The 112,913-nt window shown below is 39.6% G+C and overlaps 1 long non-coding RNA gene across 2 annotated transcripts; it reads right to left on the reverse strand.

The window, feature by feature from the left end:
* Positions 1–424: 424 nt before the first annotated feature.
* Positions 425–65,165, reverse strand: LOC134155893 (uncharacterized). Of its 2 annotated transcripts, XR_009961764.1 has the most exons (4): positions 64,956–65,165; positions 39,532–39,631; positions 23,026–23,124; positions 425–541 (listed from the first exon to the last, which is right to left on the reverse strand). It is a non-coding gene; the product is annotated as an uncharacterized LOC134155893 (long non-coding RNA). The 2 variants fall into 2 exon arrangements; XR_009961763.1 differs by lacking the exon at positions 64,956–65,165 and having other exon boundaries at positions 39,532–39,740.
* Between the last annotated feature and the right edge of the window lie 47,748 nt (positions 65,166–112,913).

Raw genomic sequence — 112,913 nt, forward strand, 5'->3', positions numbered from 1 at the left:
ATGATTTCAAAAAGAAAAAAAAATAGGAAATTTTTAGCAGACTAAGTATATGGCATCCTGCAATACCTTTTTAATGGTAACATGTTTCAAATAATGTAAATACTGGGTGTAGGTTAGAGAGATGGTTTCAGTTAGGTGGTTTATTACTTCTCTGTCTTCAAAAAGAAATGAAGCAGCAACAGGGAGAGGACTAACTTCTTCAGGACAGTGTTAGCTATATGAAACCAGAAGGCACTTCTGGTCTATGTCAGCTCTCTCATTCTAGCAGAGGCAGAAGTTAAGTATTTCAATGGCCCTTCTGTCTGTACACTGTTAGTTAAAAAGCACAGCTATGCCAAACACTGTTATTGTGATAACTGGAAGCAGTTTTAATACCTAGTTCCCCATGAAGAAAGTAAAGCAACCTGTTGCCTAATGGATACGCATTCAAATACAATTCAAGTCTGTCCTGATGCACCTGGGTTTTTGTACACCATCTCAGTAATGTCAGCAATTTTTCAGTATTTTCTTTTTTTTCAGTTTTATCTCCAGCAACTCTTTCCTAGTGAGAATAAAAGGTTAGTTTGTGGCAAAGCATTTTTCCTGAGATCAAAGGATATAAACAAGAAATATAAGCACCTCTCAGGACAAGAATTATGCTAAGCAGCTCACTCTTCTTAGCATTCCCAGCTCTTACATAACTTTAAAAGTCCCTTTTGGTAGATTGAAGAAAACAGCTTGCATACGGATAATAAAGTGTACAGAAAGGCCAAGTCAAAGCCAGTGTGTTGTTTAAAGTTACTCTCTCAGGAGTGTGCTAGGTAAGGATCTGAAATCCCATCTCCTGCATCCAGCACGGTGCCCTGCACATGGAGTGCATTTCACATTTGGAAGTTGAGAATGAGCCATTGTTTTAAATTTTTTACACCGCAAAAAGTGGAAGTCCCAGCCCCTAACTAGGATGAAAAAGGAGAAAAGCCTATCCTTGCTGCTGAAACAGTGTAATCCCTGTTTCTGTTTCTTAATGACTCAGAAGACCACTTCCTCCAAAGAAGACACCCATGAAAAGCACCAACTGCTTTTGTGGATAGAGCTGAGGCAAACCTAGGACAGAAGCTGAGGAAGAAGCTGATAGAACATGAGATGTGGCACTTAATGAGCTAGCACAACCTTTACTCTGGAGTAGAGCTTTGATGTGGATACCTACAGATCTTTTGCAATATGATCAGTATATGCATAAAAAAATAAACTAGTTTCCACTGTAGAAATGGCTACGTGTAAACAGATGAGAGAATGGGACTGTGAACAAGAATGCTTTTTGACCATTTTCAGACACATTTTCACTTTGACAAAGACATTCACAACTGAATAGCTGGAGTCTGAGCACTGCTATTTCTTTTGCCATCAGACACTTAAGGAGCACTATCAGATATTAAGACAGTGTGAACTGGTCTCTTGAAAACAGCAATTCACACAGTATTTTTAAGATTTTTTTAAAGGAAGACTAGTAGAGAAAAGCTTTGTCAGCTGCAAACCAAAAGTTGCAACTTGAGGGAAATGGTTCGAATCCCTGGGTCTTTCAGTTATGTAGACTCATGAGCTGTGCTGGTAGACTTACGAGCCCTGCCACCGAGGCAGAAAGAAGGATTCATTCTTTCCAAGAATATTTTTATTTAATCATTCAGAAGTGATTTTCTCCTGAGACACCCTCCATTCAAACTTTCAAGGCATTCTTTGCCAAGACATCTTTTCTCTTGGGGTGTCTTTGGATTTCACAGGTAAAGAAGTGCAGACTTGATTGCTCACTCAATCAGTTATAGTAGAGATGAGAACACTGCATAGTCCTCTGTACTTGGCAACACAGAAGAATACAAAGACTTACTCTACAGGCATATCAGAAAGAATGAAGCCAAATGAGTCATAAAATACAAGGCCTGTCAACAGTGCAATGGAAAGAAATCAAAACAAACTTCTACCTTATTTTAGAAAAGAGCTATAGGGAATATCTGACAAGTACATAAACCTAAAATGTATACATACTAATAAAAACTAAAGAAAAAATACATCATTTTAACATGCTCTTTTAGTACCTACTTACATAAAACAATACAGAATGGTACGTTTAGGGATAAGGATGCCATTAAATTATATACTTCACAACCAGCTGTGGTCCATTAAAACTACATTCCTTCCTGAATCATAACTGTCTTCAAACATTTAATGTCAACAGCAACATAAACCCAAAATATGTAATTTTACATCACCTGTATTGCATCCTGTACATAAGCAACCCATTTCTAAAGGTTTGTCTCAACACATTTTTAGAATCAGTGTAGCAGTTCAGCCACATTAAAACTAGCACAACCACTGAAACACATTCTTACCACTGGTATTTGGAAGTGTTAAATGAGTAGCTCAAATCAGCATATTGCCTTTTAAAATAGGGCTACTTATATGGATGTATATAATTCTTCTTAATCATGTAGACATTTGATTCATCTTCAAAGGTTAATCCCTAAAGTTTAGAACTCTTCAATGAAATTTCAGTATACTACCTAACATAAATTGACCCACCGTAGCAAAATTAGGTATCTCAGATTACTTTTTAAGATGGCCTTTGCTTTTTATTACAGTCTTTGGCCTTCAAAAGACAACACTGCTCTATTTTTGACCCTTCTCTGTAAATCAATTCATATGTTCTTTAAGCCTAGTGCCTTGTTAGTCAGTTCATTTACAGTGGCAGATTGGCAATAAGGGCTTTTGTACCATTCTGGAAGCTTTGGTTTCTTTTCAGATATCAAACAATTTCTAAGTATTCTTAGTAATGGAAGTAATAATTGTGCCATTATTTTCCAATCAGAAACCTCTGTTGATAGAAAATGGGATTTTTTTTTTTTTTGCGTAACAATTTTAGTCCTGAGTATCTTTTACACTTTACTGCTCCCATTTTCTCAGAAGCTAGCTTTAAGAACTGGTGTAGTAAGGGGACTTCAAGTATCCCAAAGAGTGTTCCCTTTTCTTTTTCCTTTCCAAAGAAAATGGAAGTTGCTAGGAAAAAATATGTGTCTGACCCAGTACAGAATCATTAGAAAAATCTAATATTTTTAATTTTGTTACTCTGAGGCTTTTTTTCAGTATACTAATTCTCACAAGAATGAAAGTCAGACACTAATTAGTTTTATAATAGTGCAAGCTATCAAAAATTGAGAGAGTTAATTAGAATTTCTCCCTTACCAGTCTAAAAAAAAATCAATCCAATAAGAAGGTTAAGCAAAATGGTAAATAACAGGACTGTATTCAGGGAGGTTCCAGAATCTACTCAATACTGAAAGTAGTATGGAACTTTTGGCATAATAAGGCATTATAAACCCAGCTGTTGGGAACTATACGTGAGACTTTCAAAAGTTTGCAACTCCACAGATAAATTTGTCTGTTTGAAAACTACCTGGTAATCGGTGTGCTGAAGTGACAGTTTCTGCCCAGGGACAACATAACTACTAATGGACTCTTTCACAGCCCCCTCTTTGCTGTGCCTTGCTGCAGAATAATATGTACAAACTCTTGGTGTAAAGAATGGACTGAAGCTTTCACTTGATTTCTCTTTTACAATGTCTACATGTCTGCTTTCTTCTGTTTTGTTTAAAGGCTAGAGGCATATGGCCCTTAGTGGCCTTGAAAGCCCATAGTGTAATTTTAAGAGACTTTGTCTAGGATAAAGAGTCTAAAAGTTAACCTAATTTGACAGTAGTCCCACCTGGAGGAGGTTAATTTATAAAAATGCATAGGAAAGGCCAGGTTTTCTATCTGATCCTTGCTATTGTAGGTAACAACAGTGAAAAAGAAAACACATATGGTAGCAACATAGGAAAGCAAATCAGCAAGACTCCTGTGCTAATATATAATGAGCCCTTTCTCCTTCGTACTGCAGCAAGGTCTAACAGGGAAATAAATATACACAAAAAACTCCAAACAGCTTATTTTCAGATTTTAATTTTTTTACAAGATTTCACAAGACCTCTGTAATGGTGGGTTGAATGGTCAGCATAAGATGGGTCTGAAAGACTGTGTCCAGACAGTTTCTAGCGTGTCTCACTATCACTATATCCATAATTGATACTAACAGAGAACCTCATTAGCTGTCTCCAGAGATAGAGGCCAATGAGAAACCTGAAAGGACATGGGGGATAAACAGCTGTCCAAATTATGATGCATCTTGCTCAGGCATCAGTGTTTAAGCTGATCACCAGGTCTGGGGCCAAAAATTTTATTCAGAGCAGATTGGCAAGGAAGTCTTTGAAGGTTTTGGTCTTTATCAATAACATGACGGATTTTCACTTTGTAGGACCTTCTAGACTTCTTTAGGGGACAAATTCTTCTGATCCTTTAGAGTCTGAACACACTGTTAATGCCTCAGTCTCTTCTACTCTTTTCCTTGTAGTGTGGTGTGCTTTTGTGGTTCTTGCTTTTGTATTATGGACTTTAATGTTATTACAAGCTTAGAGGAAGTGCTCTTTGGCTCCTGGGATACACAGAGAGTAGCCTTTTTGTTGACTTACCTGTACTAAACATGAGCCAGAGGTCTGCCTGCTACTTCAGAGGTCTAAATTTGATGTTGGAGGTGATGTCTTCAAGAATGCCTGTTCCATCTAGATGCCCCTTCCAGTTTATGCATTAGCCAACTTAATGGGCAGCTTCCATGCTCCAAATCTGCTCTGTCCAGCCAGTGAAAAAAAAAGACTAGGCAGTCTCCAGAGCCATCAATACAGCTATTAAAATAAACAACATAAGAAGAGATTTCTCAGTCTGATTGCAGCTGCTGCTGCTTCCACCATCTCCTTTCTCACTCCAGGGAATCAAACTTCACACTGCGGATGTTTTCACAATACGTCCTCCTGCCCGGCTGCCTGATATGTTAACAACAACCTCAAAACAACACAGGTTTTCCACCTACCTCTTTCTCTAGCTGATTGTAATCGTTGGTCCTTGCAGATTTTAGCCATTTCCCTCCTGAAATTTGTCATCTTATTTTAGACATTTTTTCACCTAAAGCAACCTACTGTCATTGCCACATACACAATTCCAGAGCAAATAGCAAAGGGCAGTGCTGAGGACAAACAGCGTAAACAATATGTTACTTAGACCATGCCCTAAACTAGTTCAGGAATTACAAAGAGAAATGCTGTCCCCATATGAGTCAAGATAGTAATCCAACGTAATGGATTACTATTAGCTGTAATAGAGTCAGATTTTTCAACTGTGGTTACTAAAGCTCCAAGTAAATGCACTTTATACTGAAAGCTCCCTCTATGGCTACTGCCAGAGGGTCTGAATCCATCAGAGAGGTATTTGGATGGAAATACGGAGGCAAAAGTAGATCCACATTTATACATATGCTCACACATCCCCTCCTTCATCCATTCTCCTTCTCCAATCCATCAATATACCTGACCCACTTTCTAAATCTCGTTGTTGCAGATGTTGCTGATGCAAAGCATGTTTCAGCTCATTGGGAAGATACAGTCATCAGAAAAATAATGCAGTGTAGTAGTGTCTTCTTCTGTCAGAAGCAGCTGGAATTACCATTTACTTGGTCACCCCAAGGCATTTATAATTGGGAGGCAGGAGATGCATGTGCCAAGATAAGCTGTAAAAGACACATTTTATGCCAAAAGCAGGTTGGGAACATCTTTGTAAGTACAGCAAATGGTTGCATTTATACCTTAATGAAGGTGATTTTCTTTGATTTCATTTTTGTGGTTTGCATAGAAGCATTTGATCTGGTGTAATAAAGATTCAAGTAACATACATTTCTGATGGCGCAGTACCAAAACCTGCTTTTTCTGTCTGCAACATATTCATAATTCCATGACAAAGGAAGAGGATCTCCACAACTACTCACATTTCGGAGCATTCAGATCTGAATGTGAGGATTTAACTTGACAATGAAGTAACATTAGTTTAGCCAAAAGCATGATTTTTCAATTAATTTAAAGACATTTAAAATTTAAGTTAAAATAAACATGAAATGTGTTAGCTTAAATCTTGCTCACCAAGTTTAAAACGAAATCGCATTATCTCCCAGTGCACCTGATAGTTTGCTATAAGCATGAAATGTGTTAGTTTAAACCCCGTTCGCCAAGTTTAAAACAAAATTGCATTATCTCTCAGTGCATCTGATAGTTTGGTATACCAAGCTTCCACTTGTTATACCATACTTTCACTAAGATGGCAGGCTATGAATGGGAATGGCAGAGGCACAGGTACACATTTCTCTTTGACAGGTTTCCCAGCAGCAATAGTAACTTCTGGCAGAAGAAGAGTAGAAAACAGCAAGGAGACTATAAGACCTTAAGCCAGTTCAGCTGTTTTCTAGGCAACTCACTTAACTGCAAACACAAAGTTCTAGTGGCTCCACCAAGTGGGTGGTAAGTTGTTATCACTTGTCACATTCCCTGGTTTGGCCATAGTCTGAGTAGAGCTATCTGTGATGAAATGAAATTAGCAGTCTAGCTCCAGATGAAGAAGGATTGTGGGCAAGGTTGCCTCTCTCTACCTTTTCAGCTGTACTGCTTCCTGCATCCAGCTCAAGTTCACCACCAGAACTGTGTTTTGCAGTTTCCCAGTGGGGCACCCTCCTATCCTCTTCCCTTTTCTGAGACAGGCTCAGTAGAGCAATTTGTCAGTCTCTGAACCAGCCTCCCCCTTGTCAGAAGCAATTATTACTTGCTACTTATTACTATTTATTACCTACTACTAAGGTGTACATGCTGTGTGTATGGATGGAGAGACGAGGAGGGAGTTTTATTTTCTGGCTGAGGAGGTCATGTCAAAGCCAAACCCCTTTGCAGGACTATCCCCATGCATTGACAACACTTTGGCCATTCGTGTGAACAGCTCAGCTGGGAAATGAAAGTGTAACAGAAGTCTTCAATACAGCACACTGTAGACCACTGGCTCTCAACCCTGTTAGTATAGGCCTCACTTCAGTGAATACTTTTGCACCTTTGCAGCTGATCATAACCAGTGGCTCTTTGGTAGTACCCCAGAGGTCTGTGTGTTGTTTCATTACGTAATACAGAAACACCCTCCAGTGCCTCTACAACTCATTCAGACAAGTCCTTCTACAAAAATCAAGTAGCAGAACTGGGGCTAAAGACAATCTACCTACAAAGCTGTACCATAACAAGGTCTTTCTTCATACCTCTTCCTGGATAACACAAAATGATCAAATATTGCTAAAGAAACACCAACCCACATATTTCAATGATATTACCAACTTCATTGTTTATCAGAAAACATTTTAACTGGAATTTTTCAGCAAAAAATATCACCTGGAGTTCCCAGATGTCTTCATATTTTAACTCAAGTGAATGGACAATCATTACTTCTATGAAAAAATTAAATTAAGATAACAGTTTCAACACAGAGGAAGGGAACACTGATTCATTTTGACATGACTTTCAAATCAGAGACCTATGAAAACAGTACTGTCTTGTCAAGACTTAAGTAAATGAACTAGATGAAAATCACCTACAGAATGCTAATTAGACCTGTGCTTCTCTGTCCATCCCTGACATGCCACGTGTCGAACTTCCGCTTCTTCCCTCTGCAACTGAAAGTGAAATTTCTGACATTTGTTGCTGGGCTGCACTGACCATTAAACCAATAGTTGAGGTTACAGGAGATATATTTGTTAGGTCATCTTACAACTGAGCTGGAAAACCTCCTTTTTTAGGAATGAAAAGGAAGGATTTTACTGAAGCACAGAATTATAGCTACATAGAATCACAATAATCATCATTACAGTATAACAGAACTTAAAATGTTCATGAAGTTCAATCTTAATAACTGCATATTGTAAACTAACCAGGGCTGGGTACCAACCTGAGTTCTGGACTATTTAGGTCTTAACATGCTCCCAGACCTGTTCTTACCTCTTCCAGTTCTCACTCTCTCATGTCCTACCTGGGCTCAGTTCTGGGGTGGAACAGCATTGACATGTCGTTATTAAGCCATTTGGGCTCAGTCATCATGTTTGAAGAAAGAAAGAGAATTTAACTACGTGAACATGAGCTAGGCTACACTACCAGACTTTCTGGCCCATTTTATCTAGTGTTAGACACTGCCCCTACACAATATTTACAGTACTGTGCAGCAGAGGTCCATCTTAAGGGCAAATTGCCACACTAATTGCCACCTGCAGAGCCATCTAGATGGCTTTTTATTGAACCCATTGGTAGTCAGAAAGGGAAACCAACCTTGAATTAGGCTTCACAGTACACTTTTAGGTGTACTTACGTACCAGCTGCACTTACCTAAGGCTCTGATCTCACTGTGAGCTCACTGAAGCAATTCTAATAATTTAATAATTCATATGTGGTCAAAAGGAGTTATTTTTTCTAATGTCCTCCGAAAAATAATAGGTATATATTCAGTGTGATAATATATATATATATTCAGAATATATATATTCAGTATGATAGTATATATTCAGTATAACTATTCATTAGGGACTGTAGTGATAGGACAAGGGGTAACAGGTTAAAACTTAAACAGGGGAAGTTTAGATTGGATATAAGGAGGAAGTTCTTTCCTGTTAGGGTGGCGAGGCACTGGAATGGGTTGCCCAGGGAAGTTGTGAATGCTCCATCCCTGGCTGTGTTCAAGGGCAGGTTGGACAGAGCCTTGGGTGGCATGGTTTAGTGTGAGGTGTCCCTGCCCATGGCAGGGGAGTTGGAACTGGATGATCTTAAGGTCCTTTCCAGCCTTAACTATTCTATGATTCTATGATTCTATAAAATTAGAACATTTTCCAACAGTGAAAGTCATTTCACATTGCTCAGGAAATCTGTGTAACTTTTATTGAAAGAGTTCAGATCATCACAGCTTAGAAAACCAAATCACATTTTTTTTCCAAGAGGAAGGATAATGAAAATTAAATATTATATTTTGGAGTCACTAGTCATGTCATGTGAACTTTTTCTATAATGTTTAATCTGACAAGGACATTTTCATCTCCAGAAATCTATACCCAAGTGCAATGGATGTGAATATTCATTAAAACAACAGTAAGACAGTTTCTAACTATTATGGTTTGATTCCTCTTCAGGGAATGTTGTCCATATTGATATTTTTTGTAATGTTACTACTAATTCAAGACATTTTGAATTAGTTTAACTTCGTCAAGTAGATAAGATGGTCTGAAGTGGGCAAACTGTAAAGTTGAATGATATATTAAATTGAAGCCAAGTGAAAAACAAAGGTGCTAAGGTTGGTACTTGGGAAAGGAAATGGAAATAAAATAAAAAAAAATAGAATATCAAGAAATTCCATTCCCTGCAGCATCAGTGACCTTTGTGGATCACAGCTAGATCAGAATCTTTGCAAAACCAGAGGGCAAAGAATGGGAAAAGTTTCGGAGTTCTCCCAGACAGCTGAGATGAAGACAGGTCTCAGGAAAGAAGAACGTAACACTGCAAAGGCTAAAGGCCAAAGGAAGCAAGCAGAGGGCCAAGATCAGGTCTCTCTGCCAAGAATCCAAAAGAGCAAATTCCAAGTCCCAGAAATATTAGACAGGAATCCTTAAACAGAGATACCAGTCCAGAGCATATAAGGACGTAGCACCCATTGGGTATGTGCACACAGATGGAAAGGCCAAGACTGTGAGGTTCAGAATCAAATTCCCAGAATTAAGTGCTTAGGGTATCAGTGCTCAGGCATAATGGGAAAGAGACATAGTCATGAATCAAAGAGCCTGGATTTAATTTCTGGCAGCTAACTGGAGGAACTTGAGGTCCCAGCACTACAGTCTCTGGACCTGAAAAAAAAATATTTCTTTTTGAAAGTGTGTGGGTCATATATATCTTCAAGAGGGAAATAAAAACTATATTCTCTATAACACTGACCATCAACAGGGCTCTGCACAGGGGACACTTGTAATATTCAAATTCTGTGATTTATACAGCCACAGAACCTGTTTTCTGTGCATTGTCTTTTCAGACTCTTAGCATAGTAAACATTCAATATCAGAGTCACTTCTGGCTATTAAGGAAGGTATTCATATAGCCTTCACTGAAGGAGATTGGTTTGTTTAGGTTTTCTGTAGTATTTGCAAGCTGCTTCTTTCCTGATATTCAAGTCCCAGCACCTTCTTTTGTGATAGGGGAATGGATCTAGTAATCCTGTGACAGGGAGGGGTCTTGGCAAAAGGCTCCTGCTGAAAAAGTTCTGAAAGTCTCTTTCGAATACCAGATCTCATGAGAGGGCACATCTATGCTTCATGGCCTTCCCCCTTCACCAACCCATGTACTAGGTGCCGCTGCAGGCAGATTGCAGATCACATCACTCATGCACATCCTCCATCATCAGGTTTCGCAATGCAGGAGAATGGGCAGGGTGATACACAGCGAATGGCTAAGACAAAGGACAGTCAGGTGAGGAAATGAGATGTGATGACATGGCAGGAGCCTTTAGCAATCATGAGATTTGACAGGTTTGTGATTTCCTTAATCTAAAATGGAAAGAGCACGTTATCCTTTTAGGAGGAAAGGAGCTTGGGGCTCTTAACCTTAATGAAAATGATCCTAATAACATCCTAAAAAAAATCCTATTAATAATCCACAATAGCTGAAAGGTCAAAGAAGGATTGCTGTTAGGTTTAGCTGAGGAAATTCACTTACAGTCCTAATTAATGATATCAAATCAGCATAAACACTATTCTTTGGGCTCTCTTGAGCACGTCTGAGAACGTGTTCACTGGACCTCCTCATTCTAAACTGCAGGGAAGGAATTAAAGATAGTCACCACAGAGCTAAACGTGCAAACACCAACATAATGAGTCAGCCTGAGCTGCCTAAATGTGATTGTACTTCTCATGTATTTGCAGCTGTGAATACTGTGGGGACTAGTTCTTAGTTTCTCAGACCACTTGCTAAGCAGGAGACATTTTCAATGAAGTAGACAAATAGGGGAAAACAGGACAAGAGGATTCCTTGATGGAAAATGTCTGATCAGATTTCTCCAGTATCAAAAGAGCTATACAAACAGATCTTTCCATATTCATCTTGTAAATAATTTACAGTAAAATTAGCATATACTTAAAATCTCCTACACATAGATGGACTAGAAAACTTCCATGAAGCATTACACAGTCAAGAGGGCAAGTGCATATTAGATGCAAGAGACCAGGGGTCAAGAGCAGGAGCTGCAGACAGTACAGACAGAAGGTTCTAATAACCGATTCACACTGATATTGATTGAAGCTTCAGCTATCAACAGAGAGCAGCATGAAGCCACCATTCAGTGGAATCTGCTCTCTGATGTTCAACTAAGAAAGGAGGCAGCTGACAGGTCTGAAATGGATACTGACACAGTTAAGGGACCAACTTTATTCTCCCACTGGTGCTATAAATATTCCCTTGGTTTAACTGGTTTCCAGCAGTAAGTGAGCAGATGTGTCAGGAGAGAGATACAGCCTTTTTTAGCAGGATTTCAAAACTGTGGTCTCAGTGGCTCTCTTTTATGGGGGCATGTCGTTGCCAATCTAGACTGGAAAATTAGTTTTTTAAATGGTCTCCTTTGAAGCTTCACATTCGTAGGTCGCACATCTTGGCAAGCAGAAGAGAGTTATGGTATTTACCGATGTGCAAAAATGCACGGTTCCCTAGATATATGGATACCAACATTTTTGCTTTATAGTGTATTGACAGAAAGTGAAAAATGTTACCAAGTGCTCAGCTAGCCTTCTGCACTGTGAAATGCAGTGTGCTTTGTTCCACTTTCTTGTGCATAGTAGGCTAACAGCTCCCCAAGCAAGCACAGAGATGTTTGGTGATGCATGTGATATTCTCACCTACCTCGTACATTTGAACATACATTGTACTGAGCCTGCTACAACTAGATTATTCAAGATTATAGTAAAGGTCATATAAATTTCTGTGGTGACAAGTTCAAAAATAAAACTTACAGGAACAAAGAGAAGACAAATCCAAGCCTTCTGGCCCAAAACAAAATGGGTGACAATATCCAAAGCAGCGTGCAGAGGCTGGAACTATCTGAGGAAGTGCTGCTGGATTTCTAAACAACTGCACTATATCATCAAAACTTGCATATGAAAGCATCCCATAAAAAGCATACATCTCAATGCAATCCAACACGTTTTCAAGCACTGCACTGTTACAGTCTGGAGTCCTACTAATTAAGTCCTGCAGGTGAAAAAGAATCCCCTGCAGAAATCACTCAGATTTTCTAAACTTTCCTCTAACTATTTTTTTCTGTGTAACTTGTACAGCCGGCATCAAACATAAATTACTGTGGTTTTCTTGGCATGAGGTTGCAATGGCAGAAAGCCATGTTGTTCAAGTGATAAAGCCACTAAGTACCAGATACACAAAAAGGATAGGCCATCTACATTTCACTTGTTTATTTACCACCCAACCCTGAAGCTAAAAGACATTAAATTGCTGGCTGCCACCTTCCCCAGTTAGCACATAAATCCTCAAGTCCCTCAAGGGACTCTTGTAAACATGAGTGTTCCCCAAATATCTAGACTATTCTGGCTATGCACACAGTTACTTAACATCACTTGGCAATCGAGTGCCAAGCTCTGCTGGGTCCATGGGTTGGTGTTCCAGTGGAGAGGTGATCCAGGTGGTAGTGTCTCAGCATGTCTAAAGGAAGAGTGCTTGTTATTCCTGCCATCTAAAGGACACCTAACCAATGAGCTACTGCTCCCCCTTTTTTATACCACAATCTGGTGGTAAATTCAGCAAATGAAGCAGCAGAAAACACACATTCAAACTCATCTTCTGCTTGATGGGATTCAGCTGGCCTTTACAAAAACCTACTCTTACCACAGGTGGTTGGCTATTTTATGGGGCAGGAGTCCTCTCCCTCTCTCTGTCTGAGTTTGCTTCACTTTGCCTAAAAATTAAAAGCTCATTGGGTGAAGGAAAGTAACTTGACTGTCAGTGGTCAGGATTCTCCCCAGAAAGTTTGCAGTCCCAGGTCAATAAAAGTAGCTACACATTTTGCAATGAGAAGTTACAATAAACAGTGCAATCAACATTGGTGAAAGGATGATTCCCATGGGGCAGTCACTAAATACAAAGCATAACCCCCAAATTTTTAATTACTTACAAAAAAAAAAAAAAAAAATGACGGGGTATAAAAGTAGTACTGTCCCTTATCCTCAGATCAGGACAGTTCCATCAAGGGAGACAGATTAACAAATTGTCTACAAGCACTAGAGTCTCTATAGGGAGACAGAGCAGAACAAAGTGCCTCAGTATCTTTGTGTGCTGGTCCTAGTCTTTGAGCTGTTGTGCTGCTGCATCATTCTTTAAGCAAAAAGAACCAACACAAATTCAGACTTAAGAAAAATGCATACTGCAAGCTGAAGGGTGGCTGAAACATAACAAATCTCGCACTCTTACAGTATACTGATTTGTATTTTAGCACTTGTAACTTACAGGCACTTGGTACCTCTGAGCTTGGTTAGCTCGCCATCCAGCAACCATTTTGCAGGTAAAAAGGATACCTGAAGAGTCACTGCGCTGTTTAGACAACCATCTTCTGCTTGTTTTCTTTCACAGAGAGAAATCTCTGAGTCATCAACATCATTACTGCCTCCTTTTTGCTTACCTAGCCTCATTAAAAGGATTAGATTGATCAGCAAGGGGCAACAATTTAACCAGTGCATACTTTACAAATAAAGCTTCAGCAGTTTCTTCCACCTCCTCTGATGTTTCTGATGCATGAAGAAACACTGCGGCCTGATCTTCCCTACCTAGGACCTCTGTTCTTGAAGAGGCGGTATTCATTATTTGCTGTCTCAAATACAAAATCTGTATATGTTTAATCCTTCCCATCAGCCTAACATCTCTAGCTATAGTAAGTCTAAGATTCTTACCATTGTATTGGCTAAGCAACTGCCCCAGATGTAGCAGAGTACATTTAATGCTCCTTAAATCCCATTACAGCCAGAGAGGATTATTCACTGAGTGGCAATTAAAATAACCATGAAGCATTGGGGTTGTTTTTGGGGACTGTTGCACACAAGTCTATAGAAAAATTCAGGATGAGTGACACCAAGAAAGAAATTATTGTCAAAATCTGTCTCTTTTCAAAATAAAATAAGAACAATGGCTGAGATTAATGATCTAAAGATCACAAAACGTATATATGCTTACACAGAAATAAGCCGCAAACATCTCTGAAATCCAATGCAAGTCATTTTGAAAAGCTGCCATATAGTACAGAGTAATGTTAGCAGGCACAAGAGTCTACTTTTCTCATGCAGCTGAAGCATAGATTTGGCCAGGCAACATTAAAGGTGAGACCCATTCTACCTCAAAAATAAAACTAATGCAACGACTATGGGCAGTGACAACCATTCCACTGAGTAGAGAATTTAGCCTAGTTCTCTTTCCTACCCTGCTAGTGCACTGTTTGGTGCTGACCTGGAAGGTGGAGTACCACCTATTGCCTTGAAAAACACTTCTTCATTTCAAGAGAAAACTTTTTTCTTGTTAGTTTGCTATATGAGCAGGCATCCTCCCTGGATTGCCAATCTACCTATAAGCAGCTTGTAAATCTGATGTGATACCAGTGTTTTGTAGTCGAGGATAGCTGGAGAGAATTCTTTGTCTGTAAGCTGATACTAGCTTCTCTCAAGTGAATGCTGAAGTCCTATTCCTTTCATCTCCATGGGATCTCTGCCAGAGAAGTATCAAGGCATAAGGATGCAGCTCTCAGGATTTCTGCTCCTCTAAGCAGCATCTTAAAATTCTACAGCTATAGTTAAAGAAAAACTAATGAATAAGGTTTGGCACAAAGTAACAGAGCAGGCTTTAGATCTTCTGTTTATTGCATTTCATTTAGTGAACTTCCTTGCATGGGATTTAAAATGTGGCTTTCTACAGCAGCAGCAAATATTTTGATTTCTAATTAAAAAAATCATGTTGATTATTCAGGCCAATGGATCCACAGCAACCATGACATTACTTGTGACAAGTGATGGGAACACTGGATATTTTTCTCCAGAGATAGTAAATAGGAAGACAGCTAAAAAATGGAGGCAGCACTGGAAGAGATTAATGAGAAACTAAATGATTTACAAGTACCATGTCCTCATTTGACTGGGAATTAGATAAATTAACAAAAAAAAAGTCAGTACTCTAATGAAGCTGAAAGCTTCACAAACACATCAGAAATGGACTTGGAGACAAAGGGAGGAAGAAAGACCAGGGAGAAAGAAAGCAAAGAAAGAAATGACAGCCTACATTTAAAATGTGCTTAGCAACCCAATAGAACCGGAAACAATTCAAGCAGAAGCCCTTAATGCTTCCTGAGGGTGACAGACAGGGAAGGAGAAGCTGGTATATAGTAAACTTCATGTAAGATAGCTGACACAACTATTAAAAAGAGGATGTCTTGTATGTGGGAAAGTCTTGTAAGGCAACTGGGACATGCTACCCAGAATGCTAGCAGAAGTTTAATTTTAAACATAATAGGCTGGCTGGACAGAGGAGAGTTGTAAATGCTGAAGGCAGAGAGAAAATGAGCCTATTTTAAGGAACATACTTTTGGGGATCTTCCAGGATACATTCCTCTAACTACAAAAAAAATGCAGAAGCCATGTAATTTTTCCTACTTCAGCAAATTTCCATAGCCACAGGATGAAAAGTATTGATTCTTTACCAGAGATAAAGTTCTGTATAAAAAGGAACACTTCTTGGGAACCTGAAAAATGTTACTGCATAGCAGGATTTTAACAAAGGAAATAGCATACTTGGTTTTCAATAATTATCATCACTAGATTCATTTCTCAGGCAATGAACTCTGTCTTGTTCTTGCCATAGCCAGAAAGGGGCTATAGCTGCAAAGGAGGATGACCAGCCATTTACATATTAATGGTTCTCCCTCCAGCCTCTTGTTTTAAAGGCAGCATTTTCACTGAACCTGAGCGGAGTCTTTGGTTTATCTTAATTATTTTAATACGCCCATTTCTTGGTTTGTTTATTACATGCAGGTTCCTGGAAAACTGAAATATGAATCCCAAAAGATTTTTACAGGGCAGGTCTGTTAACCCCGCAGTCTATTAAGGTGATTCAGCTATATCTTTTTCATTAAAAGTCTGTGAGATTTTACATCAGTTTTACTTTGGTGGGAATTTGTAGCTGAAATAACTCTGTCTGCATAATACACTCTATCTAAACTACTGCTTAATCTGCTTAAAGCTTCTTGCTCTAGCACTTGTTAGTGAACATTATAATTAATATGTACATTATTAAAAGCATATTCTTCTGAAGCTGTTTCCAGTTATCAATTAAAAGAAAAAATATCCAACTTTCCTGGTTCAGACACCAAATCAAGAAATAGAAAAAATATTTTGACTCAATACTAAACTATATGTTTTCAATTTGAAAATCATCTTTAATGCGGAGCATGTTGAAATACTTGTCTGACAAGAGAGGGATGGTGAGAATCACTTTGGATGGTTTCAGTTCCTACTTGTGAAGGAAGCTATGTGGTCTCCATTACCTGCTTCAGTAAGTGCTTATGTATTACTGTGCAGCAAAAATGTTACATCAGGAGGAGTCAACACACAATATTCTAGAGATGATCAACATGAGGTGTCCCAAGATACGAGAACCACTGTTGTGATTTACGTTCAGCCTGGATTTAAAACCTCCTCATCTAAAGCCCAAGCAAGAAAAACTGGAATATGGGCTATTAATGGACAAAAAGAAGGCATCATCCCTTCTTATTGTTGCAAGTGGTATCTAAGTTCCTTTCCGAATCAGAGCTCTAATGTTTAAATATCTGATATTTGGAAAATATCAGAACTATTCTTGTCAATATTTATATCACTTCCTTTTAATTTTTTTTTTCTTTGTTTCAGCCAACATAACTTGCTGGATTAATCTCAAATTCGAGAATCATTCTGACAAACTTATTACAGCCAATTTACCATTGAAGGAAGGTAGGAAGCAAGCAAGATGCAATTCTGCTCTGGGTAAAGGCATTTTATAGGTTCTGTATGTGTGAAAAAGGTTAAGGAACATCACAGTGACCGTGAGATGAGTTGCCCTTTCAGTATGACATATAGCAATTTTTAACTGCATACTTAGAACTACTGGAGAATGAAATTTATCTCCGTGTAGAAAATTACACTTAAACCTTGAAAACACGACTTTAAGTGAGACATAAATGGTCATCTGTACCTTTTCCTGGCTCTTGAATGGAGCCTTATTTGCTCCCAAGAGGTTAGGGTAAATATGAATGCGCTTCTGAAAAAAATGCAGAAATGTCACATATAAGCAGAAAAATATTTGATTTAATGAAGGCTTTGAAGCAGAGGGGCATTGTGAATTCCTCTGAAGCCTGCCCTGTTGCAGAATTGCCCTTAGTGTACAGGATATTTCCTAGTAAGTTTATTCATGCTGTGCCTCTTCACTGCTTTGTAGGCATAGCCATAAAAGCTGTGTGGATTTTTTTGTATTTACTCCAGAGGATTTCCATTTCGATTCCATTTGACTGCTTAGGTAGAATAGAGTAGAAACATAATATCCCAAAAGTATCATGTGCACAGGGTTACCTGTGCTATTTCAAACAAGTATGGTTTAGGAGATATTCATAATTCGTTTTAATTCAAAAAGGTGTGCTAACTTTGCTGGACATACAACCATAATCAATGCTTTCAGTAGGACATTATTAAAAGATTCACAGATCTTCCCAAAGTGAGATTCAGTTCTTGACCCAGTCACCATGCAGTAATATTTTTTTCAAGGATTTGAATGTGAAAATAATGTTGCCATGGAAAAGCACCAAATAATATTTTTCCAACATGATATCAAGTGCCCATTAAAATCCAGTTTTGCTGGGCACTGAGTAATCTGATCAAAGCTGAACTTGTCTCGTGCTTTGCACAAAGGTTCTCAGTCTATAGCAGTAGGATCAAATAGAAGAAAAAACAATATGAAGATGATAAGAGAACAAGAAGAAATTCATTACACTTCTGCTCTGCCTTAAATGTATTTGCTATCAATTTCAATAATGTTGCAATGAAATTAAATCTATCCTATGATGTATTCTCAAAGCAAACACATACTGATTTTTCTTCACATAAATAGTATCTAGCAGAATTGGTGTTGTAAAAGGAGTCACTTCTGAGGCACAGGGAACTTATTATATTCTTCCTAGATGTCTCTGTATGTACACAATAATCTGAACTCAATAATCTGAATTCAGTCTCAGTAGGTAGGCAATGAAGTAGCACTGAAGCCACTGCTCCACTGGTAAGGAAATTACAGATCTTTGCATGCCAGGACAGCAGTGCTTTTACACCTCTTTCCAAAGAAGGCCACCCCACCTGCCAGGACACACCAGGGAGCAAGCAAACTATGCCAGCACAAACCAAGTGTGCCCTTACCATCAGAGTGCAGAGCACATAAAGTGCTTGTGGGACTACTGAGGATACCAAATGCCTGCAGGAAAATGTGAGTGCATTTGAAATGGGGGCAGGTTGAGGAGGAGGGGAAAGGACAAGATCATCTATGAGGTCAGAGGTGCAAGAGAAGACACTTTTGTAGCTCCACTTGGAGAGCTTTGAGGTTCTTCATGCCAAATTCGGTGGGACCAAAATTATTCCTGGTCTTTTTAAAGATAAATTGGAATCTGAGAGACAATCCTAAAGATAAAATAGCTCCATTAGACTAGCAAACTATAAATGAGGAAAATCAGGTTCTGAATGAATGAAAAGCTCCAGGTGCCCTACCATCAACGCAGCAGATGAGTTATCCTTAGTATCCACTGGCCCTGGGACAAATGGCAGAGGTGCTGGCAGATTCAGAGGAGTTCCAGACATGCATAACATACACCTTATCCTGTGGGTTACTCTGGGCTAATCTTTTCATAAACCATTGCACCAGAGGAAAGTAATTGTTTAAAACAAAAATGGAGATCAAGAGGAGAAAACCCCTAGGACAAATTATTTGAAGTATTGCAGCACCCCACCGCATTCATTATATCATAGAGATCACAAACATTTGATGAAGCAACCAAAGGGACCAAAGTGTAAGACATTCACTTCACTATTAAATTGTAAAGCTTTAATTATAAAAATGTCTGATGAACTCTAATTGACACCTTTACCTTCATGATAATGAGAACAAGGTGCAAAGGGGTTGAAGATACTGAACTACTCTTTCATTCCTTTAGATCAGCCTTTTGAATAAAGGCAAAGGCACAAATCTTGTAATTAAGAGGGAATTTGAACTGCCAGTGTTTGACCTAGACAAACTAGGTTTGTCTCGTGTGCAAGCAGGGGCTTATAAGTTTGGTATGATGGACAGGACACACACTCATCAATGTCCATCTAGATTCATAATGTGAATACTTCTTCACACATCTGTGTCTCATTCTCTAGTCACAGGCTTTGAAAACTAGCTTTTTGTGGCTTGCCACCTGCCTCCTCTCATCCATTCAGGAAATCAGCTCACACTGTGGACTCAATGACAACTTCATGAAGAGGGCTGGCACATGGTCTATGGACTATTTGAAGCAGAAAAGAATCTCAGAGGATATACAGTCCTTGTACTGGTCCTCTGAATACACGCAACATCTATTCCCTTGTGAATACACTTGAGTGAATACTGAGAAATCTTCAAGGTAGGTGGAATTCAGGAATGTAGTAGCAGTTGTGGCAGGTGTGACCATAAGTCCTTCCTGCCAGAATCCTCTTTCTGACAGGGCCCAGAACTGGAACCTTAAGAAAGCAAATGAGAACATCAGCAACTTAGAGCTTTCTGAACCATTGGTGATATATTTTTATTTCTTAGTCCATGCATTTGTCCTGTGACTTCTGCAGCCTGCACAAACTTGTTAGGTACCAAACAACACTTCCCTCAGGCAGGCCTCATGTTACATAACTTCTTGAATGTCTAGTCTAAACCTTTTTTTCTATGTTTCCTCTATCAGCTGGGAGAAGCAGGGGAGTTTCCAGAGGGTAATTTCACTCATTCTAAGATTAGGTATCACAGACATCAGGAGTAAACTGTCTCCTGGAGATGCTGTTTCTTCCTCCATTAACTTAAGAAGGAGCTTGGTGAATGCCTAGCTCCTGACAGCTATAGTTAAGTGACACAGATGCATTGCCAAAAGTATGCCTCTGGAATGCTAGCATATCATTGCTGTAAATGGCTGATCCAAGAAATCTAGAAAATAGAGTTAAAAGGGACCTTAAGAGAGTCCCTTTGATTATACAGAGATTCTCTGGCCTCTGATCTGAGTGACCCCATTTCTCTTTAGAACAGATTTGGTTACTGGAATGACCTACTCACAGTATGTAGTTTCATAATGGAGTCCAGGGCTGTGACAAAGGCGACTGAAATGAGCACAATATTTGACACCCTACTTGACATTTCCAAGAGAATGCACTATCTAACAATAATAACAACAATAATAATAATAAAGTGTTTCGGGAAAGCTGAATCTGATTATGCAGTGAATTGCTAAACTAGAATCTGAACAGATTTCTTAAAGATGGGAGATAATTAGGCAAATGTTCAAGAAACAGACTCTCATAAGAATGTCAAATGTCACAATTATCCATTCACTTGATAAAACAAGTACTCTGTTGATTAAATTTTATTGCTCTCACTGCTTCCTGCTTGAAAGATTAAAACATCAGAATCAGTTCTAAGACACCAGATTTGTTGGGGGGGGGGGGAAGAGGGGTGTGCCGCTGTCAGCAGAAGTCCGGACAAATTCCAAGCCACTTTGGAGGGTCTGTAACATCCACTGCTTTTCGCAAGCCTTAGTTTTGCTGCCTGCATTGGTAGAAACCACAGTGTTTTTTTTTCATCAGTCTGTCTTTTGGAAATCTAATCCACCCAGCAGCAGCAGCTATTGAATGCGTGCGGTCCTCACTGGTCATAAAAGCTGGCCACTCCAAAGAGCAGGATAAGGAAAACTTCACTAACAGTCTGCTTTTCAGTGGAACCAGATTTAAGCAAACACACAAAAGTCATTACCATCTGTGCTCCAATCTGATTCACTAAAGCATTTCCACTGCAGGGTAACTTTTATGATGAGTCAGCAGAAACCTGGAGTGACACAGGAATTATTCCTGCCCTGGCTATTTAGAGCAACTCAGAGATGGGCTGTGTGTGCTATAGTAGGTCTGTTTATGTAAGAGGGGGATCTTGTGATTTATAGCTCATGACAAAATTTGGAAAGGCCAGCTGCCTTCAGTCTGTCCTACAGTACTGCTAGCTCCAATATGGAACTTCTCACCAGTTTTGGAAACCCCTCTGTTTCTACACAGGGCTATTGCCACATCCTGCTAATCATGTGTAGCAACAACAGCTACTGTCTCTGCCACCAAATCCAGATGCATCAACTCCAGTCTTCTGGCCTGCTTATTCAGTGTTGTCACTGAGCCATCCCCTGCCGATGTGGACGGGTGCTGCCATACTATATGGTCTCCTAGATTCTTGGCTCAGGCTCTTACTGGACTAGGAGCAACTTTAAGCTTATCAAGTGTCTTCTTACTCCATCTTTACAATGGAAAAGAAGAATGAGGACTGTGCAGCAATGCTGGCTCAATAGCAGCAGCTGCAATGCTGATACCAGTGGGATGCCTGGAGAGATAAAACAACTGTGAGGAAGGGGAGGGAGAAAGTAGGAGCTCCTTCGGTCACCAATTCTTTTGATACATATAGATGTACTGAAAGGAGCTGAAGGATTCTCAGCCTGACATGTCAGCATTACAAAGTGTCCGCCAAAGGACAGTGAATACCATTATCTCTGTTCTGCTACATGTTTTGTCCTTTGCAGAACAATTTAAAAAGCCCTGAAGACTTGTGCCAGAGTTTTCAGAAATAGAAACCCAAAGTTAGATCTACATTTAGACACTGGCATCAAATGGTCAGTGATGGCTGCCTCATGCTCAGAAGCTTTCACAGTTAGCCCACCTGTGTCTCAACACAAACTTGGCTGCCCAGGTCTGCACTTCTATTTCTGAAACCCTTGTGTGGTGAACCCACTTCCATCACACATCAGATCCCAGCCCTGCCTGCTCATTAGCTTCTGACTCAGTATCCTGCCAACTAGCCTTATGTTCTGATGAGCTACACACAATTCTTTCAGAGCCTGCTATCACCTTTCATTGTGATTTCAGTTGTTGGGCAGATTAACATTCAGAGGGCACAAACAACTACATTTTGCTTCATTACTTTTAAACACAGTGAATTCTGAATTTCTCCTAACCTGTTCCTTGCTCTTTATTGCCTTGATATACTAAACCATAGTGTCCCAACCAAGACATATTTCTCTTACATTCAGCTTACTTCACCATGAAATGACTCAATTCAGCAAGACGGTTTGAAATATACACCAAAGGCAGTGTGAATCAGCACCCTTACCAAGTGTGGAAAAAGAAATGTAGTTCATAAACAGGGTAGAAAACATATTTAAAACAACTTCTAATGAACTCTAGAGACAGCAGAGCTTGAACCAGGTAACGTACCCCTGACATCATCATCAGCTTTCAAAAAATCACATTGTCCATGGGTCATATATTTCACTGCGTCTCTGAAGAAATGTTAAATCAATAAAATATCTAAAGGTTGCCAATGAATCAGACAGTGTTCTATAAAAAGCCAACCATTATTGCTCAGGGGCAACATAAGAGCTGAAGAAATATTTGCAAGGAAAAGGCCATCCCTCCCACCAGAGCCCATTCATATTCAGTCATCTGACACATTCCAGCAGACACCACTGAGCAGTACCAGCAGCTAAAATTGCATGAGCCTGCTCGGTTTGCTTCAGCAGCTTTCCTTGATGATGTAGGATATCCTGCACACCGTCAGTTTGATTTTTTGAGTGCTTCGCCTCCCTGAGCCTGTTTTTTAGCAACATAATGAAAACTCAAGCTTGCATTGGCAACACAGTCACCAAATAACGCTTGTGGTACATCAGTACCCTTTTTCCAGATTGCACATTCTATATTCAGCCTTCAAAAGGCCACAAAATTATCCTTACCTTGTAATTGTGAAATCAAAACTGGATACTTCTTAACAACCCACAGTAGATCTTTGGCTTAGTCGTTTATGTATGTACCACAGGGATGCAATCTTCTTGCTGAGGAAAATATACAGAGGAGAATAAAATGCTCGGTGAAAACAAGCTTTGATATTACACTGTGAATCCAGAAACTTAGACTATTGGTGTCACGAAAGACTTTTGTTTCTTATTTCCTTCATATGCTGACATCCATCTTACTAGACACAGTAAGAGTGGAGTCTCTAGAAAATCAGAGTATCATACTCATCTGTCTCAGTTTTCACGGTAGAAAAATAAGTGTGTCTATTTCTTTAACTCCCACAAAATAATTTGATCTTTTTAGGCTAGCAATTTTAAAAGAGGTCAAAGCAGTCTAAGCCAATCCAGTGTTGATAGGGACGCTAAGCAGTACTGGAAAATTATCTTAATTTCTTGCAAAAGCTGCTACTAGAACCTGTATCTCCCGATGTTAACATTATACAAAGCTCTCTCTTTTCAGTCACAGTAGCACACAACACTGCAGTAGTTTCAGAAAATAGTAATTAGTTCCAGAAGAAGTGTAGATTACATATATTATGTCTTGGCAACACAGTTCTCTATCCTGTTTTTCTCTTGCTAAAAATACAAATTGTTCACAACCATGCTTTCAATATCCACTTACTATTTGCAAACAAGGAGTCTTCAAGAAAAAGGGGTTTTGCTAGGCTTCGTTGAGAACTGTGTTACCTACAGCATCACAGCCCTTTGAAGATACATCCTCCCACAGTTGTCACCAACACAGGCACAAAAAGGGGGTCTTATTCTCCTAACAGTCACTCTCCTGCAAGCTTCAAGGTTTAAAAAAGCCAATCTTACCTACTTTTCATTACTCACCTCAGAGAACTTGCCAGTTCAGGGTCATGTCAGATAGCTTTTAGGCTTTATACTTGTCTTATTTAAAAGTGATGTTTGAGTTTTACTCAAATATTTGCCTCTCTCTCCCTACACACTTCCATGCTGGATTCAATTCTAATAACCACTTATTTAGAGATATAGGCCCTTAGCAATGCCAAAGACAACGCTTTTGAGCAGGTGACTTTGTGGGTGATCAAATGATCACCAGCCAAATGTACATCAAAATTGTCCTCATTAGTCTATACGAACGCAGCCTAGAAAGACTTATGGATTCCAAAATATTTACCACCAACAAAATATTTGTTGTATTTCAACATTGTGCTTGCTGGCAGATGTTTATTAAAAGCATACTTTCACCTACTGGTTCTGTAGAACACTAGAACACTTAATTACAATACATCAGGTTTTTCTCTTTCCTCTGATAAACCCACTTAATCCACACAATTTATGGGTTACAAATCTTCTCAATTTCTTCATACCTTTTCTAAATTAGACTTTGAGATACTGGGCAGTGAAAAGCAATGTCAGTCAACATACTGCTAATGTCTTTCCCTGTAAAAACATCAGACATTTCCACTTAGCATTGCAGAGATTTTTATCCCTGATTCCAGTTGTATTCTACCATTTTCCTGAGTATTTGTTTTATAATAACTTTTAACAAGTTTCTCAAAAGCAGTCATCCTTTTAGCCCTAATATATATTTAAAAAAAAAATAAAAATCATCTGCTACACAGTACTTTTTTGTCATTATACTGTACCCCTTTTGTACTACACTGATTCCTTGTTCATATTCAAACCTGACTTAAGCAGTGTAAGTGGGAGGGATGATAAGCCAAATTCAGTCCATGCATCTTTTCAACCACAGGGAAATTAAACCTAAAATTAATTAGGCCTAAGTAAGTAAAGTTGTACTGCAGGAATGACAAAGCAGAGCATCTTGAATACTAAGCGTGTTGCTTAGGAGCAAACATTTACAAAAGATCAACAAATATGCAGAATTCTTTTTCTTTTCACAAATTCTGATTTCCAGAATGCCATTAATAACACCAACTCACTATATTTAACAAAGGTAGGAGTTCTTGTCAGATCCTCATCAAATGTAATGTTACATCCTTCACCCATCACAGTCACCAGTATTAACACAATACCATAGTCCCACAAAATAACTGCAGATTAGTTTCAACATGTAGCCTTGTTCAACATTTAACAGGCTCTAAAATGAGCATAAATTGTACATGGAGCAGACTTTTCTCCTAAATTTCTGTTGAGCACATCTTGTGTTTTTTATTGTGATAGAAGGAGAAAGCCATGGGGAACACCTTAAAAACTGTATTTTAGATGAGCAATGTCAATATGCACAAGCTTCTAACATCAGGGTGAATCTTGCCACTGATTTTTCCTAAAGCTGCTAGGCAAGCCCTAAAAAGTAGGCTGAATGTATTCCCATTTCTTCCCTGTGAGTCCTGATAATGCTGGGCACAGCATGACTCCTCCTGTTCGGTGTTAAATGGAGGCTGGGAAAAGCAGCTGGCTCTTTGTTACTGGGATGGATGCTGAGGGTACTACAGGGAAAAGACAGTTAAAGATCTAACTAAATCAACATTTCTGCAGTAAAAGAAAAAAATGAGACCATGATAAAATGTGTGCAACTTTTATAGCACTATTTGTGTTTCTTTTGGATATGGTATTGTAGAGGCATCACCTCTCTGCCTAAAGTGTGTCAAATCTAGAGCATATAGGTTTTGAAACAAACTGACAATTAAAAAAGATATTTGAATGGTGAAATCTTTAAACAGTTGATGACTACTCCTAAATGACCTTTTCGGATGAAATATTATGGCACATCTCTCCATCTTTTTCTCCCCATACTATTCAAAATTTTAAAATTGTCTCTAATTATTATTTGAATCTTAGCTAGGAATATAAAGGCTGCTTTAGAGTGCTTCTCAGTAGGGGTAAGTTAAGGTAATTCTATTACATTTTTTAGGCTGAGGTTTGCTTTCTATTTCCAGAAGAATGCTGCTCTAGCAGTTGATGACTTGGAAACCTGCTCTGGTATCAGGATCAAGGAGAATAACACTAGGCAGAGTTCACAATTGCCAACTGCCAAGGACAGTCAAAATTTGTACCATACTCCAGGAATGAACTGCCTGAACTCACACTGTGTTGGATTGGCCACAGGAGGGCCTGGCTACCACTGGACTTTCACATTAGATCTTTCTGATAGGAGCATAGAGAATTAAGTGCTTCAGTGCATTCAGTCAAGCAAGGTCAGAAAGAGGAAAATTAATGTCACGTTACACTTGGTCTTCTCTGCTAAACACAGCTCGGTGTCAGTCAGGTTCAATTTCAAATCAAGTTTTGTCAGTAGGGCTCAGGTCCAACCACTGTTGTCTGATTAATTTTGCTTATTATTTGACACCTATCAGTTATGGTAGAGCTTGCTGAAAACCTCTGGCCACTGTGGCATAGAATAATGACTGTAATTTTCCAATTTCATATTAAATCTCAGCGGAAAACAGCTGTTCCTTGAGCCTATAACTTGCTGTGAATGTCTCCTTCTGCTGTTATTTGTCTCAGTAGCTGTATTATTTAACTTTGCGAATACAGTTTATCTGGAGAACACTATTAAGTGCAAAATGAAGTGGTACTCTTCAATCAGATTTCACTGATTGCTTTGAAAAGGTTCTAAAAATTCTCACTTGATGCTTCCCATGCAGTCATTCTTTACAAATCTGTTCCATAACATGACATGGAAGGAATTTTAGGCCCCAGCCCTTCTACTTTCTGACACTGGCGGCTTCTGAAAATCTTTCAGTTCAAAGAATAGACAGCAGTTTGTCATCTTTGTAACGATGAGTTTTTAAAAGGTGTAGGTAGTGCAAGAAGTTACATGTACCTTTTCTGCATCACTGCATCTTTCCAATTAAGGAAGAATCCCTGTTGCCACAGGCTTGGCTGGTCAGATAATGGACTGTAGTGAGATATGTCCTGAGCTGAATACTGCAACACGGACAAAATAAATTCTGGAAGAAAATTGAACATGAAAAGTAAAATTAAGTGAAATAATTGTAATGCAACTATGTAATTCACTTCTAAATTGTGGGGAAAATGAGCAAAATGTTAATCTTTTAATATTTAATAGGCCAAATTAATCCCTAATTTTTATAGTGTGTTAGAATCTAATAGAAAATTGAATAAAATCTTGTGAAGACCATTTGATCAAGCTGCAGAACTTGGCTGAAAATTCTATCCTTCTACACAATACTACAGGATTTTTTTTTTTCTAGAATATAAAAAGAATACATTTTATAAATACATTCTACTGTTGCAAGGGTTTAATATTTAGGGAATTCCATAAATTCCAGTCCATTCCTGCCTGGTTGAGACAGGATCCCTCTTTTGAACCCTGACTGCTGGGTACACACAACTAATTCTGCCCTTACTATTCTTCAGATACCTGGTCAATTTTAATTCCCAGAACTGTCACTGTATGTATTTACAGTAACCAGTCTACTGTTGTGCTCATTGTGACTTGATCTCCACTTGATCTTTACTTAATCTTCAGCAGGAAAAATAAATAGGAGAAATACAGAAAATTGACTTCGGTTGCATTTTACTTCAGCAGTGTGTGTGCATGTTGAGTAACTAGACTGAAGAGCAGGCCTTGGGCAAGGAGACACTGTTCACATGCAGTGTAACTGACCCAGAACAATCTCAAATACCCCCCTTAACCAGCATATCCCACAGCTGTGCCACAGAAAGGCAGGGTACCAAAAAATTCTGATAAGTTTTCAAGCTGAACTAGTTCAAATTGCAATACACTCTCAGGATACCAGATTAAAGCACCTTCTGATTCACCATTGTGATCAGTAGCTTCTCTGATATATAGCTAGACACAGATGTAAAGATTTTAAAAGGAGCAAAGGGTCTTACTTAAACATTCTTTTCGGGAAGGAAAAATGCAAATGAATGAGTCATGGCTTCAATTAACATCAGGTGCACTGTAATGACCAGCTTCATTCTGTCTGATTCATCATTTAAAGCTACATGTACTACTCCAGAATTAATAACTAGGGATTCACTAGTGCAGTCATTCAACTTGCAGCATTCCTGTGCTGGTTTAGGACATAAAAGCAGTCCACAACTGTTGTGACACACAAAGAGTCAGGGTTTATAAGCCGACAGAGCAGCACACTGCATCCCAAACAGACCTGTTCAAAATTATGTGGCCATGCTAGATATTTGATGAAACTAGCCTTACTTTGAGCAAATAAGACTCTTTGTAAGATGCATACAACAATAAATGCCATAAATAAAGAGTATGATCTACATGGAGAAATGTTCTCATTTATGAAAAATAATATACAATTAATCAATACATCACTGATTCCCTTTTAGTAAGATTTTGGTATGGAGAGGCAAAGACTTTACATTGACACTATTATTACAGTGTTTCCTCTTAGCAATGAACTGATGGTTTTTGACTAACAGTTAATGAACTTCAAAATATCAAAAGCCTTAAGACCTCACTTTCTTAATTCCTGCATCAAGTCCAATGTTTCTGTGCAATTGAACCCTAACAAATCTTTCAAAAGAAAACATTGAATTCTGATTTAAAAAATTAGCAATTGCCAAGAATCCACCACTATTCTACACAAACTGTTTCCAATGATTAATTATCTTCTTTGTTAGAAAGGTATATCTTATTTCTCTGACTCTCAGTGTCCACCACCAAAAAACGGTGGACACTGCTACAAAATTATCTTTTCTGGATCTTTCCAGGTGTAAACACAGAGCTAAAGCAGGAAAAGCAATTGATGTTAAGAACTGGACAAAACAGATCTCCACAGAGCTTATACCTTTTATTTATACCCAACAGCTGAACCAAAGATTAAAGGTTTCTATCTCATTAGAGATTTGAATGTGAAATCAGTTACTCTAATATTTTTCATTCATTTTTTTCTTCCTTAAGCAGCAAACCATAATGAAAAAAACTCAGATTTGGTTTTATTTTTAACCAACAACTATTCACTAAAATGGGACAAAGCTGAACACAGCACTTGAGTACCAAGGAAGTACTACCAAGTAAAAATTCACAGATCCTTAACAAGAAAAAGGCCTGATTCAGCAACGGGAAGATTTGAATGGATTTTGAGGATGTTACTGTCTTATGAGCTCAACCACAACACTAAGTAATGTAACATGTATTTATTGCAATAGTTTACAGAGCTATTCAGCCAAATTATCTGCCAACTTTAAATCCTAGCATAAACTGCAGGAAAGATATGCAAGCTTCCACCAGCAGATATCATAACCTATCTTCTGGAATCAAACAAAAATGAAAATGCTTCCAGGCACCACATTAACACTGGAAACAATCATCCTATCTTTTACTAGTCTTGAAATGCTTGAGCATTATTTGTCTGTCTGGATTTACACTCTGAGAAGCCAAAGACTTTCCTTAGAAGTAAAAAAAAAATGCATGGAGAAAGATGAAGTCTGAGAAAGAATGATCAACGGTGTACAAAAACTCACCAGTTCATTCTGGGCTGATGCTATAGTGTCAGGGAATGTACTGTAAAACTGCAAGGCTCACCTGCCCTTCACTGACCCTCTTCTTATTCCACGGCCAGCTAAAGGGTTCTTGTCATCTCTTCATTAACACCACTGACAATCAGCCTCTGCTTTGGCCAGGATGTACAGGGTTGTGCTAAGGAAGAACTGCTATTTGGATCCAGGTGCCAAGTCAAGATAATTAAACAAACTATTGATTTTATCTCACAAAGTCATAGCATTTCTAACAGACTCTAACAGTCACTTTTATTCAGCCAGTTTCTTCATAGATTTCTCAAGTATTAACATAACAGGAAGACAGCAGGTAGTCACAATGAAATTTACTTCTAAACCAAGCATTACTCCCCCTCAGCTCCTTCCCACTTTTCACTGTTATTTACCATACTAACATATAGAATCACAGAATAGTTAGGGTTGGAAAGGACCTTAAGGTCATCTAGTTCCAACCCCCCTGCCATGGGCAGGGACACCTCACACTAAACCATCTCTCCCAAGGCTTCGGCCAACCTGGCCTTGAACACTGCCAGGGATGGAGCATTCACAGCCTCCCTGGGCAACCCATTCCAGCGCCTCACCACCCTCACAGTAAAGAACTTCTTCATTATATCTAACCTGAACTTCCCCTGTTTAAGTTTTAACCCATTACCCCTTGTCCTGTCAGTACAGTCTCTAATGAAGAGTCCCTCCCCAGCATCCCTATAGGCCCCCTTCAGATACTGGAAGGCTGCTATGAGGTCTCCACACTCTGACCCAGGTGTAGGACCTTGCATTTGGCATGGTTAAACTTCATGAGGGTGGTATAAGCCCACCTCACAAGTGTGTCAAGGTAGAATTCTGTAATCTGTTTAAAAAAAGAAAAACAAACTCAAACAGATCAATTCCTTTATTCCCTGCTAGAAAACGAGGTGATGTGTGCAATACAAATATTCTTCTTTTTCTGAGAACAATAAAGGCAGTCTACCAAGGTTTCCATTGCTTTGCTCCAGAAGAGCTGTACCCCACTTTCTTCCACCTTTGGCACAGAAATTCCTATGCATCCTCAGCTTTACCAGCAGATGAGACATGGACAGCAAGACATTGTTTGTGGCTAAATCCTCCTAAGGTCTCTGCTGCTAGGCAACCTGACTTAAGCATAGTGTGAGTGAGGTTAGTCAAGTTTGTAGCTCAATGGGATATATTTTCTGTGAGCAAAATTTGGTAGCAGACTTGATCTCACTCTTGACTTCAGGTTTCCTCTTACTCTGTATCTCTCCCTCTCTGTACTTGATCAGTTGTTTATCAGCTTTGAAATACTGCAAGGATGAAGCACCTCCTGACACAGGCTGATGCTCAGCAACCACAGGAGAGGCTGGAGGCTGGTCATTGAAATGCACTTGAGCCCTGGCAACCTACTGAATGTTCTGCCATACTGAAAATAACAGTGCAGATCCTTGGCACATGCTGAGATAGGGCAGTCAAAATATGTTAAGGGCAACTAGGATGGCTGTGATTGCTAAAAGACTACCCACCTCACACCATGTCACATCCAAGAGCAGACTAAAGAAAGCCACACAGAGCCACTGAAAAGCCTCTCTGCTTTTTCTTCAGCTCCCTCCATCTAGTGAACAGGGCCAAGTGCAAGGAATATGCATAGCACCACTGCCACAGCAGTAGAAGCAGAGAAACCGGGGCTTTACTGTTAGTAAATGACACACAACAAGTCATTTCATAGTAACTTCATGTTATGGGCCCAGATTCACACCAGCTAACTTCAGGTCTTCCACTGAGGCATCTAATCCCTAGGCTTGCTCTGTACCTGCCCTTCAAGCAGGCAGTTCAGATTGTCTCTGGGGAGAACTAAGTTCTGCTGCTAGTCCATATATTTTAACTGAGTGACTCTGATGAAGTGGGGGGAATAAGGAGCATGGACCCCTTTCTTGATAACTAATCAACTGATAGCACTGCAGGGTTCCACTATAGTTTGCTACAGCCTGACTCAGAGGTGACATAATGTCCCCTAACTCCTGCTAGCAGCAGTTGTTGTAGTGTCTGTTTGAACTGCTAGAATAGCTGAGGACCCTGAATTCTACTGTATTAAGAAAAAAAGAAACCAACCCTATTTAAATAGCAGTTTCCAGTTTATATGTCTAATTTTCTAAAACACAGTTGTCCTGAAGATATGGATGTTTAGGAAAAATGGATTACCTGATAAAACCACCCAAACTCTTCTTTGGTTTGACACTGGATCTAGATATACATTAAGTAATGAATACACAACATATAAACATATTATGTGAGGCCAAATACTAATCCTTAGTACTGTGTGGCAAAACTGATCAAGAAGGCGTTTGATCTAACTTAAAAATAATGAAAGCAGTGAACTGTGTCTATGCATTTTAAATAGGCTGAATGCATAATAATGTATTTTTCCCCATTATTTCTATATACAATACAGGTGAGTTGAGCACGTTCAGAATACTCCAGGTTTTTTGGCCTGATTACACAGACCAGTTGCACATTGTGCTATGCTATGAATGTTATGTTTGAAGTTTTATCCAGATTTCTGTTTTTCCCCACTTTCAACAGAATTAGCTGTCATGTTCATGTCTGGGGATGAAATACTTAGATAAAAAGCTAATAGCTGTCCTTACTATAAAGCTGCACCTGGTTGACTTTTATATAAGAAGTGGTTCCTTAAAGACAATGGACAGAATGCCGTTGACAATGACAGTAGTTTGCAAAACAACAGGTGCAAGAAGTAACATACATGAAAGTCCCCCTGTTTTGATGGCCGAAACTGTCACTGTTGCAGTTTGGGTACCCGAAATCTTTATAAAGTCAAACAAAACAATTTTAGCCTGTGACTGTATGCTATCTAAAATACATCGTTGCAGGACAGGGTTTTTTTAACTACCAGATGGCTGCTGCTCCAGTTGTCCTAGCCCAGATATGTGGTGACACCTAGTGGTCCTTTAGAGAATAAATACAGTACAAATCCTTACCAGTTAGCAATAAAGAAAAATCACCTCAGATTCAAAAATTGTATTTTTCCCCTTCTGACGCTTTTTCTGCTAGGTGCAGTTAATAGTGTTTATAGATAACTGAATTCTAGTTATTTTTGTCTTTTTTTTTTAATTAAGCTGATATTTTCTAAGGCAGTGTTTCCACTGCTTTAGAAGTGCCAAAGGACTCATGCTGAGTCCTTTGAGAAAATCCACCTGGAAGAATTCCTTGACTGACAATCAATCACCACAGTATTTAAGCAGAGGCTGTAAAATTTAAAAGGAACAGATAAGAGTGCAGCTCTGAATGTCTGGGGCTACGGTGTGATCTGTATTATGCCTGATTTCTTCAGAGACCCCTTAAGCTAAATTCAGATCAGAATTTGGCCATAAACTGTTATTTACCTATTAATGTGAGACAATGGCTACAAATAGCCTTTAAATGATAATTTAGTTTACTTCTATATTGAAAATATCTTACTGTGTTATAGAAACCAATGAATATTTATGAGATAACATTCAAAACACTACTTAAAAACCCACTTTCCACAGCATTTACTCCATCTTCATTTAGCACATATTTCTGTTCATTTGCAAAGCCATGAATGTAATGCATGTAATGCACTCAGAATAAGTAAATTGGAAAGAAAACATTAGAGCCTTAGTCACTGACTCAAAGTTGACCGAAAGAGGGAACACAACCAGAAAATCAACTGCCTTTAGGAAGAACTGATTCAGGAGACCAAAAACTCCTGCTTGAGTTTCAGTTGATCTCAGAGTTCCCACCACTGAGAAAGGCTTTTATTAGTTGACAAATAAGATAACTGGAGGTTTTACAGCGACCTGTTTGGTTAGAAAACACCACTCTCCAATATGGCATATTAAAATCCTAAAAAGGAGGCCTATACCACCTCTAAGGGGTCTCTGAGGCCATCTTTTGACCTGCTTTGATTTCCAGGAGGTAATCTTTCATGCTAAAGGAGCAGGCTGTTGCAGAAGACCCCATTTCATAGAATAAGAAAAGAATGATATGCTGAACTAGAACTGAAGAGATTTATTTTGAAGGAAGAAAATGGAAGCTGATCAGAAAAAGGTCTCATAGCTTGTGCTCATGTACTGTCAACTGTTTCACACAGAGATCAAAAGTGTACTTTAAGTGTTTCCCTGACATGTATCCACCAGTGTCCCTGACAACCCAGTGTGTTCAATTCCTCATGAACAGGTCATTACTTATCACTTGCATGATATTCATTTTGGAGGTGTTAACAATTCAAGTGTCTGCTCAGCTAGTGCCCTATACTCCTATTACCACATAAGGTTATTTTTCATTTTTTGCCTCAGTGCAAGACCTGGTCATGATTTATTGGCTGTAGCAAAGCACAAAGCCATCATTTTCTTTTATTGAACTCACTCTGGGTAGCCATCACTCTGCAGAAATGCAGATGGTCATCTTGTTCTTATTCTTACTGACAGGATGAATGCCACAACTCCGCTGACAAAGACAGCAAAGCAGTCATTTATAACAGTAAGAGGAGCATTCAATTTAATATCTCTGTAAATGCACACAGTTAAGTATTTTGGACACAGCTTTTATAGGATCCTGCTCTGCTAATAATTTAGGACTTCACAGTTGTTAAGTCAAATTTGCATAGCTTGTATGCTGGCATCCAGGTACAATTTCTGTGCTTATAGCAAATGAAACAGAACTATACCCAACTATACATGTAGTTGGCCCCCAGTTGAACTCTAATCATAGTTAGTTTTTTGTGTATTGAGATACTTCAGTTTAATAATTTGCCTATCTCTTCCCTTTTTCACTCTTCAATTTTCAGGGATATCCACACTGCAGATTAAATTCTGGATCTGGATCAGAACCTAGGAGCTTGAGTGAGCAAATATATTGAACTAGTTCATTCTCAATGGAATTAAGGAGATAGTTTGCAGCTTCACTTACATCCTAGAAAATGTGGATTTAGGGAATTGCTGGGGCCAGCATGATGCACAAAGCACACTTCTGTTCTGGGTCAAAAAGAGCGGCAGTGAATAATTCACAGCACCTAGCAGAGTGCCCAGAGACATGCCCTGTGATGACCAATGAGTTTGAGGAGAAAGAAAATGCAGTGTTGAATTTAAACAGAAAGGATCAGGTGGTTTTTAATAAGCGTTCTGCCTGATCCTGCCAAACGGCCCCCATACAGACCTTAACAGCTGAATCTGGAATGTGCTTCATTTCATCAAAGAACTGGCTATTGCTACAGCAACAGGACTTCAAGAATAAGTCAAAGAAACAAAACACAGATGAAAGTCAAATCGAGGTATTAGAGTGTTTAACTGTTTAGAATGAGGGGAGCTTTACCTAGTGAATAGATTCGGAGCCAAAATACATCTAACATCTGCTAATGCCACATTTTAGTATTGCCTCTTCAATCAGAGTAAATTATATAGCTTAAGTGTTCATATCACAAATTAATCTATCTTGAATCAGATCTGCATATTAGCTGCTTGAAAAAGGCTTAATATAATCATAAATGTACAAAACACGAATACCATTTTTCATAATAATTAGGTAGTCGTGTTGCCTTGTCTCTCGATTTGTTTAGATGTTTATACATACATTAGAAGTTAGGGGTTAAATTTTATCCATACAACATCTCTCAATTATTGTATCAGCCTGTCTATAGTATCTTCTGCTTAAGGCACCAAACCTGTGCAAAGTAGAGGTGTTCAATATGCAGTATTACTGATTTCCCCCTTGAAAGGATTGGAAGTCTGTTACAGCAAGTGCATGGAAAGGAAGCACATACAGCATCTGCTACTGTGGAAAAGGCTCAGTGAACCAGCAGCACTGACCATCAGATCGTTTCTTACAAGCTGAGAGTAGGCCAGGAACTTGCTGTGCAAGGGCAATGGAGTCTTGCAAAGGAACTGCATTGTGATGAAACTACCCAAGTGTTATAATGCTCTTCAATAGCACAGTCTGACCGCCTCATTTGCTACAAAGACCCCAAAAGTGACAAGGAGATAATTACTCTGACCTCTGCTGGTTGGAAGTTGATAGAGAGTTGAGAGAACTCTCCTCATTTGCTGATGTGCTGTAAACCTTTGACTAGCTGCCAAAACTTAAGGTCACCTTATGAGATAATCCCAGCTAAGAAGTACAGTTTATATGCATCTTCCTGCCCTTCTGCTGGAGACAAGGGTATGATGCAGTTAGCTAAGAAAAGAAACACAAAAACTCCTGGGCTATGACTAATGATTTTGAATAAGTTCCTGGATTTGCAAAATGGTGATAATACTATTAACTGTCATATTAAATTTATAAAATACTTCTGCCCTGCTGAAGTCTCTAAAACCCTGATTAGACCACCAAAAATTCCCTTATGTATTTCCTGCTGGGTTTAATCACGTATCCCTATCTTTTCAAGGATATTTTCCCTGAAGGGAAAAAAAGAATGGCAGAAACTCTGCATTCAGAAACAAACAGTTACAGCTGCACTCAGGAAGGGTATAAGAGCTGGCTTGCAATAAGAACTTTAAAGATACTGTAAAAGCTTTATTAATCCATGCCATTGACAGCTTTGAATGTCAAATTATCTGTGTTGCACTGAGCCATGAAACTATCCCATGAGGTACTAAGTCCACCTTGAGACAGCAGTGAAGCCAAAGCTTTGATCCTCAAGGCTGACTTGAGTAAATCATTATTTTCAAACTCTTTAATCCCTCATTCATCCACAACACATAATTTTAGTAATGCATTTGACTTAAATTTCTTACTACTTCAGAATTCAATACAACTTCTACTGCAAATAAAGTCAGAACTCCCAGAGGCTCCAGAGAACAGAACTAGTCCTGCTCTACTTCAGTTCGCCATTGAACTGATGACAGAACCAGGATGTCATCAGGAACCATAATTTTACCTTTCTTCGATGCATTTTTTCCCCTCTTCTACTGTATTTCAGTGTATTCAGTAGTTCAGTGTATTTTTTCTGGAGACAATGAGAACAAGGACTGGAAGTCTGGAGAGCCTAAGTTTCAGTTCTTGCTCCCACACCAGTTCATGAGATGACTGCTAGAAAATGACCACAGACACCATATTTGATACCAGACAGCATTTTACGTCAGTTCTGATATACTAACTTCATGATTTGGACTTTATCCATGTTGTTAAATAAAGCTCAAGACCCTGAGTGGCATTGCCTAGCCACTCTACATAATGTTTTGCCCAAGGTTTCCCTTTTGTCCCCTATAGTCACCTCATAGCTTGAGTGCATAAACACTATTTCATTGCATATTATTCTCAGTTCAGAGCATTTCAAATAATGTGATTGCTGTGTCACAGCTTACCAAAATGACATTTTATCAGCATGAAATTGAGGCTGTATGTTGAACACTCTGCGGTGTAGCAGAAGCCTTGAAGGTGTAAAGCGTCCTAGGATGTCGATTAATGGTGGGGAAAACAAACCTGGTATTGACAACACAAAGCAGTGACAGGCTGTAAAGCAAGTATTAAGCATAAGGGCCAATCAGCATCCCAAGGAGTTTATTCCCTGGCCTTAGTCTCTTTTGAATTATAGACACATCCATGGAGCCCTACATCCTACACCTGCCCGAGTCCATACTGTGTCTCCACCCTCTACAGACGCTAAAGGGCTATCTCCAGCTGCTCCTTCCTGTAGACATACCTCTTCTGCAGCCAAATGCAAAGTCAGTTCTTGCCTGTAATGTAGTGATAATAACATTTATGCAATTACCTTCTGTAAAGCTCACCTTATCAATGCCAATACACCATGCACTGTATTGAAAAACATATCTTTTTTGTGAATACATATCCTGAATAAAGAGTAAACAGAGAGATATTTTATATCACTGCAATTGTAAACTATACCTGTGGTTTAGGCAGTCATTTGCCAAGCACTGTAAAACACATTCAGTTCTGAAACTGCCCCATCTATGAGCTGCTAGATCAAAATCAAAGGCTAAAGTGAGCTCCTTACAGCAAAAACAATCAGTGCCTGAGTATTGCCATAGTATTCTGCTCTCTGCAACTTGTGGAAGGACAGGTTGAAGAAGGAACAAGGGATGCTCAGCTGCAGAATTCCCCCCACAGACACTGCTTACGGAAAGTACTACAAGCAAAGCTGAAAGGAGCTGTACATTGGCTGATAGAAATCTTGCATATTTCTTGCTTGGCTGATCTAAATGGCTGTTTATGTTCATGGTGCTACTGTAACTCAAACATCATTCCAGTTGAAGGAAGCTTATATTATGTGACATGCAGTGTCCTGGAAGAAAACCTATCACTACTGTCTGAAGCTTACATTGCTATCAGCAGTCAGTGAATCTAAGTGAACTTGACAATTGTCTTTTGAAAACAAATATCTTACTGCTTAGAAAAACATCACATGCTTAGTGTTGAAAGGGATTGATAAAACAATCCCTCGTTTTGCCAGCTCTGCTCTTTTGCACTCTTTAAGTCTTCAAAAAATTTCTTTGCTGGAAAGAGTGACCTGAACTGTGGATGACCTATTTCTGTTTACCAGAGGTATATACTGCACATATGTGCCAGTGAATTTGTTTTCTAAATAGGATTTAAAAAAATCACAATAAACTAAATAATTCAGGTTTTTATTCTCACTTTAAGGGAAAATAGATAAAAAAGGGCAAGAAAACGAAAAAAAGAGTCAACTTTACCAACACAAAGCATCTTTATTCATCAGTGAACGCTGTTTCCATTTAGCACTGTACACACTGCAAGGGCAACAAGTTCACTCAGACTAAGCAAGGGAAAGCAGGGAAAGTGTGCTTCTACCTACCACCCTGGAAAAAACATGAATGCTGGTCCTCTGGGTTATGTCCAGCAAATATCATCCCCGTACAACAAACTTGTTTACATAAGCTGCAAATATGACAGTTCTCCCACCACCACCACTGAAAAAGCATCCACAACTGAGAGAAATAGCAGACATCCTCCCGTGCACAAAGTTCTCAATAAGCAGTTTGCTGTGCTTGTTTTTAGGTGCTCTTGGTGCTGTGTATCTCCCCATCTGCTTGGGACAAGAATCTACCTTCTACCATAAGAAACACTTGGGAATAATAAGAACCACATTTTCACTGGCTGCCTGTCAGCTGGCCCTTCTGTCACTAACTTCTCCTGGAGAGAATGCAGAAATCGGTGCTAATAACAACTCTAACAATGTTTGCAGATCTTCATGCTTAGACATCGTGCAGATTAGCTTTGCAACAGAGGGTTAACAATATGACCTCCATATCACATTTGCTTGGTTAACAAACTGAGGACTAAGGAGGAGACAAGAATCAGAGCATTCCAGAAGTTTGATATGATGAATTTCCATATCAGTGTTATTGAGAAGATAGAAACAGAAAGGAAAAGAAAACGCAGTGAAACTGTCATCTCACAGTTAAAATGAGCCATAAAATAATCGCTAATGAAGAAATTCACATACTATGAATGCAGAATTAGCAACTGTAATTCTTATAAGAGAATCAATTAAGATCAGCATAATGGTAGCAATTTATAAGTTTATATGACAGAAAATTATCTTCAACAGTTCATTAATCTTAAAAATAATGTATTGTTAATATTACTTTAGAAAACTTTCTTGAAATGTTTGTAGGTATATATTTTTGTGCTATCTGGGTATTTATAAATCTTTATCACTATAGAATATGAGCACTTTGCAACTTCCAAAGGAAGTTCATTGCTTTTCACTTACTTTTCTTCAAGGAAGGGAGAATAGAAAGTTAATGAAAAATATTCAAAATATTCTGCTTTGTTTATAGCTCTGCATATTCACTGTAGAGTTAAACATGATGCTTAGTCTTCCTGGTGTATTAATGTCAATCAAAAGCTTCTCTATTTTACAAGAAAAAATAAGAAACACACTGTTGAATCCAACTGAATCCAATTGACAGAAATAAATGTGTCTCTAGATTCTATTTCCACTTACAAACTCTCCCACAAACACAGCAAGGAGCAAGCTGAATGTGACTCAGAAATTACAGAGGTACCTACCTGGTAAGACATGGCAAAAGCTACATCTTACTGCATGAAAGGGACACTTATGCAGAATAGGCCACTGCTATCCAAAACAATGCTTCGGAACTGCAGTCAACTACAGAATTCTGGGAAAACAGAGAAATTGTATAAGCCAGTTTATTAGGAAAGGCAAAGAATGGTTCTTTACAATTATCATACTAGTCAGGCAAGCTACAGAGTCACAGCTGTATAAAGCCCAATTGTAGCTACGTGTTGAATAGACAGAACTGAACACTGGTGAGATATTTTTTCTGTTATTGCATAAATGTCGGTAACATCAACAATACTTATTGAGGAGGACCAAAGGAGCAAGACTGAAGACCAACCAGAACAGACAGATTCCATCTCAGGGAGAATAAGATGGAAAGAAGGGACAAGATTTCATAATGAAATGTGTGAGCATGGGCAGCAGAGGAAGAAATTTTATACAACTTCTCTTAATTTCCTTATAATCTCATTATCCCTATTTCCCATACAATTTTGCCTATTTCAAATATCCTCTACTCCCAGTCTTTGTCCTTTGCCATTCTTTCTCCTAACAAATGCTTTACTCTTTTAGAGTCCTCAGAATCCCACCTGAGTTAAGAAATTATACACAAGCCTTTCTTCTTGGAGAAGAAAGGACAAGTGGGAAGCCAAAGACAGGGAACCATTTTAAATAATGGAAAAATGCTGGTCATAGAATCAGAAAGTGGATGAGCATGTCCCTCACCTAAAAATTCATGCACTTCCCAGCCACCTCTTCAGTTCAGATTGCCTCTTATGTCTGCTCTTTCCATCTAATAAATTATAGATGGAAAGAGGTTATCATCATCTATCTACAAAAGGTTATCATCATCACTCCCATGATCCTTCTCAAATCTTCAGTAGCTTCTGGAGTCTTTGTAGTATGCTGCTTAGAAAACAAATGTACTACATCATGTTACTTGGGCAATCAGAAAGATAGGGTGAACAGGGACATTCTGCACATTTATATTTGGTCAGCTGAAGCTAAAAAATAGTTCATGCAGAAATGCAAAACAAAAACCCCAAAACCAAACCAACCCCTTTTCAAACAGTGACTCGTGAATTTTAAATCACTACAGAAAGAATATGGATATAAGTTTTCTCCACTGACTTGAATAGATAGATACATAAATTGCACTATTCTTTCAGAACCACACCATAAATAAAATCAGGCTCACAGATGCATTGACAGCCTTATTCAGAATCAATAAGTAATTTAGTAATAATGCATTCTGAGGTATGTGAGATTTATAATAAGCAGTGTACAGAAAGAGGGTAATATCCTTTTAAGCATCTGTAAGCTCTTTAATGATCTTTGCTCATGTTTTGTGTCCAGAAGGCTCATAAGAGCAGCTGCATGCAAAAGGAACTAGACTTTACCTGCTATGTACGATTAATAAATACATGTTTTGGTTATTTTTTTAAATATCTTACTGTAATTATGCCTTTAGGCAAAAAACTGTTCTATGTGTATGTCCTGGGTTCAGTGCCGGCTGAGCTGGTTCACTGTACCAGCTACTAAGAAGGAGAAAAATGGCTGCTACTGCTGAACCCAGGACAGTGTATAAGTCCTTATCAGGATTTGGTACAGAGTCAACAATATCACATTAATATAACAGAATATATGTGATATAATTATTAATATATAAATGCAATATTGCTGTGTTCCAGATGCCTGTGTTTCCTTTGAGCTGCTCATGTTTGTTTGCAAAGGGTATTCCTGAGGCTGCTCTAAACTACAATCTCAATTTTCATCTCTTGCACCTTGACTCCTCATAAATCCTTGAATCTTGAGCAGACCACAGAATTCCACAATCTGAGAAGGGTGATCATTTGTAATTAGAAGACATCTCAATATAAATTGGGCTTTTTGCTTAATGATAGCATAGTATAGAATCGTTCCATACATCACACAAGTACAAACAAGTACAAGTATAGTGTCATCCTTTAACTACAGAAGAATGGTATAATGGAAGATGGTCAAATCTCTGTTTCTACCCATCTAATTTTGTTGCTAGATGGGTAGAAACAAAATATGGCATCCTTTTACACACAGGAGGTACATGTTCCGGTATTCCATAGTCTACACTAGGAATGTATCAGTAAATATGAGATTTGTGGTGTACAGATTGCATTTAGACAAGCAGATATAGAAGCAAAGTAAAGGTGGGGTTTTAATGGGGTTTGTGGCATCTTGGAATTACATTCTATGTACTGTGTGTTTGAACTTGAAACTTCTAATGTAGTATTAGCATATTTTTTGTTTCAAAGCAAGAGCTGACCTGTAACTGATAACATTCAGGAGGCATTGCAATACACACAGATAAAACTTATACAAGTATAATAAAGTGTCTAAGATTCTTATGCATACATACTTGATGTGAGTGCTGCAGAAAAGACACATATGGTTAAGAGAATAAATTCTTTCAAATGCCATAGATCCTTATATTAGAATGAAAATATTGCATGCTGCCTGTACAATATACTAACTTCATACTATTTTACATATGCACAAATATTTCATCACTTTCTTAATTTAAAAGGTTTCTGCCTTTTCATATTTCCCAGTTATTAAAGCGAATCAACTAATGAAAGGTTACACACTGCCAGCACTTTTCACATAGGACCAAGGACTGTGCCCTTTACCTCATTAAGCATCAATATTGTTTATTTGGATGTGTGTGGCAAAAAAATAGCAGTAATTTGGACTAGATTTGAGTGAAAGGTCCTTTGCACTAGCCAAGATGTTTCTGTGGTGCATCCTGGCAGTAAATCCCAGTCTGAGTATAGATGAATGGCACACTTACTTTGCCCTCTCTTTTCCTATGGAAGGTAGTTGATGCAGTTCAAATTCTAGCCCTGGGCTGGTACAGATGTCTGACCAACAGAGTAAAACATGTTATTCTCTACCTCTTCCAAGGAAGAAGCAGCCAGCCTCATGGAAACATCACACAGATTCCATCCACACACCACAACTACAACAGCAAAATCTTGCAGGGGTGTGCTGACAGCACCAAGCACACACGCAGTTTTAAGCATGTAAACTAATGAGACCTATTCACAGTACTCTGCTACATGAAATACTACAAAGGTATTCAGACCATATCGAAAAATTCTTCAAACCATCTCATCAGCATGCACAGAGACACTAACATAAGCTCCAGCTGAATTCATCCTTTAGTATTTTACTTACAATTTCCACAAAACTGATAGTTTTACTAGCACATTTTTTTTTCATCAGTAAATAGACTGACACGGTATCAGTCTCCTATGAGCTATCAAAGAATAACAAGCTCTATTTCTTCTGGCATGGGCTATCTTCTAAATGTCTCTGGCTATTGTATGCAACAGCAACACACACAAAGCACATCTTCATTAGATCCCAAACTATGAGCCAAAGCTGCATTTAGGATCACAGAAAAAAATGCAGCTGCTTCAGAAGCAGAAGATACATTGCCATGGTAGGAAATACAATGCAGACAATGCTGAGAGATGGAGAAAAAGAAGTCAGTGGGGTTAAATTAAAAGTTCAGTCCAAATGCTTAGCGGTATGAATGCAGTTGTCTGTCAGACAAAGAGCACAGTTCCCAATACTGTCAGTCATTTACCGTTGAAAACTACAAAGTTGCTTTTTGAACTGGTCAGAGCCCAGGAGACTTCACATGAAATGAAAAGCAGAAAGAAGAAATGCCAAGGAGGCAGCGAACTGTTTAAAGATCTTTCTGTTTCAAAAAGAGAAAGAGAGGGGGAGAGAAAGCAAGAGACACAGATTGAGAAAGATCCTTTAAAATAAAAAAAGGCCAGAAAATAAATACTATTTTAAATAATTTCTTATGTGCAAACATTCCAATTGGTCTTGAGCACAAGGTAATCTCCTAAGTACTGCCAAACAGAGCTCACAGTGAGAGCATTTCCCAAGTTTTATTGCAATTCCTTAAATTTTATGGAGGCAGTTAAAAGAGATGTGAAGCAAAGAAGGTATTCTCTTAGTCTTTTATGAGAGGCATCACAAATCGTTTCATTCTAAAGTAATAGCGTTACCTATTTCCTACTGTATACAGTAATGATGCCTAGGAAATAGTTACTTCAGTAATGTCAACTGTAAACCAGGATTCTTTATATTTTATATCTGAATCGGTCTCCAAAGATATTGCCAGCATTACATCCCTGACATTTTCTTGGCCATGTAGAAACTTAGTGATAGGTAGGCATATCAGGCTGCTGTATCTCTAGAATTATTGCAAAAGACTTAGCAGGAAGTGGGGGGGGAAGGGAAACAAATTGTAAGGGGGAAAAAACCTATTTAATCCAGAAATATATGCAGAGAGATAGCTCAGGATTTGGAGGAATGATATAAGATTTATTCCTCCTCTTATATTTAGCTATTCATCAGAGAGAAAAATGTTTCTAGAATATTTTTACAGAACATAAAATCAAAGTAGGGGTGCATAGCAAATCCAAACAAAAGGAGAAAGCATTTGCTACTCAGATCTCTATCTCTGTGAGGAAGAGACACTCTGTTCCAGGGTGTGTGTGCCAGATGAATATATCTTCACTTTGTTAAGATATCTGGTCAAGTTTTCTTATAGGTGCCCCAAATAATAAGATGCTAATTTGCAGACACAGCACCATACACAGGCATTCAGGCTAGGATTTCCAGAAGGTCAAACAAGGAAGATGTCAACTGCTGAACCTCAGCAAGAAGCGGATGCTTAACTCATCTAGGTGTCTTGCCAGATCCAGTCTGGGGACACAGGTAACCCTGAATGCTGGTATTACGGTTATGTATGACAATAGAACATTAGAAAGGGCATGTTTGAAAAGGTGGTTGTAGAATTCATCATTAGCCTTTCCAAGTTTTCCATTATTCCTTCTACAATCATTCAACAGCTAGCTATATTCTAATTAGCTATAAAAAAAATGCATCAGTCTTCACGAGAATATTTTATTTAGAAATTGAAACCTGTATCTTGTTTCACTTTAGAAAGCTTTTCACATCAAAACTTTTTAGAGAGCTTTTCACATCAAAACCAGAGTAAATCTCAATTGTAGCAGCAATATTGATTCTGGGACACAAGAATGAAAAGAACAGCTGTATCATGCTGGATCTATGCCGTATCATCAACTCTACCACTGGCCAGTACCACTCTGCCTACAGCAGAGTGGGAAGAAAATAAACATTTACCTACAATACTGTCCCAGCTTCCTGCAGTTTATTGAGGTAGAAGTAAGAGCTTTCAGTTAAACAGACTTCCTTGGATTTTCTTCCATGAATCTGTCAACTCTTCCATAAAACCATAAACATTTTCAGCATCTTGTGGTGATGACTTTCTTGACTGAACCACACATTACACACACAAGTTCCTCTTTTTGCTGTGAAACTAACACTTTCCAATTTCATTTGAGGTCTCCTATGTTTTACACTGGAAAGAACAATGAACTCTACTCACCTTATTTATGTCAGGCTTTATGGACTTCTAGCATGTTGTCCCTTAGTTAACTTTTCTCCAGGCTAAACAGCATTATCATCCTTAAGTTTTTCATATTATGGAAATTTTTGAATACACATGATTATCTTTGTTATTCATCTCTCTAACTTTTTAATTTATTTTACATTTTATTTGGAATGGAGGAACCAGAACTGTTTAAAGCTTTCAAGATCCAAGCCTAATGTGGATTTATACAGTGGTATAATAACATTTTCTCAAAATTGCAAAGACAGCTTGCTCTCATCATATAATAAAAATATAGAGATAAAGCATCAGGACTTAGAATTCAGTATCTTTAAGTGGATTTAGACACTATTTTAAAATATCCTTGCTGTCCTAAGGGCAATCTTATTTTCACATGTATCTAAGAGAACCTACGAACCAGCACAATCCAATAACTGAGACTGACCTGCAATACTTCCTGTTCTATTCATAAGGTGACAGTCACAGTCACCATATGGTAGCTGCTAGTAATTCTGTCAACTTTTTAAGTGATGAGATAACACAGTGATCAGCACATTAGAAGAACACATATAAAATCAGGTAGAAGACTCTAATAACTTAACGTACTCTTTCCCTGTCCAGTGCTCAGGTGAAACATGGGAGTGATACGAACAACTGTTTCTCCTTTTGAGGAAACAAGAGTTAATCAACTTGATCCAAGTTTACAAGGTCCACCAATAAATTCCCCTTGCATCGAAGCCCTGCACCAGACAGGTGGCAAAAAAAAAAAAAGTTCTCAGTTTGGTTCTTTCAGATACTTGCATAGCAGAAACAAATGTTATATGACTGTGATAGGCTGTGCTCCATAGCAGTCCAGGCTTACAGCGAAGTGGTTAATGCTTCATGCTGAGGTTGTTTGGCTGTGAACCCGATGGCATGACAACCTGATGAAAGCTGTTATACCTCCTCTTTCAAGTCTGGTAGCAGAAAACTACATCTTCTTCCTTGAATGTTGTAAAAGTGTTATCAGGTTGAATGGGATATTCCATTACATAAGCAAAAGATGTGCATCTTCTCTTCCCTGGATCCCTTCCTCACAGCAGTGTCTGCTGAATTGTGTGTTGACTGGTCTCTTCAGACCGAAATGGGGACACGACTGTTGTTCCCTCCTCTTTAACATCATCCTTTAGTTATCAAACCTTCAGCAAACTGCAGCAGGAATAACCAAGGGACTTAAAGCTTTATGCTGCAGGGAAAAGAAAGTTGCACTAACATATACATACATATGGTGTTCACACATTTATAACAGGCTGCCAACTGGTCTGCAAGAAGTTACACCAGACCATGATGTTCCAGGTTGCAAGGTCAGCCAACAAATACCCTGGGAACTACTCCTTAACACTGCAGAAAATCAAAGGGAAAATTAACTAGCTTTTTTCAGCTCCTATGAGCTGTTCAAAACCATTTTATGTTGGGACATAAATCATTCCTCCTGTAAAGAACATCTATGGTGCCAATTTCCTACCAACACTATACAAACTGAGACAAGAAGCAAGTACCTGGAACTAGACATGTATTACTTGGCTGAGCAGACTACATGCAATAAAATTGAACTGATTCCTAAGAGTGTTTTAGTTATTCTATATACTTCCTTTAACCACTTCACAGTCTTTCTTCCAGTAATTTAATATAAATTCAGAGGTTTATAGGACTTAAAAAAGAAAAGCTAAGATTAAGATTAGCAGTAGGAGAATGTTTTCTGGAGAAAGGAATGTCAGGCTATACAGCAGGATGTTTTTACTCAGATATCTAACAAATAAGGACTTATTTTGGGATAAAGTATTGTACTGGAACTGAAAATACTTACGGTCAATCGGTCAGCTTCTGCATGACATAAGCCTACTCAGTAAATGACTTTTTTTCAGTTCTTGCCAGTGAGGACAATAATAGTTAATTTTTGTCAGCTGTGCTTATTTAGACAAGAAGCCTTTTGAGGCAGAAACTCTACCCTCATGTATGTAAAGCACCTATTGCAAAAGAACTCTGATCATTTGTGTTGCTGTAGTAGGAGTAATTGTAAGTATTATTTCCTCCAGGTATTCCCCTGTGCTTTTAAAGTAAACCCCTGGACCTACAGGATGCTATGTAGTCGCCACTAGAGGCAGGGTAAAACTGTATAAAAAAAGATGCCCTGCGGTAATACAAGTATGAAGAAATTTTTGCCTTCACATTGTATATGACTGGAACAGGTCTTGGAAAGATATTCAATTCATTTAAACATAGAATTATCCCTAATTAACCATCAACTTTGTGCTAAAAAATACCACCTATTTAATAAAATTATTCTGTAAATAACGGTAAGAACTGTTGTGGCTAAGACAATAAGATTCAGGCTAAGACAGCAGAGAAAGACTCTCTTTGAATGATGATTATTGTATGAAGACATGATATGCAAAGGTATCACAGTTACATGGGACTTATCTCTATACATTAAAAAGAATGAAAGGAAGTCCTAAAAATTTACCCTCTTTTAAAGTGCAGTCCTTGCCCTATAATATTTACACTGTCTAAATTACAATCAGCCAATGTTCTTTTTTGATCCTAAATAAAATTCAAGAAAATCTTATTCTGAACGGTAACTATTATGAAATAATGGTTCATAAATCATAAATAAAACTATGATTCTTGCCAATCAATGCAATACAGGAGTGAAAACTGCTCAAGAGACTGACCTATTACTGTCTTCTATATGTAGAAAATTAAATAAATGAGATAAAGTATCTCCAACAAAAGACTGAAAACAAAAGGGAAAATGGATTCTTAAAATACATCAGCATGATTTTAGGTATGAGTCAGCTGCCTTTTCTTCTTTTTTTTTTTTTTTTTACTCTCTCCCTGTGGAAGGCCAATCCCCTTTAATTATCTCTGAAAAGTCAGATGGTCAGGTAGTATAAAATCCTGTCATCTATATTTAGAGTGCTCAGAAAATGGCCTGTATAGATATTCTCTTGTCATCAGCACATACATGCAGGGCTCTGGCAACATCAGTCAAAACTTCAAGAGAAAACAGAAAGATGAAGTAAGATGGAAAATAAAAGATAGAAAACTATTTTTAAAACTGTTTATTATGCGGAATGATTCAATAATGTCAATGATTTGCAAAAGTTTCATGAGCATTTGTACAGAAGAATCATGGTATTTTGGCCAGCATCCAGAGGACTGAAATTAAAATGCACCTGATAAGTTGTCAGCAAATTTGTTCATCAAGCATAGAATATTATTATTGGCAACTGACTTTTATAGCTTTATATTTAATGATCTTTAGTTCTCCCGAATTCATTTCAGAAGCCTAGTATAAACTATACTCATAGAAAATATTTTCCTTGTGAATTATCACTAGCTGATCCCAAAATCTGGATCTGGAGATTTCTGTCCCATTGCTTCAGCTGCTTTTCAACTTCTGTGATTGACTATTTCATTGGAATTTATATAAGCTATGACTTGGATCTAAAAAGCATAAGGTCGTACCATATTTTCTGAAACTATTCCTTAAATAACCCTTCACTAGGATATTCTATGTGATGTGAGCTTATGATACTATTTTAGATTGTAAGTTGTGAACTGAACTTCAGCGTTCAAGCACTGCTTCTATATCCTATTATAAGCAATGTTTGGAATAAGAACAAAATTATGGCCTGTCACTACAAAATGACACTGTGTTATCAAGTAATATCTGGCAAGATGAAGCAGTTGGTTGGGGCTCTACTTTTGATATTCACCCAAAGTGAAGAAAATCATATCTGCTCTGACTGGTTGAAAATTGTTTTGAGCAATTTATCAGACTATTGATGCCAAAGTTAGCATTGTGAAGTACAGACTGAGATGGAAATTTTGGTCTGGGAGACAAACTTTAATTTTAATATTAAGAAAATATAATATTAACACACATTGTTATAAATCAGACAGCTGTCAAATTAATTGTGCCATGAAAGGAGCTTTGAGAGACATTAAGGTGCCAAGACTCTTTGCTAATTACTTCACTGGTTGATGATGCACCGAGTATGCTTAGCAATGAAGGCATCTATTATGGAAAGCTCTAACTTGGTGTAAACTAATGCTGTTTGTTTCATTTGAATGGCCCTCTCACTAGAAACAGTTGACATACACAATCAAAACTTGCCATCAGCGAAGTTGCTTCACCTGTGACTTATCCAGTTGACCAGACCTTTCTGTTAGTATTTTATATATTTTTAAAAGAAAATAGTGCAATACTCTCTGTGCAAACAAAGCACCACTACAAATAGTGGTCTGATAATCAACAGAACAAAAGAATATGTAGAGTCACACACACGCTCCTGCCCAAAGCTGGTCAAAACTGTGAGGTTAGATTGGTCCACTTGCATCAGACATATAACCCAACGGTATTTTGGATAAAATTCTGGTCAACATAAATACGCAAATTTACATCAGTTGGAGGCTGGATTAATTTCTGTCACTAGTGAAAAATGAGATGACATGAAATAGGTTAAAAATAATATTACACCAAATGAGGTGTTCTCATTCTCATGTTTTGCCTTTCACATTTTCACTGGAAACATCTCAGAAATTAACAGCTATAGATAGAATGATAAACATATACAAAGCATAAACAATCAGAACATAGTCAGTACACAGAGAAATCTATTACACTCAATGCCTCCTATTTTTGAGATACACTTTTAAGTTTGACATCTTACAATACCCACCAGTGCATTCTTTTATTTCATGGCTAGAATGAGAACCAGTTCCTCCATGCTTGAATCAACTTCTTAGAAACTATTTTAGAGCATAAATTACAACACACCTTTTCTTCACATTAGCCAAAAATGTCTTTTAATTTTTATTAAGATTAAACAGTACTTATCCAACCTGGAAGTCAATGGAGTTCCATCCAATCTGTCAATCACATGAGATCTATAAACTTTACTTGCTCTAATTTCAATTTCTGATCTATAAAATGCTGTCTTAATGAATTCTTACTGATTGCCAGCAATGGGTTTTTATTAAAGGAGTTTATTTTCAGTGTGTCTTTAATTGTCAGTGGTCTCATACACTGCAGGGACATTGAGCACTCTGAAATCCCCAGTTGCTTTTTTCTTTCTAGGCCAGTCCTGTAGTGAGGTTCTAAGGAAAAGCTGAGAGTAATTTAAAAGAGAGAACATTTTTCTCTGTTGTTCAGGCTTTGATTTTTGTCTGCTCAGCAGAATTACTAATATGGCTTGATTCACATATGTTTTGAGGAGTTAAAAAATCAGAGTTCAGAGTCCAGGCACAAAATATTAACACAAACTATTTGTATTGAACTCTTTGTGTAGGCACCAGGCACAGAAGCACTGCAGGGCATTTTGTTCTCAACAGTTTTTAGAACCTGTTTATAGATATATGTCTATATATGTATTTCAAAATATCTAATGCTTTCTGGTGTTTCACTGATTTCAAATTTCACAGGGGACTATCTTTTTTTTTTTTTTTCCCCAAAATACTATATTATAGATAGATGGATCTGTGTAAGTACTGCAAGAGGACAACAGGGGCTTGCATGAGAATTTAGTTGAAGCTAATCTTCAGTCTTATACCCCAGGTCTCTAACTGTCCTATGTGCTACACATCACTATACAAAGGGATACTAAGGGACAATTGATGAACCATCACCAGATCTAGAGGATCTGCTAATGCTTGTATTCCTTTCTTTTTGTAGAGGGAACAGGTGTCACTTATTGACCTGGAGAAGATTTATAAAGCACTACCTCAAACTAGAGCAGGAATTTATTTTTTCCTTTCCTGCCCACTATTTGGCCTAACACTGAACATTGGACTTGACTCAAAACTTTAAAATAGACAACTACTTTTAGCAACAAAGAATTCTCAAATCACTAAGTTCTGAGTAGATTATAGACTAGTAATCAGAATCAAAAGGAAGAAACCAATGATTTCCTACTCTGCACTACTTTCCAGTTTAAATCTGCAGTCAAATACAGTTAATTTATCAGAGCATGCTGGGCTGTACAGGTGAAGCAAAATGCCATCAACTATGGACTTTGTAGACAGAGTCATAGCTAAGAAATCTTAGAAAAATAGTGTCTGAGAAGCAGCAGAAAAATCAAATAATGGGGATTGGATTTCTTTTCTATAGGACAGATGCTGAAGAAAAGTGGCACAGGAGAAACATGCAATTACAAACCATGCACTTTGCATAACAAAGTCCTATATTTTTCTTAGAGTGAGGATGTCAGCCAAAGCTCATTCACCAGTAACGTATGATAAGTCAACTGTATAACTTTATCTCTTATGTAAATAGAGGTAATATAGGTAAGAATATACATTATTTGTTTTCCTCTGATCAAAATCACCAGAAGATGTAGATGTATTAGCAAAATAAGACACGAGAAGGATTATTTTCAGTTTGTAAGACCTCCCTTCCATCTCCCATACCTGCAAGGATACAGGATGGGCAGGAATTTGTGAAACAGAAGAACTCGAGCGTCACTGTCAACTCTTCTCTGTCCCCTCCAGTTCTTCTATCATGTGGGCAACCCTTTGCAATCCTGCTGCCTTTTCAGTACAGCCAACTTCCTGCCAGAAGAGCTCCAGGGCCAAAGCCAGGACTTCTGCCTGAATACAATAAAGAACAACATGAAAAGTTTTATCCTGTAGTCTGAGATAGTTCAGAGGGGGAAATACCCATTGTTCTCACTGACAAAAGAGCTAGCTCTCAGTGCCTCAGACTGAACCAACTTGTTTACTCTGAAACAAATTTTGAGAATAATTCACTTCAGGAGCTACTCTGCCTGTGTAATACCAACAAGTCCACATAGATTTGGCTTCCTCCATCCTCATATGAAGGACATGTAACACAAATTCTTTGGGCCACATTACAAACTAAGAACTGCAATGGCTGTCACACAGCCCTTATGCTGTTTCATGAAATCTGAAATGGGAGAAAAATCAGGATGTTTCCTGGAATCCAGAAGAGACAAAGTCCAAGAGTCCTGCAGGATGGGCTAATCCTGAGAAAAGCATGCTCAAGGTACTCTGTACAGTATGGTAGGCCTTCTAAAATGCTGAAGGAACACCGGTTTTTGGAAAAGACTTGGTATGTACACAATTCCCTGAAAGGCCAGGGCAGACAGTACTCTCTTGGCCACTACCTGCATCTGCCAAAGCCTCTCACAGTGCTCACATAACTCACAACACATCAGTAATCGAGGTAGCATCTGGTTGCAATACACAAACAGGATTTAGGAAGCGAAAAAGACTATCTGGATGATCCCCATAGTCATTATGCATCTCTGCAAGTTCAGACAGGCACAGTATGACCTAGAGACATCAACTTTGTGGCAGCTGTTCTCTCATTCCAGAAAAATAATCTTGCTTCAAATCTTATTTGTAAGACTCTGATAAGAGAACCATTTATCATCTACTTTAAATGAATAAATCTCATTTAAAAATCATTGTGATGCAGTTTGTATGTGATCTATACTGTTAACTGGCAGGCCTAAAATTAGATCATGCAGCTGCATATGGGTATGGGGAAGCAAGACTGAATACCACACTGTCCCTCTGCTTCACTCTGCTCTATGGTGGTGAAGAAAAATGAAATCAGAGCTTGTACTGTACTTGTACTGTACTGTACTTGTGTACAGCAGGGAGCAGGATCCTTCCATATTTCATTATTTTCAAAGGCATTTCAGGGCCTTTCTGCAACACAAGGAAAAGATGCTTTGGAATACAAAAGATCACTGCAGAAGTCAGTAGCATACGTGTGTGTATGGTGGTGATTCTGAGTTGTCTGAGAAGGTAAACTGCTATCTGTGTTACAGCCTTGTTCCATTTGTGCATACAGCTCAGCCACATTTTTCAGGAGCTATGGGATATAAGGGGGATTTTCGTTGGGGTTTAAGTGTCACAGGAGTTTTAAGACAGTTTATGTATTGGATGTGTCAGCCTTAACAATGTTGCTGTGAAGTGGCATGTGAAATGAATTACATGGCAGAACCTGAAGACCACTAGATTCATGGATTGCTGAGCGTAAGGGTTCAGAGGACAGAAGAATGAATTTCCTGATAAACATAAGGGAAGAAGCAGCACTGCAGTCCATTAGCACATTCAGATATGAGCCAAATACAGCAGTCTGCCAAGCGTCAGTACTGCAAAGACTCCATCAGATCTCTGACAAATCATTAGGCACATCTTTTGAAAGTAAAGGTTCTTGATTATACAACTGCACAGTCAACCCAAACTCAAATACCTTTGATTAACTTTCAAGCACATGCAGTGTGCTTGAATAATTTAACAGTCACTCTATTTCAGTTTCTGACGCGGTTATTTTGTTATGAGAATATTAGGAACGCAATAAAATTATGCAGGTGTATCTCTTTGTATCTAGCAGGTACCTGTATTTCACTATACACTGAGTGTACAGCTTAATTTTTGGTAAGTACACCTATTCCTTTTGTCCCTGTTCAAATAATTTTACTGTTCAACAAAATATCTGCAACGCTCTGTACAACACTGCATTCTGAAAAACAAGGGTGCCAAAGGAACCCATGGTAACCTTTCACTCCAGACACTCTAACTTTACACACAAATCTAGCATGCAATACAGACATATTCTCAGCTCTGTTTTCTTGTGTGTTTAGTCTTGCTCTGGTGACAGTAACAGTTTAGTTTTTAACTGTGTTTACACCAGTAAGAGTGAGGTTTTCTGAGCATGGGTAGTACAAGGGCTACAAATTCTCAGCACAGTAGCCACTCAATTTTAATTCCCTTTGCAAGCACTCTGCACAAAGCAGGAGGTAGCCTTCTCCATCTTGCATAAGCCAACTCATATTAAGTGTGCTCATATTGAATGGTCTCACAGACACAGCATGGCATACCTATTGCACTTTATACTCATAGCCTTCACACTAACTTCTCATATAGACAAACTCTAAGAGACACCACATATGGACTAGAAAGGAGAAAAATAACATGACAACAGATTATTCACAAACTAGATAAGAAGAGGTCCATAGAATAAAGCTTGAGAGATTTACCATCTTGTATAACTCCTGCTAATCTACTTATGCCAAGTTAGATGGTTGTTAGCAAATCTCCAGACAAAAGTTTATCTAAAAAAACTTTAAAAAAAAATGCAGGTTTAGGGTCTTGCCGATAGCCCACATACATCATCAAAAAAAGATTTAATAAAATCTAGAGATTCAAGGAATGAGACAAAAAAATAAGCAGTATGTTTACCTTCAGCTTTAACATGGGATGAATGTTATTTACTTTCTTATTAGCTTCACTGTTTGAATCAAAAATAGCACTTCTGAGACATGGTCAAGATCGTGCTCCATCTTACTGCTAAGGAAAAGGTACACAGGCTCAGAACTTGTGTCTTGTTGAGAATTTACTTTTTAGCTGTGTTGCTACAGCTTTTGATAGCGTAATGCTTCATAAAGAAACTACTGAAATGGCTGCAAGAAGAAATCAATAGTATTGCTTTCACCTCTGATACAGATAATTGAAATTTATCTCAGACAAATAAATTGATTGGAGGGAAAGTGAAGGAGTAAAGACCAGAAAGAAAAAAAAACTTTATGAAGTGTCAAAAACTTGGCATGTGCTAGTAAGATCATTTACTATTCTACAGTGCATAAAAGGAAGTTCAGACTAATCAAAAACCAACATCATGAATGCAACAAAAACAAGAAGTGCTCAAGCATTCAAGCCTACTGGGCAGGGTGTGAAGACATAGTAATAAATATTTTCCTATTATTTTGTCTTTATGTTCAATTAGAGGCTTTTTATTGTGACCATCCAAACCTAGCCATTAGTCAATTTAAGAAATTAACTGACAAAAATGGGAATGTCATGATGCCAAGTAGCGTTGACACCAAGAACACAAATATCAGTATGACAGGCTTTGTAGTTCTCTTATTAATATTCCAGTCAGTCTTTCTGGACTATTGCACCTAGGCCTACAGGTCAGTTCACATGTGTGGCATATGAGGCACGGACTCCAGCTGTGGTTCAGCCAGAGACGTTTATTGAGTGAGCTTACAGGCTTTTATAGTATTCTGCCTAGCCATCATCAGCCAATGGCTTTACTGATCAAGCGCCTTTTCAACCAATCATGTTAGCGTTCATGTGCCTTTGCTTAAGCAACTGTTTTTCCAGGTAAGGCAAGTGCTTTCCCAGACATGTTCTAACATGTTCTTTCTGCTGCTATAAACATCACAAGTGCTTGCCTGGACATGCTCTGAATAAGGCAAGTGCTTGCCCAAACGCATTCTACCTAAGACAAGTGCTTGTACAAACATGTTCTGCTGCTGCAAACATTGTTACTTCCCATTCTCCTTGACCACACATTCTATGTCCCCTTGGCCCACACACATGACCATGTGTAAAATGGAAAAGAATATTTATAAATCAAAAACTATAATAATTTACAAGTGTTTGGCTGAAAGGTAGCCATGTTTTCTTTTACTGATCAAGACCACTTAAAGGAGCTCCAGGCTTCTCTATACTCTAAACATAAAAATCTCTGCTCCCAATTCTTGGTTTTAATAAATTATACTCTAGGAGAAAACAAGTATCCACATGGGGAAAAAAATAAAATTCTGAAGCTCCTAACTGATGCATGGATAGACTCCACAACTTGTTAAAGTTGTAATGAAGGTATGCTTTATTCAGCTCTGAGGCATATGGGGGATAGCTCCTCCAAAGGCATGTGCACCTCAGCGTCATTTCCCCTTTACATTTATCCTCTAAAGTTATACATATGCATGAGGTTGCACAGCACACCTATACATACTCATGTCCTATCCCTGCTTTGTATTATAATGAGCTAGGAAGTCTTTTGCGCCTGAGCAGTGCCTCCTAGCGGTCATGGGCAAGGGTCTCAAGATGAAGTAAACAAGTCTTCCTTGAGCCTGAACTTTTGACCTCTAGTCGTTACGCATGCTCCCTGGACGCTTGGTCATTGTCCAAAGCGCAGAGCCAATTTCAGTCAGCCTAGGTGTCCAAAGGACGGGAATCAAGTCACAGTACTTACCTCTTAACAACAGCTACGTCTTTACATCTTGTTCTAGCATACACGGCGAGTACAATAAGCATGAATGAGTAGTAAGATCGTTAAGCAAGCGGCTTGATCTATCCCTCTGTACATTGCAAGTACGAGAAGCATGAGCAAGCAGTAACACTTAAGCAAGCAACTTGACCTACCCACCCTGTACATCGGTTAATCCTTCTCATCAGTCCCCCCTTTCCTATAAATTTAGTAAATTCTTTTACTAATACATAGGTTCTTTTTCTAGTGAGCTTCCACAAAAGGTATCTCTTAGCACTTAAAGAAGTTAGAGCTGATGTTTGTTGCAACATCCTCCAATTCCAAACGAACAGCACAATAGAGAATATAAAATTTATTCCTACTAATATTAAAAGAACAGCTATAGGGTGAAGAAGAGTATTTAGAACACCAGTTACAGTAGGTGACCACCCAAAAAGTATATTCATTAGTTGATGGGATACAACTGTGCTAAGTATGTAAAGTCACACCCAATAATTTTGACAAAGTTATAAATATAAAGGTTGGAATAATTTCCAACAGTGATAATTTCATCATCATCTATCTTCACAGAAACATAAGCAGTTTTGAAACAAATACAGTCCTGGCCAATACATACGAGTATAGTTTTTTAAGTGTTGTCTGGATGGACTTCAAAATGAGAGATGACTTGTTCTGTATTGAGGCATATGTCCTTAGCATCGATTGTGTTTTTTCTTGAGCTTTTACAGTTCTAGTTGGAAAGGCTTCTGGCCAACCTGAAAAGGTATCTGTTAATACCAACAAATATCTATACCCCCCTTTTCTTGGCAATTCCATGGAGTCAATTTGTCGTTGTTGTCCTGGCCTATTGCCCCTCCCAATTTGGCCTATCTTTGGCCTAGGGTTGTTTTTGGAATTCGTTTGGAGGCAGAGATTGTATTATTGAGTTACTTGTTGGATAGCAGCATACAGGTTTCTGGCCATAATTTTGCTTATTAAATGTCTATGCAAGGTATCCACCCCCCCTCTAGTGTGTTTTTTTTGATGTTCACTCCTTACTGGGGACCATAATAAGGAGGAGGGGACAATTATTTTTTTCCTGTGCTGTGCTAGCCCACCCTTCCTCATTGAATGTTCTGCCTTGGTCTGTGATTAATTTCTGATTTTCCTTATTGTAATTCATCTTACCTTCCAGGGAAATTCTTCCCGTCAGGAATTAAGGGACCCTTTAGTTGTTATCTCACCTTTTGCCGCTCCTTTTGCCTCTCTGCCAGCTCATTTCCCTCCTCCAATTCTGAGCTCACCTTCTGGTGTGTCTTGATGTGTATAATTACTACCTTTTCAGGCAGTTGGACCATTTCCAACAGTCACACTATTTCTTGTGCATGTTTGATGTTTTTTCCTTGCAAGTTCAATAGTCCTCTTTCTTTCCAAATTGTTCCATGTGTATGCACAATCCCAAATGCATATCTTGAGTCTGTATAGGCCTTTTGCTATTTCTAAGGCTCTAGTCAGAGCAATTAGTTCCACTTTTTGTGCAGAGGTGTTTATTGGCAAAGGTCCAAATTCTATTACCTTTCTGCAGGTGGTAACTGCATATCCAGCATGTCGTTTTCTGCTGACGACATAGCTGCTCCCATCAGTAAACCAGGTTTCTGCGTTGTTCAAAGGGGTATCTTTCAGGTCTGGACGGCTGGAGTATGTGGTCTCAGTGGTTTTCAGGCATTCATGGTGTACCGGTTCTCCTTTGTTTCCACTGAGGAAAGAAGCTGGGTTGTCAATGTTAGTCATCACTATCTCTACATCATCTTGTTCCACTAAGATGGTTTGATACTTCAGGAACCTCTGAGGGGAAAGCTGGTGTCTACCTTTCACTTCCAGCACTGCAGACACTGTATGGGACACTAGCACTGTCATTTTCTGGCTCAAGGTAAATTTATGTGCTTCTTGGATCGATGGCTCTAAGGTATCCAGGGCATCCTTTGGCTGCTGCATCTAACTGCTTGGACAGTTCATTGGCATGGACCCAAGTTCTGTGCCAGTATCCCCAGGGAAATCCCTTGTTTCTCATGGGAGAATAGAAAGCATGGTTTACTCATGTCTGGAAGTCCTAGAGCTGGAGCTGACATGCGAGCATTCTTCAGCTGGTGGAAGGCTTGAGTGGCTTCTTTTGTCCAGCGAAGATTCTTGCTGTCTTTTACATCTACAGATTTGCTGCAATTTATGCAGACATGAACAAGCAGCCCAAAGCAAGGCTGTGCCTACATGCGAGTTATTTCTACTTAGATCAGCAAGATTAAGCAATTTTCAGCAAGGTTATACCCTGAGGTGACTATATTGCTTCCAGACATATCCTTATGATATCCTTAGTGATCTCATTACAGTATTGGCCCATTCTATTAGTTAAATAAGATTCAGGCTATTGCACCTTAGGGCTGCATTACACTACTTGGGTTGTTCTGGAAATCAGAAACTGAAAGCATGCAGTAGTCCTCATGTTGTACCTTGTTATTCAAATGGCCAAGGTTTCCTTTGGAATGAGAAGGTTTTATTCTGCTGGGATTACCTAATTCAGGTGTCAGATGGTTGGCATGACCACAGAGCAGGGGAAAGATCTAGATATTGGTGGGGACAAGCCAGCACAAGTCAGAAGGGCAGGATACAGCTGTCACCTGAAATGATTGCCAGCTACTGGATTAGACAATGTTCCAGTTGATACAGAGAGGTAAGAATTAGTTAAAATCCAGATGCCACTTAGCCTCAAGGCAAGACCTTCAGAAAAGACCTCCTCCTAAGAAGAAAATGTTGAAAAGAAAACCAGTTCAAACCTGCCACAAAAATCAGGTTAAGTTACATATGCTCTAAGAATCAATAGGACTGGAATAATTTGGGTTCTAAGCCTGCACTCCATTCCCTGTGCTCAAGCTTTTGAGGACATCCCTTGAAAAGAAATGGCACTCCACAAAGGCAGGCACCTTCCCATGTGACTTCAAGATTGAACAGAAAGAGCATAAAATGCAAGTGATCCAAAATGTATGATACAGTGAAAGTAAACTACCTTTCCTGAGGGAGGAGAGACATGTTTGTTTTCTTGCCAACTTACATGACTTCAAGAATGAGTAGCAACTAAAGAACCTAATGTAATTAGGGAACTGAATAGCCTAATAGCAAATTCATCTTAAATGGAGTTGAATGCAGAATAATGGAAGGACAAGATTAACTCCCTGCATATTCTGATGGCTTGTACCCTTAACCACTTAGAAAAAAGAACTAGACATCTTTCCAAAAAGCACAATGTCCAGTAGCAGTATAAAAACCCCAAATAACTTTTCAGCCTTCATTAAGGAACAGATAACGAGCAATATAGAAAATATCAAAGTGCCATTATATGAAATCACTGGTATAATCACATTTCAGTCTGGTCATCCATTTTCACAAAAAAAAAAAAAACACAAAAAACCCACAAAACAAAACTAGAGGAGAAATAGTAAGGGACAGGGAAGGGCAATTAAAAAAATTAGAAACACAGAAATATTTCCATACTGGAACAGTAAGGGACAGGGAAAGGCAATTAAAAAAATTAGAAACACAGAAGTATTTCCATACTGGAACAGATTAAAACCAAAGAAAAATAAAGATTATAACTCTTGTTTGGAAAGAAAGAAACAAAACACCATCCTGGGAATACAAAATATCTATAAAATAAATAATGTATAGAAAAATGCAACATAAGATCCTAGCTGATAATGAAATATACTAGAACAGAAGAGATTTTTAAAACTGATAAAACATATGAAACTCAGTTCCATGAGATACTATTGAAATAAAGAGTTCAGTAGGATTAAAAAAGGGAGGTATTGCTGCAAGTACATGAAAGTCTCCATCTGAAGCTATAAACATATTTCAGTTATACCAACCTGCTTGCTTTCACATATTATTGCGTATAGGGATATTACTGCAAATTTGTTCATGAAAGACTGGATTTTAATCTTTCTCTAAAATGTGTGGTATTGGATACTACTGGTCCTTGGAAATGCAGTTCTAGGTGGATGTTGAGTCTGATCAATTGCAGCAACTCTTTGAAAGTGAATAACATAATGTTTCTACTAATAAATTAGTAAATAAACACTTAACAAATTGACCATTTACTTCGGGGGGGGAGGGGGGAGGGGGAAGAAATTGAATACAGCAAATAACAATCCACGGAATTATTTATAAAAGAGGGAAATAAACCAACAACACCAAAAAAAAATCAAAACCCAAGTACCAGGAGCATGATACATAGCAGTAGAAGGTCTTGTTGCTTTGAATTGCTTAGAACAAATAACTTTTGCTAATCTGTTCCAGAGCTACAAATGATGAAAAATTCTAAAATAATGCAATTTATAACTTCCGCAACTACAGGGCTTTAGCTAAATGTTACAAAGGCTAATAATTTCTCATGCTTCCCCAGCCAAGGGTGGCAGTTGATCTCATCCATAACTGAGCTACTACTTCAGAAAGTGAAGTGCATTCTGGAGGTGTACAACTTTTTATTAAAGATCAGGACAAGGTTTAATGATTCCAGGGTTTTTTCCCCCTTTTGACTAGTAGTAAGAAGTTTCACACAGTATAATTGAAATAAATGAGATATTAAACCCTAAAAGTCAAGGTAATATATAATTAAAAAGTAATCACAGATCACTTTAGCTATCTGTTAAGACATAGTCTTATAGGTCTCAAAAGCCACATCATCAAACTAACTCATTTCTGTCTGTCTTTTATTTACAAAGTACTAGCACTACTGAACTATGTCTGCTTTGATTATTCCACAGAAACCACCTAATATAGAGGTTTGAGCCTTCCAAGCTCATTTGACAGGGGTTCACAGCTCAGACTCAAACCATGGTCTCTGAGAAAAAAAATGTAGTTATTTATCCTCTAAAGACATCTACTGGAAAATCGATACCTCAGATGTAATGAATTGTAAGACAAGTAAATTAGAGTACAGATTACTCTGTCAATTGGAACACATAACTTTTCTCTGTAATTAAGTATTTCATATGTGGTGCATTGCATTTGGCACTGGTTGCTTTGTCTAATTACTGTACATTCTATTTTAAGTGAATAAGAAACTTCCTGAAGCACCTTGGCTTCCACTTCCAAAGGTGCATGAGCCAAAACAGAGCCTTTGGAGTAACCAGAAAAATTTCCGGCCCTAGCAGGTAGCTGGCACTGGAAATAAAGTGTGCTGTATAGTTAATGTGCTTGTTCTTTCTCATTTCAGCCCTACTACTGATATGAAAACAGTTAATTTATACCAGTTCTGATCATCACTTGTCCTAGTCACAGGGACAGTGTGAACATGGAAGGCAACACAAAAAATTGTATCTCAAATCCATAACTCAAGGAAATATTTCTGTTTACAAATGCAGCTAAGAAGAATACACAATTACTTCTTGTTCTTAGAACATCCATTGTCTGAGAGTGTGCAAAGCCTGTTCAGGTTTGCAGATGGTGGAGGCATCTAAAAGCTGTTACACCTGTACTTACTGACACAGGAGTATGCTGTGAGTTCAGAACATACACAAGCAACATCAACTTTGGAAGCGGAAGACCTTGGGGTGAGATCCTGGACAAACCAAGAATATTCTGAATGCTTGAGAAGCCTATACTATAGCTAGACCTCCATACACTGCTGAAGATAAAGGAAGAGTTTGGAGTTGTCCATGTTACAACTGTAGCATGAAGAATCATCAATAGTCTGAGACTTGAGAGCTCTTAAGTTGTACAAATCTCTGTTCACAGGATGGAGATACCAGAAAGGATGTCAGTATCTGCATCTCAAGAGTATGTCTGAAGACTTATGGATATGAGTAGTGCCTGACTTCTCAGATTCAAGAAAGTTTGGTTCAGTTCAACTAGCTCTAATAAGATTTAAACACAGAAGGCTGATAAATACTATGTTTGCACTTGAAGAGATCTGAGGCTTACACCTGTTCTTTAAGAAAAGGTCTAGGAGACTGCACATGCATAGTTGTAGAGGATTATATACCAGAAGGGCCTACTGGAAATCCCACATTGCTATGTATGTACTGATTTTATTTTTCTTTTTGTGTGTGTGTTTCAAGAGATTTCATATTATTCTGTGATTTGCAGGTTCTGTGTATAGAAAGTTTTGCTCGCTCTACAAGTAAAGAAAGGACTGTGTTGTCTGTAGTTCCAAAGAACATCTTTGTGGACAGAGATGAAAAGTTCACTGCTTTATGTTGTTCATTTGTTCTTCAGCTCCTTCCTTTTCACTGCTGCATCTAATCCACTACCCAGAGAAATCAAAGGATGAATTTTCTGATCAGTACTCCTCTGTTGGTGTCAGATACAATCAAAGACTGGGAGTTTATTACATTTCAAAGTGCTGGGATTTAGTGACAGATCAGATCAAATTGCCTAGGGGAAACTACCACGGATCAACATTTAAAGCGCACTGCCTTTTTCTTAAGTAAAACTTGGCCTGTTGTCAAGGAAGAAAACTTTTCATATTTTCATGCTTTCTCCTTTCAAACAAAGTCACATAAAATGCCCCACATATGTATGAAACAATAGTTAGCTGTTTGGATTCTCTGTTAAGTGGGAATTATTATGATTTCTTTATTTAACATGCACTGCAGAAAAGATACTTTATTTCCAAGGAACCAGAAATTATTCTAGACCAAAGTCCTCTTGTACCACCAATAATACAGAAGACAATTTATGGAAGCATGAGATATACTTACCTTCATTTCTAAGTTCATTTTGCATTACCTGACTAATGTAATGAGGTCATAGTGTTAATTAGATAAGATCATTTCCCATCTTCAAAAACCTTTACCAAACATTTTCTAGGCATGTAGGTGGTAGCTCAGGGTATCTCCTTCAGGCCTACCTACACTGTGCAATGAAGTAACATAAAAGAGACTCTAGGTGGTGAATCTAAAAGGCACAACTCTCTCAGGACAAGAATCTCTGTCTGATGAGCTCAGGTACCACACTGGAACAGTGTGCCCATCCTGCTCCTGAGACTGATTGGCTCAAACACCCCTGACTTAAACTGTTCTCTCCAACATCTTCACAAAGCAGGAACCTTTTTCATTCTTTCAAACCCTCTTACAACCAAAAAAAATCAGTTTCCAGCAACAGAGGTATAAGTCAATAAAGCAAGAATAGCTTTAGGATGCATTTGTGAACCGCAGTTTAGCAGATCTGAAAAAGCAGCAGCATAGTTGTGCATTATAATTCAGATGACAGGAATCATGACTTCTTCACATGAAAAGTCCCATCAAAATCACAACACATCACAACAGAGCACAAGAAACATCACAAGGACCTTAGGTGCTGATATTGCAAGTGACAACACACAGACAAACTGCTGAGACTACACACTGTCCCACTGAACATCAATAGAAATACTTTTAAGATCCCCCTTTCCACCCTGCTGCTACCAGTTGCTGAATTTGACTTATATTTTGCAGTCTTGTAGAATAGTCAAACAGGCAAATATACAGAGAAAGAAAATAACTCATCTGCTTGTGTTTTTAAATACTGGTTATGATATTCTTCAGTCAGTAAACTACATCACACAAGAGTTTTCCACCATAAGCAGGCTACAGGCACATATACATGGTACATGGTACCATATACATGGTACTAAAGAGCATATGATGTAATTTTCAACTTCATACACAAAATACGTGTCTCCTTTTAAAAGTGTGACAACTACCTTTAAATGACTGACCTGAAAAAAACAAACAAACAAAAGGGAGAGTTTTCTTTAACCACATTTTGGGTATTTGGGTTTTCTTAACCACAATATAGCTAGGCAAAGTCACAGTAGGTAAGATCCGCCACACACAGGCCACATCAAAAGCCGAAGTTCCTAGTACTTTTGTCTCCATCAGGATCAGACCAACAAAAAAACAAAAGAGCCACACTTCTTAGAGTGGAAATGCAGGAGACAAAGGTTCTGCCACTCTGAAAAACTAGACATGGAGCTGGGCACACAGAGTGATCTCTCCACCTGGGAGATGCACAACAGAGAGGAGCTTCAAACCTTTCCCAGTCATTCAGCACTCAGCAGGACTTACAGTACAACTCACCTGCTAACCTTAAACAACAGAAAACTAGATTACATGAGGCGAGTCATAACAACTTTAGAGTCCTCTGATCCTGGAACAGTAAGAATTCAGGTGATTCAACCTGTCTGCCCTTAATGCTACTCTTCCATCCAGTTTGCTGCTAAAATTAAATGCTTTCATCACCCTGTTTGTAGACATCCACAGTATAAACATTGAAAATATAGAAGATGTGTAGCCTAATCTGTTTCAATTTTGCACATAAAACTGCATAAAGATCCATTCACTTTATTCCTATCAGTCATACAGACACTTTTTCCTGAGTATTAATCATAGGATGTAATCTTGGGTGTCAGGTTCAACCATACCCTAAAATCCTGAAGAAAGCACTGCTGAACCCATTTCTGTTTTAATGCAAAGGAACTAGGTGTGGGAGAATATTCAAAAGAAGTAATCCAAATTCACTTTTTAAGATTAGTTAAACTACATTAAGCTGCCAAATGGATGTTTTTACTCAGAATGAAAGTGGCCTTAACTTGGTTTAGTTTAATTTGCTTTGGAAGAAGATCAGGAATTAATCTGATTTAACTAATCCACCTAAAGTCCATTAATTACTTCTGATTCTTGAGTTTTTCAGTACAGACAAATCTACTTTCATCTAGAGTCTGAGCTTGCAGATCCAGATGAAAGAGTTAAAGGAGCATATTCCAGAAACAGGTTAGAATCTCCATAGCTAAACCTCATTACATAATTTTGTGATCTTACGTAATACAACTCCATTGCAAAGCAAAAGAGATTAATCACCTTCAGTGTTCTACAGAGTAGGTCATGTGTGCCTAACTACAACAGACTAATTTAAGGCAAGCTCACCAGATAATCTGTTGCTCAAGAGGCTTTTAGCTGATAATGGTTGGAGGGTTTATGGTTGGGATTATCAGCTGAACTGGTATATTGAAAATACCAAAAACGGATCCCAAGAGGAAGAAAATACAGAACTTTCCTCTCTGACCTTACATTAACATTGGTCTCCTATCCAGGTTTTTAAGAGTTCCTGCTAGAGCGGTTGATATGCAAACAGGGTAGATTCTCTAAGAAGAAAACTTTCAGGTGGCCCTGGGGCACCAATCTGTCACCTGGAAATGGTGCTGGTATGAGCCGCGCTCAGTATCCTCAAAGATTTTCCATCTATCACTTAAAGGGAGATCAAAGATACTGATTATTTTGCAGGGCTTCTGAGGATGGAAATTACCACTAGATTAGGGGAAATCTGAATAAGTGACACAAATACAAATAGTAATTTGCTCCAGGAAAGAGAGGCTGAAGTCAAGCCTGCTGCAGTTATTCATCTGGGTTTTGTGACACTCCTCAGCCATGTATCACAACCTGGCTTCAGGGAACAAGTAAAGAACAGCCCTACTGTTTCCAGCTCAGCCCAAATATTACCTGCAGTTCTTACCTGCAAATGTGGTTTTGGAAAGAGAACTGCTTATATCTCAGGGAGAACTCATGCCTCACCACGTCTCACTGTCCCAGCTCTCTCAGAGAAGGGCTGCTACTGTCCCCCCTTTATGCCTCCACTGACCCCAACAGGCAGCATTGAGGGCAACTGGGGCCAGCCACTTTCCAGAGGAACTTTTAAACCCAGGTATTTAACAGCAACTTGGGGCATGCCATGTCACTCAAGTACTTAGAAAATCAACCACAGGAATTGACAGGTTTCAGACGGCACCCAAACAGCAATATGACCCCAGCTGATACTCTGCTACACAGGGCCAGGGCTGGAACTAGATGATCTTAATGTCCTTTCCAACTCCAACCATTCTATGATTCTATGATTATTTACATTCTAAATTTTCTATTTTACATGTATTTATCTTCTCCACAAAAGGAAGAAAGAATAAAGGTGAGAGGAGAACCTCTCAGAAGTGCTGTTACAGATAGGTAATTCACAGTGCATGCTCTCCCCCACAAGGGTTGTGTATTTTTTCAATTTTTTTTTTAATATATGCATATATAAAGGTATTTCCAGATAACATAACGCAACATGGGATCTCACACAAAATTTTAAAAGACTAAATTACGCAAGATTGAAAACATAGGAAACTGCTACATTAAGTAACTCTGACTCTATGAATTTTCACAAATTATAGACAGATTATAGACTCAAGGCACAGGAAAGATGACTGTTTGTTGCTTCTCTCTGTGCCACGCCTGAAAGACCACAGAGCCCTACCACCTTTTCCTGTAATCTAAGGACTAAACAGTAGCTCCCTGAAGTACCTAATCCCTACAGCCACCAGCCTGCTTCCTGCCTGTACCTGCAGATAAATCACTGGAGCTTCTGAGCCTTTTCTTCCATTACCTTTCTAGGTCCCTAGATTTGCAGAAGTATCAACACTGTTTCTGAACAGATCTGCAGAAGTATCAACACTGTTTCTGATCAGATCTCTTCCAGACTCCTTCCCATCACAAATCATACTGCTTATACATCTTCTCATGGCCTACTTTTCCTACCAGCAATCCTTTTTCAGCATCTCCTACAACCATATTTCCTTTACCTTCAGCTTTTCCATATTTCTTTAATGATGCTACCTACTTCCTGCCTCTCTCTTTTCTTCTGCTGCTCTGTCTAGTAGTTACAATTTCTTTCCTTTCTCTCCATAAATGGTTCAATATGCCCTTTGGTTCAGTACATCTTCCACAGGTTGTGTTATGTGCTCCTATTCACCACTCAGCCTACCCTCTGCTCTTCCATTCTTACATTTGATTTTGAAGCTACATTCAACAAAATCTAAATGCAAAGCCAGAAAGAAATAAAGCACTAGTAAAGCTGTGAACATATCACCATATATCTTCCAGCAAAGTTTAGCTCTAGCAGCCTTGCTAACAGTTTAAGGAGGGCCAATAGATCTCATTCAGGTAACACACCTGCAGCAGTACATGACTGTGCTTAGCTGCCTTGGCTCTACCTCACATCATTAGCACAGAGATTGCTGTGCTCCATGAAGCCAGGCATTACTCTCAGTGTATAATATAAACACTGCATAAGCAAGCAAAACTTAATGCAGGAAAAAACTTACTTACTTCATATTAGTAAAGCATTCTGGAAAATAATGTCCAGAGGATTACTGCTCTTCCAGTTGTGTGGCCCACAGCCTTATGACTTTTGGCAATCCAGCTGAGGCAGTCAATAACCTCTCAGAAAGACACTGCTGCCCATGGTGAATTATTGCTTAATTAGATGGAGCTTGGTTGTTCTATCACGTGTGCAATGCTTTAGGAATAAAATCAAGTGTATCTTGCTTTCTAAGCATTCATCTTACCTCACCAACAAACTGGGGAAGTGACAGCTTGCTACCAGGAGGAAAACTATCAAAAAGAGGTATCTGCTATGTTTCAAAAAAGGAGTGCAACTATAAACAGTTCAAACAACTCAATAGCCTGCAGTGCTGTCAGTCATAAATGCTTATGTGGTGCAGAAGCAGAGAAAAGGTCCAGTCAATATCAGGACCCCACTGTGATGAGCTGCATCAATGTGGGAAAACAGCCTGGCAAAATTTTCTCAGCAAAAGTAGCTCCATGGTCACCCCCCTCTATGCTTACTCGAATTTCCCACTATGGATGCCTTTATACTAATCTGCTTCCAAACTAGTTGGAGGCAATTTCAGAAAGGTCCTTTGGATTAAGAGTGGCCACATGAAGAGTTTGTGCAAAAATAGCTGACACATTTTAAATTCACATTCTGGATGGTTTTGAAGCAGCTTTCATGCATGAGTATATTCATTAAACATAAAATCCCTGCCTTCAAAGATTTATTATCCAAAAATCCAATCTCACAAATGTTTATACACCTTCTCAGCTTGTGGTACACAATTAAACAATTCTAGTGTGTTTCAAGAAGGTTGCATAAAGTTTCATGACATAAAATGTAGGAACAGCTTTTAATTTCTGAGTTAATTGGAGGTGATCTCCCTTATGTCAAACTCCTAACAACAGGTCAATAAATTCTGTAGGAGGTCTTTTCAAGCAATATTTAAATTTCCAGTTCATAAGAGAAGACTATAAAATCAGCATATACTTCACTGAATAATGTGCTTCTCAAGAGGCTAAAATCACTTATACTTCCCACATTTCAAACATTTAACATGCTAACACTTTTATTATTTGGTTAGTCAATTACTGAGGGTTTTCTATACAAAACTGGTGCAAAATAAATTCCTTGATTAATTTAACTCTTCAAAAGGTAGTGCAAAGAGTGAATAGAAGGATGAAAAAAGACTGTAAATAATACTACTGTTAAAAGGTTTTGTAATTTGTGTAGTGCACAGAAAATCCCTACAAACAAGACCTAAAAAAACATTGTGTGAGATATAGAGATATAGATATGGCTAGAAGCACTGGGGAACAGTGACAGTAGTTCAAATAAATCCAAAGATTAATTAAAAGAGATGCTGTTAGTGAAAAAATATTCCAATGCCTGTTCAGTACAGAGTTGAGGGAAGAAACTGTCAGGTCTCACAAATGAGTGACACTGTCCACAGAAGGGAATAACCCGAAAGCAAAGATAGTGTACTAATTCCACTGAGCGCCTCTACTGATAGGTCTCTGCAAAAAGTTCTGGCTAAATGAAGGTGCTGTGGTCTGAAGGAAGCCCTGAGGAAACATAATCAGAGACTCTAACTGTTGAGCAGAAGATGGACTGTGTAACACTGAAGGCACAAATGCTAAAGGCAAATGTGGACAGTGCATATTGGACTAGTAATCTTTCTACAGGAACTGTCATCACTGATGTGTCATGAAATCTCCTTTGAAAGCTGGTAATATACTGAAGACCATGAACTTAGAGAATGTATGTGTAATTCATCCCTTCTATAACATTCAATATGTGATATTAATAGCTCAAGCAGGATATTAAAGTATAAATTCCTCAGCTCACCCTGGACAAGAATAGGTGGCCAGAAGGCTAGCCCTCAATGCCTGCCTCCAGAGAAAGCCATCAAGCCTTCAGATCTTTATTCTAAACCTCAGTTCTCAAAGATGTGGACCATGGGTGAGTGAAGACACCAAAGCTATCAGAGAAGAAAGAGAGGAGATTAAATTTGTACAGAGAAAGTCTTATTAGCTACGCAATGCAAACTTCGAAGCTGAAGTAGTGAAATTAAGTGGGAAATTAGATTGGAGGGAGGGAGGCTGTCCAGAACACAGACACATTTGGGCTCTGGTTGAAAAAGGATAAGCGTGGCTATCTACTTACTGAGATTAACTGGATCTTTTTGTGTGTGTTTGTAACTTTTCCTTCCATATTGTCAGGCAACAGTATGGCCTTAACTCTTTCTTGGCCTTGTTTGACCAGTTAAGCTTGAAGTTGGCTACAGGGTGGCTTGGGAGAAAACCACTGAACTGAGCAGATAATAAAAATTTCAGTGTGACAATGATCCTTGTAGACCTGCAGGCATTTTTAGGACACCTAATGCTGAAGGCTACTTCTTGCTACACTGCTGATAACCCTTATTTGCAATTGGTATCACTGGTGCCAAGCCTTGGAAAATTGTTCCCTGTAGCAAACGCAAACCAGCATTTCTCTTGCAAGGAGCAGATGGATGAGCAGCACCCTGGCGTTTAGGCAAAGCCTGAGGCATCGCACTTGGGAAATTTTCAGTTATCTTTCTTTCCCATGGTTTTATAATTTAAGGAAAGGTTACAGAAGAGGTCAGGCAAATACTGTCATAACCTAGGAAACATTTCTGAAAGTCACAGTTACGTTGCTTTACTGGTTACACTATAAACTGATTCTTTTTTGTTAAACAAGGCAACTGCTGCAATCTCTTTTTCATTTTGATGGTTATAAATGCCTTTGGTTCTCAGCATCCCAATTCACAGTGAATACTTGAGAGTACTACAGATAAATTATCTGGGGTAGCAAGAAGAAAGAGGGGCACCAGCTGCTGTTTTAGAGGCCAGTGGATTTAGTGTGCTAGTCTCTTTCTTGCTCTACATTGTGTAATTTTGCAACAGTCATACACTGGGAAATACCCTGGACCAGCTGGTTGTGAAAGTAATTCGGGTTGGTATCTTACAGCCTGCAGCTGCCTGGCTTGGATAGAGAGCCACCATTCTCTGAATGAGCCATACCTTAAAATGAGCTTTTGTCATTCATCATATGTTATTCCTCATCAGCTACAGTCTTGGGTTTCTTTGGGTTCTGCCAGGCATGTGGTTTTCATAGGAACTTAGTGCTAGCGAAACAGTCTGCATGAAAAATTCATTTACGTCAAATCACTGCAGCATCTAGTTTATCAAAGCAAGTGCTTCTACGCTCAACCAGTGTAAGCCACAGACAGGAGGCTTTAGGCAATCAGTTGTAAGATTAGGAAAAAATCTGAATATATAACCTGCTCATGCATTTCTGAATGTAAACAATAAATACCCAGTGGCACAGGAACAGTAGGCAGCAGGTCACTGCTGTCCATCAAATATTTTATCAGCTTCAGTAATGGAACATGGATATTTATCTGGGATGAAAACACACTGCTGTATAGTCTGCTTTGATTAACTCATCACATAAATCCTCTCTTACAAGAATTTTCAGGACATATTGAAGGCGTTATTAGGAATGTCAAGGCTAGAACTGTCAGGCGCTACAGCATGCAGGAGCCTCTATTGAGCAAGGCAGCAGATAACAAAACCCTCTGAGTTAAAAATGCTTGATTAATTTAACTTTCTTACATGAAATAAAAACCTGAGTTTGTTTTCTAATTCTTCCCTTGCTGTTCAGACAAACATCTCCACTTTAGAACATTATTTTGATTTAGTTTCCAGCTATGATTTCCCCAAGTACCTTTGCCAATTAGACATCTCAAGTTGGGTGAATTTTTATGAATGACTGGACTGCTGACAAGTGTTAAGCTTCCTATAGTTTTAATATTGCCTCAATAATTACATATCCCTCATATATCCAGAAATAAACACAATTTTTCAAAGAGGTGGTATCAGAAAAAGATGCAGATTGAGTTGAAGTACTTCAGGGAGCTTGGATGTTGAGATGTCATCCCACAGACTAAACAATATTGCTTGAGAGTTCCTAAGAAACCTGTGAAGACTGTAGAAACACTGCAAAAAGCAATTAGACCCTTGCAAGGAGAAGGAATTTTACATGGTTTTGCTACTAAAAGACCAAGCTAAAAATGAATACAATTAGAAATAAAGTTTTCATAAGATTCTCTCAATTTGTGTTCCAAATCTCTGCCAATTCCTAGCTGTAGTTTTTGTGACGCTAATCTATTTTTTACAGCCACACAGCATTTTTATGAAACAATTTCCTATCTTAGAAAATATTCATTTCATGAGCAAAATAAAATAATAATAAAAAAATAAACCATAAAGCTGGAAAGGTCTGCATTTTTGTTTATATATGAAAATCTAACTATTTTATTTAGATTTTTTTCTACAATGCCTCATGAAATTAATACACTGGTTGCTGAATGCTCCCATCCTCCCCTGCACATTGTGCTCCCTAGCTGGATTTTCTCTTCCATCATTAAAGACCTTCTCTCACATGGGATGAGGCTGTCATAGTCCCTTTATGAAAGAAGGAAATTATGAGCCAACAGGGAAATGTTTTGGAATCCAAAATATAACTGATTTTAATTAAATGTTCCATTTGCAAGTGTTTTGCCAAAATCCGTATTGTTTTCAAGACAACAAAACCAAACTGAAAGTCTCCATACAGCTTTATTTTAAAGTTTTGTCAACAGTGGGAAACCATCAGGCGCCACTGTGTTTGCCCATACAAATGAGTTATCTAAGTGTGGGAAAGCTAGAAAGCCCTAAATTTAGCCACAATAAACCCAGAGTATTTCTGCAATGACAATAATGGTACTGAAATTATTACAATTATAATTTAAATCATAGAAGGTCAACTTTAATTTATTCAAGCAGAATTTATTCTTCCCATAGGAATATCTGTGACAGGGGCTGTTGGAAAGTGACAAGTATTGCATACTTTATTCTGATTTCTTTTACTAAACCAAATATATTTACATAAAATAGATAAATATCAGCATAGTAAATCCAGAGGGCCACTGCAGCCAGGGAATGTTAAACTCTTTGCCCTCCCCAGAAGGAGAGCAAACATGATCTGTGAGAAACAGGAAATTAATGCTTGAGATTCTCTAGTATAAAGCAAGTGTTCCCTCTAAGCCTGAATCAAATGTTGTTCAGGCACTAACTGCTTTCTTCACCATAGTTTTCAAAGTGAGAAAAGGTGTGATACTGCAAAGAGGGTGAAGAATAGTAAATTTGAAGGAAAAATATTACAATAACCCTACTAAGATTCATTGACTGTTTTAGTCCTAGAACCACACGTATTCCTAAAAAGATTTTTTTTTAATCTGTTGGTTTTTTTTTTAGCATATACATTGTTTGTTTCCCTCTTCCCACACAGTTTGACAGGTAGTTTCTTTCTCTTGTTTTGTTTCTCTTTCATCTGGTGGTTTTCAGGAGGAAGAACTGTGTGTTTTGAATTTATAGCACAGTAAGAACATATTAAATTTAAAGCCATAATCTGATGTAAAGGCATTCAAACCACTACAAATAATAAAAGGCAGATATAAATTGTCCTAGACTGCTTAGTTGTAAATGCAAGAGTTATGAGTCGAGACTAAGCTGTAGTGGCATTTTGGCTGTCTCAGTGTAGACTAAGCCAGAGATCGAATGCCTGCTCAGATCTTTATAAACTGAAGTCCAGTTCCTGTGTAGATTTTGAATACCCATTTGCATATGCAAATGACACCATTATTTATGTAAATTGGACATTTGTTCACACAGCAGAGTAGAAAATGTGCAGTATATCCATGCACAATTAGTGGAAGCAACTGTGCTACCCACATACACAAAAGTAACCCTGATTACAAGAAGCAGCTACCAAGTAACTTTCAGGTCAGTGGCACGTGTTCCATGCTTCAGCAGCATGCAGTCAATGACAGTTTGACTGTTACTGCCTGAAATTGCCAATAAATCCAATAAGAGAAAGAAATTAATTTTCAGACGCAATAACAACAGAGATGGCAGTCGTAACTTTCATATTAAGACAGGAGGAAAAGTAGAGATCATTTAACTCAGTATTCCTGAAAATAGTTCGGGGAGCAGACCTGAGCTGCCATCACTTCACCATCACAGATCGCTCACTGTTCTCTGGCTACAGCAAATACTTCTACAGCATCTACACATGTATGTGGTTGTAAACATGCAGAAAAGCTAATGAGACACATCCTGAGACTGCTGCAAAGTAATTCATTATTCTGTTTCAGTTATCCATCCAAAAATAATTAATGCATGCAGACTTCGAACACATCGTGCAGGTCAGGTTTGGCAGGGAGGCTTTGATAAGTGAGTTAATGATAAAAAAGTCTTTTCTAGAAATATAAAAGTTAACTCATGATGACTTTGAAAGTCTTTCTCATTCCATCCTGTGATGAGATGTATTTCTTTATTCTCAATTTACTTCTCTGTGGCATGTCTAGTTTGAAGCATAAGTAAAACGGCAGCCCCACCGAGAACAAGAGAAGGAGGGAGAGAAAGTGTCTTTTTCAAGGAACAGAGATACCTAAACGGTGATCAAAATATCTATGAATCAACACTGAAGGCACATTTTTGACCCATGTTATTTAGTCTTATTTAAGAAAGACTGATACAGCTATCAGACTTATCATATATAATTGATGCCATTTTCATGGAAATAAAGGGTGTTCATAAAGTCATTTGACTCTGCTAGTCCTTCTTTACTCATAGTGAAATTGAGTAAAAACGATTTTAAGCTGAACAGAAGCGCCTCAGACCCTCAGATTCTTCTTGAGCACCCCTACAGGTCTATACAAACTTTAGCAGTAACACAGCTGTTCCCCAAATGTGTTCAACAACTGTTCTCTAAAACGCCATCAGTTTCACAGTGCAAATGGGTCCTAAAATAGCTAGAACATTATGTCCTTTACCATTATATCTTCCCTCCTGGCTGCCAGATTGTTCTCTTTTTCTTCTTTGATGGATTAAGTAGAACCACAGCAATTTGTTGATTTGAAAACTAAGCAATCTCTTTAAACTGCCTCTGCGCTTATTCACTGCTGTCACTGACTCTACCTGAATTAATTTTGGAGCCTGCATTATAAAATGCTTTATTCATAAGGAATATGCATATGCAAGCAGTGTTGACAAATCTGATAGAACAGACTAATTTCATACCAACAGTCATCTTTGAAGATTTACCTTTTTGGCTCTGTTGCTGACATTGATTCCCTTCCCTGGTCTTTTTAGGTTGGTTCTGCAAACATTTCACTTTTAAGAAATGTCCTTTCACAGATGCCCCTCTTGTTGGACTGCGCAGAAGTACTATCAGTTACAGCACTCTTTCAAAATCTGTCAGCACCAACAGTGCTATTTAAGCATCAGTGTGATTTTTCTTGAAACAAGCAAAGAAAATAGGCCCAATTCCATTCCCAGAAACCAGGCAGAAATTAATTAACAAATAACTTGACATTAGAAAGACAACCTTCTCTGCAACTTCAGTGCTCCCTTCTTCTCCATTGAGAGGTGTGTGGGATCACAGGCCAGCTGTTAAGGTTTGGCTATGACAGCTCTTCACTCAGAGGGTATAAATACAGTTATGTCTCAGAGTAAGAAGAAAAAAAACAGTTGTTACCCCAAAACCTCAAAATGGAGCAAAAGATTGCACTGGTACAGTAGGGAACATTAGCAAGGTCAGCTCACTTTGCCTTTTCCCTTATGTCCTGGGTTCAGCAGTAGCAGTCATTTTTCCCCTTCTTGGTAGCTGGTGCAATGCAGTGTTTTGACTTTCAGCTCGGGAACAGAGCTGATAACAAGGATGTTTTGGTTTGGCCAAGGACTTTGTGAGCCTCATGCTCTGCCAGGGAGGAGGGGAAGCCAGGAGGAAGCAGAGACAGGACACCTGACCCAAACTGACCAAAGAGGTATTCCATACCACAGCACGTCATGCCCAGGAGGTAACTGGGAGTTAGCCGGAAGGGCTGGGAGACTGCGGGGTTGGAGGAGGTATCGGTCAGAGCTTGGTCGGGCTGGGGGGGGCGAGTTATCGGTCGGCTGGTGGTGAGATGATGTATTCTCTTCCCTTGTTATTTCCTTTATCATTATTATCATTGGTGGTAGCAGTAGTGATTTGTGTTATACCTTAGTTACTAAACTGTTCTTATCTCAACCCGTGGGAGTTGCATTCTTTTCGATTCTCCTCTCCGTCCCTCCGGGAGCAGGGGGAGGGCAAGAAAGGGGGGGAAGTGAGCGAACGAATTACCTGACTGGGTTTAAACCACGACACCTTAGTTCACCAATAGATGGTGGCAAAGACCCCCTCTGAAGCTACCACTGGATTTGCACAGTTAACATTTTTAAATCCCCCTAATAACATGTAAAAAGGGGAAGTCAGATGCAGATGTCTCCCTTGCAACAACCACCTATAGACAGTTTACTAACTTTCTTATTCCTAACATACCTGTACATAAATATTGTTTATGCTAGTTTTCTGTATTTTCAGATAAGAACGTATTTGTTTCCTCTTTCGTAAGGTAACAATAGCGTATCTCTTTAATTTCATACAACAGAGCATAGAGGAACATCAAAGCAAGCTCTTCTACAATAGGTTAAGAAATGAACTTTGTAAGCGGCAAGGAGAAGCAGACAGGCCAACCCAATATGGGTGATAAGCAACTTCTAGTTTATTTGTGACGCAGTTCACACATATATAGGAGTGGTATTCAGCCACTCCTTCTTGGCATAACAGTATTGGTTAGCCCCCACAGCTTCCTCCACATTCTCCTCCCAGGTCCGGTCTTCGGCCACCTGTGGGGGCCACCCCCTGCCTTGCTTGCACAGTCCTCCAGAACTCTATGGTTCTGCTCTTAGAGTCATTCTGCAACAATTCCCCCCTTTTTCTTTGTGCAAGCAAGGCATTATGGGTTATTCTGTTCACCTGTTTTATCACACAACTATAAGCAAGTCTAATAGCTATGATGATTAACCTAACAATGATACATAAGTGCAATACTTCAAACAACAGTGTTTGACTCAACCTGTAATGCCCCGTGAAGACAACCATCTAGTTATTCTTAGGATATTGCTCATTTACTATTGCTGGGTAAGCTGAGCCAGGGTTCTCAGCTGTGCGTGCATCGAATTAGCATAATCAGAGAGACTCATACAACACATTCCATCAAACTCTTCACATCCATGTCCCTGTTCCAACAACAAAAGGTTCTGCAGTGTTGCATGTCTCACAGAGTCAACATTAAAACAAATCAGAAATTGCCTTCGATGTAGAATTGTCTGCTTAGCAACTCAGCAACCCAGTCTGCTTAGTTGAGCCAAGGCCCCGGCTGAAGCACTTACAGTGATTTGGCATATTATGATTGGATACATGTTTTGAAGACCCTTAGTGACTAACATATAATTGGTTAAACACAGGTGTGAGAACTCAACCTTGAAAGCTTGCCAACAGTCCACAGTTCTCATTAACTTGGTGAATTCCAGCCTCTTATCTTGCTTGCTTAAGCTTCTTCGGGCCTCTCATGGCCTTGCTGTATCTTTCAGGACTATTCAAAGTTTATGTACCAATTATGCATTCTCCTGTGAGAACACTGTCTCCACATCTCCCCCCTTTTGTTTTATCCAGTAACAAGTCACTACTACAGCAAGGCACACACAAATTTACATTAGCAGAGTAACTATTACAGGGTGCAGCAGCATGTCGAAGATGCTGATGGCAGTGAAGGACTAGCCAAAGAAATTTCTTACCAGTGGAATTCTCCCCCCTCTTAATTTGTTCCATCACCTGCTTTATAACACTACCATAGTATTAAAATTTTTCTAGCTTTTGCCTTAGCATTTTCTAGCAGCTACTGCAAATTTCCATACTCTAACATCTCTTTTACAAGTGACAAATCTATACAATACAAGGTGCAGTTTCTTACTAGCAACTAGCTAGTAAATACAGGTGGTTTTATACACAAAATCACAACCTCTAATATAGCTACTTTACAAGCACACATATTCAGGATGTTACTTTTCAGTTGTCCCCAAGTGATGTTTTGCAGTTATTTGTTCTTTCTCTTCCTCTATCTCATTCTGCTTGGGGTAATCACAGTCAGCTCCTGTAGCTGAGGCATCAGGTTTATCCATTCGTCTGTCCAGCTCATGGCAAGGCTTGACAAACTTTGCAGGCAGTCACCATGGACCTGTAGGCAGGAGGACACAAATATACCCCCTCCCCCAGGTTATCAGTTCTTCAGTTCTTGAGAAGTAGACAGGTTAGACAGGTTAAGTGCAGCATCATTACTCTCTCCCCCCCCCCCTTTTTTTTTTTTTTTTTTTTTTTTTTTTTTTTTTTTTTTTTTTTTGTGTCCCTGCAAAAGCCATCATTACTCCCACTACAGTCCCACGTACAGAACGTGGCACAAGGACCCTGTGGAGACTAACAGCAAACCAGCTCCAAGAAGCATCATTGCAGTGCAAGGTGGCAGACTCAACCTTAGCAGGCGTCCCCGCAGAGGCTCTGCCTCCCCCACATCGTATGAGGCTTGGGCTTTTAAACTGACCAAAATGCACACTCATTCCAACACAGGTGGCCAGCCTGTGCTGGAAGAAGTGGCCAGCAGTATCTACAGAGGTCTCCAAGGGTTGATAGAAACCTGGACATACTTATATTTACCAACTTCTAACACATGAGTATCACAGAGAAACTGTATGGGCTCCCCCTGTCAATTGCAAGAAAAAAATCATAACATATACAGCTTGAGTGTAAGAGAATTTTAACACATACGTGGTCACTGTTTGTCAGGCCTCCTTAACTATTTTGAGATCAAGAGCTTCCCACTCTTTAGCCCCCTGCTGTGTAGTAAACACAGGATATGCAAAGATGCCCACTGCAGAAAATTCCCCAGTAATGATCACATATTTGGTTACCCATTGTTACAACTGAGCGTCTCCAGGGCCAGTAAGTCTGAGCAGACCGACCCGGGAGACGAAGAGTCAGGGTCTGGAAGCAGAGGATATAAATCTGGCCCGGATTCAGGGGACTCGGGGGCTGATCCTGCGCCGAACTCAGGGTCTCCGTTGCTCGCAGCTGTGTCTTTCTTATCAGATGTCTCTCGTTCGGTATGTAGCCATCTGCAGACCTGGCTCCTCCGTGACTGAGTTAAAAGTTTTTTCAGTCTAGGGCGTAGTGGGCTGGAGAGGCTCGCGGCTCCTTTAAATCTCCCGCTCGCGCATGATCCCTATTTTCTACTGCGTGCTTCACAGTGGCGCCGCAATCGATCCGGCGCCGAGGCACCGCCCTCTTTCTTTCGGATTCCTCGACTTTTATCATACGTGTACCTTCTAATATACTTTCTCTGTCCTTTTCACAGTCCCTACTTTCGGAACTGGGGTGGTGGGGGAGCAGGGGGTTACACCTCCTCCGCGGCACCTTCTGATGGAGGGGGAGAAAAGGAAGGGGGGGGTGGGAAACCCTGTGCTCCCGCGAGTTGGGGGGGGGGGGGGGGGACGAGTTATAATCTTCCCCCGGTTTCAACCGACCGGGGACGTCTGTTCCTAGTTTCTCCGTTGCTACCGCGGCAGTTTTCTTTTCTGCCTTGTATCTTTTTATACAGTTCATTACTTCCCTCCGTGGTTTACCGAGTTTCTTTGCCTTTTTATAATCATTAAGCACCGAGTCAAATAGTTCATCACCAAACTTTCGCCGCTCTCCTCAAATATTGTATTAGGATCTGCAAAAAAAATCTCTTAGCCTTCCCTACAGGCAGTAGACCTGCTAGCTGCTTTAGAGTCTCAGGCTCAATTCCCCGCTTTTATAAAAAGCACTGTAAAAAGTTCAGGGCTCAGTTCCCCGCTTTTATAAAAAGCACTGTAGTAAGTCCAGGGCTACCTCTCGGTCCATTTTCATGGCCAGCCTTTTCCGGATCGTCTTCTTCTGGGTCGTCCTGTAATCTCGGTCTCCGGATCGGCCTCCCGACGCAGCAGTGTCTGGTTCGCCCCAGCGGCGGATTCTTTCTGTTAGTCCAAGCACCCGGGTCCGTCACGCCACCGCAGCAGCACTGCCCGCGCTTCCCGGCAGCTGCCGCCGGCGCCGCTCACTCGCCGTTCCGGGTCCCCGTCGACCGGGGCCCTGTATCCTGGGTCCCCGCTAGTCGGGGCCCTGTATTCCGGGTCCCCGTCGACCGGGGCCCTGTATCCGGGTCCCCATTAAACCGGGGCCCTGTATCCGGGTCCCCGCTAGTCGGGGCCCTGTATCCCGGGTCCCCGCTAGTCGGGGCCCTGTATCCGGGTCCCCAGCGACCAGGGCCCTGTAGTCCGCGTCCCTGTTCGGGCGCCATTTGTAAGCGGCGAGGAGAAGCAGACAGGCCAACCCAATATGGGTGATAAGCAACTTCTACCTTATTTGTGACGCAGTTCACACATATATATGAGTGGTAGTATTCAGCCACTCCTTCTTGGCATAACAGCATTGGTTAGCCCCACACAGCTTCCTCCACATTCTCCTCCCAGGTCCGGTCTCCGGCCACCTGTGGGGGCCACCCCCTGCCTTGCTTGCACAGTCCTCCAGAACTCTATGGTTCTGCTCTTAGAGTCATTCTGCAACAGAACTTGTTCCTGAGACCTTAGCACATGTCTGCCTGAAAGGGAGGAGGGACTGGAGAAGGAATACTCACAGAAAGTGATTTCAACCTCTTGTTCCTATATGTAACATTTTGAAGAGGCAACTTCGTGTCATTTCCAGAGACTCCACCTAGCTGCAAGCCATTGAGCCTGTGTCTGGCAGTACTTGGTGGTAAAATCAGCAAAGATTATTTTGGTTTGATTCAAAGGCTTTCAAGTTCCATCTTTATGCTTCAGGAAGTCGTGAAAGAAATCTACTCCTGCCTGATTCGGGAACAGAGGAGTAGGGGTAGAGCACTGAGAGTGGCTGGAACACTAAGGGTGGCTAAGTCACTAGCACAGGTGATTTATGAATGAGGAGCTCTAAATGTTTACAAAGAACTCACCACAATACTGGCTGAAGTAAATCAGATGTGCTAGCCAAATTACAGAGCACATAATGATATCCTGCCTATCTTAATATGTCATTGTTTTCAGTTCATGGTGATATTCGCCACCTCATCTTATGATCCTGTGTAATGCTGCCAGTAAATGACTGTCCCATTCCACATCAGCTTTTGTGAGATGGCAAAAAGAAGTCTCATTAATCTTTTATTTGAGAACAAAGAACTTTGAGGTCCTTGGGTTTAAACTGATTTTTAAAAAAGCGATTTTAGTCTCTCTGCTGTCAGGTTCACCTCCAAACACAACTGTGCCAGTTTCTTTTACCACATACCTTTGTAGAGCACTTCATAAGAATTTTTGTGTGTGTGTTTAGATAATTCTCTTACATGCTTTTTAGTTCTCCGCTTGTCTCCAACATAGGGATCTCTGGTCAGCTTATTTGTATAAGTACCTATCTGTCAGCATAAATAACCCATTGTGCATCAAGCTTTGCATCTCAAAACCAAGAACAAAAAATATGTTCTCAGCTGTTTTTTCCCTAGCAAGCATAAGGAAAACTTCCCACACTAATTTGCACAGAGAATATTATTTAGATTTTTTTGTATGGGAGCGCTAAACTACTTTTTCTAAATTATAAACCTTATTTTTCCATCACGTTTTGAAATGTAGGTATGTAAAGAGTTCAAAAACACATCCCCAGTCAACTCTGGAACTATTTCCTACCAAGAGCTAGAAAAAGCAGCCCTGAACAGGGTATCTGTGATGTTGGATCAGGTAAGCTCCAGAGATCCCTTGCAACCTAAATTATTCTACGAATCTATAACTCTGTGATTCATTCACCTTCAATTCATATTGGTTTGCTTCTCTGGCTTATTTATAATAGAAGTGTTGAGTTTCTAAAAATAAGTTTAAAACAGAGAACATATATAAGTAGCTCAGTTTCTATTCTTACCTAGTCTGGAGCTGATACAAAAAGTGATAATACTCAGGATCCCAGAAGAGTGTTGGTACTAATACTTTGCTAAGAAATCATCACAGACAGTGCACAAACCTCCTAACACTCAAAGTCTAGACAGCTCCTTTTTTTATTGCCATACGATATCCTTACCTTACTGAGTCACATACTCTTCAGTGTTTTTTATTGTCTATATGAGGTGAGGTGCTATCTTTACTCAAAATGGATGCTAAACTCGGGATATGTACTGTGCCTTAATTCATGCCACCCAGTATCAGCTTATGCTTTTAATTTCATCTATGCATTTAGCTGAGACAAGAGGATGGCAAGAATTTGTACTGGGATTTTAGATGATGATGATGATGATGATGATGATGATGATGATGATGATGATTGTGGTTATTATTATTATAGCAGGATGAAGGGAATACAGTTATATTCCCAGCCACCATCTTATTTATTATTCATTGGCTTTTACAGATTTTTGGATTAATTTCTGATGATCAAACATACTCCTGAGGGTTTGAATACTACGTAGTCTTTTACAGAGCAAACTGGACAATAATGGCAACGAAAACTAAGAGTAGCCCTTCTACAAAGGGACAAAATCAAGTAGCAGTTCAAACAGATTAGCAAAAAAGCTAGGTAAGGGTGTAGTGCATTGGACTGAATTAGTGGTCACCCTTCTTGCCTACTTAAAAGGGATTCCTTGGGAAGTGTGGATTATGGTATTTTTTAGTCTAAATGGTGTAATGGCCTGAGGGCAAGAAGTGAAAACACACCTTCAGAACTCAAAAGGTTTACAAATGCACTAGCTGTGCTCCAGCTATCCAGCAAAGACTATATACACCAAAGACACATTTCACATGTGTTGTTTTTTTTTCATCCAGTGATGTTTGCTGGCTCTAGACTACTGCCTTGATCTAAAAAGCTTCTTCAACATCTGCAAGCTGAACTGGGAGCAGTAGTGGGAGCATTGTGGCTTGTTTGCACAGACAAAAAGGGGTTGCTTGCTTATGTGTTTGAAGTCAGGGCACACATTGTTGGGAGCAGCATTCAGCCTGAAGAAAAATGCTAGGAAGTTCATCATACTGAGTATAATTATTCCTAAAAGCTTAGCACTTGATCCAATGTCTATTTAAGTCAATGGGCGTTTTTCATTGACTTGGGGTGATAGATAAAATGGGCCATTAGTGCACTTTTTAAAAGCTTCGCTGAACAAACATCACTAGGTGATTCAGATCTTTTTTATAATGCTTTTCCTTCTCTCATATACTGCATTTATCTCTATTCTTGTCCTTTACAGCAGCTTGTATTGTAACACCTTCTCCTGCATCACACAAGGAGAAAAATTCTCAGCCTCTTTTCCTTTTAGTAACAGAGAATCTGCTCCATGAGTGTCTTCATACCACACAGCTCTGAAGATTAAGAAACTTTATCAAGGTATATAAAGGTAAATTTGGATATTCAATGCTGTATAACCAAACTTTAAAAAATACCACTATTTAGCCTTTAAATTCTAATTAAACCATTTTGTTAAAGAATTTTAGATCTCTCACATTCAAGCACAGCAGAGGGAAACAACTGGACAATAAACATGGATTCAGCAAATGAAAAGTACTTCAAATTTTTCTGCTCATGCTAGACATTTCCCAGGTGAGAAAAGAGAGAAAAAGAAAACAACTTTAGAAGAGTCATCTGCATTATACCAAATTGCCATTCCATTCTGCCTTCTAAAAAGGTCTTATATGATGGTAGCGTGATTTAATAACTAAGATTAGGTAGATACCATGCAGAAAACACATAGCACAAAGCGGTAATAATATGCAGCAGCAGCAGGATCTCATTTGCTGCCCACACACTGTAAACCTGTGGGTAACTCCATATGTGTTAAGTGCCCCATATTCAATTCACAGCAAAACAGAGCCAAAAAAAGGCAATGACTGTAGCTGTCTGGACCAGTAACACCTCCCACCTGCAGTAGCACTTACTTGTTTGCTTTTAATTGCTTTTTATTTTTTTAATTTCATGTTTACTTGAGGTGTAATACACCCAGCCCTGACATCATTGTCCATATCAGAGTATGGGCAGACAGGTCAATGTTAAATGCAGTTTATCCACCTTTCACTGCTGGTCTAGGCCACCAAATACAGATGTTGCCCTGCTGTTTTACTTGCCATTGCACCACTGGAATAGAAATGCTCAAAACTAAGCAGTCCTTCTGCAGCATGATTCCCCTAAACAGCTGGCATTCCTACAAAGACAACATTATTAATTAGTACACAAAAGTGGTAGGTCAACATTTCCAGAAGCATCTCAGTTGCTTAAAGGCTTGTATGCTTGTGAATGTCATTTTCACTTGAAATGCAACAAGCACTGCTTAAAAGGAAAACCTTTGAACTGAAGGATAACATCATTTCCAGAAACATTGACAATGTTGCTGAAAATGAAATGTTGGAAATGAAACATTTTCAGATAACACTGCCTTTCAGCTCCCCTGTGCTTTATATGAGACAACAGTGAGTCACAGCATAATGGCCTTAAGTGACAGGCAACACTCTGCTGACACAGCAGTATCATGAATCAAAAAATATACAGTATCACATAATTAGAAAATTATTACGTGCTGGTACTACCATGGTGTCTCTAGTCAGTGCTCCCTGTGTCTCTGCCCCTGTTTCCTGCATATGTGAGCCTGGGGCAGTACTGACAGATCAGGTCCCCTGCCCTGCTGCAGACAGCTGGAGGAATGGCTATGGCTCTGCCTCCCTGTTAGCTAGCAGCAATCCTTCCTCTGCCCAGTATGAAACCCAGTGCCATCTTTGTGAGCCTGTGAAGACCTAAGGGCCTAGGGAAGATAGGAGAGAGGAGGCTGTACCACTCCCTGTACTGCAGGCTCCTACTAGACTGTGAAGCTCTCTATTGGCAATTCCCAGGCTCCCCAGTCTTTCTCCCTAAGCCAACTAATTCCTAGACTGAAATGAACTGCATTGCATTTGTTGCAGAATATTCTATTATCAGTATCATTATAGATTCACTAGGTATTGCCCCTCACTAAGCCACCTGTGGATCTCTATACCAGTAGCAAAGAAACAGAAAAGGAGAATAGAGAACTTGGCTTCAGGAAGGGTGTTAGCAGTAGGGACACGTGAACCACAAAACTCTCCTTCTGTTATTCATAAAATGGAATATTATTTCATTTTAAATTAAATCATGAGGCTTTTTATTTGTCTGAATCATACCTCTTGCTGATACCCTCATTACTCACCATGTCCAGTTTTTGATTTTCCATCTGGGCATTTAACAAACAATTTGCCTCATAAATCTTTGTTAAGATTTTTTGAACACTGTCTGCTTCCCCACGCAGGCATGCAAATGCACTCTCATTTTCACAGTAGATCACCCCATCTCACAGCAGGAGAATCAAGTCAGGAGGGAAAGACCCAACAGAACAAAAACTAGATGTAGCAGAGTCCTGCATAAATGAGTATTACCAAATCTGGTAAGATTTAGCCTTCCCTTGAATTTTGTGGTTTCTCAGAATAAACCCAGCTTTACCTCCCTTGTCAAGGAGGAGCAAGAAGAATGGTTTTTAAGGAAAGGAGGTCCTTGGAACTGTTCAGAAGACTTCCACTTTCCAAAACCTTTGTTTGAGGTAGAAAGGTAGGTGAGCAAGGGAGGAAGAAAGTAAAGACTTGTTAAAAGACAGTAACGAGCAAAAATCAAGGCAATATGCACTCTTATTCACAAACTGTTGCAAACTATTCCAGAACTGTATGTGTTTGCTCTCCTCCCTCAATCCCATTCCCCAGATTTCATGCCATCACTTTTGAAGTGAATCACAACACACTGTCTTATCACAGAAGTTGAAACTCTGTCCTTCATGTTCTTCCCTATCAAGGACAAGCAGCAGTAGCTTTGGAGGCTAAAGTGTCAGTGTACACTTATAACAGTAAATGAACAAACTAAGGATTACAAGCTCCTAATGAGGTCTTTGAGGTTTTACAGATCAGGCTCCTCAAATTGCTGTTCTCTGAACAAAGGGCTCTTGCTAATCACTGGATTTATGCTTTACAATTTTGAGAAGTTTGCAGTACTGTTCAAATGATGTTATCTGCTTTTAGACTTCTTTCTTAAGGAGCTCAACAAAACTATCTGTACCTTCCCCTGGCCCCACTCCAGGAAGGTATTTAGTCACATAGCAAGTCAGCTCTTATTCATAAATTCACCTAGGCATGAGTTTAAAAGCACATAAATTCCAATGGAGTTGAAGTACACATTACCCAAAAAGTCCATTTCCCTGACCAAAGCTTTGAGAATCAATTCAACAACTGAAAAAATGAATTTTGTAGAAGATGGACAACTGTGCCTGGTGGACAGTCATCTAAGAAGATGTTCTTTCAAAGGTTTTGTTCTTTCCTAACTTTCCTTCCCCAAGTCTAGATATGCTGAGGCAGCAGTTCTCTAAGATGCGGGCTAGAGAGATGCAGAATTCTCTTTTTCTTGTAGTTTACAGAATCATAGAATAGTTAGGGTTGGAAAGGACCTTCAGATAATCTAGTTCCAACCCCCCTGCTGTAGGCAGGGACATCTCACACTAAACCATCACACCCAATGCTTCGTCCAACCTGGTCTTGAACACCACCAGTGATGGAGCATTCACAACTTCCCTGGGCAACCCATTCCACTGCCTCACCACCCTCACAGGAAAGAATTTCCTCCTTATATCAATCTAAACTTCCCCTGTTTAAGTTTTAACCCATTACCTCTTGTCCTGTCACTGCAGTCTCTAATCAAGAGTCCCTCCCCAGCATCCCTACAGGCCCCGTTCAGATACGGGAAGGCTGCTATGAGGTCTCCACGCAGCCTTCTCTTCTCCAGGCTGAACAGCCCCAACTTCCTCAGCCTGTCTTCATACGGGAGGTGCTCCAGGCCCTTGATCACCCTCGTGGCCCTGCTCTGGACTTGTTCCAACAGTTCCATGTCCTTTTTATGTTGAGGCCACCACAACTGCACACAATACTCCAAGTGAGGTCTCACAAGAGCAGAGTAGAGGGGCAGGATTACCTCCTTCGACCTGCTGGTCACGCTCCTTTTGATGAAGCCCAGGATACGGTTGGCTTTCTGGGCTGCAAGTGCACACTGAAGCTGGCTCATGTTCATTTTCTCATCGACCAGCACCCCCAGGTCCTTCTCCACAGGGCTGCTCTGAATCTTCTCTGCCCAACCTGTAGCTGTGCCTGGGATTGCTCTGACCCAGGTGTAGGATCTTGCACTTGGCATGGTTAAACTTCATGAGGTTGGCATCAGCCCACCTCACAAGTGGGTCGAGGTCCCTCTGGATGGCATTCCTTCCCTCCAGCGTATCAACCGAACCACACAGCTTGGTGTCATCGGCAAACTTGCTGAGGGCGCACTCAATCCCACTGTCCATGTCAGTGACAAAGATGTTGAACAAGACCGGTCCCAACACCAATCCCTGAGGGACACCACTCGTTACTGGTCACCAGCTGGACATTGAGCCATTGACCACCGCTCTTTGTGTGCGGCCATCCAGCCAGTTCTTTATCCACCCAGTGGTCCATCCATCAAATTGTTGTCTCTCCAATTTAGAGACAAGGATGTCATGTGAGACAGTGTAGAACACTTTGCACAAGTCCAGGCAGATGACATCAACTGCTCTACCCCTGTCCATCAGTTCTGTAGCCCCATCATAGAAGGCCACCAAATTGGTCAGGCAGCATTTCCCCTTAGTGAAGCCATGCTGGCTGTCACCAAGCACCTTGTTGATTTTCATGTGCCTTAGCATGCCTTCCAGGAGAATCTTTGACTAGGCACAGAAGTGAGACTGACTGGTCTGTAATTCCCTGGGTCATCCATTTTCCCCTTCTTGAAAATGGGGGTTATATTTCCCTTTTTCCAGTCATCAGGAACTTCACCTGACTGCCATGATTTTTCAAATATAATGGACAGTGGCTTAGCAACTTCATTTGCCAGCTCCTTCAGGACCCGTAGATGGATTTCATCAGGTCCCATGGACTTGTGCACGTTCAGGTTTTTAAGATGGTCTCGAACCAGATCCTCTCCTACAGTGGCTCAAGACTTCATTCTCACAGTCCCTGCGTCTACCTTCCAAGACTTGGGTGGTGTGGTCAGAGCATTTGCAGTGAAGACTGAGGCAAAGAAGTCATTCAGAACCTCAGCCTTCTCCAAATCCTGTGTAGCCAGTTCTCCCGAGAGCTTCCAGAGGGGGCCTACGTTGTCCCTCGTCTTTTTTTTATTTGCTACGTACCTGTAGAATCCCTTCCCGTTATCCTTACCATCCCTAGCCAAGTTTAATTCTAACTGGGCCTTGGCTTTCCTAACCTGGTCCCTAGCTTCCGGACAAGATCCCTGTACTCTTCCCAGGCCGTCTGTCCTTGCTTTCACCTTTTATAAGCCTCTTTTTTCATTTCAGTTTTCCTCAGCAGCTCCTTATCCATCCAAGGAGGTCTCCTGGCCTCCTGCTGCACTTCCTTCTAGTTGGGATGCAACACTCCTGAGCTTGCAGCAGGTGATCCTTGAATATCAACCAAGAGTCTTGGGACCCCTGCCCTATAGGGCTATATCCTATGGAGCCTTACTAAGCAGGTTCCTGAAGAGGCCAAAGTCTGCTCTCTTGAAGTCCAGGGCAGTGAGCTTGCTATACGCTCTTCTCACTGTCCTGAGGATCTTGAATTCAACCATCTTGTGATTGCTGCATCCAAGGCTGCCCTGGAGAGTCACATTTCCAACAAGCCCTTCCCTGTTGGTGAGCACGAGGTCAAGCATGGCGCCTCTCCTTGTCGGCTCCTCTATTACTTGCAGAAGGAAGTTGTCTTCTACACAATCGAGGAACCTCATGGATTGCTTGTGCCGGGCCGTACTGTCCTTCCAACACATGTCAGGGTGGTTGAAGTCACCCATGAGAACAAGGGCCTGTGCGCGTGAGGCTTTTCCTATCTGTCTATGGAGTGCTTCATCCGCAGGTTCTTCTTCATCAGGCTGTCTGCAACAGATCCCCACAGTAATGTCTCCCATAGCTGTTTTCCCTTTAACCTTGACCCACAAACTCTCTGTTAACTGATCACCTGTGCCCAGACAGAGTTCCATACTCTCCAGCCTATCCCTAACATAAAGGGCAACACTCACTCCTCGCCTGCTGGGCCTGTCTTTTCTAAAGAGCCTGTAACCTTCCATTCCAACACTCCAGTCATAGGAGCCACCCCAACATGTTTCTGTGATGCCTATTATATCATACCCCTGTAGACGTGCACACATCTCTAATTCCTCTTGTTTGTTCCCCATGCTACGGGCATTTGCATAGAGGCATCTGAGCTGAGCTCCAACTGAAGCCGGCTCATTGGCTGGAGCAGCTGGAATATATCTACATTGCTCCGAGCATTTATTATAGGTGCTGGCAACTGACTGGGTGTGTTGGGGTGGAATGATGCCCCCCTCCCCCAGCACATCTAGTTTAAAGCCTCCTCGACCAGCCTGGCAAGCCTCCTACCAAAACTGCTCTTTCCCTTCTTAGACCAGCTCCACCAGCCCCCACTAGACCTGGCCTACAAACTTGGGTCCCATGTTCAAGACACCCAAACCCCTGACTATGACACCACCCTTTTAACCATTTATTAACCTGGCCAATCCTCCTAGCTTTTTTTAGGTCCTCCCCTGTATCCTGGAGAATTGAAGAAAAGACAGTCTGAGCTCCAGAGCCCCTAACCACCTCTCCCAGAGCTCTGTAGTCTTTATGCTCCCCAGGCTACTACTATCTATATCCCTAGCACCCACATATATCACTAGAAGTGGGTAATAGTCCGTGGGACTTACTAGAGCAGGCAGCCTCTCTGCCACATCCCTGATCCGTGCCCCTGGTAGGCAACACGCCTCCCTTAAGATCAGGTCAGGCCCACAGACGAGTGCTTCTGTCTCTTTCAAAGTAAAGTCCCCTACTACCACGACCCGCTGCTTTTTCCTGGCAGCACCAGTAGAGATCTTCTTTACTAGTGCATCAGCCAGCTGTTTCTGGCTCGAGTGCGTTTCCTCATTAGTCCCCTGCAGGACAGCAAAGCAGTTCTGCGTGGGGACAACAGATTTAGGGGGAAGCCCCTTGCTTTTAATTGTCCTTTTCCTCCTTTGTTTTGTTGTTTGTTTTTTTTTTTTTTGGTCACTATTTCCCAGCTTCCCGGGTCAACTGCCTGCTTCTTCCCTCCATGAGCTAGACGGGAAGCTCGAGGCCCCTGCACAGTTTGGGCCAGGAGCAAGCATTCCTGCTTCCTCTCAGCTTCCCTGACACCTCGCAGCCTATTAACAGCATCCCACAGCTCAGCCCCCGCTGCAGGAGGACCTCCACCAGGGAGCACCGAGTGCAGCCCTGCCCATTGTGCACCCTCCCCTCACCAGACCAGTGCAGGCACTCTCTACACCCCGAGCTCTGCACTGCAGCCTCCCCTCTCACCGGCTCTGTCTGGGTGCCTACGCTGGCCGCCGCCGGGGCAGCCAGAGCAGAGCTCCCGCACCGAGCCCTGCTCATACGACGAGTGCTCACCGTCCCGCTCGCCTGCCCGCGCGAACGGCCCCAACCCGCCCTCTTCGCCCGCTCTGTTCGCCGCGCTCCCCGGGGCAGGTTTTTACCCAGTCAGGGCTGGTGCCGCTGCTCCTGGCTCCGCCCCGTGTGAGTCAGCTGCTCGCTCTCGTCAGCTGAGCTGCCGGCTCCTGGGCGGGGCCTGGCGAGGGCTCGGGGCTCCCTCGGTGGGAGGCTCTTGTCTCTCTGAGTTGTGGCTCCTGGACGCTGATCTCCCCCCCCTGCTCCGGTGTTGAAGGCGTCCTCTCTCGGGCTACTCACCTCAGCAATTGACCCTAGTAGTTCTTTGACCTCATCTGTTTTCATTTACATATTCTGCAGATTTTCATCTCGGCCTGTCAAATTTGCTTGATATATGCCTAACTCTTTTCTCATCCAAGGATTTTATCACTCCTGTTTACTTCATGCACCTACTTGTCAAAACCAGCTTGGTTCTTGTGAAGAGAATGCCACTTCTTTCCTTGGTCCTTCTCTTCAGTCCAGCTGTCCTCCATAGAGGTGGGTGCTTCTGATTGCATGGGACTTCTACTTTGACTAGAGGAGGCTCTTTTTACACCAACAAGCACTGCAAAGTGTGAATCAAACCCAGAGGTTGTTTGACTGAGAATTTAGAAAGTTAAACTGCTGAAATAAGTAGTTTATCATTAAAGTACCGAGAAAACCTGAACCGAAGAATCACTAGAGCAACACTGTAATTATGCTGTCCTTCATATCCTGCCATTAGCATTTCTAGGAGTGACATAATAATAATGTGGCTTTCTTTCTCTTTAGGAACTGTCAGCTCTCTTTACTGAATTCAAGAAAGTTTATAAAGAATATCAAGTTCTTAAACGGAAAACGTAAATGATGACTTTTGTGTAAGAGGCATGACAGTCACACTAGTAAGCTCATGAAACTCACAGCTGTATGTGTTTCAAGTCAGTAGAGTGGAACGCCATTTTCCTTTTCCTTTTTTTTTTCTTTTTTTTGAACCTGAACATCTATTCAGGGTTCAAGAAAAAAAAAAAAGACCTAACAATCTCTTTTTGCACTCTCCTGTTAAACTGCTCAAATCCAGTATTTTTGTAGGAACACAGACTGCCTGTACTTCCAGAAGCACAGAAAGCCCATCTCAATCAATTAGAAGGAAGGTTCTGATGCCAGACACCAAAAAGACTTTATGCATATATCAACCAAGCTTGTAATAAGCTTCTAATATGAACCACATTTTGGGGGACGTCTCAAGGACACCTTCAGGCTGCTCTTGCCAGCAGAAAATGTTCTTTCTGCCCCATAGCAAGGAAAAAGCTGCAGTACCAGCTGTGGTTGATGAGTTCCTGGGAGCCTATTAGGCATGTATCCTCCAACCACTACATCCTGTCCGGAGGTATAATTTGATTTGTATTCTGACATATCCTAACACATTCTGAAGAGGTAAAAGAAAGCATGTAGCCCTGTGTTACTTTATTGGGGGTGCTAGCGAGACTTACTACCGATTCTGAAGGAGAGCTGATACACTTCCAAAGCACAAACTGCAAAAGTTGTGGCTCACAACAGTATGTGAGGCCCTGACAACCAGTTCTGTTTGGTTGATCTCAGTCAATCATAAGTGTTGATAAAAGCAAAAAAGTATTTAGGAAAAGTGCATTTTCTGTCAAACAAGCAGCAAAAGTATAATGCAGTTAAAATAATATGCTTCAATGTTTTAATTCTGTCATGGAGTTTGAAAGTGAAGTACTAAATCAAATCTAAATGAGTTATGCAATAGATTTTAATTTTTGACGGCTTGAAAATAAATTATTATATTAAAAAATATGTGATATTGATTAAATTGCATGAAATTACACAGGATATTTCAAGATCATAAAATGTTACACTGAGGGCAAATATATCTTGTTATAACAACTTTTGGGGAAGACAAGCATGTCACATCTGACACAGGCAAATAGCATTTACCTGTTTCATATGTACATATAAGATACTGATTTACTAAAGATAGACAGGAATAAGAGTGAGGTCCTGGGAAGATGTGAAGTAGACGTGAGCTAAATCTGCATTCACCAACTTAGTGCAGCACTAAACTCATCTCATAAATTTATGAAAGCCAGTGTATAATTTGCTTGAGTCTAGTACTACTTAGATGTAGCTATACTTCTTTCATAGATCGGTTCCCTCCAGCTCATAGCGGCAACAGAAGGAGCTCACAGCTGACAAAACATGCCAGGAGAATTGCTGCTGATAAACCCTTGAACTTCTGTTCTTTTTAGAAGCCTGGTTGAGAACCTGTGTAATGCAAGGTGGCATGGGGTCCTCACTTTCTGCCATCAAAAGCATCTTCTTTCGTAACAGGGATCACAGAGGTAAGAAATGGACTTCTGTGTAAGTCTCTTTCAGGCTGCATAGAGTGGGAGAAAAGATTTACCTTGACACCACAGTTAAATCAAGCTGTGGCTGCAAAGTCTCTCTTTCCTGCATATAACCCAAACCTTTCTTTTACCATATATATGGCAAAGGCCTCCAACTCAAGGTAGCTGGCTTGTAAGATCACAGAATCATAGAATGATTAGGGTCAGAAGGGACCGTAAAGATCATTTAGATGAGGAAACTAGATCAAATCTGCACAACTCAGTTGTTCACCCAGTCATTCTGTATATCATATTTTGGTGTGGCTAAGAGCTAGTCTATGCAAAATGGGAGGGGAAAAAGTAAATATGTGGAATGTTCTGGTAGTTTGTTTTCAGGTTGAAATCTCTGCAGCCGCATGATGGACTTCTCCCTAGCAAAGTAGCAAGCTTCTGCCAACTGGGGAAACTCTTCCAAAAGGGCATTACATTCATTTCATGATGAGTTAAAGCAGGGGAGGAAAAGTTCGTATGGTTGCAATCTGTATGTCAGATGTCCTTTTTTTAGGCTTTGGCAGTCTTCCCACTGCTGTCTTGCACTTCGCTGTCTCACACCATGACCAGACTGTCAGATTACCTATCTGCCCTGTAGTCCACCAGAGTCAAGCTGACCAGCTGCTAATTCACTACTTTCAAAAGTTGGCAAGCAGCTCAGTGCGCTCCACTGATGGTCACACACTATTAAAAGCTGACTACCCTACTCAGCATCACAGCAATCATGCATTGTGTAACTGCCTAACACTAAGCAGAGGTCCCAGATTTCTCTGACACCTAATAGAAGAAATTATTCTCCTTTAAAAGTTTGCACTGTAGCAGAAAGAGCTATGAACTACAGCTAAATAAAGGTATGACACAGTATTTGCCTAGGACAAATCTTAGGTAATGTCATAAAGAGGTATAATTTTTTAAACAGCATAGGAGAGAAAGAGGTCTTTTAATAATCATGGAAGTCCTCATCCTTACTCTGGGTTAGGAGAAACACTGAGACACTGAAGATACCAGGAACAGAACTCTCATGAGTTAGAAACGAAAGTCAGAATAATTTTATGAAGGAGCCAAAGAAATAGACACAGAGAAACAGAGAGAGAGAGAGAGAGAGAGCATAAGTCCCAAGCTCAAAAGGGTTATGAAAGAGAGCTGTAAGTACATGCTACATTAAAGTACATGAATGGATGATCTGAACAAAGATCCTCTGTGCCCAACAGAGGCTGCATTTTAGGCAGGTGTTAGTGAAGACCCTTTCTGAACCTATTTGGCTCTATCCCCATATTTTTGCATGTATGCTGGGAAATTCACGTCAGCAGCAATTATTTTCCTTCTGTTTTCAGATCCCACAGACTTCAGCTGCATTAGCACTTACCCCTCAGCTGTCCCCTTTCACTTGGCCAGCAGTCAGGGCATACTACTTATGCACTCCAAGTGCCTTGTGTAAGGTTTCATATGGCAATGCAACAGAGGGTAAGTTGGAAACCTCAGGATCAGTGATGGGTTAATAAGCCTTCCTCGAACCTTTGTATCTTCTGTTTCAAGTGAAAGGAAAAGTCTTTTGATCTTATTTACATATTTATGTAGAAGCATGTAGAGTAAAAGAGCAAATAAAATAAATAAAATCCCTCAGATCCACCAAAATAAGAGACCTAATTGGACAAGATTTTCCTCCTAGAAGGAACATCTAAGAATAAGTATATAGAAGATGTGTAAAATAGATGGCTTAACGCACTAATAGAAGGCTTTCGCACCCACAGGGATAAATGCAGTCTAACAGTCTATGGAAAATGGGATTATTCTTAGTAGCACAACCATGAATATTATCTTTTGATAATTATTCTATGGGTATGTACAGCATGTATTTTATATGCATATATACATTTGTTTCCTCCTTTTTACTCATTTAAGGTGTGAATTTTCAGAAGTGCCTAAGTGACTTTCCCACTTTAACTGCTTTACTGAATATGACAGCATGAGGCTAAACACTGCCCTTGAAAGCCCTAACTTCTCTGGGAGCTGTGTGTATTCAGAAGATCACAGGCTTTTGCAGAGGCTGAATCTGCAAACTCTGCATAACTGTAACAGCCTGGTCTGACCTTTTGGAGTTGTCTGTTGCCAAAGCCTTCAACATACACACCATTTGAAAAAACAAAATCCTTAACAGAAATGGTCCATTCTTCTCTGTATATCTGTGCTGGGCTTTTCCAGCACTTTGTTTGGAGTGAGTACCATGAATTATTTTAGGGCAAGTGTTTCATTGCAAACTAGCAGAACTTCTTGATTCCTCTGTCTTTCCTGTGGCATTGCCATTTCCAAATCCCTGCCAGCCACATTGGAGAAACACTGCCATGAGCTGTGATTGTGATTGATAGTTCTAACAAAAATCACTGAACTTTTCCTTCTGCCCAGCCAGCCAGGTGGCTTTAGCAGGCAGCAGCCTGGAAGGGCTTTGTGCAGAAAAAGGCGGATGCCTTGTGAAAGTTCCACCTGGATGGACTTTTCCTGACGTTACTTTTCTGAGATAGGAAAACAAGGTGGGAAACCATTAGCTTTTATTAAGAAAGGATAGTAGCGTGGCCATGGTAATAAAACCTGACAGAAGGAAGAAACACATAGATCGTGACTCGTATGTGGAGGGCACCATGTATCTACTTGTTTATGCACACTCCCTAACCTGATTTAGCCACAATTACCACCTGAACATTAATGTTTTACATTATAAATGTAGATTGATTGGATTCATTTTGATAGAATAAGGTTAGGCATTGCTAGCAGCCCTAAATAAGTGACAGCTTCTCACACCACAAAGCAGGGTGATAAGGCGCTGTGGTATAAGCTACTGGTGGTATCTGCTTTATACTGTGTCCTGGGTTCAGCAGTAGCAGTCATTTTTCCCCTTCTTGGTAGCTGGTGCAGTGCAATGTTTTGACTTTCAGCTCGGGAACAGAGCTGATAACAAGCGATGTTTTGGTTTGGCCAAGGACTTTGTGAGCCTCATGCTCTGCCAGGGAGGAAGGGAAGCCAGGAGGAAGCAGAGACAGGACACCTGACCCAAACTGACCAAAGAGGTATTCCATACCACAGCACGTCATGCCCAGGAGGTAACTGGGAGTTAGCCGGAAGGGCTGGGAGTCTGCGGGGTTGGAGGAGGTATCGGTCAGAGCTTGGTCGGGCTGGGGGGGGCGAATTATCGGTCGGCTGGTGGTGAGATGATGTATTCTCTTCCCTTGTTATTTCCTTTATCATTATTATCATTGGTGGTAGCAGTAGTGATTTGTGTTATACCTTAGTTACTAAACTGTTCTTATCTCAACCTGTGGGAGTTGCATTCTTTTCGATTCTCCTCTCCGTCCCTCCGGGAGCAGGGGGAGGGCAAGAAAGCGGGGGAAGTGAGCGAACGAATTACCTGACTGGGTTTAAACCACGACATACTGCAAGCAGAACACAGCATCTCTCTATAGGCTTAAGAGCTAACCTGTTTAAAACTTGAAAACCAGTGGTAATGATTCTTTTTTTTCTTAATGTGAAATGTCAGAGCACAAAACTTATACCAGTGCTCCTGTGAGCCAGTGGAGTGCAATCCCCCAGGTTATGTTACATTCTTGTATGCCACAAATATGGGGGCAAAGTGATTCCAGCTTTTGAAGTATCTGATAATAGCATTTGTGGAGTCTGAATGGGGAACCAAATCCCAGGCTTCTTTACTCATGTGAATAGTTTTGTGCTGAGATATTCTTAAAATAATCATCAATTCCCTCTCAGTGCTTTCCCCCATAAATTAGTTTCTGTGATGTATAACAGCGACTGAAAGAAGAATTGAACAGGGGAAATTAACTTGCTTTTCAGCAACAGAAATTTATCAAGCCACAGTTTTTACTGGGACAAAAATAATTCATTTAAGCCTTGTCATGATTCCTAATTAAAAATCCTTTATTCCTAATTGCAACTTCCAAATACTGTGCTTAACTTGGAAACTAATAATATTTCCACACATTTCAGCTATATTCTGCTGTATTAGTGTCGAGTCTGGTCTGATAACAAAAGCACTGTATCCAAGCCAGAAGTAAACAACTTCCCTCATTTCTGTGTCAAAATGAAACCTACTTTGTAGAAGGGTGATGGGGAGCTTTGAAGCTGTATTTATTGTCTGAATTTCAGTTCTGTTGTATGAGATACGAAAGACTTGTCTCTTTTAGGCTTAGGCTAATGCATCACATATTGCAGGCCTGAAAAGCTTTGACTTTTTATTGTGAATCAGTCAGTACCGACCGGACTACCTGGCAGGTCTCCATTGGTGTTTGTGAGCAGCTTAGATCACAGGTCACACTAATGGCAGACCAAGCCTTCAACCGACTAACCCATGAGTAGAGCTCAACATTGCTTTTCATTAGCTATAATTTGGAGGAGGCACCTACCTTCAAAGAATTTGGTAGTGTAAACCTTCATCATGTTCAAGGACCAATTTTCTGTTCTAGAATGTGATTGTTCTGTGATGGACAATTACGATTTCATAGGTAATCATTCAAACTTATAGTACTTTGACTGGATTTTTTTAATACAAATATAATATGAACTTAAAAGAAAAACAACTCTCAGTCTTCACCAACATAAAACAGTTCATCTTCTGCTACTTGAGGAGTATTACAATGAAGAACATGTGACAGATCTCCAGTAAGTCAAAAATCAACACCTCTCTTAAGCATCTCAAAAATGTTTCCCTTTGAAGTAACCCATATTCTGCCTTCATTGTATATCAGTAACACCTTTTCCCTACACAGTCTCATCTTTGCCAGTTATCACCTTGCTTATGATCTGTGAGACAAGGGTGTGCACAAGAATGTTTGCTAATCATACAATGAGGGTCCCAAACATTTATTTTCCTGTGCACTAGCAATGTTATTACCTCAGTAGCCAGTCTATGGCCAAAGTTCTTGGGGATATTGCTTAAAACCAGACAGTTTTAAGGAGAAATCTGAGAGAGAAACAGAAGGCAACTTTTCTGATATTTATAGGAGAGGGTTTTCTAATCATCAGGACCAGCACAGTAGGAAAAGAAAAGCTGTAAGTTAAAAAACCATCAAACTAGATGTAATGGAGTATGTGGTCCCTGCTCAACCATGGCCATCATGAAGTTTGACCTAAACTGTATTTTCCAATAAAACATCTGAAAACCAGGGTTGATTTCCTAATGTTTACACACACTTAAAAAAAAGAAGAATGAAAAGCCTTTTAAAAGCAAACCAGCCTTTTTGTTCTTAGTTTTATATGAGTTGAATATAAAATATTCAACAGTCAAAACACAACTTAAGAAATATCAGTACAAATATGAAGGGGAGGAAAGCCTTAGTACAATGATTTTTTTTTTTCCTTGTTGTTTGGGGGTTTGATTTATTTTGTTTTTTTTTTTAAGCTGAATTTAAATATTATTACTTGTTCTTGAAATTTCAGAAGAATATTTCAGTAAACCTCCCAGTTTAACCACCTTAGGAATCATTAAGAGCCAAAACCAAGTCAAAACTAGATACTAGTGAGGTATCTTTTTCTGTAATCATTGAAGACTGGCATACATACCAATCTATGAACTCAGAGATGCACTGTACGAATCACCTGAGAGGGAACACTCCCTAGCTAATACTATTAAGAATTCATAGTATTAATTTGAGAGTCATTAAGAAACAAGATAAGAAAACTTATCCTCATGTTGTTAGGACTTGGTCTAAATCCACCAAAGCAAATACAAGTCTTTCCAATGGTTTCAGATAAGGCCATAAGTCTGGAGATGGCACCATCTCTTGAATTTGATGAACTATGATTCCTCAGCACTGGCAGCACACACTGTCACCGGCAAGGTCACATCAACCATGAAACCCAGCCAGTACTAGCAGCCAGCCTGTCTCTGGTGACAAAAGAAAATCCATTGGGCCATTTATTTTTGCAGCTATCAGTTTTCACTTAATGCAAGGGGAAAAAAGAGAAAAGAATGGGTCTCAGTTCTACCACTCTACCTGATATTCTCTGTTTCTATTCTTATTTCCTTTTCCAATTTAAATAATGTACACCTTATGTGGCAGTTATTTTTACTTACTCAAATTATATGATATTATTTTATATTCCTGCTCTATAAATGCAAAAGAAGAGATGCCTTGGCCTCTTGAGCAGACATCACTTGAGAAACTAGGCTGATGTGGGAGGCCAAAAAGAAAGTAGAGGTTGAAAAAGGGCAGGAGGCCAAAAAGGGGTGAGAGGGCAACAAGAAACTAGAGGCTGAAAATGGGTGGGAGGCCAAAAAGAAAATAGTGGCCAAAGAGAAATTAGAGGCCGAAAAGAAAGTGGAGGCTGAAATTGGATGGGAGGCGGAAAAGAGACTGAAAAGACAGCAGAGACAAACAAAAAAGAAGAGGGTGAAAATAGGTATGAGGTCAACAAGAAAGTAGAAGTCAAAAAGGAAATTAGAAGCTGAAAACAAATTAGAAGCCAAAAATAGGTGGAAAGCACACAAGAAAGTAGAGGCCGAAAATGGGTGGAAGGCCAAAAAAAAAGTAGAGTCCAAAAAGAAAGTAGAGTTTGAAAATGGGTAGTAAGCTGCAAATAAATTAGAAGCCAACAAGAAAGCAGAGGCTGAAAATGGGTGGGAAACAACAAGGAAGTAGAGGCAAAAATGGGTGGAAGCCCAACAAGAAAGTAAAGGCTGAAAAAAAAGTAGAGGCCAAAAATGAGTGGGAAAACAACAAAGAAGTAGAGGCCAAAAATAGTGGGAGACCACAAGGAAAGTAGAGGCTGAAAAGTAAGTGGAGGCCAAGAAGAAAGTGGAGGCCGGGAAAAAAGTAAAGGCCATAAGAGAAGTGGAGACCCAAAAAAAAGTGGGGGTCAAAGGTGGAGGCTGAAAGTGAAGGCCAGAAAGAAAGCAGAGGCTGAAAAAGTGGAGGCCAAAAGTGGAGGCTGGATGGAAAGCAGAGACCAAAAAGGAAATGGAAGCTGAAAGTGGAGGTCATAAGTGGAGGCTGGAAAGAAACTAGAGGCTGAAACGAAAGTGGAGGCCAAAAGTAGAAGCTGAAATTGAAGGCCAAAAAGAAAGTGGAGAGTGAAAAGTAAGTGGAGGTCAAAAAGAAAGTGGAGTCCAGATGAAAAGTGGAGGTCAAGAAGAAAATGGAGTCCGAAATGAAAGTGGAGGCCAAAAGTAGAAGCTAAAAGTGGAGGCTGAAAAGAAAGTGGAGGCTGAAAGAGAAGGCCAAAAGTAGAGGCTGGAAAGAAAGTGGAGGCTGGAAAGAAAGTGGAGGCCAACAGCAGAATCCAAAACCGGAGGCTGTAAAGAAAGTGGAGGCCAGATAGAAAGTGGAGGCTGAAAAGAAAGTGGAGGCTGAAAAGAAAGTGAAGGCCAAAAGCAGAATCTGGAAGTGGAGGCCAAAAGTGGAGTCTGGAAAAAAAGTGGAGGCTGAAAGTAGAGGCAAAAAGTAGAGGCCATAAAGAAAGTGGAGGCCAGAAATAAAGTGGAGGCTAAAAAGAAAGTGGAGGCCAAAAGTGGAGGATGGAAAAGAAGTGGTGGCTGGAAAAAATTGGAGACTGAAAAGAAAGTGGAGACTGGAAACAAAGTGGAGGCCTAAAAAAGCACAGGTGCAAAAGAAAGTGGAGGTCAATGAGCAAGTGGACACCCCCCCAAAAAAAAAATGGAGGCCAAAAATAAGGTAGACATGCAAAAGAAATTGGAGGCCACCAAAAACATGGAGGCTCAATAGAAAGTGGCAGCCATAAAGAAAGTTGAGGCCAAAAAGAAAGTGGAGGCTGAAAGTGAAGGCCAACAAAAAATGGAGGCCAACAAGAACGTGGAGGCTGAAAAAAAATTGGAGACCAAAAAGTAAGTGGATGCCAAAAACCGGTGGGAGACTTACAAGACTGTGGAAGATGAGAAGAAATTGAAGGCCAAAAAGAAAGTGGAGGCCGAAAGTGGAGACCAAAATTGGAGGCCAGAAAGAAAGTGAAGGCTGCGAAAAATGTGGAGGCCGAAAGTGGAGTCCAGATAGAAAGTACAGTCCAGAAAGAAAGTGGAGGCTGAAAGTGGAGGCCAAAAGTGGAGGCTGGGAAAAAAGTGGAGGCCAAAAGTGGAGGCCAGAAAAAATTTGGAGGCTGTAAGTGGAGGCTGAAATTGGATGCCAAAAGGCAACTAGAGGTCAGTTGGGAAGTTGAGGCCAAAAGTGGAGGCCAGAAAAAAAGTAGAGGGCAGAAAGTGGATGCTGAAAGTAGAGGCCAAAAAGAAAGTGGAGGCTGAAAATGGAGGCTGGAAAGAAAGTGAGAGCTGAAAGCAGATGCCAAAAGTGGGGGCTGAAAAGAAAGTGGAGGCCGAAACTGGAGGCTGAGAAGACAAAACTGCAGGGAAAGAAAGTGGAGGCCAACAAGAAAGTGGAGGCCAACAAGAAAATGGAGGCCAACAAGAAAACGGAGGCCGAAAAAGAATTGAAGACCAAAAAGTAAGTGGATGTCAAAAACTGATGGGAGCCTAAAAAAATTGTAGAAGATGAGAAAGTGGAGGCTAAAAAGAGAGGCTGGAAAGAAAGTGCAGGCAAACAAGAAAGCGGGGGACAAAAAAAAAAAAAGTGGAGGCAGAAGATAAAGTAGAGTCTGAAAATGGTGGAAGTTCCACAAGAAAGTGGAGGCTGAAAACAAAATGGAGGCCAAAATAAAAAATGGTGACCAAAAACGGGTGGAAGGGCAAGAAGAATGTAGGGGCAGAGAAGAATGTAGAGGACAACAAGAAAGTGGTACTCAGAAAGTGAAGGCCAAAAATGGGTGGGAGGGCAACAAGAAATTAAAGGTCAAAAATAACGTACAGGCTGAAAAGAAAGTGAAGGATGAAAAGACATGCCAAAAAGAAAGGTCAACAAGAAAGTAGAGGCTGAAAATGAGTGGGAGTTCAACAAGAAAGTAGTGGCCAAAAAGTGAGGCTGAAAAGAAAGTGGAGGCCAACAAGAATGTGGAGGCTGAAAATGGCTGGGAGACTAAAAAGAAATTAGAGGCCGAAAAGAAAGTAGAGGCCAAAAACGAGTGGGAGTATAGCAAGAATATAGAGGCCAAGAAGGAATTTGAGGCTAAAAAGAAAGTGGAGGCCAAGAAAGGGTGGTAGTGCAACAAGAATATAGTAACTGAAAATAAAGTGAAGGCCAACAAGAAAGCAGAAGCCATAAAGAACGTGGAGGCCAAAATAAAAATGGAGGCCAAAACCAAAGTGGAAACTGAAAATGGGTGGGAGGCAAACAAGATACTGGAGGCTGAAAAGAGAGTGAAGGTCAAAAATGAGTGGGTTGGCCAACAGGAAAGTGCAGGCCAAATAGAAAGTGGAGACTGAAAATAAGTGGGAGGCCAACAACAAAGTGGAGGCCGAAAAGAAAGTGGGGGACAACAAAAAGTGGAGGTTGAAATTAAAGTGGAGGACAAAAATGGGTGGCAGGCCAACAACAAAGTGGAGGCTGAAAAGAGAGGCCAAAAAAAAGTAGAGGCTGAAAATGGGTGGAAGGCCAAGAAGAAATTAGAGGCCATAAGGAAAGTAGATGCCAAAAATTGGTGCGGAGGCCAACATGAAAGTATAGGCTGAAAAGAAATTAGAGGCAAAAAAGGGGTGAGAGGCTGAAAAGTGGTGGGAGGCCAACAAGGAAAGTAGAGACTAAAAAGTTCTGGGAGGCCAAAAAGGTACAGGAAGCCAAAAGGAAACTAGAGCCTGAAAAATGGTGGGAGGCACACAAGAAAATAGAGGCTAAAAATGGGTAGGGGTCCAAAAAGAAATTAGAGGCTGAAAAGTGGTGGGAGGCCAAAAAGAAACTAGAGGCTGAAACTGGGTGGGAGTCCTACAAGAAAAGTAAAGCAGAAAATGTTTGGGAGGCTGAAAAAGCAGAAGTCGAAAACTGGTGGGAGGCCAGCAAGAAAGTAGAGTCTGAAAAAGCATGCGGAGGCCAACAAGAAAAGTAGAGACTAAAAAGTGGTGGGAGACTGAAAAGTGAGGATGATCAGGGAGCTGGAACACGTGTCATATGAAGACAGGTTGGGAAATTTGGGGCTGTTCAGCCTGGCAAAGAGAAACTGCGTGGAGACCTCATAGCAGCCTTTCAGTATCTGAAGGGGGCCTGTAAGGATGCTGTGGAAGGACTCTTCATTAGGGACTGTAGTGATAGGACAAGGGGTAATGGGTTAAAACTTAAACAGGGGAAGTTCAGGTTAGATATAACAAAGAAGTTCTTTCCTGTGAGGGTGGTGAGGCACTGGAATGGGTGCCCAGGGAGCTTGTGAATGCTCCATCCCTGGCAGTGTTCAAGGCCAGGTTGGACAGAGCCTTGGGTGAGATGGTTTAGTGTAAAGTGTCCCTGCCCATGGCAGAGGGGTCGGAACTAGATGATCTTAAGTTCTTTTCCAACCCTAAACATTCTGTGATGCTGGAAGCCCACAGTTTGACCTTGTTGCTATGTAGCTCATAGGGATGCAACTTTTGTTAGATAAAGCACAGTTGTTATGAACAAAAATGAGAGGAACTGACAGAAATAGAAGAACTAACTTATGCAAGAGTATTTACCCAGTGACTCAGTAAAACACTGAAAGCAAAAGCTCACAACAGTCCTCCAGCTAGCAAAGTTTAAACAATCTGAAAGATGTTCTCCACCTCATGAAACTCATTCACCTCAGCCCAAAGACAGGGGGCAGCAGCACACCTGCTTCTGGGGATACCTGACCTAAGAGGATCTCCAGGGATGTCTCGGGCCAAGATAATGCAGTCCAAACCAGCACTAATACCCCACTCTTCTAAACTTCTTCACACAGATCTAATTATCACATAGGATTTGATATGTGAGTTCAGTCCATCCTGACCTGAACCACAATCATAGGAAATGCACTTTGAAACTCAATATTCTCACTGAATTTGTATTAATTCTGATAAGCACAAAAATAAGCAAGACTACTGACAGGAGGTTCAGAAAGTCTAGAACGGGCTTCATTATCTGTTACAGCTATTGTAAAACATTAAATAAATAAATGCAAACATTCTTCCTAGATAAAAGAGAGCTCCAAAAGTCATCACTTCCTCTTCTAGTACTGTTATGGGGCTGGTGTCACAAATTTGGTTTCTCTGGTCATACAGGCTTATCTTCTTGCCAGAGATAAAAGACATATTAATACTGGAACAGCTCTAAAAAGAAAGCTCTATACACAAACTTGCATTTATGAAAACAGCAAGAATACCTAGTTGCCATAAATTTTGTGAAATAATAATACATTTTCTGCTTTCAGATTTAAACCTGCATCTAACTGCTGCTCACAAGGGCACCTAATGTAAAGAACACATTAGCCTCATTTCTGTATGAAACAGGTGTTTTTTTCCACCTTCCCTCTGAAACATCTGGTGCTGGCTATGTTCAGAGACAAGTCTGTAGTGTAGATTGATATGAAGTCTAATTTGGCATGGCAAATCCTCTAGGCCAAATTCCTCCACAATGTGCAGATGTACCAGGACTCTGAAGTCAACAACGCTGCATCATTTACATCATCACTGGTTTGTGCCAGATTTGTTGGGTCTGGGTTTTGTGGTTTTTTTGCTGTCCTTTTTCTCCTTTTAAGTAGAACTTTATTGGATTTTAACAAATAAACATATGCAAAATTCTATCTTCTTTAGCATACTGACTCCTGGATATAATGATGGGTTTTCTGGAAGGCTACTTAATTCAAACAGGCTAAAAATCCCTTATTTCATGAGATAGTCACGAGTCATGTCAAGAAGTATGATGTAGCATGATGGGCAGTAATTTTGTATATGCAAGTGCGTATTCTCTAGATGTAACAGCATGGTTGTTGCTTCTTTGTCAAGCGTGCTGCCAGGTCCCACAAAAACTGATAATATTGTCTCCAGCTGTATTACTCAACATAAGGAACACTACATCAACAGGATTGCTTTTGAGCACCTGTGGCCTGCCCTAACAGTCAGTTTTTTCCGTTCCTTCATAAATGCATACAGTATTTAATTTAAATCAGAAGCAGTGATTTTTACCTGGATATTATTTGAGAGCTCATGACCTGTGCACATAGGGAACCCACAGATGGTCCAGTAGGTCCTGGGAATAAAGGGAGAAATGCGAGGAATGAATAGCCTTGTCCTCATCCTTCTGTTCTCTGTCTTTTGGGAAGACACCTGTAGACTATTTGATTTCTTTCTCATTGAGAAGTGATTAATTTTTACTTATTTTTTTACATTTGCTGCTAGAAAAGGTTCAGTTCCTGTTAAAATTAGCAAATACTTTTTACCTCCATGGGCACAACAATACTGCTTCCCACATTGCATTAAATATTCTTTCTTACAGAACTGAACAAAGCACTGTCATAAAGCCATTCCCTCTGTAGAGCTTTGATTATATTTACATCAGGCAATGATAACACTACAAAAAGGCTGTTATACAGTGCTAAACAATGAGTTTGAATAGTCAAGCTGGTGGCAGACCTCTTATACCTGGTAGCAAGTTTCTATGAATATAACTGCAAGCTGTAGATACAATCAACCTACATTTTACTTTTATTTCAGGACTTAAAATAGATTCCTTCATGCATCCTGAATACAGCAAACACAAAGTATTCATTACAATCAATAGAGTGTATTATATTGTGACCTCTCAGCTGTAGCAAGATCTTTCACCCAGCAGAAATCATTCTATGTGAAGGGCCCTTGAGCAAAAATTAAATGAAAGTAGACTGCAATCGAAGGAAATTATAGTCATAACTGCCATAGAAATGAAGTCAACTCCTTCTCTCTATGATCACAGCAAACAGTGCAGATGCTCTGTTATCAGCTTTGATGCAGGTGCCAAAACTCCTACCTGCTATAAAAGAGTTTTATTAAAATGCCTTTATCCTTAAGGGATGTGTCACAGTATTACACAAAAACAAAGACAGAAACAAGCTTTAAAAAATACAATAGGACCCAAGAACAAATTTGATCTACTAGTGCCATTATAACACATATAATTATAGAATCACAGACAAATTTGGGTTGTAAGGGACCTTCGAAGTTCATCTGGTCCAACCCCCCTGCACCAAACAGAGACATCTTCAACCAGATCAGGTTGCCCAGAACAAATCTAGCCTGGCCTTAAATATCTGCAGGGATGGTGCACCCACCACCTCTCTGGGCAACCTGTTTACCACCCTCAGTGTAAAGAATTTATTCCTCATATCCGGACTGTATCTCCTCTCTTTTAGTTTAAAACCATTACCATTCATCCTATCATAATAGGCCCTGCTAAAATGTCTTTCTTATAGGCCCCTTTTAAGTACTGGAATGAAAAATAAAAAATAATAAATATAAAATAAAATAAATACAAATGAGTGTCTAATGACAGACATTGCACTTCAGGTGTCAGTAAGAATCCATACATTACCTAAGTGATGTGCATGGAGTGCTATAAAACATACTTAAAGGTCTCCTGCCCCAAGAAGTTTGACAGAATCACAGACACACACAAAACATACTTATTTAGAAAACTGAATGTTTTCTTTTTCCTTCCAACTGCTTCTTCAGCATAGATTTTACAGTATATAATTTTTTTCTCTATAAAACTTAAGAAAGCTAGTGATAGATCCTACAAAGTAGTAAATCACCAGAATAAAAGCTAGCTTCACAATAGGCAAAAAGCTAAGAACAATTAATGCAATCTGCTTGCCAACAGCCACCAATTGAAATACAAAATACTACTACTTATGACCATATTTTTCAGAGTACTCACTCACTTGTATAATGTACTACAGTCAATAAAGGATCATAGAAAGGGCAGAGATATTGTTCTTCTGAACAGAGACACCAACTTCAGAGCTATAAGCCTTTGAGCAGAAGACTGGGTTTACTGAAGATTTTGAGCTCTCTACAAGAATAATAGGGGTAGAAATATCTAAGTTTCCTAAACAAATGAATGCAAAATGCACAATTCTCTTTTAGAACTTGAAAACCTTAAACATAGATCACTGACAGAGCAACAGGCCATTTTATTTCAAAGACACCAGGAAATAAGGAAACAAACAAAAAAAAAGAAACTTTAGGAAATTATAATCAAAACCTTTTTAAGGATATTTCCTTTGTAAAAGTGTGCTTCACAAACATATGAACTAAATGAATCCTTCTTAAAGGCTAACTATCATGCTAAAGATTAATTTACAGTGCTGACTTCTCAAAGAGAAAAATGCAAATAAAACCAAAACATGTTGTCTTAATTGAACTGCTTTCAGGAAACATACCCATTTCCATCAATAACAGACAGTATGCTCTGGGGACCAGGAGAGATGGCTGACAGGCAAATGAAGTCTGAACTGATCGTCAGTAACATCACTTTAGGATTCCTTTGTCTTTCCGTTCTGAAACTGTTGGGGGGGGGGGGGGGGAATATCAAAGGAAATATCTCTTTTCTCCATTAAAAAAAACAATATGCACAAGCATACGATCTTTTTTATTTATGGCCTCAGCTCTTCATTGATACAGAAAATATTTGGTTTGGGGTTTGGTTGGTTTTTTTTTTTCCCCACATTAAAGATTTTAGAAAAATGTAAATATAAAGTCAAATTACTATTTATCATAGTCCTGGCTGAATCCCTTTCATAGGCCATCATTGGTCTGCTGTAACTGGACCCAACAGTTGCATCCCACACATTTCCAAGCCAGCTGGATTTGGCAAGAGTCCAGATACAGTCTTTACTCTGTCTCTCTCCAGCAAATTCATGTATATAGAATTCCTGTCTGAAGCCCTCTTCAAGGCATCTGTTAGTCCAACTGCTTAGGACCAGCTGAAATCTGCTGTTAGTCACATTCTCCCAAAATTACACCTACCTGTTCTGGCTGCTCTGGCTCATGGTAAAAAAAAAAAACCAAACAAAACAGACATTCAAAGCAATCTCCTACACACATGGGCTTTAATTTTAGATAGTGTGAGAATATTGCAGTGTTTATAAAAAATAAAAGTGAACACAAATACTTGAAAAACATCTCCCTTTTGAGCATTTGGATTTGGTCTGCGTCCTTGAGGAAGGACAACACTCCAATTGCTCCCCAGCTGCTTCAGCTGTCTTCTTTTTCCAGAAGTAGGTCGGACATACCTACTTTTCTTTTATAGCTGCGTCTCCTTCACAGTAGCGGAACACTATTCTTTTTCTCTTCCCTCGACTTGAAATTTTCCCATGTCTGCCCCTTGCCTCCCTTTCTTTATCAGCAGCTGAGCAGGGAACATGTGGAAATTGGTGATTCTGCTAGTAGAAACCCTTTTATTCTGCCACAATGGAAACATTTGCTGAGACCTTGAATGGCTTCTTTCTGCTTTGCAGATGCATTCAACATTACCATAAAAAGGATATTTTTCTCTATGTTGAAGATTACAATCATAAATGATGCTCATAAAACAAAGAAAAATTCTTGTTCTGACAGGGGCATATTCCCCACACTGTAACACTATTGCTCCTATCTTTATGTACCAGAGAATCAATAGACTCTGTTGAAGGAGAGCTACTGTAGCAGAGTATAAACAACCTCCCTCAGCAGAGTCCAGGCCATGTGTCATACTAACATGGCTAGGCTGCCTCAAATCCCCATCTTAGCTACCTGTGGTACACTTGTGTGATGCTACCCTACTGGCTTCTGACCGTCAAACTACTGGTCTTCTTTGCTTTTGCTAATTGGCATTTATGGGAGCAGAATGAGCTTTGGATGCAATTAAAGAAGCATCCGTACCTATGGGCATGCAATTTAAAACAATCATTTTGTGCTAATGTTTTCTTACACAGGGCACTGTTGCATATAATAATTTATCAGTACAAAAATAGAAACATGAAATTAAGGCATAAAGAGCCTCTCTAATGTAATGGCCCATGAAACAGATAACTTCACAAGATATCATTAAGGGTTTTCAGGCTAGAGAACACAGATACTCCTAAAACCAGGAATTCAATTCTTACCCCTAGGCTCTTCATTTGTCAATTTTCCTTCAGAAATCCCTGTGCAGCTATAACTGTGGTCCAGTCTAATTTTAAACATCATGTAAACTGAACCTTGTCTCAAGTTGAGCTGTCCAAATCAGATAGAGAGGTCAACTCATCGAACATGCAAGCCCCCAGATACACAATCAATCATGAAGTGAGGATTTCAGGGTGTGTGTATTTTAAAGTGTATTTTAAGTAAAATAACACCGAAACTCTCTTAGCCACCTGACCTGTTGGTCCTAATAATAAATAGGTCTACTTAGCCAAAACTTAATGGCACAAAAAGATGCATTTAAATTAAATAACTCTTTCTTCCTCTTTTCATCAGTTACCACCTAATAGATCAGTTTATAAGACACAAACCAAAGAGCAAATCAGAAATAACTGTGGAAGATTTTGTGCATGCTCAGAGGTGGCCACACTTGAGATCCAAGAATAACATTCTGAAAGACTGATTGTGCCACAACACAGAAAACCTGTAATCTTAACATAATTTCTTTTCCCTCCCTACTAACATATCAGTTTCTTGAAATTAGGAATTATATCTTCCTTTATGAGTTACACAGAAAATTTTTGCTCCCTCCATGTATTATATTCGGACCCATAGCTTGTCATTACCTTCTTTCAGATTGCTCAATATTTGCACTGATTGTCTCCATTCCTTGCCGCTGGCTCTCATGACACTTGCCATTAATTTGTTGCCTAAAGAAATAATTCTGGAAACCTTCCAAAATAACTCACTTGCTTGGCGCATAAAATTAGGTACTTCTACAATAAAGGATGCAGCTTCATCAAACAGCCAAGTTCTAAACAGAATTACTTGAGTTGTGATTTGATGCCTTTAGGCATTACGCTGTCATGTAAAGGAATCATAAATAAAGCAAGTATAATTTTTATACCCAGAACAATTAATTCTTCAGTTGGGAAAAGAGCTGAATTCCCAAGAATCCCTGGAAAGAGGGCCAACTAGCAAAAAACCCACTTCAGCACAAGACCAAAGAAAGCAAAGTAGAACAGGGTTTTGATGTTATCCTCTCGACAGCTGTTGACCTACAGCAAAGCAAATTATAACCACTTCTAAATATTCAGATTGCTGCCTTTTCAGTCTTACTTTTTCTTTATATATGCAGATATAAGGAGTCCATGGAATACTGTATTCTTTACTATGGTCACCTAATCCCACAAGTTCACAAAGAGCGAGACAGCATTATTTTCATATACAACCAACAAAGCAATATTATCTGGGGATAAACATTCTTCACCTTTAGACAGGAGGAATCTCATGCTACCTTCTCCATACCCGAAGTAGTAAATTATTTCAGCATCTGAGAAGCTCTGCAGCTGACTGCCAAAGTGCAGTTTGCAATTTGCTTGATCAGTTTCCTTTATTTTATCTATAATGTTAACAGGCTACCAAGTCAGTACACTAATATGTCAAGTACTTGAGTCTGGAATATATGGTATAGGAGGTGTCAGAGAGAGAAATTACATAATTTACGTGTTATTATATTTTCATCTCAAGAAGCTGTTGATAAGCTTGTTGTTAATACGTCAACATTTTGACTTGGAATGAGTCTCTGCCTCATCTCTCTCCTGAAGCACTGGGTTAGTTCTGGGGAATAAGAAGAGCAGACCTATAAAATTCCTTCCAGGCTGAACAGCAAAAACAGTATCCAGAAGAGGTATGAGTAGCTTTTTGGCAAAAAGGCATCCTGTCATGCATCAGACCCACATTCATTAGTATTACTGAGCATTGCTGCCATAAGAATTAACTATTATGCACAGGACTCAAGAATAATTTCACCCCAAACAATGAGAAAGCATATGTATTTTAACATTAGAAGCAATGGTGGCATCCACTCAGCTGCACTCTTAATTCCTTTGAACAGAATGAAAAACTATGCAGAATACCCTCCTGTTAGATGAGTTGAAGACTTCCAAAATATTAAATAGAAAATATAAGACAGTCATGAAATAGTACAAAATAAAGAAAAAAATGATGTGTAAAAATAAATAAATAAAAATCAGCATTACTTGGACCTACTTTTGTACAGTACTGAGCGCATTCTGAATATTAACCATTAACAATTATTAAGTGTTAAGAGCTTTCATTACCATTCACATAGCATCTAACAGAATCAGCCCTTTTCCAAGGAGAAAGTAGCTACAGAAAGGGTCATAGAAGCATTTTACATCTGTATGTCTCAAAGCACCATATGAAAGAAGCTGGTCTCATTATGCGCATTTTACAGATAAGGAAATTGAGGCAAAAAGCTGTGAAGTACCTTCATCAAGACTTGACAAGCTACTATTAGAGATAGAAATAGAATCCAGTTCTTTTAAATCCAGCTTCCCAGGGAAGAAATGGAGACAGTTGTTCTTGGACAATGATAAAGACCTGACTTTTCAGAGGTGCAGCCAGCAAGGGAGATAGACACTTGAAGCCTACAGGAAAAAAAGCACGTATTTTTCCCCTTCTTATAGCCAACACAATCACCAGATCAATAAGCAGCCTGGACTGCTATAACTGTATTTCTTGGCCTGTTTTCAAATGGCCAGAAAGACAAATCCTGCTGCCACCAAAGGGCTGATCTCAACAGAGTGCTATTCCCTTAAAGCAGAAAAGTCGCATGCACAGGACAAGTTATAGGATCAAGATATGATAGCATGCTGCATTATTAATTTTAAAATGTTTAAAATTGCAACATCCCTTTAAGTATAAACTATTTCCTACACAGTCTTGACAGTACTCTCATTAAATGCTAATAGATGATTCTGTAATAAACAGAAGCTTGAAAATGAATCACATTTATATACCTTGGGATGTCATGAGTAACAGTGTTTTGCAACTTAGGAGTGCAGATAATAATTTTTTATGATGCACTGACATCTCCTTCTGGGGTTGAACAACACTTCATAATATCTTACATTATAATTTTACTTTTTTTTGTACCAAAATTTGTAGTTGTTCTATAAATTTCAAACTTTAATTGTATAATTGTCCTTTATGAGGATACAAGAAAGTCTCTTCAGATACACCTTGTTTTATACATGCAGAGCAATTGCTCCCTTGCGTGCCATAACAATGACAAACCAGAGGTATTTATTCTTCTGAGCTAAAAGTGATATACCACTCCTCTCATTAGAAATGTAAATATTTGGGCTGAAGAACTGTAACCAAGCAGTGTTTTCAGAAGCTCACATTTCTCATGACCTACTGTCTAATCCATCTCTAGGTGCACGCATCATAGACTATTCCATGCAAAGCTGCTGGTAACACTGAGGTAACATTTAATTAAATATGTTGTTCTAAGACACTTTGAAATCCTTCAGGTCAAAGGCACCGAGCAATTTCAAACATTACTACATCCAACAATCATTGTTATTAGCTGTTGTAACAATATAAATTACATTAACACAGGCTTGCAGGCCCATCAATGGAAGCAAACTAAAATTTCAAGAGACTCCTAAAATAAGATTCTGGTGTTGAGACAAAGGCAGGTGACTCAGCCATTAAAAATGTGGCATTGTCTCAGCTTCTTTTCTTGGAGCCATACTATGGGTACATCTCAATTCTGACACACACACACAAAAAAAAAGCAAAGAAGTCAACAACTGTTTATCACTGCTGTTCACATGGTTTCAAGCTCACCGGAGCTACCTGTAAGGGAAACTACATGATGTCCGCATATCTGTGGTATTCAAGCTGGAAATAATAGCAGGGCTAAATAAAAGGTTTTACATTACTTTTATACTTGGAAATGCTAAGGGAAAGAAAACAAGATGAGAATGTAGCTATTTACTTAGGTACAAAGGGATGTCTATAGAGATCCATTTTTAGCAATAAGTTACTAACATTAGTTGTGTAAAAAAGCAAGACAAGCTACCATGCAAGCTCTGCAGTTTAGTGGCAATGTTGGTTTTAATCGAACAATTATTAATTACCTGATTTAATTATTAGTAGTTGCCTTGAATACAGGGCTACAGCACAAACATGAACCAGGAGAATTAATTTCCACTTCACATCTACAGGCTCTAATTCTGTCTACTGTGGGGTTTTACAGAATGGCGACACAAGCACTATTATTACTAGTCATGACAACACCAGGATCAAATTACTTTATTTGCTCATGTAGATTTTAAAAAATGGCAAAACACAAGTTTAATACTAACTATCAGATTAGTTGCATTGGTACAAACTCCTAGAGGTATGTGCCTACACGCGACTTAGTGTGATGTAAAGCAAGGTATAATATACTGATAGATTAAAACATTGTAGCTGAAGTGGATACATGAATTTTGATAGAAGAAAACAGCTTCTGTTTAATTTAGGCTAACATTTTAAAGGGATTTACTCAGATACACAAAATAAGCTGTGTGGAAATGCTCAGAAATTGCCACACGGACAAATTACAAGAATGTAACAGACTACTGCGTATCAGGTGATCCATGGCCACAGTCCATGCCAGTTTTCTTAGCCTGTAACAAACAGTGAGATAACCAAAGTTACCCTTGGTTATCAACTAATTCAAATAATTTCTCATCTGTCCCAGACAGATGCACAGTCACCATTGATCAGCTAATATACGGTATCTTGTCAAGGCACTGCATCAGATGAGGAATGCAAGAACAGAGTAAAATAGGTCTGACTTTTGCACCAGAAAAATAACCAAATGACAGAACCAAAGAGGTTGTTGTTCCATTTGTTGTGTTTTTCAGGGATCTGTGTTAGCCTCAACTGGTATTTGTGTCAGTTTTCTTTACCTACATGGAAACCTACAGAGCCATCTATA

This window comes from Pezoporus occidentalis, unplaced genomic scaffold (genome assembly GCF_034315485.1).
Source record: "Pezoporus occidentalis ecotype Australia unplaced genomic scaffold, CSIRO_AGI_Poc_V1 ctg80, whole genome shotgun sequence".
NCBI lineage: Eukaryota > Metazoa > Chordata > Aves > Psittaciformes > Psittacidae > Pezoporus > Pezoporus occidentalis.